At 36.4% G+C, this 119,975-nt stretch overlaps 10 protein-coding genes and 3 pseudogenes across 17 annotated transcripts; 5 read left to right on the forward strand and 8 right to left on the reverse strand.

Annotated features, from left to right (window-relative positions):
• Positions 1 to 14,931: 14,931 nt before the first annotated feature.
• Positions 14,932 to 16,230, reverse strand: LOC137723804 (ethylene-responsive transcription factor ERF038 pseudogene; annotated as a pseudogene). Its single transcript, XR_015961506.1, has one exon. The product of XR_015961506.1 is annotated as an ethylene-responsive transcription factor ERF038 pseudogene (transcript).
• An 8,396-nt stretch (positions 16,231 to 24,626) lies between these two features.
• Positions 24,627 to 25,346, forward strand: LOC148697340 (large ribosomal subunit protein uL2my, C-terminal part-like; annotated as a pseudogene).
• Positions 25,347 to 25,537: 191 nt separating this feature from the next.
• ACX1 (acyl-CoA oxidase 1) lies at positions 25,538 to 30,635 on the reverse strand. The gene is made up of 14 exons (XM_068460743.2): positions 30,287 to 30,635; positions 29,627 to 29,735; positions 29,475 to 29,536; positions 29,115 to 29,324; positions 28,801 to 28,888; positions 28,554 to 28,716; positions 28,234 to 28,432; positions 27,916 to 28,113; positions 27,586 to 27,717; positions 27,084 to 27,204; positions 26,830 to 26,940; positions 26,444 to 26,513; positions 26,052 to 26,235; positions 25,538 to 25,962 (listed from the first exon to the last, which is right to left on the reverse strand). The coding sequence occupies exons 1-14, from the start codon at positions 30,422 to 30,424 to the stop codon at positions 25,753 to 25,755; spliced, it is 1,995 nt and encodes a 664-aa protein (XP_068316844.2). The 5' UTR covers positions 30,425 to 30,635; the 3' UTR covers positions 25,538 to 25,752.
• Positions 30,636 to 32,068: 1,433 nt separating this feature from the next.
• On the forward strand, positions 32,069 to 34,860 carry LOC137723053 (O-fucosyltransferase 30). Its single transcript, XM_068462205.2, has 2 exons — positions 32,069 to 32,999; positions 33,364 to 34,860. The coding sequence occupies exons 1-2, from the start codon at positions 32,572 to 32,574 to the stop codon at positions 34,415 to 34,417; spliced, it is 1,482 nt and encodes a 493-aa protein (XP_068318306.2). The 5' UTR covers positions 32,069 to 32,571; the 3' UTR covers positions 34,418 to 34,860.
• Positions 34,861 to 38,592: 3,732 nt separating this feature from the next.
• LOC148697341 (uncharacterized) lies at positions 38,593 to 39,339 on the reverse strand (annotated as a pseudogene).
• Positions 39,340 to 43,873: 4,534 nt separating this feature from the next.
• Positions 43,874 to 46,744, reverse strand: LOC137723314 (transcription factor KUA1). The gene is made up of 3 exons (XM_068462476.2): positions 46,193 to 46,744; positions 44,927 to 45,135; positions 43,874 to 44,580 (listed from the first exon to the last, which is right to left on the reverse strand). Exons 1-3 carry the CDS (start codon positions 46,467 to 46,469, stop codon positions 44,080 to 44,082), a joined length of 987 nt encoding a protein of 328 aa, XP_068318577.2. The 5' UTR covers positions 46,470 to 46,744; the 3' UTR covers positions 43,874 to 44,079.
• Positions 46,745 to 49,045: 2,301 nt separating this feature from the next.
• On the reverse strand, positions 49,046 to 52,788 carry LOC137721725 (kihadalactone A synthase LFS). 2 transcript variants are annotated; one of them, XM_068460747.2, is made up of 11 exons: positions 52,589 to 52,788; positions 52,248 to 52,440; positions 51,692 to 51,769; positions 51,520 to 51,571; positions 51,081 to 51,202; positions 50,833 to 50,933; positions 50,668 to 50,726; positions 50,235 to 50,291; positions 50,074 to 50,119; positions 49,853 to 49,932; positions 49,046 to 49,380 (listed from the first exon to the last, which is right to left on the reverse strand). In XM_068460747.2, exons 1-11 carry the CDS (start codon positions 52,667 to 52,669, stop codon positions 49,317 to 49,319), a joined length of 933 nt encoding a protein of 310 aa, XP_068316848.2. In that variant the 5' UTR covers positions 52,670 to 52,788; the 3' UTR covers positions 49,046 to 49,316. The 2 variants fall into 2 exon arrangements, with proteins under 2 accessions (XP_068316848.2, XP_088548517.1); XM_088692391.1 differs by having other exon boundaries at positions 50,005 to 50,119; positions 52,589 to 52,781.
• A 1,763-nt stretch (positions 52,789 to 54,551) lies between these two features.
• On the reverse strand, positions 54,552 to 58,121 carry LOC137721724 (azadirone synthase LFS). Of its 4 annotated transcripts, none has more exons than XR_015961507.1 (11): positions 57,934 to 58,121; positions 57,590 to 57,782; positions 57,023 to 57,100; positions 56,840 to 56,891; positions 56,420 to 56,541; positions 56,168 to 56,268; positions 56,003 to 56,061; positions 55,567 to 55,623; positions 55,405 to 55,479; positions 55,240 to 55,319; positions 54,552 to 54,907 (listed from the first exon to the last, which is right to left on the reverse strand). XR_015961507.1 is itself a non-coding variant. In XM_068460745.2 (11 exons), exons 1-11 carry the CDS (start codon positions 58,012 to 58,014, stop codon positions 54,844 to 54,846), a joined length of 933 nt encoding a protein of 310 aa, XP_068316846.2. In that variant the 5' UTR covers positions 58,015 to 58,117; the 3' UTR covers positions 54,552 to 54,843. The 4 variants fall into 4 exon arrangements, 3 of the variants coding, with proteins under 3 accessions (XP_068316846.2, XP_088548519.1, XP_088548518.1); XM_068460745.2 differs by having other exon boundaries at positions 55,405 to 55,450; positions 57,934 to 58,117; XM_088692392.1 differs by lacking the exon at positions 54,552 to 54,907 and adding an exon at positions 54,991 to 55,154 and having other exon boundaries at positions 55,405 to 55,450; positions 57,934 to 58,120.
• A 5,210-nt stretch (positions 58,122 to 63,331) lies between these two features.
• LOC148697342 (uncharacterized) lies at positions 63,332 to 64,806 on the forward strand. The gene is made up of 2 exons (XM_088692031.1): positions 63,332 to 64,457; positions 64,769 to 64,806. Exons 1-2 carry the CDS (start codon positions 63,332 to 63,334, stop codon positions 64,804 to 64,806), a joined length of 1,164 nt encoding a protein of 387 aa, XP_088548157.1.
• Positions 64,807 to 70,809: 6,003 nt separating this feature from the next.
• LOC137723512 (E3 ubiquitin-protein ligase HOS1) lies at positions 70,810 to 77,774 on the reverse strand. Of its 2 annotated transcripts, none has more exons than XM_068462711.2 (10): positions 77,479 to 77,774; positions 76,464 to 76,854; positions 75,969 to 76,103; positions 75,680 to 75,855; positions 74,795 to 75,199; positions 74,519 to 74,677; positions 73,451 to 73,951; positions 72,724 to 72,861; positions 71,630 to 72,354; positions 70,810 to 71,494 (listed from the first exon to the last, which is right to left on the reverse strand). In XM_068462711.2, exons 1-10 carry the CDS (start codon positions 77,590 to 77,592, stop codon positions 71,320 to 71,322), a joined length of 2,919 nt encoding a protein of 972 aa, XP_068318812.2. In that variant the 5' UTR covers positions 77,593 to 77,774; the 3' UTR covers positions 70,810 to 71,319. The 2 variants fall into 2 exon arrangements, with proteins under 2 accessions (XP_068318812.2, XP_088548521.1); XM_088692395.1 differs by having other exon boundaries at positions 73,451 to 73,947; positions 74,515 to 74,677; positions 77,479 to 77,722.
• A 4,585-nt stretch (positions 77,775 to 82,359) lies between these two features.
• Positions 82,360 to 83,860, forward strand: LOC137723109 (uncharacterized). 2 transcript variants are annotated; one of them, XM_068462272.2, is made up of 3 exons: positions 82,360 to 83,167; positions 83,302 to 83,368; positions 83,458 to 83,860. In XM_068462272.2, coding segments are annotated over exons 1-3 (690 nt in total). In that variant the 5' UTR covers positions 82,360 to 82,546; the 3' UTR covers positions 83,460 to 83,860. The 2 variants fall into 2 exon arrangements, with proteins under 2 accessions (XP_068318373.2, XP_068318372.2); XM_068462271.2 differs by having other exon boundaries at positions 82,362 to 83,167; positions 83,302 to 83,373.
• Positions 83,861 to 109,242: 25,382 nt separating this feature from the next.
• LOC137722800 (homeobox-leucine zipper protein HAT4) lies at positions 109,243 to 111,377 on the forward strand. The gene is made up of 4 exons (XM_068461895.2): positions 109,243 to 109,671; positions 110,027 to 110,343; positions 110,476 to 110,555; positions 110,657 to 111,377. Exons 1-4 carry the CDS (start codon positions 109,479 to 109,481, stop codon positions 111,000 to 111,002), a joined length of 936 nt encoding a protein of 311 aa, XP_068317996.2. The 5' UTR covers positions 109,243 to 109,478; the 3' UTR covers positions 111,003 to 111,377.
• A 5,859-nt stretch (positions 111,378 to 117,236) lies between these two features.
• LOC137723400 (uncharacterized) lies at positions 117,237 to 119,389 on the reverse strand. Its single transcript, XM_068462593.2, has one exon. The coding sequence runs from the start codon at positions 119,119 to 119,121 to the stop codon at positions 117,367 to 117,369; it is 1,755 nt and encodes a 584-aa protein (XP_068318694.2). The 5' UTR covers positions 119,122 to 119,389; the 3' UTR covers positions 117,237 to 117,366.
• Positions 119,390 to 119,975: the final 586 nt, after the last annotated feature.

A 119,975-nucleotide genomic window follows, 5' to 3' on the forward strand; every position in this document is an offset into this window, starting at 1 on the left:
TAATGGTCAAGAGGGTGTCCCTTTTTTTTTTTGCAAAAGAGGGATCAAGGGCCTGTATATTTAAAATATTCCAATAATTTGAAAATAAAACTCTATGTTATAAACTTTCCTAGTTTAAGTGTGATTGTGTAAATCCTATATTAGATTTAATTCTAGTTATTATTTCCTATATGGACTCGTATTCCTTGGGGATGAAGGATTTCTTCTCCCTCTTCTTACTATACATAAAGGCATTATGTAGGGGAGAATAATACACACATCCCTCTACACAATTCTACAAACACATATCTCTTCTCCCTTTCTCTGTTGTCGGCCCCCTTTCCCCGAAACACACTTTCAATTTGGTTGAGACGTTCACTGTACGGTTTGAAGCAATCCGGAAGAATGTGGTATAACCGTCTGAGTGAGTATTTGACTAGTCAGGGCTATATGAACAACGAACTATGCCCTTGTGTATTCATTAAGAAGTCACATTTTGGTTTGCGATAGTCGCAGTATATGTCGATGACATGAATCTTATTGGAACTCCTGAAGAGTTCGCGAGAATTGATGCGCACCTGAAGTCGGAATTTGAGATAAAAGATCTAAGAAAGACTCGATACTATCTCGGTCTCAAGATAGAGCACCGTTCGGACGAAATCTTAATACATCAAACAAACTACACCTAGAAGGTGTTGCACCACTTTAACAAGGATAAAGCGGAGCCTACTAGTACTCCTATGGTCGTTCGATCGCTAGATGCAAAACAAGATCCCTTCTGTCTGAAGAACGATGATGAAGAGAATTTGGAGCCTGAAGTTCCTAATCTAATAATGATAGGCGTTTTATTGTACTTAACTCAATGCACTAGACTCAACATCTCCTTCGCTGTTAATCTTTGGGCAAGATACAGTAATGCACCAACATGCAGCCACTGGACTGGTGTTAAAGACATTTTCCGCTACCTTAAGGGTACTACGGATTTTGGCTTGTTCTATCCCTACAAATCCTCATGTGATGCCGCACCCCACACTTCTTGATTTAATACTCGCCTTGTTGGTTATGGCAATGTATGATACTTATTTGATATGCACACAACGCGTTCTCAAACGAGTTATGTCTTTACCGTTAGAGGCACCACAATCTCTTGGAGGTCAACTAAACAGACCTTAGTTGCCACTTTGTTTAACCATGCTGAAATTCTCGCCTTAAATGAAGCAACTCGGGATTGCATTTGGTTGAGAGCAGTTGTGGGCCATATTCGAAGCTCCTACAATCTTTACCCTGTCATTGATGTCCTAACGATGATCTATGAAGGCAATGTAGCATGCGTCAAATAGCTCAAGAAGGGTTACATCAAAGGAAACAACACCAAACATATTACGCCGAAGTTCTTCTTCTCACATCAACAACAAGAGCATTAGAAGATTGAAGTCACATAAATATGTTCACAAAACAATCTGGCCAACCTCTATACCAAATCACTATCGAATGCGACGTTTCAGAAGCTTGTTCATGGAATTGGTATTCGTAAACTTTATGAGTTGTAACATCGTATATAAGACCACAGCTGCATTTAGGAGGAGTATCTCAAAGAATACTTCCTTGATTTTAATGTACCTTTTTTCCCTACAATTAGGAGCATTCCCACTGGATTTTTGCTACCTAACTAGGTTTTAACGAGGCACCCACCTTGGGTTGATTATATCCCTGATAACGTCTCATAGACTTTTTATTTGACTTTGCATTACTCATGCATTTTTCCTTAGACTATGGATTTTGTCCCTACTCGGGTTTTTGTCATAGCCTTACGTTTTTTAGTGAGACTTACTTCTTTATGCAAGTTCCTACCTTATTGAGAATAACGTTGTTCCCAGAATCAGTGCCAACGAGTCGACTTCCTCAACTTCTACATGATGTCGAATCTACCTTGAGTATTTACACACTCAAGGATGAGTGTTGTAAACTTTCCTAATTTAAGTATGATTATGTAAATCCTAGATTAGATTTGATTTTAGTTATTTTTACCTATATGAACTTGTATTCCTTGGGGACAAAGGATTTCTTCTCCATCTTCTTACTTTAAATAAAGGAACTATGTAAGGGATAATAACACACACATCCCTCCTCTACACAATTCTACAAACACATCTCTCTTCTTTCTCTCTATGTCACCGGCCCCCTTCCCCTTGTCAAATAAAATAGGCTACAACACTCTACTTATATTAGCATTGTTGTTGGTGACTTTGATCTCTTAAGTTGGTGGAAATCAAACACAAAAGAGTTCCCAATTCTTTCACAAATAGCCAAGGATATCTTTGCAATCCCTACTTCTACCGTTGCTAATGAAAATGCATTTAGCCTAGGGAGGAGGGTTGTGAACCCTTTTAGGGCATCCTTGACTCCTAAAATGGTAGAGATACTAGTGTGTAATAGTGATTGGCCTAAGGCAGACGAAGTAAACTTCTACAAAGAACCAACAGAAGATATACTTCAATTTACAAGGAAATGGAAAAAGTGGAAACAAGTAAGATGTGCTTTAATTTTGGGAATTGTTATTAGCACTCCAAAAATTTCATTCTACACTCCTCACAAGTGCATTTTTCTTACTAATTATGGAAAGTTTGGAGTGTCAAATGAGATTTTTAGAGTGCTAATAACATTTCCAATACATTTTTTAGTAAATTTGTTATTAAATGGTTTTTAACTTTAATTCCTCCTGCTACTAATATGTTTTCTTTGTTTGTAATGTAGGCTTGACACAAACTCAATCTTCTACAAGTTCAATGCCTCCTCCAAAAGTTTCGACATCTCAAGCTTGAAGAATTGATCAATGAATTTTACTTTTTGAAGTTTAGTTCCAATTTTCATTTGGTTTGAAACTTTAACTTCTATTTGGATTGTTAACTTCTATTTGTTTTGGTTCGTAACTTCTATTGGGATTGTAAGCTTAATTTTCATCATGAATCTTGATGCATCATTGGAATTATTTTGTGTGTGAATTGTGAATGATGAATAATAGATGAATTCAGGCTACAATGTATGAGATAGAGGTACAAAAAAAAAGTTTTGCCCTTGAATTGGGTTAAAAAACAAAAACAGATTTTGTCCCAAAACAAAGTGGCAATTACCATTGTCATACCAGGCCAGCCAAACTATTTGGCAATACCGAACTTTGATATACCGAAAGTTTGGTATGGTAATGGTAATAGATTTTGTCAAATCAAAGGTTTGGTACGGTAATTGGTACGAGGTTTTGGTACGGCATCTGTACTGAACCCACCCCTAGCTCCATATGCCTCCAATGTTAAAGTAGACAGCGATGGAGTCAAATGGTTTCGGCTAAGTGGCAGTCGATCTGTAAAATTGTCACTCACAGTAGTATATGTGATGTATCGAGGGTGTTTTACTAAATGGAAGGTCATTGGCTTTTATAAACCATGTCAAAACCACAGACATTATTTGTAGCCTTTATAACTTATGGTCACATGTAATACCTAATAGCTGCCAATTAGTACTACAATCTGGTGGTATTTCTCTTCACTTGGAAGTGAGAGGTCTTAGGTTCAAATCTCGTGGATGGCGAATTCGATACCAAATTAGGTTGTCTATTGTGTGGCTTAGCCTAAATCTCTCTCCCCTTAGTATAAAAATATCGATGTATTAAAAGAAAAAAATCGGTAGCCCACCTCCCAAAACCTTATTACACAATCAAAGGCAAAGGGGAAAGGCACTGCTATAAGCTTTGGATTGATGTGGTAATAATGGGATTGCATTCCTTGACTTGTGTCCTCAACTGGGAAGGTTGTTTAGGATTTGTAGAATAATTTAAATTAAAATTAATAAAGAGCCAATTTGGTTCAAATAGTATACACATGTACTAAATAAGAGAATACTAAATATTCAAGCCATAAAATTTCTCAATTCTGACACAAAATACTTATTAGATCTAATAGAATTATTTTATTAGCCTTCATCATTAAGTTGATGGTGTTTCGTCATCTCACCATGAGGTTGCATTGTCAACTTGGTGTCGGCCAGCGCAACGACCCCATAGCTAGTCGGTCATCGTGTTGGGGTGTGTCACGACCAAACCCCATCCATCTTCACCCTCCGACACCCAATTTCCAGCGGCCCTCCCAACTCCGTTTCCACGGCCAAAAGTTCTCCTCTCTTCGTCTTTCTTTCTCTTATTTCCTCCTCGCGCCGTCGACATGGGAGGTCGTCTAGGTCGTCAACCCTCAAATTCTACATATGCGAAGTCAGATTTAGTAGCCCAGATAAAATTGGATGAGGAATGGGGTCACCGCTGACAAGATTATGGGGAAGCTTCGGTGCTCCAAGAAGCTGAACAAAAATCAAATTGATAAACGCAGCGGAGAAGATGAACGAAAATCAAACAGATATGAGCTTCAATTTCAATTTCCAGTGTAACAAAAATCAACATTCAGATATAGAATGCGATGGAAAAGACCATATAATTTTTCAAACACAAATAAAAAATTAGTTATGATCAAATCTGTAAATAAGAGTGGTAGGAGTTCCCAATTTAAATAAGTATATTTGTTAATTTGGCCTTGAACCTGTATATTTGAAATTGCCAATTTCCCTCTAGAATTTAATTTTCGCCGATTGCTCTCCTAAACTTTTACAATTAGCCAATTCTCTTATTGAACTTTAAGTTTCATCGATTGCCTCTGAACTTTTGTAAATAGCTAATTTCTCCTATGATGTTAGATTATTTTTCATTCAATTTTTCATCCATCTTGATCATGCAGACAATACATGACAATTTTATGAGGGCAAAAAGAATGAAAAATTAGATGGAAGAAAAACTTTAAAATATAAAGTTAGAGGAAAATTAGCTATTTAGAAAAGTTTAACAGAGTAATCGGTTAAAATTAAAATTCATGAAAGAATTAATTAATTATAAAAATTTAAAAAGCTAATTGGCTAAAATTAAAATTCAAAAATGAATTGACAGGTTTGGAGCGCAAATTGACAAATACCACTTAAATAAAGGGATGATTGACGAGCTTGTGAATATGAACTTCAAACGAAAAAGAATTGAAGTACTGAAGCAGATGGTTTGATTGTCTTTATCTTTTGTTTTTTATTTAAGTTTTGTCAATTAATTAATACTCTTTTTTATATTCTAATTAAAAATTATAATAATTAGAATTTTTTATTGGTTATGTCCACGAAACATAATTTAACTGTCATATTAATCAATTTTTTAACAGATGTATGACATTTCAATTAAAACATAAATTTATGTGGTCACATTGTAATAATTTTAAGATAATAGTTGCGTTACAAGTGCATTAAAACTTAAGAGTGCAAAATGTGTCTTCTTTATAGAAAAAGAGGTTTGGGCTTAACGAAATAAAGTAGCATTAACCATTTTCAGAGGTAGCTAGCATCAGCCCAATTAATTGTCAACAAGGGCCCAAAAGCTGAGCCCAAGAGTAAGGCTTCATAATGAGAGAGAGAGAGAGAGAGAGCGACCCCTCAAATTCCAGTATTCAAATGTCTCTCTCTGAAATAATCAAAAGCTGAGCCCAAGAGCAAGGCTTCATAATGCGAGAGAGAGAGAGAGAGAGCGACCCCTCAAATTCCAGTATTCAAATGTCTCTCTCTGAGATAATCTAAAGGATTCTACCTTGTCTTCCAAGTTTGTCTTTGACTTTATTTTTCTTGGGTGCCCCTTCGTCCTTCTTTACCCAAATGAATTTTTTCCTTTTGTTTTGTCTTTTACCTTTTTTTTTTTTTTTTTTTTTTCCGTCTGGTAGGAAGATAAATAGAAGTCATACAACATACCCTATTACCAAGTTTATCTGTGTTCGGAACGGAAAGATTAGAGAATTTAGTCCACTTAATTTAAATTTTGTTGCCCTTATTAGTCCATCATACTGTCTCACTTCACAAAAACAAAGTCCTTAAACAACCCGGATCTCTTTTTTTTCTCTCTTGAATGGTTTGGATTCTCATATCTGTCAGCTTCGAACACAGAGATCCAGATAGGATCTGAATTCCCCATTACTTAGGTCTCTCACTATAAAAGTACTATTATTTTCTTCTTTCGGATAATTATTGAAGCATCAAACTTTTTTAGCTCAATAAATATTGAAGCATTACAAATGAGGGAGAAGGACATTGCATATACCCTACTTGGTACTTGTCCTTTCTCTTTCGTATCTACTAAACCACGACAACATTGTTGATCATCATCATTAACCACCAATTTTGCTCCCACCTAATCCAATAAATCTTTAATCTACAGATATTTTGTTCCACACACACATAAATATATAGTCACTTAGTGGTTATGCACAAACCAACTTGATAAACTTTAATCATGTTATGATGTTGATTATATATTCATGCAGGATCGTCATTAGAGTCATGATCGATGATCAGTTTGTCTTCGTTGAATGTAGCTTTATTCTATCTGATCCATGAGAATGTAAAGTTACTCTCTTTCGCTCCCTTTCCAGCTAACAGAGATCGCTGTTTGTTTCTTTCGATTGCTTACTATATATGCATGCATGCTTCACGTTTGCAATACAGTGAATTCCAAGAATAGGCACATACCGTGTGTGGTGGTGATGATTTCATTGGTAAAAGCCAAAAGGTGTAGGTAAATTTGTAAGTGTGCCAATGCAGCCAAACTTTAGAAACCTAAAATTGATCTGGTTAAAATGTTCAAGTAACTTACACACACGAACCTTTTGGGAGCAGAAATTTCATACTGTAGCAGTAAAGTGACGATAGAGCCCTTAGAGAGATCATGTATTTACTGTATAAGACCATTTTTATGGTCCTATATATTACACATTTCATTTTCAGTTACAAGACAATTATATCCTTTGGTAACATATTATAAAAACTAAAAAGAAAATAGTTTAGTAGTATTTAGAATTCTTATGTGTAAATAGAAACTTAACTCGTACCATCTGCTAGCTGTCACAAAATTATAGTATGTAAATTAAATTTTGAGTGAATTTTATTAGACTCCAAAGTAGAGGGGGTGTGCAAAGGGTAAAGTGGCATAGGTTCTTAATTCCTGAAGGGCCCCAATATTTTTGGCCCTCCTATATATTACATACGAGTATAAATTTTCTAACAAAAAAATTAACTGAAAAGAAAAATCATCATCATATGATTTTATCTATATTATAATTAGTTAAGTGGAGCTTATACGTAATATATTAATTTTCCAATTTTCTCTAGCAATAAAAAAAAAAACTTGTGTATTACTTTCTTCTACTTTTCTTTTCAATAAAAAATTAACTTGTGTGTTACTTTCTTCCACAAATAGAAGCGTATTTCCGTTTGTCTCTTTTAGTCGTGCTTCACTTTTTCATGAATGAACCCTAGTGGCAATTGCAGATTATTCAATTAGTAAGAGTGAGAAGCTTATTTCAATTGAGTTTGGATATTGGTTGTTGAATTCTGTATGAATATATTGTGCAAAAAATTATTATTCATTAAATAAGGAGGTCCTTTTATTAAAATCGCACATGGTCTCCAAAATGTCAGATACGACCCTGCTCCAACGCAATTCTTTAAGTGTATATAAAATGTTTTTGTTGTGATATAATTCTGAATATTTTATTCTTAACTAACATCTATTAAATTCCACAAATTCTAAAACCTTTTTGTGAAATAGTGGTAACGAGTAGAGAAGAAGTAGAAACATCAAAAATGAAATGGAACCTTTTCTAACTCTTATTCACTCCCCATTCACCTTTTTCTAGCCAAACAGAACTTTGACATATACAAAGATTACTTGTGAGTCTATACTTTGTCGAAAGAGAGGAGTTTTCTGCCTTTGCCACCAAGTTTAGATGTTCCATCCGTAATTTGTTTTGATAGACCCGAAATATCTTTGATCTTTGCTTTGTTATTTCTTTCTTGTGGAAATCGAAAGTGAAGCAAAAGTTACACTGGAATAATCATTATGCTAAATGATAGTTTGGTATGCCTTATGAAATCTGAGGAAATAAAGGGCTTACCCTACCTAGCTAATATGCATTGGCAATGTCAAAATATTCCTTTAGAAAATCAGACGGACACAACACCATGCCTTTTATGCATATTATGCTAATTGTACCTTCCTAACTAAGCTTTAACTATGTCTTTGTCTCACACAACCGTAAAAGGAAAATATATAGGGGTAATTTAGAAGCTAATGCATGAATATACGCAATTGATATATTTACTTGGATTTCAAGTTATCAATCGTAAAAGGAAAATAGTTGATTCTTTAGTTAGTTCTTCTTCAGAGTTGGCGATACTTGTTGTTAAACAGTGTCTTCATGTTCGTTATATTGCTATTTTTGTGCATAGAATTTCTCAAGTCTCAAAACGGTAAGTGTTTTGACTCTTTCACCCATAATAGAGAAATTTATTTTGGAGTGTTATCTCAGTCTTCTAAGTTTGGGTGTAGACGATTTTAAGACTTAGATGCTTTTTAGGTGTAGATGATTTTAAGATTTGGCTGATTTCCTTTGCTTATTCTCGGGCATGTCTAGCCCTCAAATCCACTAGTACAGTGGCAACTAGTTTGGCCAAGTTGGTGTTTTATATCTCGTTGAAGTTTCTTTGGATTCAGGTCTATGATGGAGCCACAATTTCAGTTAAGGATGGTCATTTTAAGTGACTATAAAATTATGATAAATTGAACTTATATATGAAAATTATTTAAGAAATGATCATAAGTAACTTATTTAGCATTAAAAAAAAATACTCATTATGAAAATTATTTAAGAAATGATCGTAAGTAACTTATTAAGAAATGATCGTAATAACATAAAAAAAGTACATATAAAACTCATTGTATAATTTAGATAGGCTCGTCTGTTATGTTTCGTTCTTCTTACTGTAACTATTTCTTCAATTCTTATTTTCTTCTCTTTTGTTGTTATTCAAATGCTCAATGCACCTGCTATTCTTTAAACACCAATGCTTATTTTCTTCTCTTTTATTATGTAAGGATAAGATGAAGAAAAAGAAGGATGGAGTTAAAGGAGAAAGTATTCAAGAAGCATTTGAGATAGTGATGGTGATCTTTCAAATGACAATGATACTTGTGCTGAACTAAAGACCATGATATGGTTGATGAGTTATATTATGTATCTTGTTGTTAGTTTCGAACATGCACACGGTATACCTGTTTTGTTACTGACTCAATGCCTTAGAATCTTGTTAGCATCTCAATATGTTTAGAAGTGTTAGGATGCTTATGTTAGCTTTTGGGATATACCCTTAGTGTATGTATTGGATGTAACCTAACTTATTGATTGATCAATGAAATGTGATTAACCAAAGTATTGCCTCATATTTGTTATGAATTCTAATTCTACATGACGAAGCAGGGAATAAGTGGTAATTGGTTCGTCACGAATTGTTTCTAATACGTATATGATTTTGACACATGTGGCACAAATTGCGCCACATGCCAAAGGAATATGTGACGCTTTCAGTCTCTTATCCTCAGCAATAGCATTCTAGGATCAGATTGGGTGATAATAAATTCCTCACTTATACATTTGTTATGTGACGAACTTATAGGTCATTGACTTTTTTGTTTTGTGATGCTTATTCCGTCACAGTTAAAGTTATTAAGTGATGAAGTCGGCGTCACAAATACTAAAAATATGTGGCGAATGCAAAATTAGTCACAAAACTATAGGTGACGCTGTATAGATGACAAACGTAGTGACGCTGGATTTTCTTCACATATAATCAAATGTGACGAATTTTCATGTTTATGTGACGAATGTCTGTCGCCACCGAAGCCATGTTTTCTTGTAGTGCAATACAACATTTCTAAATTGTGAGATGGGTTATATGACCCTCCTAGGCTTTAACTGGCTCCGCCAGCCATTCAAGACCTCTTGGATTTATCCTGAATGTCCTAGTTAAAGTCTCAAGTTCAAATCATCCTTTATACATATATTTAAAATTTGAAGTGTTTTTTCTACGTAAATAAGTATAACTAATGGTGCTAATGTGAAGTGTTGTAAAACATGAGGACAAAAGGCATTATTGATAGTTTCCACACTACGTACATGGAATAAGGAATATAATGCAAAAAAAATGTAAAAGTTTGGTTAACCTAGCATTACCCGGAGATAAAACCCATGACAAATCGTAGATAGTTACACGGGAATTTACCTTTTTACCCCTGTCATTAAAGTCCACTATAGGCAAGAATATGGCCCATGCATGGTTTGATTGTCATAGTGATTTTAGACAGTTCATCAAGAAGTCTCTCTCTTTCAAGAGAAGGGGAAATTGAATAAGAAAGAAAGGAGATGTGCATGAAAAGCATACAAGCATCTCAATCATTAAGACAAGGAGGGTTCTTCTTCTTCCACAATTTAATGCTTTTGCTTCTGTTCAGGACTATATAGTTCTATTCCATAATTTGGATTCTTTCTCTTTTGAACTTTGCCCGGACCAGTAATTGTCCTTTTGGGGGGTGTATTTTATTTACGTGGGCCTTTTGTCTCTCTTTCTTTTGGATTCTTCTATTTTTTTATTTTTATTTTATCTGTTTTTAAGTAAACATGCATTACTATCATAACCTAAGGCTTATCTATTCTCGATTAAACATTTGGGGTTATGGGTGATAGATTCGGCCTAAGATTTCAAAGCGAGAGAGTGAAGTCGCTCACGTTTATTGGTTTCCTACGCAAGTTACAAGGGAGCATCACCGGTTAGAATATGTGTGTGCAAGAGAGATTAAAACTTAGAACTCGTTTGAAAATACATTTAAAATGATTTAAAGTGTTTATTTTATGATTCAATTGGATTTTTACTAATAAAGAGTGATTTCAAAATATTTTTACAAAAAATACTTCAAAACGAGCCCTTAGATTTTGATAGGGAAAATTTCTTCAAGGTATCACCAAATTGTTGGCATGATTGACCGAACCACTATAAATTTTTTTTTTTTTTTGTGGAAACAAAGAAGTAATTTATTGAAGAGGGAAACCCAAATATAATCATTCCCTACATAATCAAACCGGAGAGCATCTAAAGCAAAGGAGGAGGACAGTGATCCTAATTATGACAATCAGTAATAAGGTCATGGCGAGCAAATACATCGACGACAAAGTTCGCCTATTTGAAGATATGGCTCCTATTGTGTGTTATTTTTACTTGTGTTTTTGTTTATGGTATGTGTATATATGGCTCCTATTGTGTTGTTATTTTTACTTGTTCTTTTTGTTTAAGATATGTGTGTGTATACACACACACACACACACCCCAGCATTATGAGAGAAAAGTCAATAATTAGATAATTAACTCAAACACATTTGTTTCTGGCAAATCCAATTTGCAAGTGAATTGCAACATAGGATGCTGCCATCAACATGGCACCCGTCATTTTCAATTGGACATTAAATTTTACAACTTTATAATCAATTGCACAAATTTTTTTCTGTCCTGCTATAACATGTTTACTTTTGTAATTTTATCTCTAGATTCTCTACCACTCATTCTTTTCCACAGGAAAAAAATGCGCCATTTATTTGCTAAGCTAGGGTACACACATAATTGAAGTGGAAGATTCATATCTCTACCGCTCATTCTTTTTGGGAACGGATCCCCTCCTAAGCTTAGGAGGTTGAGCCTCCTAAGCAAATCACACAAACCGTTGGATTTTGATCCAACGACTGCAATTATTATAACTTTTAGATGAGCCCCCTATTTGTAGTCGTTGGAGCCCCCTATTTGTAGTTATTGGATCAAAATCCAACGGCGTGTATAATTTGCTCAAAAGGCTCAGCCTCTTAAGCTCAAGAGGGGATCCGTTCCCATTCTTTTTCACTCTTAAAATAGCTTTTCCAGGATTTGTCTAGTGGATGTAAATGGCAGGATAGGGCAATCATCTATGTCATATTTACAGAAACCTTACTAGGCTTGGCATTTCACTTGTGCATATCAGTAAATTAAGATGAAATATCAAGTTGAACACAGGTTCTAAGGAATTTGTATCCTCTCCGGGCTTTAGTGTCCGGATCTCAAAGAACATTGGTTTGTGTGAAAGAGAAATAAGAGTCATTGGTTTGTGTTAGGTGAGTCAGCAGAATAAGTTAATGGGAACTATTTGATTTCATTTGAGTGGTCCGGATTGTCTGATCTTTGAGTTCTAGACAATAACATTCGGAGTAGGTATCTATCCAGTTCTAGGAAGAAAAAAATATCATGTTTAAGAAAAAAAATACCAAGTTCATCTTGTCTTCAAGTATTATTATTATTATTATTATTATTATTGTTTTAGGATTTTAATCTCGGGGTTGACATTGAGGTTTTAAGTTTTAGATGTCCGTCAAGGTTTGGTGTTAATCATTTTGGATTTTAGGTTTTAGAATGTCCTTGGATGAGCTTAGGGTTTAGGTGTAGGTCACTGAATTTGGGCGAATTAGACCTATGCCCTAAGCGATTAACGTAGTGATTTTTTTATGGGCGCTTTCATACAGTTGCCTAACTTCTGAAATTTTGAGATTAAACATTCATGTTTTAGGCGTTTGATTAGATATTTTTCCTACAATTTCGGTGCCTCAATATTAGATATTGCCTTCTTTGTAATAAGGAATTACCCAACTTGCCATTATATTTCGGGTAATAAAAGAGAGACCAATTATTTAGACCAAATTTTGTAAACCATATAACATAGTTGTTAATGATTGAATTATCACTTAAATAATCTTTAACGTACTTATTTATTATTAGTGACACATCACACGATTTACAAATTTGGTCTAAAAAGTCGGTCTATCTAACATTACTGTTATATTTAATATACCTTTTAAAACCTGGATAATATATAAAAACTTCTAAAATCTGGTAGATATATGTTGTAGTATTCAATCTTGAGATAAAAAAAACAAACTGAATGATATCTTGAAGAACAGAATTTGTTTACTCAGCTCAATGAATAGAATGACCGATGTACATTAGAGTGAGTGGCAAAGAAATCATGAATAATTCTACTTTTGAAAGTCTAGCTTGATATGTTTCTTTATATGCAACATCCATCGGCCCTTAAATTGTATTATTATATTCCAAAAGTAGTAATTGTGGAAAACATACATTGGTCAGAGAGTAGAGAAGGCTTTGATATATGCTATACCAATAGCAAGTTTAGGGGCTTGCAGAAAGGCAGGGCAACGGCTGCCCAATTGCGCTTTAGACTGAAAAAGCACTTTCATCGGTTCATTTTGTGGACGGCAATTGGTGGGCAAATATATATTCGTATAAAAACCCCGAGCAATTTGAGTTCAACCTTACGCTAGCAGGCAAGACTGATGCCAGCATGACGTTAGTCACGTTTTTCCTTTTTTTTTTTTTTTTTGTGTTTGGCGTGTGTAACATACGGGTAGCTTGAGTGAGTTGGTCGACAGCGTTTGCTGTCGTAAGTAGGGATGGGTCGGTTTCATTTGGTTTGGTTTTTTACCAAAATCAAAACCAAATCGAAATTTATGTTTGGTTCGGTTTGATTTTCTTTAAGTTGATTTTTTTGTTTGATTTTGTTTGGTTCGGTCTCGGTTTAGTTTCAATTTTTCTATTTTATCAATGTCGCACACTTAAACAACTGACCTTACTAATCCCCTAGAGTCTTGATAGTAATAAAAGCAAACCAACTTTTATCCCATCTCTTCTGTAATTGGGAACGCTGGAATGACTTTTATCTTGTCTTCACTGTACATTAAGGTAGTCTTGTGTACTATGCCAATCAAATGGGGAATTTTAGCAGAAAGCGTCAGAAGGAAGTTAGATATTATCTACCAATTTCAAGGCCACATGATTGCACATGGTGGCATTTACTTATTATTTAAGAAGAATGTTAAGATCAGTTTAGAGACTTAGGCTTAGGTTTAAATACTAACATAAAACGACATCATTTTAAGTGTACATACATTTGGATTGGATCGGTCATTTTAAGTGTACATACATTTGGATTGGATCGGTTTTCAGACCTCTAAAACTGAAACCGAACTAATAATTTTCGGCTTGGTTCAGTTTTTCTTTTTTCGGTTTTTGGTTTTTCAGTTTCGGTTTGATGTTCGGTCCAGATTTTTTCAGTTTTCGATTTTTTGAACCCACCCCTAGTTGTGAGCCCCGCTGCTACAGAGCCAAATCACGAGTCACTTGCTAAATGATGTGGCACAACAATAGTCGTTGGACTTCCAATAGACTAGTCATCTAGACCGTTGGATTTTAAATATTAAACAAAAATTGAAATAGTTATTGCTGTGCCACGTGTCACTAGAAAAAATGAAAAAAAAAAATATATATATATATATATATATATTTCATCCTATAAATATCCAATCATCTTTTTGGTTCGCCTTTTATTTTTAATTAATTATGTTTATTGTAATGCTATGCTTTGTTCTGCATTTGAAATTAAATTATCGGAGTTAAACAAAGAGTTTTCTTTTCAAAGAACAAACTACAAAGTTCACACTTAAACATTCTTACAAGTTATAAAAAAGAAAAATATATATATTTATGTATAGTAGTAACTCTTGTCCTTGCCAAACAGATGGAGTTGCACAAAGGCAATTACTTTTCAAAAGGCGATTAACATGCCCTTGCCCTTACCTTCAAGGAGTGAACTTGCTCTAAATTATCATCATGCTTCACAAAAGCTGCATATATGCTATTTCCCCTTGAAGTTTTATAACAATGAGTGTCCAAATTTTCCACAATGGGAAAATTTAGAGTCAAATATCTCAAGTACCCTTTCTCTTTATTTGTAAGTGACAGGACTTGGTTTTGATCCTCGCCAATGGCAAATTTGAACCACATTATTGATAGGTCATTATGAGGCTCAGCCCACTTCTCCATCCCTTATTATAGATAATATTGTTTATTTAAAATAAAAATAAAATAAAATAAATAATAATAAAAAACAACTCTCAAGTACCCTAACCGAAAACAGAGTAACTTTATAGCATATATGGAACAAGGCCAAGTAACCTTATTATTGTAATTATGAGAGGCTCCGAACATTGTTATTTACCTCATATATATTTACATTGTAATATTGACACATTAATTAAAAGGGTACATTATTCATGTTTTTAACAAAAACTAGAAGGCATGGCCAATATTCCATACCCATACAGTAGTAAATTTATTAATTAAGCTGAACTTTTAGCAACATAATCCCAAACCAAACCTGTGGAAATTGAAAAGTTGCGCTTCCTGATTTGAGTAACTACTTGGACTTTGGAGCAGCAGCAAAAGCAAGCAACATATATCAACTTTAAACAATTTAAACTTGCCAATTAAGCCGCTGATTTCTTCAATCCTTCGATGCATGTTTTTGACCCATTGTTTCTGACATCTGAGTCACTGCCACAAGAACTCCGGCTCTTCATCAAGCCATGGCACAGAGAAGCGAAACCCAGGATCACTGTGATGCCCAACATCTAAAAGCAGATCAGGAAGGTTAAAAAACATGTCATCGTTGTAACTGTTTGATGGGGAAGTTGATGATGAATCATGAGTACTGCTGTCATGAACAGCTTGGCTGATCAGCTCTGTTTCGGCTTCCGCTTCTGCTTCAAGGCTGCTGCTTCTGCAGCTTCTAGTTGGGTAGGTACTTGCAGCTGCCTTGGCAGCGGCAACTTGGATGTCCTTTGGCAAGGCGGAAGCCGGAACAGGAAGCTCTTGAGCCAGCTCAGGGAAGTTGAGCACCGCAGAGCGGCCTTTGATAGTAAGAGCGGCGACATCATGTGCGCGAGCGGCCATTTCGGGGGTGGGAAAAGTTCCAAGCCAAATTCTTGACTTCTTTCTTGGCTCTCGGATTTCTGAGACCCATTTGCCCCATTGACGCATTCTCACTCCCCTATACGTTGGTTTATGAGGATGCCTCTGCTGCCTCCCATCACCATTAATACCATTGTTAATCTTTGCTTTCTTCTTACTAATTTGATCATCATCATCATCATCATTAGTAGTAGTAGCTTTCTCATGACCATCAAGTAGTTGTATTTGATTTGATGACGACGATGATGATGATCTCTCGCTAATTTTTCGTGCCGGAGATTCTGCAGAAGGAGAGGTGGTAGAATTCGAGTAAGAAGATGTGGTCTGAGCCTCACAATCTATAAAATTGAATTGTTCTTCTTCCATGTTTAAGTGGGTAGAAGAAAGAAGAAGAATGTGGTAGAGAGCTCTCAAAATAGGGGTATGGGTTCTTCTCTTATGATTCTTACACATGAGAAATGGTATATATCATATATATATATATATATGATTTATACTTAAAGCAGTGGCCAAAGTACAAAAGACTACGAACACTGTTCCATGCTTGACCTCTGACCAGTCATTTCTGTTTACTAACAAATTACAGATTTCCATATACGCGTCAGTATGTAATTTATCAATACGAAGAAATGATTCGTAAAATATAAGCAATGCAAATTAAATGACAGAGTAAATTGAAGATCAAGTCGAAAAACAATGAAAAAAGCTTGCAGATTCAAGCTCTGGTGTCCCATTTGACCATGACCCGTCATTTTTAAGAGAACAACGATGTGCACCAAACTCACTGTCATGATGTGGTATATGGGCATTTTCAATCAAATTACATTTTTTTCTCTTAAGTATTTTAAGATTTAAGCCCTTTCAGTATTTTGTTATTTGCTTAATAATTATATTTTTATTTGGACTCTTAAGGCTTGTAGGGTTAAGTTCCATTATTAGTAGCACGTTTTGGTATTGGGGTCGTTATCTTCTAATTTTGCAATATTGAACGTTGAAAATTTTTGATATTTTTTAAGTGAATTCCGGTGTTCTTGTGCTTTCAAACTAACGTCGTTTATCATTTTCTTCGTCAAGCTGGGTCAAAAAGGAGACTGAGTGTTTTCCAAAGAGTAGATTGTTGGTAATTTTGCAGCCCCATGTTAATGTTTGAATGGTGTATGGTTTTGCATCATCTTTTATAGTGGCTTTGTATCTTTGGCCTCTCTCCCACATCTTATTAACGAAAGTAGGGCATTTAGATGTGCTATTTATAATTTAATTGGTTGCAACTTTACACTACTTGAGGAGGTGGGCCGTTCAAATAGTTGCTTATAATTGCTTCCCCAACACCCCCAAGAAAACGTTTGTTTTTTATCAAGCCACGAATTTCACATGGAATCTGGTTCGAGGTGTTTTTGGCTTCATTATCTGGTCTTTACCATATGGAGCTTTCTTATAGTTACAATTATCTTAACTTCGAACTGGTTCACTAATTAACACTGATCTCTCTCCGTTGATGTTGAAAGTATGTCAAATTTCGTTTCCTGACCTCAATACATATAGTTCTCTTCGATACATGGAAACCTAATTTTCCCACATAGACACGTACATATAAGGATAATTCATATATATCAGTCCCTTTCTGTTGAGGCATTCTTCGACTAATTTTATCGGTAGTGCTAGAGAGACCAAACTTTTCAAACAAAATTTGCAAACCAAATGATGTGGTTGTTGATGACCGGAGTATTACTTAAGCGTTGATCAACGTGCTTATTTCCTATAGATAACACATCATTTGATTTGTAAATTTGATTTAAAATTTTGAACTCTATAGCATTACCCTAATTTTATTTGAGGGACATCTTGTGGGGCTCATTTTACATCGCATTTCGACAATCCAACCATCCATCTTTTAGATTTTCTCTCAACGATCATCTTTACAAAAAACCACTCAAATATGAAACTATTTTACTGTTGATTACATTGTAGTCATATTAGTCTTTGAGTAAAAGATTTTTCACGAGTCTTAGACCTGGAGTCGGAATAAGGTGGTAGTTCGATTATCACAGTGAAATTTTTTGAAAACACTAAGCTTAGAAGATAGCATTTTTTATTGCAATGTTATCAATGAGGATCTAGAACTTTGTCTCGGTCCTCCAAGCTTAACTGTGTTTAACTCTGCCATTCAGACTCTGAAGTTGGTTTGCTTTGGAAAAATTGTTGGACTAAAACTTTATTTTGTGATACAGGACGCAAATGATGAAAAGTCCTAAGTATTTTACTCTAATAACTAAATGATTTGAGAAAATAATGCTTAGCAAAAATGTGCAGGCACACATTTTATTAACATAGAATAATCGAAGTCTCATGAATAGGGCAAAATGAGCATGCTTTCAGGGCGCAGCTCAAGGGATCGGTGGCCTAAAGTGCAGCATATTCCTTGAACTGTTGTACACAAATCTCCACACAACTGTACATGTTAGATGTGACTAGTTAGCGATTTTGTGTCTCCACAAAGCCTTATCACATAGTGCTACGGGCTATGTAGCTGAAAGGATCAGTGACCTCATTTATAAGTAAACACATTCCCTGAACTGTTGCTCGTGAAGTTCCATATAACTACACTCATAGTTAGCGTTATCATGTTGCGCTATAGGCTACGCAACTCAAAGGATCGGTGACCTCATATTACAAGTGCAATACAACTTTCTGGCAGCGTATGTGAGACTTCATCGTGTTGCACGATTTAGCCCTTTGTGAAGTACAAGATCTCACAAGCTCAGTGTGCACTGCCCATATAACCTTGCCTCAATCACACAAATATGTTCTCATGTTAGACAACTTTCGTTCGAGCCATTGAAGTCAACGACCAGCTTAGTAGTGTCAGGGCCACACGGTCAAATGGCAATATCGCACAATGAATTCGTAGCTCTATATCAACTAAGTTTCAAGGAAATTAAAGGCTTTTTAGCCAAAATGATCTTTGAAATTCGCATAACTCCTCACTTTGGTCGTTGAGATTTGAAATCAATAGAAGTGGTCCTTGAGATTGTCCACCATTAATCATTTTGGTCATTCGGTGAAAAATTATGTTAAGTAAGGATTAAAATGACAAAACTACCCTCAATTTAATAAAAATAGGTCAAAGATTTGACAACAATTGAGGGTATTTTGATCATTTTATCCTTAATTTATGGACATTTTATCCTTATTCAAAAACTCATTAGCGAGTAGCACGCCCTTCAGCTTCTCATCCTTGGACTCAAATTCATTGGCAGTTCTGAAGACAATTGATCTCATTGGCAGAAGTTAAAATTTCCTATATATCCTTGGCATAACAAGCAGAACGAAGCTCATAGTTGATCTTCCGCATCTTGGATTTTCAACTGGTACAATTCTTTATCTTCTATGCAGCTTCCATTGATGATCGAAAAGTAACAAGCTTGAGCTTCGGATCCTCATTCTCTTGACAATCTGCTTCCAGCTGCGGAATTATTAGGAATTTGTTTATCAGCAGATTTGTATGCACGCTTCAGTTGGAGAATGATTTTTCTAGTATTCTTCTTGTCTCCATTCGAATAACTTTGTTCCTCCTTGGCTTCTTTTTACACATCACTTTACCTACTTTGTCTGCATTCGAGAGATGATTTTTTTTTTTTATCTCATATTTACTGAGAAGGGAATATGGTTGCGAATATGTAGTTTAGCTAACATGGGTTTGCCTTTCCTGACTATCGAAGGTTTTCATGTCTTTGCATTCGGATTTTCTTAGGAGCTGTCTGATAACCATTTCGTTTTCATTTTTTTGAAAACTAAAATATTGTTTAGTGACTATTTTTTCAGTTTTCAAAAAAACAATAACTAAAACCTACTTTCTTGAGTTTTTAAATTTTGGTCCTTGAGTTTTTACATTTTGATTTTCAGTATTCACTTCTTCTTTTTTTAAACTGAAAGTAATTATCAAACAGTTAAAAAAAAAACAAATGAAAAATTAAAAATAGAAACGAAATAATTATCAAACGCCCATTTAACTTCCTTAGAATCCAAACTCAAATGAGTGTGAGATGCAGCTTATTTTAATGTACCTTTCATTTTCAAATTCTCTTTATTACGAGGGGGCATGGTTTATGTCATGGCTGACAGAGGTAGAGTGGTATTGCTGTGCTTTGAAAAAAAACTGCTTCTGCTGTGCTGTGAGAATAAGCAGCTGTGAAATAAAGTAGCAGAGTGTTTGGTAAACTTTTTTGTAAAAATGCTTTTGAAAAAAAAAAAAAAAGCAGTATTAGAGTGTTTGGTAAACTTTTATGTAAAACAGATGTTAAAAAAAACCGGTTTTTCAAAGCTGGGTTTTGCAGCTTCTTGTTTTTGGCTTTTTTTCACCCAAAACTGTGAAAAAAAGCTGAAGCTGAGTGTTTACCAAACACAAAAACAGCTCCTAGCTTTTTTTTATAGCAACTTTTTTCAGAATCACCTCAATACCAAACCAGGTCTAAAGAACCAGCTAGGCTATGGTAGATAAAAATTCAAAAGGAGCAAAACAGTCATTCAGTTGGAAGGTTTTGACTCGGCATATATGTCAAAGGGAAGAAAGATTAGTTCAGCCCATCCCACTTTGTAATCCTGGTTTCATCTCTTCTGCTCTTTGACTACCTGTAACTTTCTTACAATGGTTATTCACTTTTCTCTCTTAAAAAGTTGGTCATTTATTTTATAAGAATCAAAATTATGATCATTTAATATATTGAACTGGAAAAAGAGAATCTCTCTCATAAACTTCAAATATTTCTGTCCAACTTTGATTCCTATATATCGGAATCAAACTTTATTTTTCAACCCACTATGGAACACCTAAAAATCAATTTGAACATTTTTTTCGTCTAATTATTTTCTTTAAAACTTTTCATTGTCAGAGTTTATTAATAAAAATACATTCAAACCTTACTTTCAACATTTCATCATGAATTATTTGTTCTTGTTTGCCTAATTTGTCTATCATTTGTGTGTCTGCAATACGGTTTCTCACGTCGTTGATTTGATTACAGAGCTTGGCCTAAGTGTTCAAGATCTTGGTCAATAGTATCGGAAGGATAGATGTATAAAATTAGGTATTCAACCGGTAGTAATACTGTTTCTGTTTGTAATTGATTTGATTTTTCTAAACAGTCATATTTATTCCTAGGGTTAGATGATAATATAAAGGAATATAGACTCAATTACACCCAAAACTTGAGAAATTTTTATGTGTTATCACGTGATGTATTATTTCACATGTTATAAGATAATTAGTAACATAATCTATATATCCTACTTTCGGAGTATATTAATAAAAAACAAATACACGTATTATAAATTTAAATGAATTAGTAACACTATATAATGATACTTTTAGTACACCAAAACATCTCCCCAGACCCTAATCTTGGTCAGCGCTGCTTTGTGCCAACTTTGCCTAATGAGCGTTACTACTTTTATTCCTGGGATATTGGATCTTCTCTTAACCCATTGTTGACTAAACAGCGGAATGATATAAAAGTATTTCATATCTGTTTATTTTTTCCAATAATATGCTGAAAATGAATGTGTTTCAACATTTTGGCTACAATGCACCTACGTTGGGACCTCTATTCGAAGTTTAAAGAATTTTTATCTAATACACAAACACACTCATATATGTGTGTGTGTGTGTGGATTTGGTTAGTTTGTCAGAGCATTGTGCTCGTCCCTTGCACCCAAGTTCGAATTGTCCTCCTTTAACTATAATATTTTTGTCTCGTTAAAAAAAAAAAAAAGGCTTTTTAGCCAAAATGGTCTCTGAGATTTGCATAATTTCTTACTTTGGTCCCTGAGTTTGTCCACAATCAATCATTTTGGTCATTTCTTAAAAAATCTCAATAAAATAAGGATAAAATAACAAAAATACCCTCAATTTTTGTTAAATCATTTTGGCTTATTGTTTATTATATTAAGAGCAATTTTGTCATTGAGATCTTTATTTAACATAATGTTGCATTGAAAGATCAAAATGATTGATTATGGACAAACTCATGAACCACTTCGATGAATTTCAAATCTCAACGACCAAAATGATGAATTATGCAAATCTTAAAGACCATTTTGACTAAAAAGCCAAATATTTAATACATTCAAACTACATGAGTAAATAACTACCAGGGACATTTTTTTTCTTCAGTTAAAAAACATCGGAATGTATAGTTGATAACTTCTGGCTCTAAGTCTATTTTGGTTGATAGTTTGGCAGTAAATAGAACATGTTAGATGGCGTGACCAAAAGAGCAGTTTTCCACATTTCCTCCACACATGAAACATTCCATAATTAATTGGAGATAGTACTGCAATCATCAAAACTGGAATGTGAACGAATTCAAAAATTATTCCGGAAAGTGAAAGTTACCAAACATTTCAGGCTTTTAGCCATTTACTAGTTGGGTTTCAGGTTCTTGATAATTATGATCTGTACGTTTAAGTTATAACATATGTAGATAAAATTTTAAATTCTCTTATAATTATGAAATTTTTTTTCGGGACGGGCGTATGTGACATCCCACATCGTCCAAGGGAGTGATCCTCAAAATGTATATTCTCATCCCTACGTAGCACGAAGCTTTTTGAGAGCTCACTAGCTTCGGGTTCCATCGGAACTCCGAAGTTAAGCAAGAATGGGGCTTGAGCACTTCCAGGATGGGTGACCCACTGGGAAGTTGCTCGTGAGTTCCCAAAAACAAAATCGTGAGGGAATGGTAAGCCCAAAGCGGACAATATCGTGCTATGGTGGTGGAGCGGGCCCGGAAAGTGATCCGCCCCGGGCCGGGATATGACACGTAGGTTGAGGGTTTTCGTGAACATACCTGATATCTTAACAAATCGTATCGTGTTAAACGCGTTAAAATGTATGACTTGACCTGTTGAAATTAATGGGTAATATAACATGTCTCCTTACTCATTAAAGAATATATATTTTACTTCAATAAAATAATCAATTGAAAAATGTTATACTAAATTAGTATCTATATACCACTTTATCACTAAAACACATTTGCCTTTCATGTGTTACATACCCCAAAATAGAAGCCTAATGAAAAAGCATTAGTACATTACTATAAAATTCAAAGAGAAAATTATAGCATTGGTCCATGAACTTTATCCCAATTGGAGCAATTGTTCCTCAACTAAAAATTCATTATCATTGGTTCTTTAACTCATCAAAACGTGCAATTATGATCATTTTTGTTAAAACTCAGGTTAGACTGTGCCTGATTAATGTTTAGAAATTCTCTTCCGCATATTTTTTGTCACGAGCAAATGGTTAAGATTTAACTAAATGGACTATAGTTGAATCTAAACCTTTTTTTTTTTTTTTTTTTTTTCTTTTTTCTAAAAATAAGTGCAGGTAAGATTTTCTCTTAATTCGGAAAAGGAAGCTCGACTCTAAATCCCAAGACCAATATCAATAGGCCATGGCCCATGGGTTATTATGTCAAATGAGGCCTTTGTTTTTTCGTTTATTTTGTTAGGTGGTTGGTGGTTCACTCTCTTCGGTTCTAATTTCGGTAGACATTATTAGCTACAAAAATAGGTTGGACAATAGTGACCATTACAATGCTACAAAAATAGGTTGGACAATAGTGTAAAATGGGTTGGACAACAGTGACCATTACAATGCTACAAAAATAGGTTGGACAGTAGTTTTTATAGGGCCGGAGTCCGGACCATTGGCATTATAATGAAGACACGGGGCAGCAGTGGAAGGCCAAATCATTTAACATAGTACTGCACTGCATGTTATTAGTATTGTACTCAATTTTTTGGCTGATTGTGGAAGGTCTTAGTACTGGTTTGATATTGAAATGCTTTTATAAAAAAATAGGTATCAAAATAAGTTGAGCTCAAAAAGGTGTTTGGTAAACACTTAAAAACAGCTTATTTTCACAATTTTGAGTGAAAAAAAAGATGAAAACGTGAAGCAGCAAAGATGAGCTTATTCTCACAACACAGCAGAAACAGTTTTTTTCAAAGCACAGTAATACCAAACCAGCCCTTAGTACTGATTTGGTACTGAGGTGTTTTTATAAAAAGTGGGTATAAAAAAATAAAAAAAAAAGTTGAGCTCAAAAGGATGTTTGGTCTCTTAAAAACATATTATTTTCACAGTTTTGGGTGAAAAAAAAAGTTAAAAACGGAAAGCAGCAAAAATGAGCTTATTCTCACAACATAGCAGAAACAGTTTTTTTTTTCAAAACATGGTAATACCAAATTAGCCCTTAGTTTTATTGTTTGAGGATGTCTTTTGTCTCACATTGGAAAAGTAAAGGACTTTGCATGTGATTGACAATAAGTTTTGGTGCGAAAGCTCAATTTCTTTCGTATATCAAAACAGGCATATGAGTTGAGTTGTTCACGTATTTGACTTGAGTTTCTTTATGCGTAAAAAAGCATATGAGGATATGAAGTGTTGTCCACGTGTTTGTAAATATCGTGTTGTCTTGTAACAAAAATAAAGGTTAAAACTCAAGTTAGACTGTGCCTGATTAATGTCTAGAAATTATCTTCCACACATTTTTTGTCACAGAGCAAACGGTTAAGATTTAACTAAATGAGCTATAGTTGAATCTAAACCCTTCTTTTTTTCTAAAATAAATGCAGGTGAGATTTTCTCTAATTCGGAAAAGGAAGCTCGACTCTAAATCCCAAGCCCAATATCAATAGGCCATGGCTCATGGGTTATTATGTCAAATGAGGCCTTTGTTTTTTCGCTTGTTTTATTAGGTGGTTGGTGGTTCACTCTCTTCAGTTGTAATTGGTAACTTGTATTCGAAGAAAAGAGAAAAGGCAAAACCCTGTAAGTGAACCGAATGGCTTTTGGGAGAGCTCGAGCGGCATCTTCCACCCTCTTCAGTCGTCTCTTTCGCCACTCAGTCAACACCAACGTCACCACTTCCTATCGCACTATCTCCACCGACGTCGCCGCCCGCTAAACTCCTCATCCATCAAGCACTAGCAAAGCCAGTCAGTTTTAACTTTGACATCAATTTTCCAATTGGGACGTTGCCTGCCGCTTAGTGCTTTTGAACATTAGGACCAAAATACACAACATCGAGATGTACTCGGGGCGAGACGGAAAGTTGGTTCGACCGCTGGAAACTTATGCAACGGTTTGAAAGAACCCTCCTGAGGAGGATGCCTAGTGAAGTTGCCTTCCCGTGCTGAGAAGTGGATTGATTCTAAGTTCCTGGCGACAATTGGGACGGTCCCAAGTGAGCCAAATCTAGGGAATAAGGAAAAGCAGTTGTATAATGCTGGGCAAAGCCGGTGGTTGGGGCAGCGGCCCAAGGTTCGAGGAGTTGCGATGAACCCGATTGATCATCCACACGGTGGAGGTGAGGGTAAGAGCAAGGGAAGGCCTTCCGCAACACCTTGGGGTAAGCCTTGTAAGGATGGCTACAAGAGTGGACCCCTCAGGCGAAGAAAATAGACGGCTTGTTTGGGAGAAAGTAAATGGTATGCGTGAATATATCCTTAATGTTGAAATTTGGTGATAGGAAGTAACGGGACCTTTTAACAACATTCCGACTCCTCCAATTTACCAAGAACGAGGTTCGAACTCAAGTGCAAGAAGACGTAACTCCTAATGTTTGTGCCTAAAACGCCGCCCTTTTCTTATGCAAGCGACGAAGGAAGAGAGGAGAATCAAACAATAAACCTCATGCACAACTAAATGCCCTTGGACCATTTTGCAATCACATTTCCATCTTAGGCAGCAAAATTGCCGTCAAAACTTACAACATAACTTTTATTTATATTCTGTTAGCCACATTCATATAGTCAATAAGATCACATTGTTTCCCATATTCAGGAACAAATCATTACAATTACTTAAGAAAAGTTTCACGCTACATAAATACGAGTATTCGATGTTGATCAGCAACCACTTGGTGGTGCTTTTATTGGCGACGACAAAATCCCCCATCACACTATTAATCATAGTCTTGCGTTACGGAGCTGGTTCTTCAGCAGGGGCTGGACATATTCCCGATAGCCATCGGGCACAACTGACTCGTTAAGAGGATCTTTCCAAGCCTCCGCATAGAGACTCGGGTACACATTACCATCATAGCGGCCTAGAATTGAGCCGAGGTAGTGGTCGGTGAAATTAAATGCATCAACGAGGGCAATGGCATTGGGACGGAGCTACCATAAATAAAGATTTACGAGCTATTAGACGAGAGTCACCATTAAAGAACGAAATGTAGACTTAAAGCAAAGATGATTGGGCAAACCTGGGAATAAAGAGATCGAAGTTGATCATTTGCAAGTGAAGCTTGCTTTGCTGTGATGCTTCCAGTGGAGAGGAAATCACCCAAATGCTTGTGAATAGTGTATAAAGCATAGATGTTGCAGAGGATCTCCAGCTGTTTTTTCACCCCCTTCCCCGGTAAGTCTTGTTGGACTTTATTGATGAACCTATCATGAAAGAAAAAGAAGCAAGATTACCAAAGTGGAAATTAACTACGGGTCTTTCAGAATTAGATCCTGCCCGGCAGTACCCTTGCTGTCATTTCATTGAATTAGGAAATGAAGGTACATGTGCCACACACAGAGAGGAATTCAGAGCCAAAGAATTGAATTCAAGGCCAAAACATTTTAAACAAAATGATTGGACGAAACTTACTTGGAAACAACAATTAATTGGCAATGAGCTACTGCTGCCTCAGCTAAATTAGATGAGAGTTCTGCAAAGCCTGAAGCATTGGAAATGCATCAAAATTAATTAATATATCATAACGGAACAGCATGAGCTGTGAATGACCAAGAAGATTCATTGAAGTGAATAATTAGTATCTATCCAAGAGATTAAAATACAAACAACAAACTAAGGTCTCAGAAAGACTATAAAATGTCTACAATGTGTCCCATGTATAAAATTGTTCGTGAAATCCTTCCGTTTTCATCAGGTTAAAAAAAAAAAAAAAAAAAAAAAAAAAAACGTGAATAAAACAAGTGACAAACTCAGAATAGAGGCAAAAAATTTTAAAATAAATAAATAAAAACACAAACCTTCTTCTTGATTTGAAAACTTGCTAAGGTCCTGAGCACAGGCAATCGACATCCTAATAGCCCTTGCTTCAAATACCTCAAGTATCACACTAGGGTTCAACCAATCCTCAGCTGCATGCCAACATAAGTGTACATGCATATTACTAAAACAGAATCCGTGCTTTTATGCAATGTAAAATATAGCAAACTTGTGCGTGACAATGTGAAAGAGGTGAAGAAAGCTAACAGATTGGATATGGAAAAAAAAATACAACCGTTTTGAGCACTAGAACGACATTGGATCAAATGTTGAGCACGGCCCATATAAGTTGTGGTTCCAACTGGCTTTTTACCAGATGGTAGCTGAGCAACAGTCTTCATAAGAAACCTTGCAACCTAAAAGAGAAATTGTCAGGAATACTTCAGCACACAAAATATACATTCTGATAGCATCATGTTGAATCCACCACTGAATAAACCAAAAGTAAATTCCTCCAAATTACGACAGAATAAGAGATCTTAAACCTATTTCCAGAAAATTCAGGATGTAAAATTTTAAAAAGATGAAAACAAAATCACAAGCACAAGCACATTTTCTTAAGCAGTTAGGACAGTAGCAAAAGATGTGGCACAAGTGAGAGGCAAGTTACTGGGTCAAGACAGAAGCAGCTCTTAAATCATAGTAGAACAGGCAAGGAATAAGCAATAAGCAAAGTCAAAAGGCAAATAAAAGTCCAGTCTAACGAAAATAAGATCAGGGTTTCTTAATTCAAGTACCTGTAGAAGTAGAACAATGTTGTCTCCTTCATATGTACATGCTGGTACATAAACGGCAAATAATTCAGGAAGCCCACTGTTAGATAGATAACCATGGCCACCACATAATTTCCGGCATTCTTCAATGCCATCCTGTCAGGAAAATGAATAAATAAATAATGAGAGAGAGAGAGAGAGAGAGAGAGAGAGAGAGAGAGAGAGAGAGAGAGAGATAGAGAGTCTGTCAATTAGATAAGAAAGTTCCATATTTGTTGTCAAGTTGAAAAGCTTCACAGGCCTCCCAAAGAAAAAAAAAATGGAAAGGAAGCAAGGGCAGCAATAATCACGTACAGCAGTTGCAGAAGTGGTCAATGATTTCAGACCCGCAGTGCATGCATGAGCCTCAGGCAATGTCGAGAAATCATTAGCTTGCAACTTCTCTGTCACATCCGTGTATAGCCATTTCAACCACTCACCAACAAATCTAAAAGCATAGGCAGAAGCCAGCAAAGGGAAGAGCCTACTTTGCTGAGTCTTGTAATCAATGACCTAAAGCAAAACATGAACCAAAACTAGTAAATAAAACATCTTCATAAGAAACAAATAAAACCGGCATCTCTAAACTCATGGAGAGAATAAGAAAACTAATGAAACAATTTGCCATCGTACCTGCGTTTCAAGGCCACCATCTTGTGAACCAAATTGTCGACGAATGGCACTATACCTAGTAGCAATACATACTGCCCGTGATAAAGCAGAGGAAGCATCAGCTACAATCGTTTGCCGCACATAAACCATAGTTCCATACAGCAGCTGTCGTGGAACATTGGATTGTACGTATTTTCCTTCTCTTGTGACCTGTGAGACCCTGGCACATTTGAAAGAAACATCAGGATAGTCTTCCTATCTATCTAACTAAATAAGTAAAATAGGCAGTTAAAAATTTAAACATCAGAATGACATTTTGTCTATCATTAAGTATTACATACCTCATCAACATTTGTTCCCTTGGTATACGGACATGATCAAGTCTAAGAACACCATTGTCCATGGAGTTGTATGCCCCACTTCCAAATTTCATCCCAATATCGCCGACTATTATGCCTGGAAGTGGTAAGTGATCATCCAAGCTCCGAAGTTGGACAATGAAACCTAAAATCAGAATTTTATAATTAAATTCAATCAATCATTCATTTCATGATAGGAGTGTCAAAATAATATAAACTTGGTACTTACCATGCACTCCATGGTCTTGACCATCAGTAATAAGACGGGCATAAACAACAGCATGTGTAGCAGCCTTTCCTAAACCACCAGGCCACCACTATTCAAAACAATAAGGAAGAACAATAAGAACGTAACTTAGTCACTTTGACCATGTATGCATAAAGAACACTCTACATTATGGTTGAATATATAATATATCAATACTAAAGAAATGGTAACAAGAACAATTCTGCACAACAAACTTGTATTATCATGGATACTAAAATTTCACTCAATTCAAAAATAAGAAGATTAAGCAAAACACCATTATAGAAATAACTCACTTTGCTTGATGTGAGAGTAGGACTATTAATAACAAACTCGTCAGTCTTTGGATCGAAAGTTGCAGTGGTCTCCAGCCCTTGAACATTGGAGCCATGACCAAGTTCAGTCTGAGCATAGCAACCAATGATTTGCATTTTGTATGCCAGCGGCAACCACTTCTTTTGCTGCTCCTCAGTACCTGATCCTTTAATAGCAGGCACGAACATTCCCTGAAGAGAAGACAATAAAATTATGTTACACTAAAAACACATAGAGCACTTTATCATACATGAAAGTGCCCAAATCAATGTAAATAAATACCATAAAACAAATTTAATCCAAAAAGTAAAATGGCATGAAGAGGAGGAGTTGGAGCATACCCAGTGAAGGTCCGTGTACGCTGGTTGATCCACATAATGCCTTAACCAGTATGCCTCTTCCTCTGCAATAATAGTAGCACAGTTGAATTAATAAACCAAAACAAAAAAAAAATAGTAGTCTACGAAACGAGAACTCCCGTGTGGAGACATACCGGATAGCCGCAGCTCTGTGATCCGTTTCCAAGCATGAGCCGCTTTTTGCAGAGTGTTTTTAAACAAATCCTTCCTACTCAGCAATGTTCTGTTATCCTTTCTAAAGACCTGACAGTACAACAATTCCAATTAAACGAATCTAAATAAATATAAAATAATATTCACGGCCGAATTGCTTTCCGTGTCTTAATCATTGACCCCAGCCCAAGAAATACAACTGAAAACAACAAATCACAAGAAATTTTCAACAACTTTTTTGAAAGAAGGAAACTTTCAAACAATTCAACAAATTAACAATTTTCAACCGATCAAAAGAAAAACAATCACTCATCTGTTCATTAATTAATACACATTTACGAGCTTTTTCGACAACAAAGTAGAGCTAATGACATCTTTCTCAACAGTCAATTTAGAAAAGAAGAAAAAACTTGGCCTGCTACCTGAGAAGTAACGACTGAAATGCGAAGCACAAACTCTGAACCATTCAAATAATTGAATTTACCACAAATTGACAATTATGCCTATGCATCCTTGTGCGGCTTCGATCGCCACCAATTTCCCTCTCCACTAACAACTACCAATTCAACCCACTAACGCTATCGATCTATTTAAAAAACAATTGAATTTATCAGAAATGTTATGAAATTAGAACCAATTACCGGATCGCTAGCGACGAGGCGAGCAATTCGATCGGACACTTCCAAGGTGTGGCGAGAGCCAGCCCAGACGACTTTCATCTGGTCGACATCGAACTGCGCCTTGCTCCGCTCTTGCGCCAAATGATCCACCCCCTCCATTTTCACAGAAAGAGAAACCCTAGCAACCCAATCACTATGTCAATCGAAAATTCAGATTTCTGCTCTCTCTCCTTAGAGGAACCGATGAGAAGAATCGTCAACGTCCGTGAACAATCCACTGTATATATAAGAAAAACATGGGACGATTTGCTTTGGTTTCTAATTATTAATTCAATAAAAAAAAAATTTAATTTTTTAATTTAATTTACCCGACAGCTTTCACAACCATTAGGTAATGTTTGGACCCGATGTTACGTCATCGTTATGGATAAAAATTTCTTCCTTTTTGCTTTTGAATGAAAATGCATCTACAAAAATAATTGACATTTTAGGTCAAGGCCAATAGCCTCACGCGCTTACGATGAGTGGAGGGCTTTGGTCGAAGAACATCCGATGTCAAAGTTAGAATTTTAAGAAAAAAAAATGTTTGGAGAATTTAGAGAATTTTGCAAGAGGATTCAACTTAGATTTTTGGAGAAATTGAGTAGTATTTATAGGGATGTGGCCGGCCTCCTTTGAAGAGGTGGGAATCGGCTGCATTTAGTGGTTTTAGGGTGTAATTGCAAGATATTATGTCATCATAATATCTTGCAATCAATTAGAAAATCAATTAATTAATTTAGGTAATTAATCCTATTTTGAATGAATATTTGGAAGTTACCTTGTGGTGATGATTTGATGAGGATGGATAAAATAAATTTTGAATAAATATCTATTTTGATCATTTTTTACCTTGATTGAGTGGGCAAAGCACCTGAAACCATGAATGCAGATATGTGTTATCGCTATGGTTCAAAGGACCATTGGTCCCGTGTTTAGTGAGCTCCCCAGAAAGTTGTAGTTGAATATCATTCTTGTCGTAAGAAGTTTGAATCAAATTTTATGCAAGTGGATGAACCGAAGAGTACCAAGATGGAGGTTTTTGACTCTCAAGAGGTCGTTACCCCTATGGAAGATTAGAATCTTAGACATAAACTATTTTTCTAGTTGAAATTTAGACATTGAGGCTAAATTCCACCTAGTGGCCGAACCTCTTTGTGTTTTTGGTTAAATTTGAACAATTTTCATTTATGTTTGGATTATTTGTTGGTGATTTGTTTTCTGGATTTTAAGTTTTTAATTAATTACCATCCTTGAATACTTAAATTGTTTTGAATGGATATTTGTTTTCAAGAACTTTTATGCATGTGACCAATTCAAATTTATTTTTCATTCTAGGTTTAATTAGTGGGGAAGTTAGTTGTCTGGCAAATAGTGTAACCACGCACACCGTTTTGCGTGATCTATTTCACTAGCTTCATACCTAAGAATGCACCTCTGACAACCCTCTCAGGGCCATCCAACCTGATCGAAAGATACGGTAAGACACGTATAATTTTGTCCAATGGTACAATTTTGACCATTGCTGAGGCACTTTATTCTCCAGAACGTTGTTAAGTTTCAAGGACGTTAGAGATAATAATTACCACGCTGAAACTTATGTAGAAAATGAAGAATTTATATGCATAACTTCCTACGTATATGGTCAAAAGCATATTCTAGAGAAAATGGGTGCGCCCTACACCCTACATTTGTTTCACTAGATAGAAGGAACTGAGCAACCCGTCTTCTTCTTGTTTCAATCAATCATAATTGAATTCAACTGTTGGATGTCAAAAATGTTTCAATTTCATGAAAATATAGGAACGTGATTTTCAAGTAGGTTCGTAGCATAGTAAAACATGCCTTCAATTTTAGAGTTGAATTTTTAATCTTGATTATGATAATTAAAACATAATCTTGTTTTAATTATGAGATTATTAAGTACCCTAAATTAAGTATAAAAAAAGATTATATAAGTTCAAATAAATTTTTTTTTAACATTACTCGGGATCTCATTGCCCAAAATTTGATGTAATCTTCCTTATTCAGTCAGTAATATATCGATTTTTCATAAAAAAAAAAAAAAAAAACAAATTATAGCAATTTTGTACTGTTTTGTTAAATACAAGAAGATCAATAACAAGTGCGGAAATTGCTCTCTGTTTGATGTCACGGTGCTTCACCAAATTGTGAAGTGGCGGAGATGAGCCAGATCCAAATCGGCTTCCCCAAGAAGTGAAGAACCAACTTCCGATTTGGTGGTTATTAGTTGCAGAAAAGCAGCCATGAATCTCTTCACCAGAAACAGACCCACAACGCGACCATGGCCTCTCAGAAGACACTCCTCCTCCGCCTCCCCTCTCCTCTACCTGACCCTCCTCTTCTCCCTCCTCCTCTTCCTCTCCTACTTCTTCTCTCTCACTCCCGATTCCCTCTTCCTCAAGACCTCACTTTCCATTTCGCCAAATTGCCCCTCCTTTGGAGGACAAAAGTTCATCTGGTACGCTCCCCACAGTGGCTTCAGCAACCAGCTTACTGAGTTCAAGAACGCCCTTCTCATGGCCGCCATTCTGAACCGGACCTTGGTCGTCCCTCCAGTTCTCGATCACCACGCGGTTGCTCTCGGCAGTTGCCCAAAGTTTCGGGTTTTGAGCCCTGATGAGATCAGGATTTCGGTCTGGAATCATACGGTTGAGCTCATTCGTAGTGGGAGGTATGTGGGTTTTCCCCTGTTTCTCTTCCTTTTGGTCTAATCTGGGGCAAAATTGTAGAATTTTGGTGGAATTGGAATGTGGGTTTAATTGGGTTTCCTTTTATTTGTATGTTGATGGCTCCAAGTTTTGGATTTTGCTTGATCCATTATCTGGTTTGTAATATGATGCTGGAAAGGTATTCGATTCGATTTGATATTGGTAGGATTTCCGTGTGGGTTTATTGGGTTTGGTTTAGTTTTCTGTTAATGGTTGAGCAGAGATTTTGAGACTCAAAAAATATAATGCACCTCATTTGATATACGATGGCTGGATACTTCTTATGATTTGTTAAATAATTACGACTATGTTTCTCTCTTGTTTCAGGTATGTTTCCATGGCTGACATTGTTGATATATCATCATTAGTTTCTTCTTCGTTAGTTCGAGTCGTAGATTTCAGGGTTTTCTTATCCTCATGGTGCAATGTGAATGTAGATTTTACTTGCTACAACGAGTTGGATGCACGGGCCTCTGTGTTTGATAGACTACAGCAATGTAGGTCTCTGCTATCTGGGATGGATGGTGACACAAAGTGTTCATATGCTGTTAACGAAGACTGCAGAACTACCGTTTGGACATACCAAAATGGTAATGAGGACGGGGCATTGGATTCTTTCCAGCCGGATGAACAACTAAAGAGGAAAAAGAAAATTTCATATGTTAGGAAGCAGCGAGATGTATATAACACTCTTGGACCTGGTTCTGAAGCTGAATCGGCTATTCTGCTGGCATTTGGGAGTCTTTTCACTGCTCCTTACAAAGGTTCGCAGCTACACATTAGTATCCCTGAAGCTTCGAGTGATCGAAGGATACAAACGTTGATTGACAAGATTGAATTCCTTCGATTTGCCCCAGAAATCATAAGTGCAGGAAAGAAGTATGCTTATGATACTATAAAGGCTCCTTTTCTTTGTGCACAGCTCAGATTGCTAGACGGGCAGTTCAAGAACCACTGGAATGCTACTTTTTTGAAGCTAAAACAAACACTGGATGCTTTGACACAGAGCCCTCCCCCTATTCATATTTTTGTGATGACTGATCTTCCTGAAAGTAACTGGACAGGAACTTATTTGGGGGAATTGGTTGAAGATTTGCGTCAGTTTAAACTGTTCTTTCTGAAAGAAAAAGACGAGTTGATAATACAAACTGCTAAACAAATTGTGGATGCAAGTCATGGCTTGAAGCTTGGGACTGCCCCGAAGAATCATGATGGAACTGGTCAGTTTAAGAAGGTTTGCCCTCCAGGATTGCCTGATGTTCTTCTATACATAGAGCAAACAATTTGTAGTTGTGCTTCTCTTGGATTTGTTGGGACTGCAGGGTCAACTATTGCGGACATTATAGAATCGATGAGGAAGTTTGGTGTATGTTCTAGCTAATTTCTGATTACTTTGTGAAATGCCTAACGACATGAGAAATTCTAATTCAATGAGCTGTTCGAAAGCAACTATGGTTCAGAAGCATGCCTGAAACTGGTCCTTTTCTTCCACTATGAAAGCTACCTGAATCATAACTTAACGGCACCAGCAGGCTGTCTCGACAATCTAGGCAGGGTGCTGGAGAGCAAGGGATTTGTTGAACATGGTGGAATTCAGAAACGGTTGCAGTCTTGATGAAGGTAATGCACATCTCACGCTTCGGTTTTGAGAAGCAATTTGGAATCGTCACATCCCTATTCAGTTCAGTTTTGACTCGATAACTGTCTTCTTTTGGCTTGTCGATTGGTGCGTGGTGGTTCTTTGAGTCCAATATTTTGGTCATGCCATTAATTATAAAGACTCTTGTTCACTTTAGATGCATATTTGAAGTTCTTTTACCACAATTCAAATTTTCTTCTGTAATGTATAAATTTCTTGGAACATGATGGTTATCTGTATATCAACTCCAAAGTGCCATTAGGCTCGTCACCCCCAAAAAAATTTCTCTCGTGACTTCAGTTCATTTGCTCGCGCGCAGGAGACTATCCCTAGTTCATCGTTCAAGATATTGGAAGAAGGGTTACGTGAGCTGGATTTTCCAGTACGCCCGTTGTATGGTAATGCACTGAAATCCTTTTTTGTTGAATTTTCTGTTAATTGAATCTTTAACCGCATATCCAACCGTCCATTGCCTGATACATGTCATACATGGGGATTCTAATATTTCGCGTGAGCAGCAATCCAAGTTGAAGTTGCCCATCTTTGGCAAGAGCCAAATTCGTAACAAAATATGGACAGAACTTTTCCGCCCTTGACAAGTTTCAGTTGATTCAAAGGTGTGAACGCTTACCTACTGACCAGAATGTAACACACGAAATTGTTTCTTATTCTTTTGGTTAATAATATAAAACTTTCTGGGTGCCTTGTACAAATTTCCTTGTTCTTATTAATTTTACTGAGAAGCCGTGACCTTTGGTTTATATTTTTCCTCTGAGGAAACATAAGAATTAACAAGTTGTAGCATACTTAAACACAATAGGCGGTTTATTTGCACATAGTTTACTAATTCATGTGCTATAATACGCACACTTAAGTAAAATTTATTTGCACGTAGTTTCACTAAATATATGCACTTACTGTAGCATGAGCGGATTAATAATGCCATGCATTTTTGTGAAAGTCGCACTGAAAAATTAATCCTTTGAAGTTGCACTTTTCACCAGTTTTATATTAATAATAAAATATCCAAAACCAAATATATAGGGTAGTGAATTTACTAAATTGTCCTTCAACTTCAAAGTTTTATAAAATCTACATCGTAACTCCAAATTCGATTCCTTGCGCCCATGCATCAATAGCAACGAATACTGCAAAAATACACTAAGAGAATGGGTCAAATGTGTCACGATACAACGGTCAACGAAAGTCAAAATTCTCGCCTCTATGAGCATTTGGGTATAACTTTTTATATTAAAGTATCGTAAAATCAGGGACGGAGCCTAACAGTCTCCAGTATACAATTTTTCTCAGAAAAAATCTTATATGATTTTGTTTTGTTTTGTTTTATGTATTTTGCATACATAATGTTAATGACCTCTGTTTTTCTTTTATATTCTTGTTTTGTGGAAAGAAATAATGAGCCGTAATAATTTGGTCTAACCTGGTAGGTCAAATTTTGACCCAAAAAAAAAGAAGGGAGTTTTAACTAAACATTTCCAGTACTATTCACTTTTAACGAAAAACCATAATTTTGTATTTTCCTAGTACTATTCACTACACCTTTATATATCATTTTTCATTAAAACTAAAGTTTTTTTTGGACTTTTTGTTAGTTTTCCCAATAAAAAAAAAAAAAAAAGGCAGGTTGGATTTGCAAGATTACTGTCGAGTCTGATTCAAAGGAAACTATCCTTTGTTTGACAGGTTTCATTTTTAATGGCAGATGGGAGACTTTCCCTATTTTCCATGAAGTTATCAAAATGGAGGAAGAATTCCAAGTCTATTGCTGGTCATGGGTTTCTAGATCGGCTAATAGGGCGGCAGATTGGATGGTGTCCTTTAAAAATATGGAGATGAGCGTTTTTACTTGGGTCAACAGACATCTATCTTTGTTAGTGGATGTCCTCAACAAAGATGGCCTGCCCTGTTCACATTGAGCTTGTGTTTTGCTTTGGTATTGGTGGGGTGTTGCTGCTGGAGTTGTTGCATTAACCTCTTCTCCGTATCCTCCCAAGTACCTTGTTTCAGTTGTTGCTTGCCTTGTTTATGCTTTGTTAGCCTGTCGTGGGCTTTCCCTGTTATCTTTGGCTTTTGTCCTGGTAATGTTATTTCTATTTAACCAAAAAAAAAAACAAAAACAGCAGGCAGGTCAAATCGTTTCCTCCGCCACTGTTAATATTTAATATCAGCTACGACTACAAGAAAATAACATCCCAAGGCTTGGACCAAAACTTTTCAATACACTCAACTACTATGAAGAGGATTCTCTTCGGATCCACGTTGTGAGAATTCTAGGGATTCTCATATCCTAATCGTTCATCGTACATTTTACGGTCAGTTTTTATTAGATATTATTTGTGTTTAATTTTAAATAAAAAAATCAAATAATTTATGACTGTAAGATGCACGATAAATGATTAAGATATAAGAATCCTTAAGATCCCTACAATTTGAATCCGGATGAAATTCAAATCCCAAATACTATATCTGCTAATTACTAAAGCTTGCCAAAAATCCTTGACCTTGACTAAACACAATCAACAAGTTTTGGTCAAACTTTCAAAATATGGACAAATACATTTTGGATGCCGTTTGATTCCCTAAATTAAAAAAGTTGGAAACGAATATAAAATCGTTGTTTTCATGTTGGATAAGTACATTCTTTTTGGAGAAATTGGTGAGTGCAATGTTGAGAATGTGGCACCTATTACATGAATATGCTTTTGCCATGGAGAGTGGGTGAAATAATTTGCTTTTTCTCAACCATTGAGAAAGCACTTATTACATTTCTTCATGACATACCAAACCTCATTAAAGTTGTGTTGACTCTAAAAATTACTAAATCTATATGGTGTGCATGACGAGTAACAAAGAGCTAATTACGTCTTCTGGTGAATGTAGGCGTGCCAACTTACGACTGAGCTTGGTTGGCGAATAGAATGAATGTGATGGTCGTGTTGGACGCGCTGCTAATTTATGCGTACAAATGATCACGGCCGAGAAACTTCTCGCCTTGGTATGTGTTAGACACTTCTGGTGACAACTCACTCTGTTGAAAAAACTAATGAAATGATCTCTTTAATGAGAAGACCAAAGATGCTCCTCGGCCTTGAATAGATAACGAGCCAAATTCAAACCAGTGATGTTACTCTAAAGTAAAAATGCTCTACGATCGCTTGTAAAAATGTTTGATTGCCTTATTCATTCGAATTCAACACAGTACTGTTGATTCAAATTGAAGGTGTGTTAAGGAAGTTAGAATATTTAATAATTTCTTAGAATACAGGAGATTTGCGCAGAGCGAGATTTGGACGGCTTTTTTTTATTCAACAAAAAGTCTTGTATTTATAGGGTTGGATATTCACTTGGACCCGATGTTGTTCCAACCGTGGATCTTTAAATCAACTTCTGATGATAAAAGCAAAAATGGCCTTCTGACATATCACACATGTGGCTTAAGTGAATATTCCAAAAAGATCCACAATTGGAAGCTGTCTTTATTAATCCTTGCTTGCTGACCAACCGATTTTATCCTCTATTCAAAGGATAATCACCAAATCCCCAACGGCAGCATGCATGACCTTATGCTCCTTTTTAGGTGGCCTGACATTGCAAATGGAATTCTTGGCCGATTTGCTATCTATCCCAAACATGGAGAGGACCATTATAACCAATTCACCATGTTATCATGTTAATCCCACCTTGCTAATACAAATTCTAGTCTAGCAACGGAAGGTGAATCACAATATTATCTCTCAACAATAACCACAAATTATCCTAATCAAACGGTCTAGAACACCACTTATTCAACGGTCTCGACTACACATGATGATTGTTGAGCCAAAAATAATCAAGAAAACTATGGAGGCGATATGTGGATTTTTGGGTAAAAAAGATAAGATTACCCTCAAGGCATATCAGGAACTCCTATACGCGAGTAGCGGACAATAATCGCTTATGGCTCTGTTTCCTCCCTTAGGTAGGCCTTGGCTTTGTTGACCTTGACAGGGTGGCTTCTGGCCACCCCTACCATGCCTATTTTGGCGTTTTGGGCGTTTGTTTGCTTCAGGCACATGAGTCGCCCCAGTAGATCGAGTTTGATGATTCTTCATCAACAGTTGATTCTGCTTTTCAGTAATAAGTAAAACAGAGATCAAATCTGAAAACTTAGTGAACTTCTGAGCCCTATATTGTTGATGCAGGACAATATTAGTAGCAGAGAAGGTCGAATAGGTCTTCTTTAGAAGATCATCTTCGGTCAAGGTCTCGTTACAGAACTTGAGAAGTGATCGGACTCAACAAACTTCAGAATTATATTCATTTACAGACTTAAAGTCTTGGAAGTGCAAATGATGCCAGTCATGTCTTGCTTCAGGCAAGAAGGTGTCATTTTGGTGATCAAAACGATCAGCCAAAGCGATCCATAGTGCACGTAGATCCTCTTCAGCAAGGTACTCGGTTTCCAGGGCGTCATGAATATGTTTTCGGATGAAGATCATAGTAGTGGCTTTCTCAGCTTCGCCAACCGAGTTATCCGTCTCATCTTCAATGGCGGGATGCAAATTCTTTGTAGTGAGGTGGAGCTTCACATCTTGGACCCACTTGAGGTAGTTCCTTCCAAAGACCTCCAAAGCGGTAAAGTCGAGTTTGTTCAAATTTGACATGTTCCTATCACAGAATAGATGGACAATATGTGGTTAGTGTAATGGAGAAAAAATCAATCCATTCACATAAGAGTAGAACATTCAAGTTTTAATAGATATGTATTGGTTTAAATTTGCATGAAAAAACTTTATGTTTTCATGGGTGATGTTTTGAAGGAAAACTTTAGGTTTTCAAACAAGACATGTTTTTAGAAACTTCAGGTTTTGAAATAATTAAGCAGGTTCATATGTTCCTACAAACAAACACAAATATATATACAGAAAAATGCAACAAGAAAAATATGCAAATAGAGCTTCAGGAGTATGATTATAATTGAATTAATTATTTGGACTTAGGGCCAAATTTAAAGTGTGGGTGAAAAAATATAAAACCCAAAATTGTCTAAAAAAATAAACAATTAAACTCGAGGCCTAAAAAACATGGGGCAAAGCCCACTGGTGGGCTAAGCAAATTTGGAGCTATGCGGCCCAGGCCCTAAAATTGGGTGGAATAGGAAACGGGCCAAGTTAGGGCAAAGCCCTTATGCACATAGTTGGGCTGCAAGCGCAGGCCTAGATGGCAGAGGCCCAAATAGGGCGTCAATCGTGTGCATCGTGTACATTGATGCACCAACACAGAGGCTGGGATCAAGTGTGGTACGATGTAGGGAAAACACAGCAGCCACGCGGGCTGGGTTCTATTGCAGCGTGGGACACGGGAATACCGTGGCAAATGAGGGTTGGTGTTTGGGCCAATAAGAGCTCCAAAGCCCGAAGGGCTGATGCTCACCAAGAACAGGCCAAGCCCAAGTGGGCTGGGATTCAGACCAGACACCCTAGCACAAGCTGGGTGAATTCATTGGAGAATAAGACAGATGCCACCGCTTCAGACGGTCGTGTTATGGTGCAAAAATCATGGCAAAGAACCTTGGGTTCGACGACGACCCCTAAAATTAAATGGAGAGTAGAAGCTCTCAACGTTTTTAGAAACCTTAGGAAAATTAACTCGGATTTTCGAAGAAAAACCGATGAGATTCAAACGAATCTTAGTAAAAGAAAACTTATCGAGGGATGATCTGCAGGTCGTCGTGGTGATGATTCGAGGGCAAGGGTGGACTGCAGGCCATCCTGCAAGGGAGAATACACCATGGGAGGCGTCGGGTTTTCTGGGTTTCAGGCTAGGAGCCCATGGCTCCGGCTTTGTTGTCTTGTCAGGTCATTAGTTCGAAGAACCCAGATTGCGTTTTCAATTTTTTTTTTGCCTTTTTTTTTTTTTTTTCAATTAATTCAAGGCATAAATGATATATAATTTAATGCATAAACGGTTTTTTTTTTGTTTAATACATCAATATTTTTACACTAAGAGGAAGGGGAGTGCGGCTAAGCCACACAATGGGCAATCTAATTTGGTATCAAATTCGCTATCCACGAGATTCGAACATAAGACCTCTCATTTCCAAGTGAAGAGGAATACCACCAAACTGTAGTACTGAATGGCAATGCATGAGCAGTTATTTGACGCAATTCATGGCAATATCAAATTCACATAATTCAACAATTATGAATATAATGCATACACAGTTTGCGTAGAATCTAAAATTTGAAAAAGTTGGATCGTGCATTATGGTGAGTGTTCATGCTATCAGGGCTGTAAAAATATCGAGATAAAAACTATTGTTTTGGAAGAACCTGATTGCGTGATGATATGGATGAACTGGTTTGATGCAAAAAGCTTCCACGTCAGATTCCTAAGCGCAGCGGTATGAGCGTGCTAATTACATGTTGTGGCCTATATTTAACTGACAAGGGAAGGGGGCCGGCGGCACAGAGAGAGAATAAAGAGAGATAAGTTTGTAGAATTGTGTAGAAGAATGTGTGTGTTATTCCCCCACTATGTAGTACCTTTATTTATAGTAATAAGGGAGAGAATAAATCCTTTATCCCTAAGGAAGGACTACAAGTCCATATAGGAAAGAATAACTAGAATCAAATCTAATCTAGGATTTACACAATCACCTTTAAACTAGAAGTTTACAACAATTACATGGTTTTCGGTTAAATTCAAAATTTTGAAACCCTTATCATTAGTTTTTCTTAATTTAAATTCAATCTTTAAACTTATATCATGATTTAGATTTGCTCTTGAAACACATATTTAGAATTTAATGTGGGACCTATATGTGTTGCATATCATCAGACTAACATAATTTTTAACAAAAGTTAACCATGGAGACCCAATGGTGCACACTTGGTTAAATTTGAGGACCTCAATTAATAAATTTTTAGTTGCAAGTGACAATTTACCACAGTATTAGAATGATGTTGAATTCTTGCATAACGGCGTGAGTTCAAACTTCGTCGATCGCTAATCTAACATTTAACCTAACAAAATCTATCATTTGACAACAAAAAATATTAATAAATTTCTAGTTCAATGATGAATCATAAATTAAGATGAAGGTTTAGCGTAACCCCGTCAAAAAATATAAATTGGGGGTGCCGCCTCCTTTTCTTAGAAACAAAATCAATTTCCGATCACAAACCAACACAAGCTTAAGAGCAAGTTCACCCATGGGCTTTTACCATGGCTAGATCCCAAATCCAACCTAATAGTCACCTTCATCCATTTCCTCAAGCCATGATTGATGCAGCCTTGGGAGCAGCCATGTCGATTCTAGCCTAAGTCTGATGCATGGCAGTTATTATTCACAATGGATGAAGAGTTGCATAACCGCAACAACTTATTCTAAATTAATCTCATCCGTTGAATAATTAGTGAATAGTAACTGTCATGACAGTTAGTATTCACAATTGTTGAAGAGTGGCAAGACGAAACAGTTTACTATTAGGTAATAGTAACTACAACAAATCCACTCTTAGGCCCAAATCCTCCAAATTGGTGAAAATGCTTAAAAACCATTGGACTTTATTTTGAATATTATACTCGAATCATAAATAAGAAAATAATTCAAATTAAATGGACAAGCCAAACTTAGTAGGAAGTTTCTGAAAATAAAAGTTTCAAATAAAAGGAAGGAGCCAATCTACGACACAAGTGCTGATAAGCGCAGTGGCTGTCGTGGTGTGGGTGCGGTGGTGAGAGACAGTTATGAGAATGCCGTGGGTTCATATGCGATGGATGCTCCCAAGTCCAATTTCTGTTTTGGCAGCGGAGTTGTACCCATTGAAAGTGGGCCTCGAGCATGCGGTGGATGCTAGTCAGGTGAGTCGCTACAATCTTAATTATCGAGATGTATCTTTTTGGGGCGATGTCATTTTCTCATGATTAATGAGTTGTTTGTATGATGATTGTATTGTAATTATCTATTTTTTTCCAGCATGGGTGGCTGTTTTTCCTCCCTCAAGATTTTTCCTACGTGGTTTACCCGAGACGCGGTTTTGTTGGAGCCACGTTCTTTTCCATGCTCTCTGAACTAGTTCTTTTGATCTGTTATGAATGAAATTTTTTTACTACCTTAAAAAAATGGAAGTGTTATTGGCACTCCAAAAATTTCATAGCTTTTGGAATACTTATTTTGTCAAACTCTTATTTAGTTTAATGGAAAGGAAATGTTTGTTGTGAATTACTATTTAAAGTATGGTGTGTTTAATCAATAATAGAATCCAGGGAATAGAATAAACCTAAGAGAGAAGTGATCTAAGCGAGTTAGATCAGCGAGACATTATTTTTATGTTAATTCTTAAAACATTCCTAATCATAGGATTATCAACTGGGCATTAATAATCCGCTAAGGTAGTATGTGTCATGTCAACTTTACCAGGATAATGACTAGTCTCAAGTCATTATTGTTAGACACTAAGATAAACACATAAATGCTCAAAAGGTTGTTGAGTGCACTGAATAGCGATCAAGGAGAGTTCTCACATGCATTTCATGTAGGAACTCACAAGTTGCAATAATGCAAAATAATTTTTTGACTTGAGACAACACATTTGCTTTGTAACTACATGTGTATAACAAGGGATCTCTATCCTTCCATGGTGAAAGGAAAATACTCTAAGATATGGTTCGAGACTCTTTTGGCCCAAACATATAGATATAACTTAGGAAGAATGTTCCTAATCATGTTCACTAGAATCACATTGTGTTGTAGTTATAACTGAATAGAAGATATGAAATAAATTTCAACAACTCATGAGTATTGAATAGAGGGACCTAATTGTGTCGTGGTTGTAACTAAATATGTCCTCTAATCACTTCTACATAGTTTGGATGGCCATGACATACTGTTAAGTGTTATTCATGGTTTATGAAAGTCCTGAAGATTAGCAATCAATAATCTTCTTCATAGGAAGAATTGAAAGTTAAGTTTTAAATTATGATCGACTAGCAGGAGTTACAGTTGCCCGTTGCCTCGCTCATTGGAATCTAATGGCTCGTACACCATGTAAGGATGAGATTGAAGAAATGTAAATGAGATGGATATATACAATTAAATAGTTTAATTGGTACGGTTGATATTAATTGTGAAACACTATTCTATACGCAAGGGTTAACTTTCGAATGTCTACATAATCAAACATTAAGAGGACGAAAACAGAATATGCCAAAGATTTAATTAATTTTGACAAAAGATAATACAGCCCTAAAACCTAAAGACCAAATTATAAATTAAAATTACAAAAAAGACATTATTAAGGTAAATCCCAGACAGAGTTAGAACTCAAATCCAAACCAGACTGCACATTTCCAGTCTTGTATTAACATTAACCTGTAAAACCCCAAGGCACGGCGGCCCTCTAAACTGCGTGGATAGGGCTACTACCTGAATTCATGCTTGAATTGCCGGAACCTGGATTTGCATGGAAAGCAGACTGCCTAGACGACCCTTCAACCATTTTTAGCGTAAGCGAGGACGGACCAGAATGACCTAGAGGCTCCCCTAAACTCAGTTTTGACATGCCTACTAGCTCATCAACATTTATCGGGCTCTTTGAATGTATTGCCGTTGGCTTCAGAACCTCATGTTTATCCGTCATAGTGGGCTCGGTAGTGTATCCAGACCACAAGGGATAAGGAATCGGGAAAGGTGAGAAATAAGCAGGACATACCATTGGGTAATATGACTCTGAGGTATCGGGATTTGGAGCGGCCGGTTCTCCATCTGAGTTGGTGGAATCCATTGATTCGCATTCTTCATCCAAAGGTGGAGGAGCAGGCAATGGATTATTGCTTTGAGTTTCAGCTTCTGGATAGTTACCAGGTAAGAGGTCCAGTGGTTCCATTTGGGTTTCAACTGACTGCACAAATTTTTTCAAGATAGCATATGTAAATATCATATCAACAAAAAACGAGAGAATTATGCATTTCGATGCAGATTAATTAAAGTATGGACCTTCTAACCAGACAAATACTGCACTCAAATATCAAGAGACTCAAGACAGAAGTATAGGTTCTTTCTACACGCAATGGACATGACCTTTTAATTTAAAGAATCAAAATAAACAGTCAACACAAATTGGTGAGCACACCATACAGTGTTAACCATAGGACAGAAGAAGCTCAAAACAGTAAATAGTTCATGTTGCATGCTTGAATGTGAAACACATACGCTTACTGGTTATGCAAGACGGAAAAAATACTTACATCATCTGCTACAATATCAAAGAGGCTGGAACGTCTTTTTCTCCTTGACACATTAGTCTGCCTAATAAAATATTTCTGAGCATGGCTAGCCACTTGAGTAGGTGTTCTTGATATGACGTAATTGCGAGCTATTCCACGCCAATCACCTTTACCAAGCTTCTGCAGTCCGAGCAAAAACATCCTATGTTCCTCTTCAGTCCATGGAGTGCCTAAAAGAGAAAAAAGGAAAAACCAAATCAGTCAAGACAAAAAGGAAACCTTCGTTCAACTCCTTACATAAGATCCTTAGGTTTTCTTGAAAACATATAACGTTGATAATGACGCAAATATAAGAACAACTAACGAAGAATTTTTGTGTAACAAACAGACCATCTTCGAAAAACAACAGATAAATAGTATATAAATAACCGTATGTTTAGTCAAATGCCGGTTCAGACCACATGATCGAACATTCTGGAAAATATATTGCACTAAATCTGAAAGTTTCCAACGCCTCTAGTGCATATCAAGTGACCTCTCATACTCAGGTATCCTATTAAATGAAGTCCAAAATACCGGCGAGAGGAGGGTCACGTATCTGAAGCCCTTAAACTTAATGACTATACATTTGGCTATGGTAGCACCCTCGTAGTTGGGAGAACTTCTTAAAAAGATGCCTTTGGTTTCTGTTGCTGTTGCTGTTGCTGTTGCAAACTTGCACAATACTTAACTATTAACTGCCATAGTTCCTTCACCTACCAAAACTAGACTAGCTTCACCGGCGTTTGGCCCCCTCTAGAGAACCAAAATTCAGAGAGCTAATTATGCAGATGACATTTTACCGCATTGGCGGAAAGCATTAATATCAATTCAACCTGGTGCAGGTACGACCCCGATCCCCCTCCCACCTAACATTTAATAATTTAACCTACTATAATTAGCAAAAAAATTAATCCATTTTTGCTAATTGCAAAGCACCCTACTTTAAGTTAAACAGTAATAATAAAACAGTAAACTCCAAAACTATAATTACACTAATGCCAAAAATAATCAAACATAATATACAGAATCCAAATCAAATGTTTCCCCGAAAAGCATACCTTTTATGTTTAAACTAATTCAATTCCAACTCTAAACCCCATATAATTAATCAAAACATATATCAAAATAGAATCCAAGCATAAAACCACAAACCCAAATGATTTAAATCCAAAATTAAGCAAAATGAAAAAAGAAATTAATTCAAAGATTAAGATCATAAAATAAAAGTGAAAGTAAAAAATGAACCTTTTTTGCGTTCGCGGCTCGAAGACGATCCGGGCACGAAGTCCTCAGAGGCATAGCCGTCGGCAGTGGCATGGTCGTTGGTGGTGTCACCAGGAGAATCCGGATTGTTGGGGAGGAGACCCGAACCCGACCCGGCATAGTGAGTCAGATTGCCCATACTAGCGCTCTTTCTGATGGAGCCGTCGGTCAATCGTACACCGAAGAGCTTGACCCCTCGGTTCGGACACGTCCGCGAGTTGTGGCCATTGTGGCTGCAATGCGAGCACCTCCGAGTCATCGGTAACGCAGAAAATGGAATCGGATCGCGAGAGTTGGGTTGGTCGGATCGGAGGATCCGGATCACTTGATCCGAAAATAGAGAGGTGGGTTGGGGTCTGCGCGAGGATTGGGAGTTGGGTTTTGCGTCGATTTGCTGTTTCGTTTTGTGAATTCGTTTGCTTGTTCTTCTTCTCTTTCGGACCCTCGAGTTTCGCAGAGCAGAGGGGAGGGAGAGAGAGAGCAAGTAGATTGATGAGTAAAACACTATCTATGTATCGTGGCGTGGATAAAGAGGAGACTATATGCTGTGTCGCAGGATGGTTTTGGAAAAAAATTTCGAAATATCAATGGTTAGAGATCTAACTGATTTTTTCGACCTTGAAATCTAATATAAAATTTGTACCACTGTGTTTTAAAATAATTTCTACTTTAATTTTCATTTTATTATTATAATTTATGATAGTATAAAATCTTATCATTTTTTTATCTTATCATTAACATAAAATACTTACATAAAATTAATATAAATTGACGATCAGATGTTATTTATGTCTAAATTTCAACTAATACAAGATTTTACAAAAAGTTATCTACCCTCACATCTAGAATTAATATAATCACTATTAACCATCAGATATTACTTTTGTCACAATAAATTTCGACGTGTTAATACAAAATTTTACAAGAGATTGTCTACTCACGCATCTACACAAAAATTTGAAACGTGAAGTTCACACGTATGTTTTACCACTTTACGTTTAATGTAGGACAAATTAATTGGGAGACTATTTAGGAAAGAAACTTCATTGAGAACCGCCGATTGCATACATCAAATCTTGTTTTTTTTCTTATCTAATCCTTTTTGTCATTGTTGGCAAATTCGATGGCCCACCCAACTTGCAGACCAGTTTGACTTTTGACACATCAAAATGTTATCAAATCCCTTTAGTTGATTTGATTTTTTCCTTCTTTTTTTTTTTTTTTTTCCTTAACAATCGATAATATTTACACTGAAAAAAAAATTAAGAAGAAGACTAAACATCATAATGAACAAGTCATAATAATGTTGTTTCAATTCACTTTTAAAAATAGTCGAACCTAAAATTTCTCACGTAAAAGTGCAGAACAATACCAAAAGTAAAAATCACATATATTTTATTTTATATGTGCTAAACAGAAGCGAAAAGTCAAAAAAATAAAATAAATTTTCATGGTTTAGTAAATTCAAGAAAACTAATAATAAGTCCTCTAAGTCTTTTCTTAAAGTCTCTTCTAATGTTTTTCTAGGTCTTCCTCAACCCCTTCAACCCTGAACCTCTGTCCAAATCCTGAAGCGTCGCTAGGCATTCGTTTCACATGTCCCAACCACCGTAATTGATTTTCTTTCATCTTTCTTTCAATTTCGGCTACTCCTACCTTACCTCGGATATCCTTATTCCTAATCTTATCCGTTCTTGTATGTCTACACATCCAACGAAACATTCTCATCTCCACTATCCCCATTTTATGTACATATTGATTCTTTACCGTCTAACATTCGTTGCCATAAAGCATTACCGGCCTATAAAAAATTTCTATGAACTCCAGTGGTATATATTACAAATTTGCCATCTTATTAGAGTAAGATACTCTTCTTTTTAACCGGATTGAAATCCTAGTAAAAAAAACTTATTGATGCCTGCAATAATTGGACGCTATCCTCTGTACTTTTTCATTTATCTACTTTATAGATATTTTCATTTTTCTACTTTGTCGATGAATATCGTACCTTTTTTAACTAAAACAAAACATTAAATGAATGAATTAACGTCTTATCCTAACCATCCAATGAAGCTAGTGATGGAGCCTCGGAAGTTGGAATCAAGTGTATGCAGACGAAAAAGGACCAAGATCCAAACGCCACGTGGAACGCGAGGGAGTCGGTGTTTGGTGGCATATTCTTCTCTTGCGTCTATCGTACATTAAAATAAAACCTTATCCAAAACCCATCATTCACAATTATCTTCGCCCACTTCTAATTCTATATAAAATAAATGGGATCCCCATTGAGTCTAAACTTTTAATCAACGGCTCTGATCTATCCCGCCGAAATGGACCATCCGACACCAGATTAATTCCGGCGACGTAGCAGCATGTCATGCTCATTAGATTTCCAACCAACAAGCGCCAAAAATAGGTAGACAATTCACAAATTTTCATACTCCCCAACCATGTTCCTTACCTCCAAGCTCCAACCCACTATCGGTTGAAATTTTTACTACTAAATTTAATAATAATATCAATTCCGTACCAATCAGTATTGAACACTGCATCATATGAATCAAACAAATTGACAATTCATTAACGATTTTGATTATGACATTTGTCCAGTAAAATATTGTGACATAATCATATAAGAGAGACCAAGTATCACTACTCCTATTTCTATTAATGAAAAAAGTTTTAAGTTCAAATCCCCGTAAAACTACTAAAATGAAAATAAAAAGTTTCATGTTTAGCAGAACCCAACTCCTCTTTTAGAGGATATGATGGTTTTGAATTTCATCAGCCAGATGGTTGAATTACTCGTAATCACTTAACATGTTGCAACCGAAATTCAGTCTCCAAATTCCTTCAATGTATTCTTCTCAATCCATGAAAAAAAGTATACAAAACTTCAACATGTTAATAATAAAAGCACTTCTGCCACAAGCGCTTATGAGCTGAAGTGCTTTTTAGAGATACAATCCCAATACAAACAATAGCAATTTGTTTCCAATGGAATTATAAAACCAGGATTTGTAATAGACCTATTTGATTGTAAGAGCCGTTTATCATCACACAATAAAATCATCATCACGAACTGCAACCGCAAAAGACAGACCTTTTAAGTTGCATATGTAAGCCGAAAACGCTCTTCCAGGTAGTCCCCACTGCGGACGGGAGGAAATCTACAAGCAGAATTGGTAAATATTATCTACAGGGTAACTTGATCAAAGCGGAATACGAGAAGGAAAAAACATGAAATTTTGAGGAAAGCTTTACTCGTGTTCTAAACAAAATTTCACTCAAGAAACTGGACTAGACTCCACAGGAGGAGTAAACAATAGGTTGGGTTAGAAAGCATTAGCAGCATGCACTCATCAAAAAGGGAAATGACTACCATCGAGCAACCAAACTAGCGTGTATAGAGTGGACCAACAAGGACATTAGACCACCAATGTTTCTTATGTATAACATACAAAATCTTGTAGTATATGAGCTGTTGGACACCCTTCCCTTTCAAAAAGATTTTCTGTTTTGTAAGGGCAAGTTCTACGTCATGACATTTAGCAAAACCAACACTATAACAGAGATAAGCTAAAGCATTGTGTTAGAAATAAAATATGTGACACGAGAGGACAGTCAAATGGGGGTTTATACCTTGGTGGTGATGCTTCACTGCAACAACTTTTCAGACATTCCACCACACAATCGGCATTGGGATCCATGAAGAAAGCCACCTGAAAATATTGAGATACTGTTATTCTGCACTCTCAATTTGTCTTTTTCAATAGATCGTGAAGTAATAATACCATTTCATTGTGAAGTACAGTCAGTATTATGAAAAGCAAATAAAAATGGACCAATAGGCAAATGATTACAGAGTAGCGTTCCTGTCCTGTTGGCATCACTCTATGCAGTGTTGACCTACAAAAAAATGACAGAAGAGAAAATGTCTGCAGTCTCAGAGTCCTAGATTTTAAAACATGTATAACCACTGTAAGAAGAAAACAGACCTTAAAGTTAATAAATTAGAAATTACCTGAACAAACAATTAGTCCACCTCTCCATCATGTCCCCAATGTTTACAATGAATGCCCTAGAGATTCAAATTTGAACACCATCAGACGGACAAAGTTACCATCCAGTTGTACACAAATGCACTCTAGTAAACATGTAAGATGCCGGTAGGAAAACCAAAACAAAATACTGTTTCTTATGAATGGTCTAAAAGTAATAAAGCTATAACGAGCTCTGAACTTTTAACCGCATGATCTAAATGCTCCCTATCTAACAAAGTGAATGGAACTCCATATCCATAATTTGCTTTTAGGAAGCATATCCATATTTAAACATCATATTGCATTACATTGTTATATGGGGTATTCCGCATACATGATTGAAGAACATAAGGGCACACAAATTATTTAGCAATCATACCATCGTTTCATGAAAATTCAAGATCTTGAACTTACCCATCTATGTGAAGAACATCTTCCCAGATTCGAGGTTGCTTAGATTTGTCCCTACAAAACTGTTGAGTGTTAACAATAAGTCACAGAAAAGAATATCATAATTGAGCTTGAAAGGGAACCACTAGGTGTTCGGTGCTGAGAAAATCCAACAAACAAAAAGCATGCCTGAAGTCCAGGAACTCCATTGGATGCAAGGAGTGTGACCATGCCATAATCTGAATGAGCAGAAGCACCATATATTTCTTCATCAGTTGATCCCAGCTCACCTGAAATCATGCATACCGAAACCATGAAAACAAGAGAAAAATAAAATAAAATACAGAAGACCAAACATACAAAAAATATTATTCAAAATATTACAAAAACAAGAAAAGAAATGGAGTACTATGTTTTAGCTGAAGAGTCTACTACACCTGGATAGTGCAAAAGTCGAAGAAAACCCCTTGGGTTATCCATTGCCCCCACTTTCTCAAAAAAGTCCTCATCCAGGTTTAAAGCCAGGGCAATAAGAGAGATTAATCTTTTTCCAGTAGACCTGAGACAGCATATCCAACAAAATTCATATATGGGTGGTGCTATCCACAACCCCATTTTTACTTCTCACACACCCCTCTCAATTTCCGGCCGTTGGATCGAATGAATCGAAGAAGATCAATAGAGAAAAATTAACAAAGGTGTGTGGGAGGTAAAAGAGGGTATGTGAATAGCACTACCCTTCATACACACACACATAAACGTTTATAATGAAAAGCTCCTGAACAACTATCAATTATCATTCCTGAACAACAGTTCATACTTTACTAAGTGCAGAATGCTGGGAAGTAAATCGTTACAAAGGAGAATATAACTTACATTACTTTTCTATAGTACGATTCCATTGTAGGCCTCCAAGATGGAAGGATATCTGTATATTTCCTCAACGAAAAATAGAAATGATCACACAATCAAATGTAGTACAGTACTCAACATCAAAAACTTCATTGTCAGGCAGGCTACCATAAACATTCGAAACTAGCTCCCATACCTTCTGGAGGCCATTGGTTCAAATTACTTTGAGTTGGGTCATCTAAAGGGCCGACATAAAAACTCTCTTTCGAGTCACCTATTTCACAAACAACCAAAAGAGATAAAATCAACATCCTTTCTCGTTTTTCCATTCAGCTTTTTCCATTCAGCACAACTTGGAAACTAAAGTAACGCAAACAAGCACAACAGTTCAATAGATAGTACCTGAAACATTTTTTGAATATCACAAATATATTAACACTATTCAAAATGTTAACAAGAACATTAGCGCAACAAATTGTAACTTCAACCAAAATGTTATGTTCATTATAATGAATTCATCAATGAACTACATAATTATATTAAAAAAAAAAAAAACCTAGTAAATAAAAATGAAATATCCAACATATTACTTATACCAGGCATGGTATGATCATTGTATACTAACCCATTTTTTAGTTTAACGTCCCTCCACTTGGTTTCTTGTATTTACACTTTAATCACCAAATTTTCAGTTTTTAACTTTCTGAGCAAAAAGATTAAAGAAAAGATGAAATGGTAGGATGATTAGCAACCTTTGGAGCTGGAAGCGAAGTCGAGATTCTCCGAAAATAGTGGGGTGTAGCCTCTGTGGTGCTTGCGAGTCAATTTCAACTTATCTTCTAAAGGAAGCGAAAAGAAGTTGCTGCTCCGATCGAACACCTCTGCAAACAGCTCTTCCTCGACGCCATGATTCACCAGGTAGAAGAAACCACACTCTATGCATGCCTGTGTAAATACAAATATGCAATAATTATAGGGACATATACATACACACACAAATATAATTCAAGCTAATTAAATAAAAGAAAAACTAATTTTCAGAGAAATTTGAGGTTTTGGTGTAATATTGGAAGAAGGGAGAGAGAGAGAGAACCTGACGGATTGCATTGGCGGAGGAGATGGAATCTGATGAGGACAAGTCAATGATCGGCAGGTTCACCGCCGCCGTCGTCATCTGCTTCCTTACTTTTAGTCCTCCTGCTTTTCAAATCTCACGACAAAGAAAATAGTCACCGGCTCGGTCAACACTCGACCCTTGCGGGCATTATATTTTGAAAGAGAAAAATTAGTGAGTACTTGGCTTTTTATTTTGTCTAATGATATTTTAATATAGGTTTTATTACTTTTAAAAATAATATACAATGTTATTTATTTATTTTATTTTATTGGTTTTTGTGTCATTTCATTATTGTGCCAAATCAGAAAACGAGTACGTGTATTAGTGATTACTAGCATTACTCATTCTAAATTACTTTAATTATGCTAAGGAAATTCGAATCAAATGTAGGATCTATCCGTCACATATTGTTGGCAAAATAATTGTTTCATCATACAACTCTGGTACCACATATAGTGATAAATCACTTTTCGCTCACGAATTAACAATACACAAAAACAAAATCAGGAATCTAAAAATATGTGTGTGTAACTGGTGAGTTCGAAATTGAGTTGAACGTTTCAAATCTTTGCGCGCTCTATTAAACCAACCACTTAATTTCTTTGTTAAATTCTCATATTTCATTCTTGTTGTCATTTTTTCTATTTTGTTGTAAAAAATAATGTTAGGAAGACCGTCTATTTAAATCATATTTTATAAATTATATGAATACTCAACTATTAATTAAAATGCTTATTTCTGAGTACTAATCTCTCTAAATACTCAAATAATTTTAAAATGTGATTTAAATAATTGGTCCACCTCACATTACTTTTCCGAATACCGAATACTCGATCGCTGATACCTTGGTATTAGCGTCCATTAAATTAGAGTGAATACATCGAGGGCAAACTAAAAATTATTTATTCTGTCAAGTGAGCATTTATCATTCTGATAAAACAAACGTATTTAATGTTAAACTAGAGCTCCAAAATGTTGAAACTACAAAGCCCTTTTTGCCTCAAGCTCTCGGCAATCGAAGTACGTCGCAAGGATTCAAAAAATCTCCCCACTCGTGCACCATCTTTTTAACTTGTATAGAATAATAATAAAATAATACATATTTAACATACAATATAGACACCATAGCTATTGTATTTTATATAAGTTTTTTAGTAGTTTAACTTTAAAATCGTCTAAATATTTTTTCTTCTTACGTGGTCAAAACTGGTTACTCGTGTGTAAATTCGTTATTAACTAGCAACCTGATAACAACCTGATTAGTCATCGCAAGAATGTTACTTAATATTATAAACATCGATTTGCTTGACAAATCTGAGTGACTAAACGATTTTGAAATTGAAAATATTTTAAACGTTGATTTGTTCGACACATCTAGGTGACTAAACGATTTTCAAATCGAATGAATATTCTGAAGATGATCTTTAAAATAATAATAAAGATAATGAACAATTCTGATGATAATGTTCATACGGTGAAACATTGTGACATCGCCATATAAAGTATTAGTACCCCTGTTTCTACCATTGAAAAAGGTTGCTAGTTCAAATCCCCGTCAAACCACTAAACAAAACATTAATATTCATCTTTAAGTAAAAAATAATATTGCCATTTAGTATTGTGGTCTAATAGTATTCATCTTCACTTGTAAGTGATAGGTCTTAGGTTCGATTCTCGCGAAAAGAGAATTTGAACCACATTATTGTTAGCTCATTGTGAGGTTTAACTCATACCCCTACCCCTTCGTGTAGATAATATTGTTTATTAAAAAAAACATATATATATATATATATATATAATATTAAATCTGATTGTGTTTCCATTGACGATTTGATCTAGCATAAACCCATCTCCTCTTTGTCAGACAAGATGATGGTTTTAAATTTCATCTGGCACATGGTTGAATTACTGGATATCACTAAACATGGTGCAACCAAAATTCAGTCTCCAAATTCCTTCTATATATTCTTCTCAATCCACGGAAAAAAGTACACAAAACTTCAACATGTTTATAATAAAAACGCTTCTGCCACAAGCGCTTATGAGCTGAAGTGCTTTTTATAGATACAATCCCAAACGGGCCCTTGGTCACCAACTCAATACAAACAATAGCAATTTGTTTCCAGTGGAATTATGAAACCAGGATTTGTGAGCTATTTGATTATAAAAAACAGTTTATCACCACACCATAAAAGCATCATCATGTACTGCAACTGCAAAAGACAAACCTTTTAAGTTGCATATGTAAGCCGAAAACGCTCTTCCAGGTAGTCGCCGCTGCGGACGGGAGGAAATCTGCAAGCAGAATTGGTAAACATTATCTACAGGGTAAATTGATCGAGCTACCAAACCAGTGTTTATAGAGTGGACCAACAAGGACGTTGGGCACGAAAACATGGTGATTTTCAGGCCACCAATGTTTCTCATGTATAACATACAAAATCTTGTAGCATATGAGCTGTTGGACACCCTTCCCTTCCAAGAAGATTTTCGGTTTTGTAAGCACAAGTTCTACGTCATGACATTTAGCAAAACCGAAACTCTGACAGAGGTAAGCTAAGCACTGTGTTAGGGTAACTGGAAATCAATTATGACACCCAAGAGGATAGTCGTATTGCAGTTTATACCTTGCCGGTGATTCTTCACTGCAACAACTTTTCAGACATTCCACCACACAATCTTCATTGGGATCCATGAAGAAAGCCACCTGAAAATATTGAGACGTTTTTATTGTGAAGTACAGTCAGTATTATGAAAACCAAATAAAAATGGAACAATAGGTAAATGATTACGGAGTAGCGTTCTTGTCCAGTTGGCATCACTCTATGCAGTGTTGACCTACAAATAAATGACAGAAGGGAAAATGTCTGCAGTCCTCAGAGTCTTAAAGTTTAAAAGATGTATAACCACTGTAAGAAGAAAATAACCTCAAAGTTAATAAAATGAAAAATTACCTGAACAAACAATTAGTCCACCTCTCCATCAGGTCCCCAATGTTGACAATGAATGCCCTAGAGATTCAAATTTTTGAATACCATCAGACGGACAAAGTTACTGTTTGGTTATTCACAAACGCGCTCTAGTAAACATGTAAGATGCCCATAGGAAAACCAAAACAAAACACTGTTTCTAATGAATGGTCTAAAAGTAACAGCTATAACGAGCTCTGAACTTTTAACCTCATGACTTAAATGTTCTCTATCTAACAAAGTAAATGGAACTCCATATCCATATTTTTCTTTTTTAAGGAAGCATTTCCATATTTAAACACCATATTGCATTACACTGTTGTATGGGGTCTTCCACATAAATGATTGAAGAATATAAGGGCACAAAATTATTTTAACAATCATATCATTGTTTCATGAAAATTCAAGATCTGGAACTTACCCATCTATGTGAAGAACATCTTCCCAGATTCGAGGTTGCTTAGATTTGTCCCTACAAACCTGTCAATTGTTAACAAGAAGTCACAGAAAAGAATATCATAATTGAGCTTGAAAGGGAAACACTAGGTGTTCGGTGCCAACAAAATCTAACAAACAAAAAGCATGCCTGAAGTCCAGGAACTCCATTGGATGCAAGGAGTGTGACCATGCCATAATCTGAATGAGCAGAAGCACCATATATTTCTTCGTCAGTTGATCCCAGCTCACCTGAAATCATGCATACCAAAACCATGAAAGCAAAAGAAAAAAAAAACAATAAAATACAGAAGATCAAACATACAAGAAATATTATTCAATAAATTACAAAAACAACAAAAGAAATGGAGTGCTATATTTTAGCTGAAGAGTGCTACTACACCTGGATAGTGCAAAAGTCGAAGAAGACCCCTTGGTTTATTCATTGCCCCCACTTTCTCGAAAAAGTCCTCATCCAGGTTTAAAGCCAGGGCAATCAGAGAGATTAATCTTTTTCCAGCAGACCTGAGACAGCATATCCAACACCAGAAATTCATAGATGGGTGGTGCTATCCACACACCCCTCTCAATTTCCGGCCGTTGGATCGAATGAATTGAAGAAGATCAATGGACAAAAATTGACAAGGGTGTATGGGAGGTAAAAAAGGGTGTGTGAATAGCACTACCCTTCATATGTATACATATATGTTTATAATGAAAAGCTCCTAAAAAACTATCAATTATCATTCCTGAACAACAGTTCTTACTTTACTAAATGCAGAATGCTGGGAAGTAAATTGTTACAACGGAGAATAGAACTTACAGGACTTTTCTATAGTACAATTCCATTGCAGGCCTCCAAGATGGCAGGATATCTATATATTTTCTCCTCAACGAAAAATTAAGAAATTATCACGTAATCAAATGTAATACAGTACTCAACATCAAAAATTTCATTGTCAAAAGTTTCATTACCACACTTAACATTTGAAAATGGCTCCCATACCTTCCGGAGGCCATTGGTTCAAATTAATCAGAGTTGGGTCATCTAAAGAACCGACATAAAAGCTCTCTTTCGAGTCACCTATTTCACAAACATCCCAAAAGAGATAAAATCAAAATCCTTTCCCCTTTTCCATTCAGCACAGCTTGAAAATTAAAGTAAGGCAACCGAGCACAAGAGTTTAATAGATAGTACCTGAAACATTTTTCGAATATCACAAATGAATTAATACCATTCAGAATGTTAACAAGAACATTAGCGCAACAAATTGTAACTTCGACCAACATGTTATGTACATTATAATGAATTCATCAATGAACTACATATTTTATTTATTAAAAAAAAACCAGTAAATAAAAATGGAATATCCAACTTATTACTTATCCTGATCATTTCAAAACAATTTCAGAAACCAGGCATGGTATGATCATTGTACACTAAGCCATTTCTTAGTTTAACATCCCTCCATTTGGTTTCTTAAATTTACACCTAAATCACCAAATTTGAAGTTTTTAACTTTGTAAGCAAAAAGATATAAAGAAAAGATGAAATGGTAGGATGGTTAGCAACCTTTGGAGCTGGAAGCGAAGTCGAGATTCTCCATAAATAGTGGGGTGTAGCCTCTGTGGTGCTTGCGAGTCAATTTCAACTTATCTTCCAAAGGAAGCGAAAAGAAGTTGCTGCTCCGATCGAACACCTCTGCAAACAGCTCTTCCTCGACGCCATGATTCACCAGGTAGAAGAAACCATACTCTATGCATGCCTGTGCAAATACAAATAAGCAATAACTATAGGGATATATACACACATAAATATAATTCAAGCTATATTAGATGAATGAAAAACAAATTTTCAGTGAAATTTGAGGTTTTGGTGTAATATTGGAAGGAGGAGGACACAGAGAGAGAGAGAACCTGACGGATTGAATTGGCGGAGGAGATGGAATCTGATGAGGACAAGTCAATGATCGGCAGGTTCACCGCCTCCGTCGTCATCTGCTTCCCTTACTTTTAGTCCTCCTGCTTTTCAAAACTCGGTCGACACTCGACCCACTAGCATCTCCAAATAAGGTGTAAAAATTGCCACACATAAGCATACGAAAAATGGCTGCAAACTTTTTCTTTAAGTGACGGTGATTCATTTGATGGCAAAATTTTTACTGTTAAATTTGACACCAAATGTTAAATTTATTAAATAATATTTTAATAGATTAATATAATATATAATAAATGTTGTTATTTTTTATAAGTATTTGATATGTTGTCTTAATCATTGGACTCGACAAAAAGATAAAAAGTTTATTAAATAATATTATTATTTAACATATCGGTGGAGTAAAATATTGTACAAAATGTCAAATTGTCACATGAGTTATCAACTATCATTTTGATGTTTAAAATTTGACATCTTCTTTAAAGATGTTAACGGCCATTATATTTTAGAAGGAGAAAAATCAACATTTTAATCATTTTCTAAATGGATAATACTTGGGTGGTCAGTACGTACTCGCCCTTTTATTTTATTCAATAATATTTTTACACATGTTTTATTGATTTTAAAAAAAATAATAATAGACATGTTTTTTAATTTTTTTTTTTTGTTGGACTTTTGGTGTCATTTTTGATTGGGACAAATCAGAAACTAAGTACATAAGAGTGCACTAGCAAGTAGTATTACACATTCTAAATTACTCTGATTGCTAAGGAAATTCAAATCAGGTGCAAGATCTATCCGTCTCCGTCTCGTATTGTTGGCAGAATCATTTCTCTCCTCATAAAACTCCGGTACCACAAACGGTGGCAAATGCACTTTTTACTTATGGATTAAACAATACACAAAATCAAAGTCAGTTACCCCAAAAATATGTCTGTGTGACTAGAGAGTTTGAATTTGAGTTCAAGGTTTCAAATCTTTGCTAGCTCTCTATTAAACCAAGCCTTTGAGTTCTTTTTTTTTTTTTTTTTTGTTAAATTCTCATATTTCATTCTTATTGTCATTTTTTCGTAAACAATAATGCTAAAGAGACCATCTATTAATGATCATCTGCTGATGCATTGGCATTAACATCTATTAAACTAGAGATAATACACATCAAGGACAAACTAAACATTATTTCTTCTGTCGAGTGAGCTAATGATAAAACAGAAGTACTTAATGTTAAACTAGAGCTCAAGTGTTGAAACTACAAAGCCTTTTTTGCCGCAACCTCTCAGCAAGGATTAAAAAATTCTCCCCACCCGTGCGCAATTTTTTTTCACTTACATAGAATAATAATACAATAATACATATTTAACATATAATACACTATGGCTATTGTAATTTATAATGAGTCTTTTTAGTAGTTTAACTTTAAAATCGTCAATTTTTTTTCCCTACAGGGTTAAAACAAATTACGTGTGTGTAAATCCATTATCGACGAGTTTTTAAAGACGACCCGATTAGTTATCATGTTGACCCGGAACCCAATATTTTCGTGTCGTATAAGAAACTGCCAAGTTTATTCATTACCTCCAACTGAATATCAGTTGATTTTTTACTATTAAATTTAAGAAGTTTAATCATAAGCAATGGTCAAGTCACTTGGTACTACAGTCTAGTAATATTCTTTTTCACTTGTAAGTAAAAGGTCTTAGGTTCGATTATCGTTAAAGGTGAATTTGAACCACATTATTACTAGTCCGTTGTGAGACTCAACCCACTCCCCCACCCTCTTAATGTAAATAATATCGTTTGTTCACAAAAAAAAAATTCATACAAATCAACATTAAACACTACGTCATATGAATCAAATAAATTGACGATTCATTGCAAATATGTTACTTAATATTGTAAACATTGATTTGCTCAACACATCTAGATGACTAAATGATTTTCAAATTGAAAATATTTAAAACGTTGATTTGTTTGACACATTTAGATGACCATACAATTTTCAAATCGAATGCATTTTCTAAAGATGGTCTTTAAAATAATGATAAAGATAATGAGCAATTCTGATAATAATGTTCATACAGTGAAACATTGTGACATCGCCATATAAGAAGGAACAAGTATTAGTACTCCTGTTTCTACTATTGAAAAAGGTTGCAAATTCAAATCCCCGTTAAACCACTAAACAGAAAATTAATGTTCATGTTTAAGTAAAATATATTACCACTTAGTACTACGATCTAGTAATATTTCTCTTCACTTGTAACTGAGAGGTCTTAGGTTCGATTCTCGCCAAAAACAAATTTAAACCACATTATTGCTAGCCCATTATAAGGCTTAGCTCATTCCCCTACCCCTTATATAGATAATTTTTCTTTAAAAAAAAAGTAAAATATATTGTTAAATCTGATTGTGTTTTCAATGACCATTTCCTTTTTGTTAGAGGAGATGATGGTTTTAAATTTCATCCGCCACATGGTTGAATTACTCGAAATCACTTAACATGTTGCAACCAAAACTCGGTCTCCAAATTCCTTCACTATATTCTTCTCAATCCACGAAACTCAGTCTCCAAATTCCTTCACTATATTCTTCTCAATCCACGAAAACGTATGCAGAACTTCAACATGTCTATAATAAAAGCAGCACTGCCACAAGCACTTATGAGCTAAAGTGTTATCTAGAGAATCAATCCCAAACGGAGCCTTAGTCACCAGCTCAATACAAACAATAGCAATTTGTTTCCAGTGGAATTATGAGACCAGGATTCATAATATAGATATTTGATTACAAAAGTCGTGTATCACCAAACAATAAAATCATGATCATGTGCTGCAACTGCAAAAGACAGACCTTTTAAGTTGCACGTAGCCGTAAACGCTCTTCCAGGTAGTCACCGCTGCGTATGGGAGGAAATCTGCAAGCAGAATTGGTCAATATTATCTACAGGATAACTTGATCGAGCTACCAAACCAGTGTTTATAGAGTGGACCAACAAGGACTTTAGGCACGAAAGCATGGTGCTTTTCAGACCACCAATGTTTCTTCTATATAACATACAAAATATTGTAGTATATGAGCCGTTGGACACCCTTCCCCTTCCAAGAAGATTTTCGGTTTTGTAAGCACAAGTTCTACGTCATGACATTTAGCAAAACCGAACCTCTAACGGAGGTAAGCTAAAGCATTGTGTTAGGGTAACTGGAAATAAAATATGACACGCAAGGCCAAGAGGACAGTCAAAGTGGGGTTTATACCTTGGCGGTGATTCTTCACTGCAACAACTTTTCAGACATTCCACCACACAATCTTCACTGGGACTCATGAAGAGAGCCACCTGAAAATATTGGGACGTTTTTATACAGCACTCTCAGTTTGTCTTTTTCAATAGATCGGGAAGTAATAATACCATTTCATTGTGAAGTACAGTCAGTATTATGAAAAGCAAATAAAAATGGACCAAGAGGTAAATGATTACGGAGTAGCGTTCTTGTCCTGCTGGCATCACTCTATGCAGTGTTGACCTACAAATAAATGATAGAAGAGAAAATGTCTGCAGTCCTCAGAGTCCTAGATTTCAAAACATGTATAACCACTGTAAGAAGAAAGTAGACCTTAAAGTAAATATATTAGAAATTACCTGAACAAACAATTAGTCCACCTCTCCATCATGTCCCCAATGTTAACAATGAATGCCCTAGAGATTCAAATTTGAACACCATCAGACGGACAAAGTTACCATTCGGTTATACACAAATGCACTCTAGTAAACATGTAAGATGCTGGTAGGAAAACCAAAACAAAATACCGTTTCTTATGAATGGTCTAAACAAAGCTATAACAAGCTCTGAACTTTTAACCACATGATCCAAATGTTCCCTATCTAACAAAGTGAATGGAGCTCCATATCCATATCCATATTTTTTTTTTTTTTTTTTTTTTTTTTTTTTTGAGGAAGCGTATCCATATTTAAACATCATATTGCATTACATTGTTGTATGGAGTATTCCGCGTAAATGATTGAAGACTATAAGGGCACAAAATTATTTTAGCAATCATATCATCGTTTTTATGAAAATTCAAGATCTTGAACTTACCCATCCATGTGAAGAACATCTTCCCAGATTCGAGGTTGCTTAGATTTGTCCCTACAAACCTGCCAAGTGTTAACAAGAAGTCACAGAAAAGAATATCATAATTGAGCTTGAAAGGGACCACTAGGTGTTCGATGCTGACAAAATCTAACAAACAAAAAGCATGCCTGAAGTCCAGGAACTCCATTGGATGCAAGGAGTGTGACCATGCCATAATCTGAATGAGCAGAAGCACCATATATTTCTTCATCAGTTGATCCCAGCTCACCTGAAATCATGCATACCGAAACCATGAAAGCGAAGGAAAGAAAGAAAAAACAATGAAATACAGAAGGCCGAACCTACAAGAAATATTATTCAAAAAAATTACAAAAACAAGAAAAGAAATGGAGTCATATATTTTAGCTGAAGAGTGCTACTACACCTGGATAGTGCAAAAGTCGAAGAAAACCCCTTGGTTTATTCATTGCCCCCACTTTCTCGAAAAAGTCCTCATCCAGGTTTAAAGCCAGGGCAATCAGAGAGATTAATCTTTTTCCAGCAGACCTGAGACAGCATATACAACATCAGAAATTCATATATGGGTGATGCTTCCACCCACCCATTTTTACTTCTCACACACCCCTCTCAATTTTCGGCCATTGGATCGAATGAATTGAAGAAGATCAATGGAGAAAAATTAAGAAGGGTGTGTGGGAGGTAAAAGAGGGCATGTGAATAGCACTACCCTTCATGTACACACACACACACACATAAATTTACATTTATGATGAAAAGCTCCCAAAAAAACTATCTATTTATCATTCCTGAACAACTGTTGAGAGAACTTGCTCCACTAACCTGGACAGAAGGAATACTGCACGTGGGTACAATATTCCTTGTCAGCAGACTACCACATGGTTTCAGCTCATGTGCTCTGATGTGTTGCAGCATGGGCAGCAAGCACGCCACTTTTACAACATTTGTTTATTGCATGCGTGTGTGTAAGATGTATATAAAACAACCAACTGCCATTACAGCAGATTAAGAATAACACAACCAAATATTAAACTTAATATGGTATCAGAGCACAGGCAATCCTTTGCTCTGCTCTGCCTTCACTCTTCCGCTGCTATACTGTGAACAGCGACATCTGTTACTGCAGCAACCAGTGCACTGCAAGCTGCACACTCGCTGCCTTGCCGTCGCAAAGCTGCTACACAGCCATCGTCGCTGCTCTACCTGTCACAGCCATTAAGCACAGCCGCAGAGCACAGCCAAGCACAGCCACTGCACACTGCCTGCCGACATGGCAACTGACTCTTCTAGCAAACACACCAAATACGAAGATCCCAGCGATCCTCTTTATCTTCATCACTCTGATCAGCCTGGAGCGATCCTCGTCACACACCTTTTGAATGACGAAAATTACTCCACTTGGAGCCGAGCCATGGCCATGGCCCTCAATGCCAAGAACAAGGAAGGATTCATCAATGGATCCATTAAAAGGCCCGAGTCTGCATCCACAAGTGAATTCCAACAGTGGACTCATTGCAACAACCTCGTGAAATCCTGGCTGCTCAACTCTGTCTCGAAAGATATCGGAGCAAGTGTCATCTACAACAATGTTGCAGCTGATATTTGGAATGAGTTGAAGGAACGTTTCTCTCACACAAACAGTGTACATCTCTTCCATATTGAACAAGAGATACATGGAAGTGTTCAGGGAAATTTGAACATTGGTGCATATTATACCAAACTGAAAAGTTTTTGGGATGAACGTGATGCCATGTGCACTCTCCCAACCTGTACATGTGGAGCTGCAAAAGAATTAATGCAGTTTCAGCAAAGTCAGAAAACCATGAAGTTTCTCATGGGCCTCAATGAATCCTACGCTGCGGTTCGTGGGCAACTTTTACTTATGGATCCCCTCCCTGTTGTCAACAAAGCTTTCTCACTTATTATTCAAGATGAGAAGCAAAGAACAGTTTCAATGCATGCTCCTGAAAGGTCCTCAGTCACCGATACCGCAGCTTTCGCCGTGCGGGATAACATGCGAAACTCTGGTAGGAATTTTTCTCCAAGAAATTCCCATCTAAAATGTGGTCGTTGTGATGCAACTGGACACACTTCAGATACCTGTCGTGCACACCTCAAGTGCGACTACTGTAATTGGAGAGGTCACACCATTGATCAATGCCGCAAACTGAAAAAAGGGAAAGACAACAGCAATAGGGGAGATTATCAGGATCGCAGGGGTTCCAATTACAAGGCTAATCATGTTGATACCCAGCCAACGCCTCCAGCAACATCTCCTTCGTCCTACAGCCTCACTTCCGAGCAATATCACAATCTGCTTGCACTCCTTGATAAGAGTCAATCCAACTCCACATCTAATCATGTCGGTACCACCTCTACTATGAATAACTTGTCAGGTAGAGTTTTTTGTGCTTCTACTCTCAATAAGGGAAGGGACTGGATTTTCGATACAGGCGCCACAAACCACATGGTCTGCTCACCAAGCTTAATGACCACAAGTGTTCCGGTATACAATCGACAAGTGCACTTACCCAATCATGCACTTGCCGATGTCACACATATTGGCACAGTTCATCTCTCGAATGATCTCACCCTTCACAACGTGCTTTGTGTTCCATCATTTAAACTGAATTTAATTTCTGTCAGCAAACTCACTAATACCTCATCTTGCTTTGTCATCTTCACTGATAAAATGTGTCTACTTCAGGGCCAACGATCGGGGAAGATGATTGGGACGGGAACTGAACGAGAAGGACTCTACTACCTTGATAATGTGATGAAAACCAGGTGCAATTCAGCGTCAATTGTTGCCTCTTCTTCTTCTCAGCTTTGGCATCAACGCCTTGGCCATCTTTCCAACAAGACCTTACGGCATCTCTCTACTTGCATTAAAAATTTGAATTTTTGTAGCATTGATGATTGTTTGATCTGTCCATTAGCCAAACAAACACGTGCTCCTTTTTCTTTGAGTTCTATCACCACAAAGGCTCCTTTTGAGTTAATTCATGTTGACATTTGGGGAGGTTACCATGTTCCCACTATCACAGGGGCACAATATTTCTTAACTATTGTGGATGATTTCTCAAGATGCACATGGGTTTATTTAATGAATCACAAATCAGATGCACGATCTTATCTCATCACTTTCATCCACCTTGTTGAAACACAATTTTCCAGACGAGTCAAGGTTCTTCGTAGTGATAACGGTCCAGAATTTTCTATGACCCAATTTTTTTCAGATAAGGGGATTCTCCATCAAACAAGTTGTGTCTCTACTCCCCAACAAAACGGGGTAGCAGAGCGCAAACACCGCCACTTACTCAATGTTGCTAGAGCCTTACTTTTTCAATCTCATCTTCCTAAGAAATTTTGGGGTGATGCAATCCTCACTGCCACTTATTAAGTTTAATATTTGATTGTGTTATTCTTAATCTGCTGTAATGGCAGTTGGTTGTTTTATATACATCTTACACACACGCATGCAATAAACAAATGTTGTAAAGGTGGCGTGCTTGCTGCCCATGCTGCAACACATCAGAGCACATGAGCTGAAACCATGTGGTAGTCTGCTGACAAGGAATATTGTACCCACGTGCAGTATTCCTTCTGTCCAGGTTAGTGGGGCAAGTTCTCTCAACACTCCCCCTCAAGTTTGGAATGAATGTTGATTATTCCTAACTTGCAAAGCAAAGTCGTAAACTGGTATAAGCTCAGTGGCTTTGTGAAGATGTCGGCTGGTTGTTTCATGGTTGAGATGTGAGATGTCTCGATCATTCCACTTTGAACCCTTTCTCGTACAAGATGGCAGTCAATTTCTATGTGTTTGGTTCTTTCGTGAAAGACCGGATTCGAAGCGATGTGAAGTGCCGCTTGATTATCACAATATAACTTGACTGGACGTTTATGTTTGATACCCAAGTCTTGTAGAACAGATTTCAACCAAGTGACTTCACAACAAGTTGCTGCCATTGAACGATACTCCGCCTCTGCACTAGAACGTGACACAGTATTTTGTTTCTTGCTTTTCCAGGAGATCAAGGATTCTCCAAGAAATACACAGTATCCGGTGGTAGAACGTCGTGTGTCTCGACATCTGGCCCAATCCGCATCACAAAAAGCATTCAATTGAATTGGACTTCTTGCAGAAAGAAAAATACCTTGCCCTGGTGTGTGCTTAACGTATCGTAAGACTCGATGGGCTGCCTCCAAGTGTGGAGTTCGAGGCTTCTCCATAAATTGACTAAGAATATGGACAGCATACACCAAATCAGGGCGCGTGATTGTCAGGTAGATTAGTCTCCCAACAAGTCGTCGATAAGAGGAAGGATCAGTAACCCATTGTCCTTCGTCCTTTCTGAGTGATAAGTTTTGCTCCATAGGAGAGGTGGCTGGTTTTGCGCCAAGATGACCTGCATCCTCAAGTATTTCAAGGGCATATTTTCGCTGTGAGAGGGTGATCCCCTTGCTAGAGCGAGCAATTTCAATGTCCAAGAAATATCTTAATTGGCCAAGGTCTTTCAACTTGAATTGCTTCATAAGAAAAGACTTGGTATCTTCAATTGCTTGTATGTTATTTCCTGCCAAGATAATATCATCAACATAGACAAGGAGGGCAGTGAATTTACCATCATGGTTTCGGACGAACAATGAATAATCTGCCTTGGATTGTTGATAACCGGCCTTTCTAAGAGCACAAGAGAGTTTGATAAACCATTGACGAGAGGCTTGCTTAAGCCCATACAAAGATTTATGAAGTTTACAAACTCGTGTCTCCCCCTTTCGTCCGAAACCAGGAGGCAAGGACATGTAGACATCTTCTTCAAGATCACCATGGAGGAAAGCGTTATTAACATCAAGCTGGTGGAGGTGCCATTGTTGGACCGAGGCAACAGCAAGGAGTAGACGAATGAATTGAAAGAATTGAAGAAGATCAATGGAGAAAAATTAAGAAGGGTGTGTGGGAGGTAAAAGAGGGCATGTGAATAGCACTATCCTTCATGTACACACACACACACACATAAATTTACATTTATGATGAAAAGCTCCCAAAAAAACTATCTATTTATCATTCCTGAACAACAGTTCTTACTTAGTGCAGAATGCTGGGAAGTAAATTTTTTCAAAGGCGAAAATAACTTACACTACTTTTCTAAAGTACGATTCCACTGCAGGCCTCCAAGATGGAAGGATGTCTATATATTTCCTCAACGAAAAATTAAGAAATTATCACGTAATCAAATGTAATACAGTACTCAACATAAAAAACTTCATTGTCGGGCAGGCTACCACACTTCAAATTTAAAAATAGCACCCATACCTTCTGAAGGCCATTGGTTCAAATCACTCAGAGTTGGGTCATCTAATGGGCCGACGTTAAAACTCTCTTTCGAGTCACCTATTTCACAAACGACCCAAAAGAGATAAAATCAACATCCTTTCCTTTTCCATTCAGCACAACTTGAAAACTAAAGTAAGGCAACCCAGCACAACAGTTTAATAGATAGTACCTGAAACATTTTTCGAATATCACAATTGAATTAACCTTATTCCAAATGATAACAAGAACATTAGCGCAACAAATTGTAACTTCGACCAACATGTTATGCACATTATAATGAATTCATCAATGAACTACATTATTTGAAAATAAAATGGAATATCCAACTTATTACTTATCCTGATCATTTCAAAACAATTTCGGTAACCAGGCATGGTATCATCATTTTATGGTATACTAACAAATTTTCTAGTTTAACGTCCCTCCATTTGGTTTCTTATATTTACACTTTAATCACCGAATTTTCAGTTTTTAACTTTCTAAGCAAAAAGATTTAAAGAAGAGATGAAATGGTAGGATGATTAGCAACCTTTGGAGCTGGAAGCGAAGTCGAGATTCTCTGAAAATAGTGGCCTGTAGCCTCCTCTCTGGTGCTTGGGAGTCAATTTCAACTTATCTTCCAAAGGAAGCGAAAAGAAGTTGCTGCTCTGATCGAACATTTCTGCAAACAGCTCTTCCTCGACGCCATGATTCACCAGGTAGAAGAAACCACACTCCATGCATGCCTGTGTAAATACAGCTATGCAATAGTTATAGGGACATACAGAGAGAGAGAGAGAGAGTGAGAGAGAGAGAGAGAGTGAGAACCTGACGGATTGAATTGGCGGAGGAGATCGAATCCGATGAGGACAAGTCTATGATCGGCAGGTTCACCGCCTCCGTCGTCATCCGCTTCCTTACTTTTTAGGCCTCCTGCTTTTCAAAACTCAGTCGACACTCGACCCTAACGATATTTTGACACATGTTTCAAATTATCTATATCTAAAACTCGGTGGAAAAGCACTGTTCACGAGCTTAAATGCCCCTTGGTGTCTTATTAATTTCATGTTGTCTTACATACTTAGTACAATGAACTGATTGAAATGCCCCTCATATTAGTCTTTACAGTGTCCTTTTTTCCATTTCGTGCGCGGTTGGCCTCCACTGTTCATCATGCGAGAGGGGCCACTGTTCACCAGCAGTGAACTTCCCAAGCTACACTCCCATTCCTTTTTTACCTCCCTGCTGCAAGAAAATGACCACCTTGCCCTAATTGTTACCCTTGTTTTCTTCGGGGTTCTTCCGCTCTTTGGCCACATGTTGATCATCTTGTGTATCTTGTTTTCTCATTCTGACCCCCTCTTCGATTCCAGTGTTTTTTCCTTACCTAAGCCCACATGTGGCAGCAATGGTACATGCATTTCCACCAAAAAATAATTAAAAAATCTTACTGATCCACACCTGGCAGCATGATGCATGCCTATCACCAGAAAAAAATAATTAAAAAAACCAAAAATCTTAACATGCATGCCTATCACCAGAAAATAATAATTAAAAAACATAACATCATGGCGTCTGAAACAGCTCCCAATCACTGTTCATCACGTCTTTCCTTCCTTCCGCACATCGTTCCTCGCAATACTTCCAATTTTTGCCCACGCGTCGTCCATTATTTTGCCACGCGTCAATCATCGTGAATAGGTTCTCTTCAATTGCATCTCTTCAAATCTCCTTCAGTTTCCAAAATCTCCTTGACTTCCCTTTTATATATATATATATATATATATATGGGAATTTTAGATTTTGTGGGAATTATATATATATATATATTTTTTTTTTAGATTTTGGTGTCTTTTAGGGTTTTATTCCGGAGCTTACAAGTTATTTTTGGATCAGGTAGATACTTTATCTCTTTTTTGTTAAATTTATTTTTTATTTGTGTTTTTTGATTGTTTGTGGTTCAATTTTCCCCTGAAAATTTAAAAAGAGAGGAATGGTCATGATTAATTTTTGGATTTTGCCTTGGTTGTTTCCGTTTTTGCTTCAGATGAACAATTTTTTTTTTTTTTTTTTTTTTTGTGTTTTAATTAAAAGGCCAAAATTTTGTCAAGAATAGATATGGATGGACATGATTACTTTTTGGGTTTACTTTGCCTGTTTGGGTTTTTAGTGTGGGTGAACAAATTATTATTATTGTTTTTCGGTTAAAAGCCCAAAGATTAGTGAGAGATGCATATGCCTAGAAGAGTAGTCGGTGCAGTATCCTTGTCAGTGTGGTAGAAGGTGTGCTAGGTTCATTTCATAGCTTGAGGACCATAGCTTTACATGTTATTCAAAAAGGTCAAAAAGGGGGATGATTTGAACAGTATAAATACACGAAAAAGGAGATCATTTTTAATTTAGAAGTTTAGTGGTGCTTGCATTCAATCTGTTTTCAAAAATATTGTTTTGTGAAGTGATGAGGCAATCGGATTTCTGGGGTTGATGAAATTGTTTGGTGTGATGCTCTTTCTTTGTTTGTATTAATTGAGTTTATAATGTATTTTAAAACCTGAATTATAGATTTGTTTTCCGTATTGAATCTCAAATTATCAATGTATAGATACAAAAAATGATTTCAGCGTGTATTTTTTTGAGTTTATAATGGTATAATAATTTGTATAAAAAAAATACGAATGACAAATTGTGACACAATTATGTTTGGCAAGATAAAATTTCTATGTCAAATGGTGAAGTATCACGACTTGGTTTCCAGTTTTAATGTTCTTTTTATGTGATGTCTTTGCTTTCATAAATTGATACTTTATTGCTGATACAACTAATTTGGTTTTGCAGACCATAATTTTTAAGCAACAAAATTGAGCTGGAAATTAAATTGAGGTATGAATGCTTCCACGTATTCAGGTTATTCAATTGATCTTTTCCTTTGCTGGATTTTATTTTTGAATGTTGTTTGATAAAACTAATTTGGTTTTGTAGATTAACATTTTTAAGCGAGAAAATCAAGTTGGAAATTCAATTGAAATTACTCTAATTACGCTAAGGAAATTCAAATTGAATGCAAAGATCTATCCATCACATGTTGTTGGCGGAATAATTTCTCTCCTCATACAACTCCAATACCACATGTATGTGGTGACATACGCACTTTTACCTACGAATTAAAAAGTACACAAAAGCAAGGTCAGTGACTCCAGAAATACGTATGTGTGACTACTGAGTTCGAATTTGAGTTCAAGGTTTCAAATCTTTGCTAGCTCTCTATTAAACCAACCCATTGAGTTCATTTCTTTGTTAAATTCTCATATTTCATTCTTATAGTCATTTTTTTGTAAACAGTAATGCTAAGGAGACCGTCTATTTAAACAATACCGAATGCTCATCTGCTGATGCATTGGTATTAGCATCTATTAAACTAGAGATAATACACATCAAGGACAAACTAAACATTATTTCTTCTGTCAAGTGAGCATTTATCATTCTGATAAAACAAACGTATTTAATGTTAAACTAGAGCTCCAAAATGTTGAAACTACAAGGCCTTTTTTGCCTCAATCTCTCAGCAATCAAACTACTTCAACAAGGATTCAAAAATCTCCCCACTCCTGCACAATTCGTAGCCGCTAAAAAACCACAACTTCATCTCTGATCAACTTAGATGCACACAATTGCAGGAAGGAAGAGGAAATGGCCCCTCGAATTAGACAATCCGATTAAATGCATCTTAGCCGCACGGCACAGCTATAAAACAGTTTTGTCTACACTGTAGTTACTTGCCCTCCGAAGGGAACCCCTTCAACTCAACCGGCACGTACAAGAAAGCCGCTCTTGTTTCTCTATATCCCTTCAAGGTTACCTCCTACCCAGACCATACTGAGGAAGGACCATGGCTGGACAAGAGTTCATTTTAAGTTAAAAGAAAAAGTGCATGTGGAATATCTTCATCGCTTGGAAAATCTTGTTCTTCGTAATGCCCTCGCAATAGAAGCACGATGAGTGATCCCAATGGCTTTCTGTGGACTCTGCTCCTCTTCCTCGTCACTAGCTTCGTCAGACCTCCATCTCGGTCCATTGTTTAAGTTTTCGTCCTCAATCACATGACTCTTTTCTCCATATCTGAAGATTAGAAAAATAATTTGTATTAAATGGAGATTAACAAAACATTCTCCACCGGTGGTTAACCACACAGGCAACAAAGCAAGAAAAGCAACTTTAATGGGGCAAGAGGTGCAAAAATCGTTGAATTCTCACCTCAAAGAAATGTCCATTGGGTCATCCTTGGAAGCCATATTCCAAGTTCTATTGTCCCTATCTCGTTGGAACCCCTTACTGTTCACACTCCGACGCAGGTCTGTTGCGGAATCTTTAAACAGGCCACGGTTGCTGCTGGGTGTAGTTACTGGATTAGAATCAGCGCTGTAAAAGTTCGAAGGACTTGAATTTTGGAATGGGTTGAACCTCTTGTTCCGTTCCGTTTCTGGTGACATTCTAGCATACTGATTGTCTTGGAGACGGCTATTTGAAAGTACTCTTGATGAACTCTTTTTCCTGTCCTTGACGGATGAGGGGGGAGTAGCCCAATGAATTCCAGGAGTTGATGCATCTTCAAAGTTGAAAGCCTTGTTTATGCTATCATCAGGCTTCCATTGTGTTTCAGAATTGCTAAGTAACTTCTCATGAAGAATTGAACCATTGTTACCAAGTTCAGAGCGATAACTGTCAACCAACCCAACTCTTTTTTTTGGTGTTTCAGATATTGACGGTTTCCAGGAAGGATTCACACAATCCGACCATAAACCAAGAGAAGAATCAATGGTTGAAGGAATCAGCATACTAATTGATTGTGACTTTTGCACTTCAGGAAGTGATGCTGCTGCCATTTCAACTTCACTAGAGGTGGTAACAGCTACCTCAGGAAACTTGCCCGACTTTATTTCTTGTCGTTGGACTTCTGGTAGAAACTCCATGCATTTATCCTGTCCATCAAAAGCAAAGCATTACAAAAGAAAAACAAGGAGAGCACCATGCACCCACAAATAGAACTCCACCATGCTTCAAGCAATGGAAACACGTTTTCCCTAGAAAGACAATCAGTATCAACACAAATGCAGAAATGTTTAACCACAAAAAGACTAGTAGGCTTCTGATTGTCATATAGCAACATTGGCTCAAATAAACTACTTTTGTTTAGCTCGATCATACATTGCATTACAAGATACCGCTAAGTATCAAAATAAGAATATACGCAAAGGAATTCACAAAACTGATGACCATATACTCCACCAATTAGGGTACACTCAGAGACCAAAATGTCCTCATACAGTCTTAACACTTAAACCACTTACGATTAATCCAGCTCTCCATCCGCTCATAGATCTCATTCGAGATAAAACTTCTTCACTGACAGGCTTCTTTGAAATGAACTCCTCCTCCAGGTTTTTAAGTATTTGATCAACTTGGTAAGCTTCAGAGTACCGGTACCGCTTAGAAGGGGGGAAAATGGGCAACTTATGTCAGCACATCTGATCACAAAGCTTGCTTTTTCAACAGAATTAAGTACTGACATATAGCTTGGATAAATAAGTAAATAAAATAATCTACAAACTAATAATATAAGAAGGGTGCTGATTTTCACATGCCCTTTTTAGCCTCTCACACACCCCTCTTTATTTCAGGCAATCGAGTTGAATAAATCATACAAAAACAATGAACATGATCAATCAGGGGTGTGTTAGAGAAGAAAAGGGTGTGTGTTTATCATTTCCCTATAAGAAAACCAGATGAATACTTTCGAAAATAGTAAGTGAGACTCCTGCTAAAATGCCACATAGCTAATAAAAAAGGCCTGTGATCCCTTCATTCGCAGGTCATCTTCAACTCTCACGTCATCACAGGCCCCCCAGAGGAAATAAGCTACTAATCTCAAGCTTTGGATGCATTATGAGCTACAGAACTACCAACAAATTCATGATGATTTCCCTCAAGATGCACATGAACATAGCAATAGCAAGATGCTTACCACAACTACTCCAATTTGAACCGAAGTCAACAATAAACATAGACGATAATTACCTGAATGTAGAATACGACAAGAAGGCTTCCAATAGTTGAGGAAGGATAATCAATGGTATAGTCTAACAGGCACTTGTGGAGATGTTTCTCTTCATCAGAGTTCCAAGGCAACTCTATCACTCGGTCTAGCATGCTCCGTCGTATACAGAGGACACAAATTTCAGTGACCAATATCTCCACCCAGTCTTCCCAACTCCTATATTTGCTTTTTGAATCATCAGTTGCATCCCCCAATTCTCCAAGCTTCAACGTCTTCTCCTTGACCTTGGTACACAGCATTCTTTGATGTATAAATGCTTCGGTGAAAAGTCCACACTCTACCCTCACCCGAACTGCAGTAACAGCCTCAACAAGTGATATTGACGACTTTGATGTACCATCACGCCCGGACCACCGTAAAACCAAAAGAGCGGTATCAGGATTACCCCTTTCTAATAGTACTTGTGCAATCTTAGGATGAGTTGCTGGACCAGAGATCTCCGGAAGAAGGTGACAAGCTTCCTGAGAAATTTATTATGAAGAATAATTATTTAAAATGATATTTCGAGACTAAATAATCAAATACCAATATAACAAAATGCAAAACTAAATATTTCGTGGTTTTTCCCCAGTCAAGATGCAACTAGTTTCACATATAATCTACTACTATTTCAAAGTTTTCATATATTCTTGGATCATAAACATCTTACCATGAACCAATTCATCTAATTATCCTAACGACAAAATAAAAAAGTGGTTTACTTGGAACTTGAACAAGCAGCACAACAACAGCTATAGTCAAATAAATCCGTCTTTTTATTTTATTTTTAAACAAGTCGATTCATTTGACACAAAGCTTATTGAGATTCTCAGGTTGGAACCTGGCCTTCTAGAGTAGCAAGGACCGGAGAGAGCCCTTTTTTAAGAAGCCAGTCTTACCACAGACATGTGAACCATGCCTAAAATATAAATACAAATAGCATTAAGAACCTTGATACAATTGGTTAAACATGAAACTAACAGCACTAAATAAAAGAAAAATAGGCATTCAAACGCATTAACCATCTGAAAAAATTAAAATGAACTTGCCTGCAGAGCTTTATCTGTGTGATCATCCAAAAGATAAAAGATTAAGGATTCCAGTAGTAATTGCCTGGGTATGCCAAAAGTAGCTCCAAAATCGTCTAGAAGGTGTCTCCATTGCTCATCAGGCATTGTCCAATGCCGATCAAATAGGTAATATAGAAACTGTTATAAATAAAGGAAATACAGGTATCCCTGGAGGTAGGGGAGGCAGAATTTATGCCCAGTGCAGGATATGCAGAATTAAGAAATATCCAAAATTTAAAGAAAAAAAAAGGATACAATAGCTTGCTTCGCAACCACCAAATCTGAACTACCACATAGAAAAAGTATATCAACAGCAGCTCGAACATTTTCAAATGGATAGCATCCTGCAACCCCTCCTATCTTAGACCTGAGAACTGATGAAACTCCATCCTTCTGCAAAGATCCTAGTTTTAATCCCTCCACCAATTTCTCTGTATTTCCCTGCCCAACCTCCAGATTTACCAGGGCATCTTCAATAAATAGGGTACCTTCCTGTCCACTGGACTCTTCAGAGTTATTTACAGAATCAGGCCAAGAACGCTTAATTGCAGCAGATTTCCTTTCACGGACAAGAGAATGCCACGATGAGAAATCAGTATAACGAGGCCTCACTTTCTCAAGGAACTCATGTCTTACACACCATATCATAACCTCCATATGCTAAAATCAAAAACCAAATTTCAAAGAACAATTAGAAATTGTTTGCAGACACATAAAAAAAATTTGTTGGAAACCCAGTCACTTTGGAAATCCATAATTGAGAACAGTTCAGAAGAAACATGTAAAACTTGACTAAACTGATAAGGTAGTAGTGATATATTACAGGTAGTAATTTTGCTGCAAGAAAGTTTTAGGCACGAGTGAAAAGATGTACAAAGGAAACAGTTAATGTTCCATGAAATAAAGTCCAAAAGAATGTCACTTCTTGTGTTTCCAAAGCTTCAGAATTTCAGGCCTTAAAATAGTAGGTAAATAAATTATTAGTTCTTTGAGAGTTTAAATAAGTAGAGAATACAAACTATTAGTTCTTTAGAGAACTAAAGCATGTATAATATGTTATCAGTCACAGAAAATATTCACAGATAAAAATCAGGCAACACTATCATGACAAACCAAAAATTAAACCATCATAGCAACAACCTGCTTTGTCTTTAATATGCTCTCTTGAAGCTGGTGAAAGTCATGAAGCTGAGCTGAAAAAGACCCTTTCAAAGATGAATCCAAAACTTCAATCACACTGGATATGCCAGCCAACTGTACTGAGAACTTAAGAAGTAAACTCAACATAGACTTCATCGGTTCCGCTTCAAGATTATCTTAGGATGGTAGATTAGGAAATAAAAATTATTCAAATAATGCAAAGTACAAATGAACAGAAAATAACTACGGGATTTATATTTGAAAATATCTGATAAGGAAAAAAGGATACAAATGCCTTGAAGTTCTGTGATGATGTTCTGGAATGTGCGCTTGCACCAATCCTTCACAACCACTTCATCCAACAAAAAAGCAATAACGGGATCACTGGATACTGCACTTTCATCCAAACAAACATCTGTAACATCTGTTTATTCTATGTCACAGAAAACATGAAATGATCAACATAAATATGAACAATTAACAGAAGTTGCAGTTAAGTTTCAAGAAAGACAAAAGGTCCTATAACGCACGAATAGCACTATCAAGAGGACATTAATCCTAGTTATCTGTTTAGCAGTTGATTCAAATTACTCCCTAGAATAATGAGTTTTTACCCCGAGGAACAAGAATTTTTATCTTTTTTTACGTACTCCCCTTTCCATATAATTGGAAGATATTAAAAGTTGTGGTCATTTTCTAAAACTGAACTCTCTATCACGTGAACAAATAATACAAAAAAAAAAAAAACAAAAGGGTAAAGAATCAAAAGATCATTAAAGGATACAGTGGCATATCAAAGAAACTAAGTTATTCTCCAGGGCAACATCAAATAAAGAATAAAGGCGTTGGACATCAGCAGATATTTGCTCCTCCCCATCTTCTTTCTCTTGAAATCTCTTATCACATCTTTTGGGTATAAGATGAGCTTCTAGACACTGATCATAAAGGCGTCGGCATAATTTTGCGCCATTCTTTGGTATTTGAATTCTACAAATGGGACACACATCACAGCGCTGGCTACACTCTGCACATAATGAAGCATGTCCACATGAGATGAGCACATCCTTTACTTGTCGTCCACAACTCCTCAAGTCTCGTGTTGCCCGACAGCACTCAACTTTAGATTCATTGCATAAGTCAATTAGATCAATCGATGCCAACTGTTCCAATGCTTCCTGAAATTAAAATTATAAAGCAAAATACAAATGACTTCTGATCTTCTTTAACTACAAAGTACTACATATAACTCCAGATATTACAGATCGTTCGATAAGGTGAATATTAAGAATAACCAAACCTAATAAACCAAATATTTGTCTGAAATTGAAGTAAATAAGTGCTTTAAACATAACACCTTTACTTCACCTCCCAATTTTGTGCTAAGTTGCTAGCCTAAAACCGAACATTTCCGGTACACCACGCCTTAATACACTTCTCCACACACTCTCTTTTAACATTTCTAAAACCCTATATCCTAACTTTGAATGCACAAGTTCATATGATTCAACTACATGCATCAGGGTGTACCTTTCAAAACAACTTTCCCATTGCACTCAGTAGTAAAACAATATAAACAATAATTCCCAAAATCTGCCTACCCAAACTCCCTGTACAATTCACAAATAAAATTCTCCAAAACCCACCAAACGTCACCGTAATAGCCCTATACAAATACCTCTACGGACGGATTTTGAACAAAAACGCAGACAACGGGAACCAAACCGTGGCTATAGAGACAGCTAGGGTTTTAGGCAGTATCTATTTTAAAGGACGGAAAAGATAAATACATAAAGATGAACCTGAACAGCTCGACTATTGTAGTTAGGTTGCAGAGCATGAGAACCCGATCTTGTGGCTGGGCCGCCATTGACGGAGCTCGAAGGTCCAGTTGGTCCATTTAATCTCCTATCCATTTCTCCGAGAGTGCGAGAGGTGATTCCCCACGAAACGCTGGAGAGATGAATTGCTGAAGTGAGGTTGAAGCTGGTGGGTTTTAGGGAAGCTTCAGAGGTGGGGGGGAGAGAGTAGGAGAAGGGGAGAGAGCGACGGATTTTTGGGAAAAGGATAAAAAAATTGGGAACAAGAGAAAAATTGACCCAAAGTAGGCCCACAAATCCTAGCCCAACTCAATGCTAGTTGGACCCAACCCCCAACCTCATTCACCAGATTCGCCTGCATAAGATTATCTTCAAAAGAGATGTCAAATTTTGAACATAAAATTTAAACTTGACAGCCTATGTAGCATTTTGACTTTTTTTAATGTTTCACTCTCCACCCGATATGTCAAGTTAAATTATTATTTTATTACTTTATTTTCTTTTCTTATTTTCTGTTTTATATTTTAAATCTTACATATATAAATAATTCATGATAAAAAAAAAAATCATATTAATTGCATTGAAACCCAGCAAAATTTTTACATTATAATTCATGATAAAAATTCTTAATAATTCATTGCGGCAAATAACCCAACAAAATAGTTCACTGTATGAAGTTTTGAAAGCACCGTATGTTAAATTGAAAGGAATATCGTTGATTAAATTGGAAGAGGCAGTATACAAACAGAAAGAGGCATGAGTTGATTAAATTGAAAGGAATTGTGTACTTAAAAAAAATAAAAAATTAACGCAGCATACAAACAGATTGCACCGTTCACCAATAACATTTATTATAATAAATGACTAAACTATTAAAAATTAATAAAAGACATTTAATAATTAATTAAAAAATATTTGACAGCAACCCTTTGCTGTCATTCCATGCATGCCACATAGGATTTGACATTTCAGTTGAAAACAATTAGTAGCTGTCTTTTTTTACTGTTATAGTTTATGTGGACATTTTCTTCTTTGGAGATGTTCCAAGCAGAACATATATGCTTTGGTCAATTGACTATGTTCAAGTTTATATACTTTTCCTTTCTTTTCAAAACCAATGTCGTGTGTGCAAGAGGTTTATATCTCAAATGCTTAAACATTTGTATTTGATTACTCTTACTCATATGATTTAAAAGCATTTTTACGAAGCGTTTGTTTGCCCTCACTAAAGTTCAATGGATTGGACATGACTAAGGGTTAACCAATCTCGTGTTTGTTCCCCGTAGGAATTAAAGTTCCTAAACCCTAATGAGACTAGCTCTCAGCCTCTTACTCGCCTCGACTAAAGCAAAGGCTAGCTGGTCTTAGCAAAACCCCTAAACAACCATGAGATTGCTAATCCCGTCTCCAAACCTATGTACGACGTCTACATGCTGCAAGTCTGTAAGCATGCTTCTGGGTAACTCCGTTTGCCAACCCCATGCCCATATCTGAAACCCAACGCCACCCACAGCCTAAACCTCAACACCGAAATTCGAAAAAAAAATGCAAATCGATAACAGCAACAATCCCAATAGAAAAATTTGTCCTATTCCCAAAAGTTCCCAAAAAGTTTTCCCTTTTTCTCATAAAATTCTAGAGAGAAATGGATAGAGAAGGGGAGAGAATAGCTTTGGCTGAAGAGAGATGGAGAGACGGAGAGGGAGGAGAGAGAGAGTAGCTTTGGGGACAATTTTGCAGGAAAAATGGCTTTGAAGGATGTCGTTTTGCAGGAAAAAGATGGGAGGAGATAATGGGAGCCAGAACCAAAGAGGAAGAAAATGAAAGAATTCTCCAGAGTGAGGTTGAATGTTCTAGTTGTTAATTATTCTTTTTTTAATAAAATATTATTAGATGTGTATTAAATAATATAATATTGCAGTTGTTAATTATTCTTTTTTTAATCCAATACTACACTAAATGTTTTACTAAGTTAGTCTACATTAGTCTATTATAAGCAAGTTTAACTTGAAACTAGTTTAGTCCGATGCAACAAACGCATTCTTAAAATCCTTTTAATAGGCTGAAGGGATTGGACCTTAAGGATAACAGTGGATTGGCAGGGATTGGCTAGGCTAGGCTTTGAATCCAGTCCATTGTTTGGTGTTCGAGATGATAGGTATCATCATTTCACCACCCCTACTCCCTTGCCCATCAGTGATTGTTGGTTGCCTCTTCAACCAAATTTTATTCTTGTTCGTGTCATTTGGCTAGTCCCCTCCATAATCCTATCATCTCTTTCTATTCTCATTTCTTCATTCTTTCACGTACAGTTGTATTTGTAGAAACTCCACCATTTTGGCATACTCCTCATATTTTTTCTCTTCCTTAACTCTGCCTCTTATAAGTCTTGCATTACAGTCGTCTCCATTGCGTAAGTCAATTATTTTCAGGCCATTTCTTTCCTTTGGCCTTGCAGATGGCCTTGGTACTGATTGGTTTGGCAGAAGGTTTATCTTTGTATCGATTCAAAACAATGTGCCATTCACGAGGGGCCAATTGAATTGACGAAAGGTCGTATTTGTCTTTGTTTGGTGGATCTTTGAACTTCTTAGAATGCTTGGGACTAAAGAATCTCACCTCAACCCGGAGATTAGTACCACTTTTATGATACCTAGCTGCTTTTATCAAAGACCCGTGTCGCATGTTGACAACATAACTACACTAGTAGGTGAGATTCTTTTTGTTATTTGACCTCTTTCAATTTTACCATCATTTATCTTTCTTCCTTTGATGGAGAAAAATTTGACAACTTATATATGTGTCGTCTTTCAATTGGCTTGCAAGGAGCTCTTCTGCTCATGTTTGTTTCTTTTTTTGCATAATTTTAAGCCAGTCTCACGTTGTTTAAGGCTTGGGTTAGGGCCACTTTGCCTCATAATTCAATTGATTAGGCTAAATTCTTGGGCTAAAAGGGCCTAGTTTTATTTCGGGAAATTCGCCACTTTAAACATGTTTTGACGATTGGTTGTACTATTGATCACACTTTTACAAAATTACCCTTTTGAACAATTTTGCTATGAAAGTCGAAACGGATCTTCATTAATCAGAACCCATCCAAAAACGCAGCAACACCATAACGACACACAATGACACTCTCCTTTTCCGATGTTGAACCACCACAAAGACATTGAGTTCGTGGCAAGGTTGATTTCAACAGTGTGAAAGTCAAATAAAGCTACATAACTCAAATAAGCTACCAAACTAGGAGTACTCTTTTATTATCTAAAAGCAACAAAAACTACAAAAATTGTCCATAAAGCTACATAACTCAAATAAGCTAAATCTTGCCACAAAAATTATCCCAACCGAGTTACAAACATTCTATTTATAAAGACTTAATTATAATAGGCAGGAACCTAAATCCCCATCTTACAAGAAAACACAGAGACATGAATGCTAAAAATACCATTACACATTAATAAACTAAATGATAACCGGTGCTTTTTCCAAAATACACACTTGATCAAGTAAGTTTTCAGTCATTTTAAAATCATTCAAAGTTGACTTTTTAAATAGAGCTCAATAAGACGGATTAGGATTGTCTCATCTCCTCTTTTCATCCACTTTCCTCCCCTCCTCTCACATTCTTTATTTTACCTTTGTCTTTCTATATAAAATTAATATAAAATGTTGACATGGTTTAACTATGATCGTTCAAATAGGAGAGAAGAAAAGAGAAGGGAAAAAAAGGAAAAAGAGAATCATATTCCCAATAAGACACTAAATATAGGTTTCAGTCACGTTACTACGAAAGCCCAACATGAACTGGAGCAAAATATATAACTCGCAGACAGATAGTGACCCATCATCACCTTCAATTATATTCTCATATGATCATATCCACCGTCCGATTAACCGTCGACCTTTTTACGCTTAAAGATGTTGTACACTGACTGCAAAACCCACCTCCCCAAGGGAAGAGGATCATGTCTTGAACTCAGAATGGGAATCCTTCTGATCACGAAATCCGGACCGTTCAAATTTAATTAAACGATTGCAATTATTATAATTTTTAAAGAACCTTCTGTATAGAATTGTTGGATTAATTTTGAACGATCCGGATTTTATGATCAGGAGGATCCTCATCCTAAGGTCAGGAGAGAATCCTCTTCCCTCCCCCAAGGACCCAAACCCAATAGGTCAAAACGTACAACAAAAAGAAGCAGGATATTAAATGGTCCAACCTGGCCCACAATCAGAAACAAAAGAAATAAAAGAAATAAAGAATATTTGTCAGCTATCAATTTCTCTTATTACTTTAATTTTAATCAATCACAAAATTTTGTAATTAGTCAATTTTTCTCTAAAATTAACTTTAGCTGATTATCCTTTTAAAATTTATAAATACCCAATTATCCCCTATTTAGATTTTAAAATTTTCATCCATCTAATTTTCATTCTTTTTTACCCCCAAAATTTATTATGTGCTATTCGAGTGATCAAAATTAATGGGAAATTAGATAAAAAATTTTAAAATCTAGCAACAGAAGAAAATTGGTTATTTATAAAAGTTTAGAGAGGTAATCAGGTAAAATTAAAATTCAAAGAAAATATTAACTAATAAAAAAGTTCAAAAAATAATCGGCTAAAGTTAAAGTTCACGAGAAATTGGCAGCTTTGTACACGTTTCAAAAGCAAATAAACAAATATGCCATAAATAAATAAATTAAAAAGCAAGGGTAAAAGAGTAATTAAAAAACCGTAACGCCATAGAGTCGTAGGCGTAGAGGGTAGAAAGACCACAGCCCCTTGGTTTTCCGTCTCCCTACTGTATTTGTAGTAGTACAACCATTAAAAGGAAAGCCCCCCACCTCTCCTCTCCTCACATCACAAATAACCTACTCTCGCTCACTCTCTCCTCCTTCACTTTCTCTCTCTAAAAACTTGAAGCACAAGCATAAACTGATAAAGGATTGATGGATAGATAGATACAGTTTGGTGTGTATGTATAGCCGGCTTGTTGGTTTGAAACTCTGAAGGCTTTAGCTCTGCGTGTTGATCAGGAATAATGGCGACAGCGCCAGTGAAGCCGCCGCTGCACAACTTCCCGCTCACATTCTTGAAATGGGGGACTAAGAACGCCACCGCCAACAACCACAACCGCTACCGCCGACCCGCCTCCGCTGAACCGGCCTCCGAGCCCGACTCCGAATCCGACCGCCACAACCGGGTCGGGTCCTCCAGGGCCGATCGCCGCCGATTATCGCTGATCTCGTGCCCGGAAAACAAGCGCCGTAGGAGCGAGGAGAGGGAGAGCGATCAAGAGGAGGAGGAAGCTGAGGTGCTACTTCAGAAGCCCTGGAATTTGAGGCCCAGGAGACCTCCCGCGACGGCGTCGTTTCAAAAGGCAAGTGGCCCTAACGCCGCGGTTGGTGCGAACCGGGAAGGGCAGGAACCTGAAGGGCCGAACAGAAGTCAGAGCGAGATGATGCAGCAGCAGCAGCCGAAGTCGATGAGGTTGAGGGGTTTGGCGGAGGGGCAAAGTGTGGAGAAGAAGAAGAAGGAGAAGAGCAAGTTCTGGATCGCTTTGTCGAAGGAGGAGATTGAAGAGGACGTGTTCGTGATGACCGGGTCGAGGCCCTCCAGAAGGCCCAAGAAGCGACCCAAGAATGTTCAGAAGCAGCTCGATGTACGTCCACTTTGCTCTTTCCTCCTTTTTCTTTTTTTTTTTTTTCTATGTTTTTTTTTTAAATTTAATTTAACATGAATTTTGTTTTATTTTATGAAATTTTGTAATTTATTTGGGGTTGCATGAATTTGCAGAGTATCTTTCCTGGGTTGTGGCTGGTTGGTGTTACTGCTGATGCTTATAAGTCTGCTGATTCTCCATGTAAGGTTATCTCTTTCTCTCTGAGTTTCTGCAAATTCATGTTTTTGTGGGGTTTTTGTTGCTAATGGATGGTTGGGTTTTTGTTGCAGAGGTAGATTTGTATGGTGACCGGAAGATTATGATTGTCTCGAAACTTCGTAAATGGAAATTGCTGCTGCAGCTGTAGAGTGGAAGCCTCAATTTTTGAGGTATCATGCGCTCAACTTTTACAGAAGAAGAATTGGAATTTACCCTATACAAGGCAGAACAAAAATCCATGAGAGGGAAAAAAGGAGAGAGGATATCTAATTTCCTTTTTTTAATGTCTAGTTTTATTTTTTTTGGCCTTATTGTATTGCTCATTAGGGGTAGGATGCAGGGTAAATCTAGTTGCTTTATATGGAAGTAGGTCTAATATGTAAAAATATATGGAGTTTCTATATATGTACATGATATAGCGTCAAGTTCAGACCTTTCTCTTGTTAATGGTATTAATCGATTAGGCTTGTCGGAGATTCGTTGTGCTTTCGTTCATTTTTTGAATGATTCTGATTGTTTGATTTGTAAAGTTTGACAGGCTCCCCTACATCGTTGGGGGGCAGGTTTTGCATTGTCTAGCAAACTGTTTTTCAATACAGGGTTTATTGACTGCATGCTTCCTTGTTCTGGAAGAGCTCCAGTTCAACTGACCGACAAGGCGAACCTTTTCTGAGGTTGAATGTAGTGTTTCCCTGCATCTGCATGTTTCGTCCATTTAACTTTTCTTTTCCATGTTAATCATACTGATGCTTGTGCCCGTGGTAAGTTTTGCATAAGGCATGTTAATGGGTTATACATATAGGTTTGCACATTTAATATTTAGGCATGTGGGATACTATAGATGTTCCTATTGTGCATGAATATATATTTTGTGCGTGTATGGGTAATTTGATAATTTGATTCCTTCTTTAATGGTATTAATGAATTTAAAGATATATTTTATTTTGCTTCAAGGTTAGGATATTTTTTAGTATATCCAAACCAGATTAATTAGTTAATGCTAATCATTCTCGACTTCCTATAGATGTCAGTCTCACATTTTCTGTCTGATGGTAAATCTCTGGTGTTCATGATTTCTGCCACTTTTCTTAGCCATAATCTGTTCTCTCTAGCTTCCCGGCTGTTAATAGGTCAGAATGGTCAAAGTGTTAACGCCCATGTTATTCCTTCCCTCCTCCAAGTACAAAAGGAATTTAGGGGAATTTGATCGGTTGCACATAAAAGCGGTGTTTAAATAGGCTTTGGGTTCAACTGTTTGACATAATAATGTTACCTTTATTCTTCTTTTATGTAGCTTGTCTTCTATCCTTTGTTATATTCTCATGTTACAAAAGCATTGCCTTTTATAGTTGCTGCTATTTCATAATTTCAGTCTGGTTGGTGCTTGAAGTCCAATATCGTATTCTCTCTTTTATTTTTCCTTGTGCTATTTTCAATTTGTTCTTAAAGTTCCTTTGTCATAAAGACTGTTGGTAAAACCAATTTCTGAACGGTAAAGGCACTTGTGTTTTATTTACTTGTTTTCTGTCATTTGATATGCTATTCCTACTGATTAGCAACAGCGTGGTATTAATACTTCTTCTGTGACTACCAAGTGTTTGACATTTATTTTCTGCTTCACAGTCAGGATGGAAGTCAGCTTTAGCTGCTTCTTCAAGTTGAAATTGGTACAAATTGTTTTGCTGTGTGTGACAGGTTTCACATCATAACAATTCCATCAAACCTTCGGAATCAAATGTTTTCCTTTGCTGTTGTTCTTTGTGGCTGAAGCCCGTCGATTGTTAAAATAGCTGAACTAGTGTTCGTATTCCTGTGCCAGCTCTGGTAAGCTTGCCTTCATTTCAAAGGTAGTATGATCGAAAAGTTAATCAGGTAGCAAGATTATGCAAATCTTTTAAGCACCTTGCTGTTTATTGTGTGAATTGTTGGCTTGAGCTCTGTTCTGGAATAGCAGGAGTTGTTCTTCGAGGAAGATAGTAGATGTCGAAACTCCACGATCTTGGATAACTTGATCTTTTGTTTCCTTTCCCTTTTCAACTACTCCTTTATGTGTCAAACTGTGATTTGCATATAAAGAGAGTCTGATTCGGTTTTATTGGGTCTTTTCTTCGGTTCGTTTTTAAGACAAATATGAACATTGAATTCCTGGTTGCTATTTTCTGAGTTTCTCTTGGTTATTGATGGCCCAATAGAGGAATAGGTTGCTTGCTTGCCTATCCATGGCTGTGCCTGAAACGTGACGATCCCAACTTGAATGGAACAAAAGGATGCATGATGATAAACATGTCTGAGTAGAGGCATAATTTTTTTTGTATTCACCAAATGATGTGTCCGAGTCTTGTTAAAAGTAAACGAGGTCTAAGGATGCCCCAGATATTCATAAATGATACAGTGTGACGTTATTTGGTGAACAAATTTGGTGTTGCGTAATATTACTCCTAGAGAAATTTTGGGCCATTGTTAGAAGAAAATCAAGTTGCGGCTTTTAACGGTACAACGTAAAGTGGCACTTTAGAGTTTAGACGTTTCAAATTGGAGGAACAACCGAACAGGTCACCAGGAGTTCATTGCAAGTAATGCAACTTGACCACGGCCCTAACAGGTTTACCTCCCATACATTTATTTGACTCATATGATTCCCTAGCAAATTGTAGAATAATATACTTATATGTATTTAATACAATTACCATTTTGACAGTCAGATGGTAATTATATTAATACATATATTTAACTTGTGTTATATTTGACAGGTAGATTGTAAATGTAGTAAATATATGTAAAGTATTGTAGCCAATCTTGAAATTGATATTAGGAAGCTCAAAACTAAGATTAAACACACGATTGAGTTGTAGAATGCAATACCACCTCGGCAACTTGACATAATATAGTGCTACTTATAAATAAATGGTTCCATTACTAATAGCACTATTATCTTTTGTAATAGAAGCCAACATTGCCAAGCTATTGAGGTAGTTAAGTTGAGACGATATTGGAATGATTCGCGTGGAGCGCTAATCCGACTTTGAAATCTTGAGAGATTGTACCTCCATTTCCAACATTCCCAAGGCAATGTGTGGAGGAAAATACGCTTGCTTTTCGGATTGAATAAAATCCAACCATGAAAAGAAAGAGCATAGGAAAATAGTGCGCAATGCCGCGTGGAGGTAGAAGGTCCACGGCAAAACCTCTATTGTGGATTCATAACTCATCATGTCCAATTATGTCCATTTCATATTTTGACACAACAAATAACGGACTGGACTCAAGTCCATTTTAATTGGTTACAACCTATCCCAACCAGCCCACTAAGTGGTAGTGGTATTTTGATTCATGAAGAAACAACTAATTAAGGCATTGTTTAATAGACATGACTATTTAGACAGGACTATCCACTATATTGAAGGCATTTTGAAATAAGAAGTAGAAGAGAATTGCCACTCAGTACTACGGTCTGGTGATATTCCTCTTCACTTGGAAGTGAGAGGTCTTAGGTTCGAATCTTGTGGATGGCGAATTCGATACCAAATTAGATTGCTCATAATGTGGTTTAGCTGAACTCCCCCTCCCCCTAGTGTAAAAATATTGATGTACTAAAAAGGAAGTGGAAGAGAACTTCCATATTTTGTCCAAGTTAAAAGTTACTCGCGAAGAAAAGATATTCATATTGGGCCCCATCAAAATAATAGGATTAACTCTTATTATATTTTCAAGTGTGGTTTCGATATATCAAGTGCCTTCATAACATAATAAATTTGTAGCCTAGTCCGTTAAAAAATTTCACTATACATAAAAGGTTTATGTGCTCAATTTTTTTCCCTCCAGTATCGCTTATACGCTTATAAAAAAAAGTGCATTTGAAATAATTCCATGACTTGTCTTGCACTCAATCAAAAATGATATTGAAAAGTTCCAATGAAAGACTCTTTGGGTTTTTAAAAAAGAACAAATAACTTCATAAATTAAGAAGAAGAAGAGCAACACCTCAATTGATTAGGCAAAATAGTTAACCAATTGAAACATTACTCATAACCCTAATCCTAATATTTAAGCACGACCTAGTTAAGTGACCTCACCTAATACCGCAGCTCTGCTTTGGGCCTGGCTTAGTCAATATTGAACTAAGAGGTCAAACATTTCAGGTTGCTCCAGCTCGATACCGGCCTAAACTTTTGGCCAGAAGTTAAAAACTTCCCCTAAAATCTCTACCAAACGTAACCTAACTCTTTCTTCGGCATGGAAGAGTTCAAGTTAGGACTCCACACTTGTGTGGATGATGCCCAAATACAAAACCTTTGTTATATTTTACAGGTAATGGATAAGTAAAATTCTTCTGGATAAATTATCGTTAATTTGACTAATGTGGCACTAGCGTTTCACTCGAAACTTGGTGTTTTCTTTATTTTGGCTCTACTTCTACAACAGAAAATTCACGATTTTCCTGACCCATTTAATGATAAAATGACATAAGAATGAAGACAAAATTTGAAAGAAAATCAGGAAAAGTCGCACAGTTGCAAGTTCAAGAGGAAAGTGAGATTTTTTTTCCAAACGCGTACCATATAAACGAAAACAAAATCAAATATTCTACACCCGGCCCAAAACTAAATTTACAAGGACCCAAAGGCCCAGTTATATTGGATCTTCAACAGAATTATGGCTAATTGGCCGTAGCTCATTAGCATATAGCAACCATTTTTCTCTACATAAAGCGTGTTTGACATAAAAGCGCTTCCATAAATAAAAGTGCTTTTATAGTAAAATGATTCTACAATTTATCATGAATGATAAGTTTAGCAAAGTAAGAATTTTATGCATAAAGAAGTAATGAATAATGTAAAGCTTAGGTAAATTAAGAAATAATCATGTAAGAGAAATGTTAATGAGACTCTCAAAGACTCTTCATGAACTCTCCGTCATCTCATATTTTTTGCACATTGTTTTATAATGTTAGCATCTGAATTATGCCAAAAAATATGAGATGTCGGAGAATCTATGAATAGTCCAACTTTTGAAAGTCGCTTTAGCATTTGTCTGCCAAAAAATATGAGGTATCGGAGAATCCATGAATGGTCCAACTTTTGAAAGTCACTTTAGCATTTGTCATCATGCAATGTAAGGAGCAGGAGGCTTGGTGATCAAGGTTAAATTATGCTATTTTGTTCATATGAGAAAAGCTCATCATGCCAGCTTAAGATTGATTAATTAGTTATAATAATGCAAGTAGACCACGTTTATGCTGAGATTAAAGCTCATTAACTCGACGTTTTAGGAAACATGCTTACAAGGACGGAGGAACCCTAGAATTTATAAAAAGGGCCAAATTCCATTTGTTTATTCCACTTGGTCGCTCTCATGCTTCCAACCAAGCAAAATTAGGTTGTTTCCTAATCATTATTACCATTTTTTAACTAAATCTAATCCCATTAATAATTAACTTCGATGTGGGACTTCTTCCAGAGATTTCCAATCTCTCTTATATATTAATAATATAATTCTCTAATTAAAAATGCTAAGCAGATTGTTTTAGAAGTGCAATTCTCTATAAACTTTTTGTTATTTCATGTTTTTGGCATAATATTTATATTAATATTATAAAGCATTGTGCAAAAAATATAATGTGACGAAAAGTGTATAAAAATGTCACTTTAAGAGAGTCTCCTTAGCGTCCATTTTCTTTGATTGAACACTTTCATCATTTGAAGTATTGACATAATTGAGTTGGAGAGCAAATTATACTTCATCAAAAGATTAATTAGTCTCAACTCAATCTAGTACCAAAAATAAAATAAAATAAAAATAAAATAGATATAAATTTCAAATGATTAAACTATGATAGCCTAATATCCTCTGTAATTCCCAATTATCATATAAACCCCACCAACAAAACATGCTTTTCCAAACACAATCCTTGATAAAATCATACCCACTTTTCACTTTTCCAAAAGTGCCCTTTATTTATGCACCGGGACCACCACTCAATCAAATTAAACATGGGTATATTAGTCAATGCATCACCTTAATAGCACTTTAGACTATGAAATTTGGATGCACGTGAAACGAAAAAACCGAATTAAGCAACGATTCGTCCAACAGCTTAATCACATGCTGACCAGCTCAGCAGGTCAGAGAACCAGACACATGGGACCCACCCCAATATGCCCATCAAAGTTAGGCCACCTTTATCGGCCGCGGTCGCACGTGCAACATCTGACGGCTAGGAAGAGTCTGTGCGCGTAGGGGAACCGGCACGGCCGGTCAAGAAGGTGAGAGGAAGGCATGAGGGGCACAGGTGGGATATTAAAAATTTTGAGGGCAAATCATTTGAGGGGTGAGGAGGTATTTGACCGTTGACTAGATCCAGCAAAGACATGGTAAGTTTGACCGGGAGTACACGTGTGGGTTGGACAGGATACACGTGTGCTTTGCTGTCCATCGGCTCCATAGAAAACGGTGTGCCACGGAGGATCCACATGAGAGGTAATAATACAAGAGCAAGTTGGTTAGAAAGGAAGGAGGATTAGGAAGCTCCAAGCCTCCTAGTGAAAGAGTGTCATCCAATTGTTCTTTGATACGCAAATTAAAATTAATCAATACAAATTTCAGAGTAACGCATCACAGATAATATTTCGAGGAAGTACGTAAAGCTTAAACGATCTATGCTAAAAAATAAACATAACTTGATTAGTCTATACGCTACAACATTTGTTAATTGTTAAGCGTGAGTCATATAAAAGTTGGAGAAAGATCTTAAGCAGATAGTGATTTGATCAGAGACTACAAACAACCTGAACTAGCCCGAGAGAATCGCTTTCTCGGATACTGTGATCCCAAACCTTTTTTCCTTTGAAACTTTTTCTCAATATACAAATTTACATTTTGCAAGAATAATGGCCTAAGTAAGCCTTGTAATTGCTAAACTATGTATGTGAAAGTGCATATGTACGTGTGTTGGTGTGTTCATTCATAAAATGCACATTAATTTAATTGCGAAATTAAATTAGCTGAAAATTCCTACAGAAAAGACCAATTCAATTTTCATAATAATTCATTGTTGTTGTAAGCATAATTTACTGAACAATTATGGAGGCTAGAAAGAGAGAGGGGGTGTGGCATAGAGAGAGGAGAGAGATGTGTACTTACGAGGTGTGTTCTATTTCACCCCATTGTGCCTTTATTTATAGTAGTAGAGAAGGTTAATTCATTACCCCAATAGGATTACAACACTAATAGGATAATATTTAGTCTAAGAGATATGGTAGAATCCTATAAGGATGTCCTAGACATGTTAGGATTTACACAATCACATTTCTAATCTAATAGGATTGCAACACTCCCTGTTAAGTGTGTAAATACTCAAACAAATGGCACATCAGGTCTTCAGCGATGAAGTAAGTACAATTGATGAAGTCATCGGCACAATGAGCGAATGTGAGTCTTAGATTAACGGAAGAATGCATAAAAAGGTAAAACTCACAAAACCTTGTTATGGTAAAACCCAAGGTGGGAGAAAAATTCATAGGCTAAGGAGAAAAGTGAGAAGTTGTATTAAGTCAAAACTATACGTCTTCTGAACTTAAGTAGAAGAGCTCACAAGGGTATGATCAGCTCAGGATGGGTGCATCGTTAAAACCTAGTTAGGTAGCAAAAACCGAGTTGGAAAAATGCTCCTAATCATAGGAAAAAATAGTACATTAAGATCAAGTGAGTATACTTCGGGATACTCCCCTTGAGTTTGACAGAACTTCTAAATGAGAACTACAAGCATTGCATACGAATAGTTAGGCATACCAATTTCTCGAACAAGCTTTTGGAAGGTTGACTTCGGTAGTGACATCGTGTTAAGGTCGACAAGGTTGTATGGGATCAGCTTGCATGCCTTCAATCTCCTGATGCTTTGCTGAAGTGATGTAGACGCAATATGTCTTGGCGTTGACTTCGTTGATGTATCATGGTAGAATCCTATAAGGATATCTTATATATGTTAGAATTTACACAATTACATTCCTAATCTAATAGAACTGCAACAAATGTTTATTTATTTATTCTTATCAAAGTTGACAAGCTTTCTTGTTTTCGTTGGCAGTTAATCAAAATGTTTGTTTGATTCATTGGTAGGAGCATGACTGCTTAAACAAAAAGGGAAAATGATAGCTAGGAATCCATGAAGAAAGGGCTTGCAAGTTGTAAATCATTGTTTATGTTAATTCCGTCTAAAAACCATCAAATATGTTGAGGTGAGTTAAAATATACTAGCATATAGGCACACATAAAATGTGTGAGAAGATTTTTTATTTTTGTTTTTGAAATAGGAAAGAGGAAGGGAGTGATAGAGAACGTGGGAGTGGGATTTTTTATTTTTTTATTTTTATATAACTAGATATATGTTATGATTACATGTAAGTGAGGCTTTGAAAAAAACGAAAAAAAAAACAAAATTTGGTTGTGTGAAATTACATTTCTACCCCATATTTCTTATTCATATTATGTTTTAATTAGAGAGTTAAACTTATAATTTCATAGAGTTTTAGTTGACAATGAGTGTTTTATTAATTAGTAGAGATAATAGACTGAATGACAACGCAAGGGGACTGAGTGCAATTGTTGGATTTTTTTTCAACAATCACGATTATAAGATCCGAAAGCTCCGGGTAGAGTTGATTGGTAGGATCTTGGTCAGGATTGACGGGCTTTTCTAATGGCACATGTCACATATGCTTATTGAGTGGTAGATCCTACACATATTCAAAGAAATATAAGCAAATTTAACAAATGTCTAACAAACTAATGAAAACAAGGTAAGGTTTAGCGTATTTTGAGTTTTAAAGAGTAAAGTAACGATTTTTTAATTTCAGATGACAAAGTGAAATTAAAATTGAGTTCTCTATTTATTTGGATGTTACTTCTTTTGGTCATTTTTTTTTCCTATTATTAAAAGGAGTCATAATAACCATTATTCCTTCGTGCAAATCACATTTTTACACGTATATCACATGAAACAAGCGATTATTTTTATTTTATTTTTTTTGAAGTAGAGGCATCAAATCATTGAAGAGCCAGATGGGTCCAGACCCCGGTTGCGTCATAAACATTTGAAGGGCAATATGGTCATCTTGCAGATATTAAATTATTAATCATGCAGATAAAACCAAAGGGTAAATGGAGGTGGGATAATTTGAAACGTCCAATTATTTAAGGACTCATTTGACTACTATTTCGGTTTTAGTATTTAATTTTTTCCTTTGAAATATGCAAAAAGTATATGAGAAAAATTGAGAGATAAAAAAGGAAAAATAATTAAAAAGATTTGAAAATTTTGAGTTTTAATGATAAGGACATAATAAAGCGTAAAGTGAATAATATCAGGATTGACTTTTTAGTGTAAAAATGTAATTTTTCGTTAAAGTGAACAGTACTGTAGGCTTTTCGTTAAAACTCTCGATAAAAAAGGACGGTGAAAGGGAGAAAAAGAATAAAAAATGAATAAAATAAAAAAATATCTAAACACACTTCAAAAGGTAAACACGAAATGATTGGTCATGGTTTTTGCAACGTTGGAAAATGAAGTTATGTAAATTTTTCCTTGGATGATGGCTTCCTCGTCAGAACTCAGAAACTTGTATTTGCAATTATAATGCAAAGTTGCAAAAGGTTTTCCAAATTCATGCATACAAAAAAGCTCGTTTGACAAGTTTCCCTCGCCAAGATAGAATATTGCCCCAAAAAAGGTTTATCCATTACCTGTCGTTATACACCGTCCAGACGTACCAACTTAGTTATGTTGGAGTCGTATGGTTTAATACAGGTCATGATGGACTTAATTTCACATCGAAAAATGTCACAACAACCTACAATATAGAAGTGGTTCAAAGCAGCGAAAACTTTTAAGATAAAACTTCACACTTCAACAATATTAGCACCGGATTGAATGCATAACAAGTTAGACATAAGTCTTTAGTCAAGGATTTGATTCACAAACCTCGCGTCCGGTGCACCAATAAAAATCAAATGAAAATGAATAAACGAAATACGTGAAGAAGTTGGAAGGCTACAAAGTTCCCTCTGTTTCATTTTTCCTTTTTTTTCGTAGTCTAAATCCAATATATGTCTTTAGTCAAGGATTTGATTAATCTAAGTTGGATTTTATGTGTTTGGCTTTATGAGGCATGTGTACGTGAATTCGAGTGATGATTATCAATTTGCGAACTAATAGAATTTTTACCACTTGTAAAAGTAGAGATACAAACACTTAAAAATACTTGCAAGAGAACAATGTAGTTTTAGTATAAATAGCTTAAGTAATATCGTTTTCTATAGAAATTAAATGAATAATTTGTATTTAAACTAATTATGAACTAATTCATTGGTAGGAGCATGACTGCTTAAACCAAAAAAGAAAATGATATTTAGGAATCCATGAAGAAAGGGCTTGATACATCATTGTTTATGTTAATTCCGTCTAAAAACCGTCAAGTATGTTGAGGTGGAAAAATATATAATGGACTGAATGACAATGCAACATGAGGGGACTGATTGCAATAGTTGGATTTTCTTCAACAATCACGACTATAAGATCCGGATGCTCCGGAGAGAGTTGATTGGTAGGACCTTGGTCAGGGTTGACGGGCCTTTTTAATGGCACAAGTGACATATGCTTATTGAGTGGTGGATCCTACTCATAACTCCACATACACATATTCAAAGAAACGGAAGCAAATTTAACAAATGTCTATCGAATTTAATGAAAACAAGGTAATACGAAGCGTATATTGAGCTTTAAGGAGCAAAATAATGATTTTTTAATTTTAGATGACAAAGTGGAATCAAAATCGAATTTTTTATTTATTTGGATGTTACTTCTTTTAGTCATTGTTTTTCTCATTATTAAAAAGAATCGTAATAGCTGTTCTTTCTTCATGCAAATCATATTTTTACACGTATATCTCATAAAAGAAGCGATTATTATTTTTTGTTTTTTGAAGTAGGGGCATCAAATCATTGAAGAGGCAGATGGGTCCATACCCCGGTTGCATCATAAACATGAGATGGACAATATGGTCATCTTGCTGATATTAAATTATTAATCAAGGGAAGCACTCAAATGAAGGAGGGGTCTTGCTTCACGTGCCATTCACATGGGGTGGGGGGATAGAACATTGTACGGGCAAAACATGGGTGGACCGTGGATGAGGGAAGTAGGCTCCATCATGCGTGTCGGATAATATGAACAAAATTGACCCGACGTAACCCACCTATGATTCTTCCATCATTTCCCAACCTCATAACACTTTTTCCTAAACATAATTTAACAAATGACAACATTTCTGATTTATTTTGGTGATTGTATTTTGTTAGATTTCTCTTTGTCCAATTTCTCTTTCATGATAATTTTTCAAGATAAAACGATAGTAATTTTATCGATAGATTTAAAAGTTTGCATCATGAATTAAATTCGGAAGCTTCATTGAGCTAACAAAAAATTAAGATTATAAAATAAGGCCAACTTGACCATTTTATATGCTATCATATTAGCATATCGACGTACATGACAAATTCTAGATGCATCAAAGCCACGAAGTTCGAATTGGATGTCATTAACTAGTAAATCCTGTGGGGAAGAGACGTCCCCATAAGATGTAAAAAATTCCACTGCAACAGGGCATTTTGTATGAAATAATTTTTTGAATTGAGTGAGAGCGTTAATAAATTAAATGTTAGATTAGTTACCAACAGGGTTCGAACTTGTGCCGTTACGCAAGGGCACAACACCTTTTCATCACTGTGGTAAAGGGCCACTTGTTGCATGAAATATTTTTCAAACAAAATCTCCAGCATAGTCAGAACTCACCCTCACTTTTTATTTTGTTATTGTATTTTATTTATATTCTTAAAAACTGAAGCAATTCAATACTTCATAATAACCACGAGTTGGTGGTCCAGTGGTAAATGGTGGATTACGGGGCTTCCTTCAAATTAAAAATTGGATGTCTTGGGGCGAAACTCGCTGCTGGTGTGGAAGCCAGACTTGTGGCCAGGGAGAGGCTGAAATGCCTCTGTAAGTCTTCTTGGCCCCAAGAAGGGGTGGATAACTGTGACTTGCCACCAGTTGTCCCCTTAAAAAATAAAAAATAAAAAATAAAAAAAACTTCATAATATTGTCTTGGTGGATAATGATTTCTAGAAGATTTCTAAAGCTAATTAAGCACATTAGTATGTGCCCATACACAAAATGTGTGATTTTTTTTTTTTTTTAAATTGAAGGAGAGAGGAAGAAAGTGAGAAAGAATGTGGGAGTGGAGAAAGCGGGAGACAAGTTTAATTTTTTTATTTTATTTTTAAAATTAGAAATGTTAAAATTATCTGTAGGTGATACTTAAACAAAAAAATTGCTTTGTAATTACGTTATTGCCTTTAACTTTTTTATTGTGATAGAAAACTAAATAATCTTTTCACTCTTTTGGTTGACAAAGATGATTCTATTAATATGTAATTTAGATTATTTGCTAGAGTAACAAAATGATTATTTATCCTATAGTTTATTTAGCAATTAATAAAATATAAAATAATGTGCATATACTCCAAACTGAAATTACACACGTTTATTTTGCATATTGCAAATGTTTTTTTTTTTAAAAAGCAGTCTTCACAAATGTTTTTTTTTTTTTTTTAAATAGAAAGTTTGTAGTGCATAATGAATTTTTTTTAGAGTTGATAAGAATTTCCAAAGTAATTGGTGAGGAGGATGAAGGTTTATGTAGTAATCAAAGCATGACAGAATATGGTGAAGATGATAAGTGATACGAATTTAGTCACAGCATCTTAACAACATGTGCAACTTTTTGATTCACTGTTTTCAGCATTTATTTTTTCTTCCAATAGATGAAATGAAAGTAAATTGAAATGAGAAAAAAAGAAAACATATAACAAAAATAGGATTTTTCTAACTCCTCTTGTCCTAGAGGCTTTTTTTTTTGTATATTCCAATTTCATCTAAAAAAAGATAGGCTTTTAAAAGTTAAAAAAAAAAAAAAAAAAAGAATATTTTGATGGAACAAGAGGGAGGGAGGGAGTCGAGGGACCCGGTTCACGTGAGTATCACATGCAGAAGGGTGAGGGGCCTCGTACGGGCAACGACTCTCCCAAATTCCAATCACACCCATATCCACACCCCAAAGGATATGGTGGGGATTTTGTCGGCTAGTGGGCAATGCCAAATTAAACAAATGACTCAGAAATCAAAATCATGAGGTTGGCTTTTAGGCTCAGCGGAGATGATGATGAGGAGGAGGAAGATGATCATGCGTGTGGGGCCCCACTTTGAGAAATATCGTGTGTGGTGTAGGGAACACGTGGGACAGCTAGCACGCACCCGTGGGGACAGTTAATCATCACCCGACATGCTGTCGGTCTCCAATTATTATATTATCCTCCCCTAGTTATTACCCATCACTTCATACGCCCTACTCATTTGCTGTCTACTCACCTACTCAATCACCTTCTTCTCAAATTCACCACTTTTTTTTTCTAATAAAAAATTAAATGCCAAACTATTTTTGTTGGATCGAGTGCGTGAGTTCCTTTAGATGTTGACTCGGCTGCAACAGTAGGGAATTTTCTGCAATAGACGAAAGTTTACCGAGCAATTTTATACGTATAAGAATTAGGAATTTCTCTTCCAACTTGCTCCGGAATGGACGTTATGGCAAAAGAATAACCGGTAGGAATCAAAATTACATTAGACATTAGAGTGCATACATATAATTACTTTTTGTTAACCAGTTGACTCTATTAATTCGAAAAGTTATAAAATGGTTAGTAAGCCTTGCGATAACTTAACCAGTTTTTATTTTTGCGTTTATTTATAAAAATGATTTTCACATAATTATTTTAATTTTTTGGTAATCAGATTAAATAAATCAAATGAAATAAAAAAGATAGAATTTATCGTATAATACATGTACGAGAATGAGAATTTTGAGTAGCTAGTTTTGCATATGTCAGCCTTCCATAAGAAAACTGGCAAATATGATCGCGAAAATAAATAATATTTTAACTCATAAATCATTGAAATATGATTCTCTCTCCTCTTTTTTTTCCCTCCCCTTCTCTCCCCTCATATTTGAACGATTACGGTTAAATCACGTCAACATCTTATATTAATTTTTTTTAGAAAGAGAAAAACAAACTAGAGAATGTGAAAGGAATATATGAAAAGAAGAATGTAGATATTCTTAGTCCAAAATCATTTCGTAACACATGATATTATTCGTTCATTAATGAATAATGAATGATTGAATTGAAGGCAAGAAAGTGACTTTCCTCGGAAACATAATCTGATTATTTGCACAAGCACTCAATTATTTTTATTTAATTCGTTCGTGCATATATTTATAGATTTTATTTTATTTTATTTATAGAACACAATCATTTCAGACTGCCACAATATTTACTTCTATTTTACCAAAATTGAGGTAGTTGAATTCAAACCCTCTTCCAATATTAAAAAGGAAAAAAAAAACCACCGAGACCAAAATCTTTACAAGCGTGAAGAGATCTTAGGTTGTTGAAGAGATCTTCTAATATTCAAAATCTTTACAAGTTATTTAGTACTACGATTTAGTGGTATTCTTCTTTATTTCTAAGTGAGAGGTCTTATGTTCGATTTTCGTTAAAGGTGAATTTGAACCATATTATTATTAGTTTATTGTGAGGCTTAACCCACTCTCCAACCCTTGATGTAGATAATATCGTTGGTTTAGAAGAGATAGCCTTGGTCCCTCCCCTTTAAACCCTTTAAAATACAAATTGGAAAGGAATCCCCATAATTTTGACTTATCCCCCCCCCCCCCCAAAAAAAAAACTCCCAAGTTGACTGGAAATTTTTATTTATTAATTATGTTGAATTATGTATTTACACTAAAAATAAGGGTTTAGGCTAGCCTCAGAACTAACCAATTATAATAAAGAGGCTTTTAGATCCAGATCAAAAAACATAGAGTGCTTTTAGGAGTGAGTCCAGTTATTTAATTATATGTTTTTATTTCTTTTATACTCATTTTATATTTTCTAACAATATTAAAAATCAAATAAAATCTTCTAATATTATGCATTTTCCAACTCCAAAAAAATCTAATTAATATCTTATAACAAAAAAAAATTAATATACTAACATAAATCTATCTGCAAAACATTATACTCTAACTCAATTAACAAATATATGAATGTATATCATATCTATACGTGAGATATAAAACCTAACTAAACGGTAAAAAAAAAAACACCCACAAGCAAGACATATTAATTTGTGACAGGTTGATTATTAAAAAATCAAAAAGATAATTAGAAAAAAATTTAATTTTTATAATATATCTTATCATTGAAGAAATAATTATTGATATTAAAGTTTTGCATAGCGTCTGCTTTTTACATGGTATAAGTTTGAGTGAGTTTGATGTCGATTCCAGTTGACATTGAAGTTTCCAAATAAAAAAGTGAATTAAAATTAGGTGTGTGTATTGTCATGCTCATGATTAGATTAATCGATCCAGCAATCTCACATTTTTAAATTACATAGAATATAGAAATAATGATTGGCTCATTATCTTAGGACTGTTTTGTCATTTCCGGAGCTTGAAGTTAAACAGCTCTCATCTCATCAGGACCAAGTTGCTTGAGAGATGTGTTGTGTGGTAGAACCTGGAGATGGAGACTTGAACAAACACAGCCCCACGCTCGACTGTATCCCACGACTCCTCTTAGTGGCAAAGCCACAACAGAGCAAGAGATTCGCCCCTCTGATCGCTAAAAATTTCATAACGAGCGAGGATCTGTCCCTCTAAATTTGTATGGGAGGTGTGCGACAAATTACTTTAATGAAATTCAAGCCTGTTGTTGCTTACTATGGGTGTTAACATTGACAATGGCATCCCTGCATAAGAGCAAGACCGATCTTAATTGAATATAAACGACATTAATATGTTTACTATCTAAAAGAGACAAGATGGTACACACGATTTTTGGTAGCCTAAACTTTTTTGGAATTTTTTTACCCGTTTTTTCAATAATTCTTGGCTTCATCATTAACTCTAATAATTGGAGGATGATCACTCAGTATTATAGTCTGGTGATATTTTTCTTCATCTTCATTTGGAAGTAAGATATCTTAAATTCGAATATCGTGGATGGCGAATTCGATACTAATTTAAGCTATTTATTATATAATTTAGCCGAACTTATCTTCTTCCCAGTGTTAGCATAACTTCCCCTCCTCTTCTTAAAAAAAAGGGGGGGGGGGATGGAGGGATTTGTTGTGCACGCGCGAAGGATAGTGGTGGGGAAAAGGAAGGAGGGGTGTGGAGTGATGAGTTCAAATGATTGTGATGAGGAGGGTGTCGGGAAGTGGAGGGACAAGATGACACGCACGATTGTGTGAAGTTGTATGGGTGGGGGGGCCCACAGGTTGTAACAGAAAAAGAGAGAAGCGTGCGAGAGCACGTGTCCTGAATGGGCCAGGCAGGACATGTTGGTCCACGTGAGTTTGGGTGAGGCAATGCTCATTTCTTCCACGCTTCCCTTAATTTTGCAGCCCCTCCGTGACCCTTCCCACGTGAACTCCTCTCTCCTGTGTCCCCTTCATCTTCTCTCTCTTGTCCAACTTTGGCTTGGCTGCATGGCTGCATGGCTGCATGGCTATTTGGCTCAATCAGCTTCAAACTCTCTTTAACTTGAACGTTCCATTCGTTTATGATCATGCATGTTGAAGAAGGATAATAAATCTTTGGGTAATGTTAAAGAAATCAAATTATTAAATTAAATTTTGTAAATTAAATGATGGAATGTTAATTATTAGAATATTGCTTAAGTGTTTATTAACATATTTATTTTATATTGATGATACATCATTTAGTTTAAAATTTCCTCATTATCTCACATGTTCGCCTTAGTTAGATACAGTAATTTCAATGATGACATGGAAAGAAAAAGTAGTAAACTTAGGGAGGTGTATTAAGTTGGAAATTTAAGAGATTTTAATGAATTTATAAATTCATAGATTTTGATGAAATTTAATTGATTTATAAATATTCTATGCAAAGTTTTGAGGGAATATCTTCAAATTCTTAAGATAGAGGTGAGATTTAAGAATGTTTATAATACATTATGAAATTTCTTTAATTTTCTCGAATTCCTCAACTTTTCTAATTGAATACACATGAAATGTTATAAATTCTTTTAAAATCTTGATTAAATACACTTAAACTTTCAAAAAATCACTTAAAATCTTAATTGAATACATCTGGAAATCCAAATGTAATTGTTCAAAAATATTGGGAGTTAGTTGGAAACTTAGTTTTAACCACACGATGTTGTTGTAAAGCATGCTCCAAATTCGTTGGGTTGATTGAGAAACTAGTACATGCAAGTGAAAGTAGGAATGTCAAAACCCACATTAAATTGCACATACATTTCGAAACTTAATATTCACGAGGTGGCATTTACAATTGCATTTAAAACATTTTTGACTCATATTCCCACAGCACGTTGATCTCATGGCCAAGTTAAAAGTCAAATACGCAACCTCATGTAATTAGTGGTCGAAATTGGCCAAGTTAATGCACTTTGACCCCAATAAATAAAAAGTGGTGGTGAATCTGGTAAAGCAGCCGCAAGCCGCAAGCCGCCTTCTATTACAACGGTGTCGAGGAGTTTTGCTCTTATATTATGATGTGAGTTTCAATTTTGTCGACTTTCTAATCTAACAAATTTATCGTTTAAAAAAAAAAATCTGTTAATGCAGCCACAAGATCCTAGCCGTCCGTAAAGGCTCGGCTCTCAGCCATCTGAGAAGTTTAGTCACACAATTATTAGTACTCTTTGAAACGCAGCGTATTGATCAAAGGAAAAAGGGCGAGAAAGCGACGTTTTTGGTTGAAAGTAGAGACCCCGTGCCCCCACTCCCCTCGTGGGAATCGAATGGGGATGTTACGAAAAAGGATTTTCCGCAAAAGGAAGGCTTATCTGTTGGGTATCCAATCAAGGCCGTCCGTTCCAAATTTTTTATGGTTGATGGTTGTTCAGCTTCGTTATAAAGCGTACAGGATCCCATACGGGGGCTCATCAATGGGAGATTCACCTCAACCGTCCATCTTACCAGTATTCCTCTCGTCCTCAAGTGTAAATTGTCGTGTGACGACTATTATCATCCTAGTGGAAATTGAATCCCTAAATTATATTTTTGGTAAATTAAGACTTAACTTTTGAGTAGCGGCCAATTAACACTTTACTGTTAGATTGCATCGCATTTTCGTCAAAATTTTGAGCGAGTTCGTTTTTTCATCATTTATTCTTACATGTCATCTAGGACAACCAATAACAATAGGACACATAAACTAGAATAATTGAAAACTTGTGAACAGATAATTATAATTCCTAAATTCCAAATTAATAAAATTATGAAACTTATAATATTTGTCTTCATTATAAAAATGTTAAAAAAACAAAACAAAAACCTAATAACTTGTTGCCTACCTGCAATGGATAGGATTCTCACATCCTATCCGTTCATCATATATTGTGGGCTTAAAAAATTATTTTGAATTTTTTATTTAAAATTAAATACAAACAGTACCTAACAAAAACTAACTCTATAATATACGATAAATGCATCCTCACAAAAAGAATACGAGAGAATCCTCGTCCACCAATGACTCCCCTTACTCTCCCTCGCCAATGGTGGGATGTGTGGCCCCCGACACTAATGGTCAAGATTCGGTGTGATTTTGCATCTGGATTTGATGGTTTTGCTTGCGGATGCCTATTTGCATGGCATATAATAGATATGAGTGCCACCAAAACTTGCATTAATTTTGTTCCGAGCGCAGAAGGAAAAAATTGCATTAACTTTGGGTTGGTATTTCCTCATTAATCTTCTCAACGTCTGCTTCCTTCACTTCTTTACAGCAATGTAGGTTGTTTTTTTCTTAAAAATAAAATATTTCAAAAGTTTTCAAATCTTTTATCATCTATTGAATATAATTGGAATAATATTAACCAAAAAAAATGTGTTCAGAAATACAGGATCAATTACCTCTATTAATCAATTAAAATTTATTTTTCAGTATTGTGGAGCAAAAAAAAATCAAGAAAAATATGGAGGCGACACATGATTTTTTGGGTGAAAAAAACAAGATTACCCTCGAAGCACATCGGAACTCCTATGTGCGAGTAGCAAACAATCATCACTCAATCAAGGTAAAAAATGATCAAAATAGGTATTTATTCAAAACCTATTTCGTCTATCCTCATCAAATATTCCCCACAAGCTAACTCCCAAATTATTTCTTTCAAATTATATTGATTAGCTAATTAATTGATTTGTTACTTAATTAATTCATTAATTAGCTAATTGATGGTGATTAACACCAAAAAACTACTAAAGTGGCCGGTTCCCATCTCTCCCAAAGGGGCCGGCCACACCCCTATAAATACCATCCCATTTTCTTCAAAACCTAAGTTCAACACTCTTACAAAAAGCCCCATTTATTCATCGTGGGCACGTAAGGCTCTTGACCTTGACCAAATGCGTTAATTGTTTTGTAGGTGCAATTTTGTCCACGAAGAAGAAAGCAGAAATTTGCATCCACAATTATCACAACGTGTAATGTGAGATATACATTTAGTTACTATGTATGTATTAGTAAAAGCTTTGGAAGTCAGAATCCAAATTGTTGTTATGCTCATGCATCAACTTACTCATGAAAACCTAGAAGTCAAAATAAACACTAGGGAAGTTAAGAATCAGAGTAAATTCAAATCTGTCTTTAAATTGAGTTACTAAACTCACCCCTCTCTTGACAAAGAGATTATAAAATGGGCTTATTTTATTTTTCGATAATTACCTGATGAAGGAGAAATATAATTGAGTCCAAGTGACAAATATAAGTCAACCAAAATTGGTAAATATTGTCAAACAAGTTTTTTCTTTTTCAAACGATAGCGCATTTATTAAATATGCAAGAAAATTTTTACATGCCTAACAAGGGTATTAAAAAGCCATTTAGAGAATTTTGTCTAGGGTTTGATGCTTCAACCTGGAGAGTCTGTTTGACTGTGGCTACGGACAGGGTAAAATTCCTAATAGCTTTTTCGGGTCCGTAAGAAGTAGATAAACGTGGCTTACCACCAATTGTTTCTCTTGTTTTTTTTTTATTTATTTATTTTTTATAAAAAAGGGTAAATTACATTTTACCCCCTCAGGTTTTGGGTCGATTGCAACCTCATACAACATCTTTAAAACATTTCAATTTCATACATCCATCAGAAAATTTGTTAAGTGATGATGTGACAAATATGGGATCCACATTTGTGCTAACGTGGTTGCCAAATTTGTGCCATGTGGCAGTATTTATTTATTTTTTTATGCATTTAAAAGACAATAATTTACCCTATTTAAAATATTAAAAAAAACCTAAAACTCATCTTCCCCGACCCACCTTCTCCCTCTCCTCCACTCTTTTCACCTTCCCTCTCATCCAAAAAACCCACTCGCAACCCAAAAACACTCCCCTCCCCCAACCGACCCCATCCCCGCAACCCAAACGCCCCCATCCCACTACACCCCTACCTTCCCCACAGCCCCTCAACCGACCCATTCCTCGCAACCTCAGATTCAATCCAGAATTCAAAACCCAAAACCCTTCGTCTCTCTCGGCATCTTCGCCATGGCGACCAACGGAGTCATACATCCTCCAAACTGCACCACCACAACACTAACCCACCGCTATTCTTCCACACCAGCACTCCTTCGATTGTCAAATACCAAAATCCCCTTCCGATGTCGTTGCTGACTGCATCTTGTGGGGTCTGATCAACGTCAATTCAAGGTTAGAATGAGAGAATGAGGAAGAGAAAGATATGAAGGAGGTCGTCATAAATAGATGGGAAGACAGCATAGGGGGCAATAGGTTCCAACCTTTCCTCTATTTTTTTTTCTTCTGGGTAATCTGTTTTAGAACACACACACACATATTTTTTGGTTGGTTACAAATCTAAGTTTTTTGGTTGATTACAAATAATCTGGGTTTTTTGGGTTTTTTTTTGGGGGGGGGGGGGGGGGGGGAAGGGGGGGTTGGGGGTTTGCGGGGGAGGTGAGGGTGGAGTGGGATGGGGGAGGGGGGTTTGGGTTGTGGGTGAATTTTTGGATGGGAGTGGAGGTGAAGAGAGTGGAGGAGAGGGAGAAGGTGGGTTGGGGAAGATGTGTTTTAGGGTTTTTTTTTAATTATATATATATATTTTAATTTTTTTAATTTTAAAAGGGTAAATTATTGTCTTTTAAATGCATAACTTTTTTTTGCCACGTGACACAAATTTGGCAGCCACGTTAGCACAAATGTGGATCCCATATTTTACACGTCATCACTTAATGGATATATGAAATTGAAATAAAATGATAAGTAAATGTATGAAATTGAAATGTTTTAAAGATGTTGTATGAGTTTGCAATCAACCCCAAACCTAAGGGGGTAAAATGTAATTTACCCAAAAAATAAAAAAACTACACAACATTTAAACATTTCAAATTCTTCTTCAAAACAATAAAAATATCACAAAAAGGAAAACAAAATGGCAGATATGAATCTCCGAACAAATTTAATTATATGTCAAAAAATAAACAAATAATGAATGAATTAGTAAAGAGGTATTTGTTGATTTGCCCCTTGAACTTGTATGCAGCTGCCAATTTCCTCCTTGAACTTTAATTTTAGCTGATTACCCCCTTAAACTTTTTAAATTAGTCCATTTCCCCCTTGAACTTTTATTTTAGCCGATTAACCCCCTGAACTTTTATAAATAGCCAATTCCCCCCTTGGCATTATGACACACCCCGACCTGGGAAGGTCGAAGCATTCTGGCCATCATCGTGACGTGACATAACCATAAGGGTAAGTGATGTGAAAAGTGAAAATTTTAAAACTAATTAGAGCTAATAATATTGAAAAGTGAAAGAGTGCGCAGTCGTGGGAATGACCCATTACAAATATTCAGAGCTTAAAAGACAGTAAAACTACCAAAGAGTAGGCAAAGCAGCTAAAGTACACTTATTACACAACAGTGATAAGTTCGTACGTCTAAATCGAAGATAATGTCAGAACTGCTAAAGGATGCTCGAGTGTCACGAAGAAATCAACTATCTAGGTTTTGGAGGGGGGGAAAAACAAAGTTGAGTGGGTCAGCAAAACAATGCTTATAAGAAAACCTTTATTTTCGAAATTTACTAACCCCTCACCGTAAAACAAGTATAGTTTCCTTAAAACCAAACATACTACAATATAAGTATGAAGAATCAAGTGCATGCCAACAGTATATATATATATATATATATATATATATATATATATATGTATGTATGTATGTATGTATGTATGTATGTATGTATGTATGTATGTATGTATGTATGTATGTATGTATGTATGTATGTATGTATGTATGTATGTATGTATCACAGAAATGTGCCACAACATGAATAATTCAGTAAAATAGAATATAGGCATGTGTTTGACTATATAATAACACTCAAGTATATACTAACATCAGTCTATGCTAATACACAAGTCGGAATCACCTAATGTGACATGCACAACAAGCTGGATGTATAATATACACTCTAGTGCTACAATCACGTGAAGCTTGCGCTAAGCACAGTCACCTACAAGTTGGAGTCACCTAATGTGACATGTACGATAGCCTAACACCTAACTTGGATCCAAGATGAGCATACGATGCGGAAGGTGAACATACACGTGAAGGCTGGCCCTGGCCCCGGACGGGAGCATTAACACATGGGTGTAGTAATAATAAGCTAACTATATAAATATATGTATGCTGCACAATTCAAATCAACACTGAACTCACCTGAATTTACTTGCGCGTCCTGTAGAATCATTTTAGTATTCTACCATAGTTCCATAATTATAAGCAGGTAGATATACGTATGAACATGCCATAACCTTTTTATAATTCCAAACACAAAGCACATTTACCAAATTAAACTAAAATTGACATAATAGGCATAAAACATTTAAATGCATTTTATGTAAACTATAAGCCATATATATATATAGAAATAAACTGCCCACTAACAAGTACGTCGTTGGGTCGTAGCCCTCGAGCCTAGCCTAGCCCCTCAATTCCTCAGGATATGTTTCTCCTATATGTGAAATAACTATAATAGAATTAATTAAAGCACATATATGGAAACCTAAATAAAAACCCCCATAGTTTGCTAAAACCTAGGGTTTAAATACATGAAATCGATCTACTCGACGTCACGAACATCCCCAAATTTTTAGAAATAATTTTGGACCTTGCACGCGCCCCTACGCGCTGGCCAAGGCACGACCAGACGTGCCCCCACGCACGGCTAAATCTTAATAAAGGCTTAATGGCCGTTAGGAATATTCCACTAAATATTCCATTAAATCCTTAACAGAGGTTAACTGCGTTACTTGACACCATTAGAATATTCCGTTAACTTTGACGGAATATTCTCATTCTTCTTCGGCGAGTCCTATTGTTCGCCGCGATCCTCCACCGCCAGCGTCGCCGTCTGCAACTCAAATCTCGCCGGTTTCTGGAAAATTTTCAAACTTGCATAACTTCTTCATTTCTAAACCATTTTCAATCTACTTTATGTAGATTTGAAGCTCATGAAGAGTAGAATCACATTATACCTATTTGGAGTGGGCGGAGATTGTTGGAAAACACCTCAAAAGTTCCGGCCAAAAGCGAACTCTTTAAAACTCGATCGTTTCACTTCCAAACTTCTTCCAAATTGTTGAATGAGCCTCGAGGAGTTGCGTAGAAGCTTCCTCAAGCTTCAAAACTTCCTAACTCGTTTGAAAATACGTCGAACTCAAAACTCGGCCGATTCGGACCTTCCGAGTCAACGAATCAAATCTCGTCTAAACTGAGTTCTAAGGGTATGGTTGTGCTCGTGGAATTGAGATGAGCATGAAAATGAGATTCTTGGGTTCGATCTATGACCTTTGAAGCTTATATAGGGTTGTTGCAGAGGGAATGGTATATGGGAAAGAGAGACAGAAGGAAGAGAAAAGAGAGTTCATTTTTTTGATTTCTGATTGGGTGCCGTGTAGAGGGAAAGGATGGGATTGGTGAATATCATAAAGGAAAGCACGGGATGGGTTAAAAGGGTAGGTAGGGATAGAGAAAAGGGAATCGAAATCTATCTGAAATAGTGTTTTCACATTGATAAAAATTCATGTTTGTGTACAAATTTATTACAGAAGCAACAAAATAAATTAAGAGAAAAATAAACATGTCCACGTCACTTGCCTCTAAGGGCATAATAGACAATTCACATAGTCGAGGGAGAAATTACATAGGAAAATTAGGGACAGATCGTCACAATCTACCCTTTATAAAAATTTCATCCCCGAAATTTCATCACATATTACAAATCAAAGCCATAGAACAGACGTGGATACATATCTCGCATGCGCTCTTCTGTCTCCCAAGTAGCTTCCTCAAATGAGTGGGTCATCCACAAAACTTTCACCATCTGCACGGTCTTGGTCCTAAGAACTTTATCCTTCCAATCAAGAATAGTCACTGGAATCTCATCGTAGGTCAAATCTGGATTGATCTCCAGTGGTTGAGGAGGGATCACATGTGACAGATCAGAGACATATCTCCGTAACATCGACACATGAAACACATTATGCATTCTCACCAACTCTGGTGGCAAAGCGAGTCGATAGGCAACTTCATCAACTCATTCAACAATTTGGTACAGTCCGATGTACCTAGGGCTGAGATTCCATTTATTTCCGAAACGTACAATACCTTTCCACGGCGATAACTTCAAGAATACCCAATCACCAACCTTATAAACTATGTCGGTGGAATGTCTGTCGGCAATACTCTTTTGCCGATCCTAGGCTGCTTTCAGGTTAGCCTTTATCACCTTAATGTTCCGTGTCGTCTCATCTACTATTTCCGAGCCTACCAAAACTCATTCACCAACGTTGGACCAACATAGTGGAGTACGACATCATTTCCTATACAACGCTTCAAATGGTGCCATACCAATGCTAGAATGATAACTGTTGTTGTAGGCGAACTCTATCAACGGTAAGCCCTTGTGCCAAGTGTCTCCAAATTGTAGGACCGACGATCTCAAAATATCATCCAAAGTCTGGATAGTTCTCTCTGACTGCCCATCGGTTTGAGGATGGAAAATTGGATCACAACATATCATATAGTTGTCATGTGTTATTTACGTGATCAAGATGGATGGAAAAATGGATTTAAATTTTTAAAATCTAACGCAGGAGGGAAATTTACTATTTATAAAAATTCAGGGAGTAAGTTAAAATTAAAGTTCAAGGAAGAAATTGGTTAATTATAAAAGTTTATGAAGATAATCGGTTAAAATTAAAATTTATAAGAAAAATTGACAATTCTATATAAGTTTAAAAGGTACATCAGCAAATATAGCATTAGTAAAAGGTCTGATACTCTTCTTCTGCTTCTGTTTCTGTTTCCGTTTTGTGTGTTTGGCACGGTCAAAGTTCAAAACACCACAATTATTAGAGCTTACCAAGACCATAACAGCAACGGGTATAAAAATTTACAATTAAAGTATTTTTTTATTGGCAAGGTACAACAAAAGTTGGGCAAAACGCAGTTAAAAGGCGGGCCCCCTCCTCCATTTACCATGGTTAAAAAAGTAGAGAGAGAAAATAAGAGGACAAATGTGGGTTAGAGAGAGAGAGAGAGTGGGGCACATTATTTTGGGGAACAAGAACCATGATTGAGATTATGGGGGCTTCCCTTCCTGACACCTTAGTCATGATTGAACTTACACACTAACTCCCTCCCCCCACCCATTTCTTTTTCTCTCTCTATAAAAGCCCCCACACCCTCCCCACCACTCTTCTCCATAACATCCCCCTTGCCCTCTCTCTCTCTCTCTCTCTCTCTCTCTCTACCTTCAAGCTCTCTCTCAACTCTTTTGTTCTGAAACTGAACCAGGACTCAGGACTCAGAGTGAAATTCCCACAAAAGGAAGGAGGTAAGCATGATGGTTGAAAGAGAAGATTTGGGTCTGAGTCTCAGCTTGAATTTTCCTCAGACCCATAACAATCACAGCAACAGCAGCAGCAGCGGCTTTCGGCTCAATCTGATGCCTTCTCTGCTCCCAACTTCTGCTTCTTCTACTTCTGGCTTTCTTCCCCAAAAGCCCCTCTGGAATGACCCCTTGCCTTCTTCAGGTTTGTGCTTTTTTGTCTTCCTGTCTTGCATGTGGGTTTCTAGTTTCAGATCTGGCTTTCCCACCCCTTTTCAACAATTTTCTCACCTCTTTTTCCTGAGAAACAAACGCCCTGGAAATTCCCCTTTTCTTATTTCTTTCCTCCTTTTTTTTTCCTTTTGGGTTGCCCCTCTTTTAATTTTTGACATTTTTGCAGAAAAAAACAGAGCTTTTATGATTTCTCAATATCTGTCTTTCAGATCTGTAACTCTACAACAAACTTTTCACCAATTGCAAACCAAACCCACTAACTTTTTTTTCCTTTTACAAATTGGTTGGATTTTTGTTTTCTTATTTCATCGCGATCCGATATGCAGATCTAAACTCCAACTCCGAGACATACCGGGCCGGGCCCCGATCGTTCCTTCGGGGCATCGACGTGAACCGGCCGCCTTCGACGGGCGATTGCGAAGACGAAGCGGGGGTGTCCTCCCCCAACAGCACCGTGTCGAGTGTGAGCGGCAAGCGGAGCGAGAGAGACGCCAACGGCGAGGATCTCGACCTCGAGAGGGATGGCTCTCGAGGCATCAGCGACGAAGAGGATGGCGAGGCGTGCAGGAAGAAGCTCAGGCTCTCCAAGGACCAGTCCGCCATTCTCGAAGAGAGCTTCAAGGAGCACAACACTCTCAACCCTGTAAGTGTTACTTGTCTTCCTAGACAATCCCTGCGACTAGTTCTGTTTGGATGCCGAGAAAATAGACAAATTTCCGTTTGGTTGCTGAGAAAGTTCACTTAACACGTACGGTTTCATTTGTTTTGGGTGCAGAAGCAAAAATTGGCGTTGGCCAAACAGCTTGGGCTTCGGCCTAGACAAGTGGAAGTCTGGTTTCAGAACAGAAGAGCAAGGTGGGTATTTTCGGAAAACCAAAAAACATATACCCAATTTACGCTTATACCCCTGCGGGGTGCAGGCTTATTTACAGATTTAATTCTTGTGTGATTTGCAGAACAAAGTTGAAGCAAACAGAGGTGGACTGTGAGTTCTTGAAGAGATGCTGTGAGAATCTGACAGAGGAGAACAGGCGGTTGCAAAAAGAGGTTCAGGAGCTGAGAGCACTGAAACTTTCCCCGCAGTTCTACATGCAGATGACCCCACCCACAACACTCACCATGTGCCCCTCGTGTGAGCGTGTCGGGGTCCCACCCAACTCATCATCATCCGCTGCTGATCCCCGGCCCCATCTTCAGATGGGGCCAGTTCAACCACGGTCTGGGCCCATCAACCCCTGGGCCTCCGCCACCACCATCCCCCACCGGCCGTTGCCGTTCGACGCCTTTCACGCCCGGTCGTAATTTTAAACGAGAGAGGGCATTTTGGAGAAAATTTGCAAAAACCTTTTTAGAATCTCCTTTATATATTTTAGATGTGTACGGAGGATGAGCAAAAAAGAAGCGGTTGTAAATTTTTCCAAAACCTTATTATGTTGGTCACTCTTTGAGATATGGTGGTTGGGAATATGTGATTTGGTGGGCCTGCATGTTTTATAGTATCTGGCCCATCACTTTCATGATCTTCTTTCTTTTGTAGATTAGGGTTTGGTGGTGGCACTTCTATTTCTTCCCTAATTCCCTTGTTAGACCCAACAATTTGTTGGTGGGGAAAGGGAAGGAGGACTTTGAATGTAAAGTGTAATGTCTGATTAAAATTTTCATTTTAACATCTCTTAACATTGGAGGATTGTGCACTTTCTTTTCGATTCGAGCAATATTCTAATGTAATCTAAGTGACGAGGAGGTGCCTGACGTCATATCACCCTTATAAGTCTTTGAGTTCATTCAGAGTAATGCTAGTTAGACCAATTTTTTAGACCATTTAATTTCGTTATCAATCACGTCAGATAGTTTAAATAGATGGCCTTGCTAGCTAAGCATTACCCTTTTACTCATAGACTTGTCATTAGAACAACCAATTTCCCTTTAATTAATTATGGTTAATAAACCTTTTATTGTCTACCTTTTGTTCAATATTTAATAATCTAAGTTACCACGACGCGATTCAAACTTTAGAGTGTGGAGAATGAAGACACGGCTCTAATTAATATGGCTATACTCAAATCGCTTAAAATTAGGAGGTATGTTTAATTAATTAAGATTACATAGGAACCCCTCCTTGTCTCCCCCTCAGTTGTTTAATATTTAAAGATCCTTAATTTATGGGGAACGAATGCCTGATTCTAAGTGGGGATTACGATCATGATTAGGATTTAAGGGGATTTGGTTTTGAATGGTGACTGGTGGGTGTGAATATGTAGAAAATTCTGAGGGGATTTGAGGATTTCGCAGTTGAATATTAAGATTTGTGATGGACCCAGAGAAATGTAAGTTTTTAGTCACGGAGACCGGTTCCTAATTCCTGGGGTTTTTCTAGTGTTTTGACAACAAAAAAACGTGTTCCTCAATCGTGGCTAATCTTTTCTTTTTAATGTCAAGGCATATATATTATGATCAATGACTTTGATGATTGCTAATCACAAAGGAAGCTAGAGTGGTTCATACTTCATACACAGTTTGGTCACTTGACCACTCATTTCGAATGGTTATAGGTTTCTAGTATATTTTTTCTCAAAAAAAAAAAAAAAAAAAAAAAAACCAAAACCATGACGGTTTTATTATAATAGTAAAATAAAAAAAGCTGTTACAAATATCAAAGAGAACATTCCAGATAACATCCAACACATTCTTAATTTTAAAGAGACTTGAAAAAACATAAAAGGTTAATTTGGCCAAATTAGTTGTCATCGTATTGTGTATTTAAGAGCAAGATGTATACGAGAATAAGTAAGGGAATGCATCCAAGTTTGAATCATTCACACTCAAACTCAAACGACTGATATGACACTCCTAGTCAGAATTCCATTCTTGAGTTAATGGGTTGTTAGACTGAAGTATTAGATAATGAATTAATGGGTTGTTAGATTGAAGTGGTTATTCATGCATCTTGCATCTACTTTTTTTTTTTCTTTTCTTTTCCACAAACACTAGAAGATCTACAAAGACTTTCACAATGTACCCTCAATGTCGCAACAAAGTTATACCACTGCAACGGGGATAGCCACAAATATATATAGTTCTCATCATTTATGTGAGTCGGTTCTAAAATATCTTTTAATCAAGCGAAGTTAAATATCTACTAAACCAAAAGGCTAGTTGGTATATGCATGTTGCATGCTTAATTTGAAGATTTGGGTAAATTCAAATTGTAATGTTTTTGGAACGAATATCAAAGGTTGAAGACAGCAAATGAAACCGCCGATTCTGATTCTTTAGGCCATGATATTTTTTTTTCATGGATTTTTTTTTTCTTCTGAAAATTAGGGCATGTTTAGTATCATATTTGAATTTTTTTTATCATTTCTCAAAACATTTTTTGAAAATAATTTTCTTTAAAACTAAAAAACTTGATTGGTTTGCGATTTAAATTTTTAAATCTTACTACTTAAACTAGATAAAAATATCTAAAAAGAGGGGGTTGCAGAAGAGGAAGAAAGATGAGAGATGAGGAAAGAGATGAGGAAGAAAGAGGAGAGATGAGGAAAGAAAGTAAGAGATGATTGAAGAAAAGAGAAAGAAGAGAGAGGATCGAACGAGATAGAGAGGAATGAGAGAGAAAAAGAACTGAGAGAATGGAGAGAGCGGATTGAATGAGAGACGAAAAAGGTAAAAAAAAAGAGGAGAGAGAAAGAAGAAAATAGAGAGAGATTTGGAGTGAGAGGGGAGAAGGGAGAGATTTAAAAACTCTAAAAACTCAATTTTTATGTTTTTAAAGAATATACTATATTTTTTAGTCAGTCTTCAGTTCAGTTTTTTTAAATAATTCTACCAAACAAGTTTTTAAGGCCTAAAACTTGAAAATTGTTTTTGAGTTTAAAAAGTTGAATTTAAGTAGAATACCAAACAAGCCCTTAAGCTTCTTCCTCCTCCTTTTTTTGTTTTTCCTTGTTCGAAAGAATACTAAATTCCTTTCAGCGATTTGCATAATATTCTTGCTGTAAGCTTCCAAGTTCGGCACATTACCAAAATCCATAACTCAAATTGTGTAGGCAAACGTAAGTGACCCTTTACTACAATGGTGGAAAGGTGTTGAGCCTTTATATAAAGATGTGAATTCAAATCTCGTCAGTAACTAATCTAACATCTAATTAACAAAAACTATAGTTTGACAAAAAATAAAAAATAAAAAAAATTGTGTAGGCAGACAATTTTGTTGAGAACGCTTGATGCAAAACTCAATTTCCGCTTAAAGATGAAGAGTTTTGAATTTTAAAGCCCAATGTTATTTTCGTACAGAAAAGCCCAACATCCCAAGTTTCCTCTTGCAAAGCCCCACTTTCTTCCTTGCATGAGTTTTCTCTAGTGCACATTTAAGTTACACAGCAGAACAAAAATTGTTAGATCCTGTTAAATTAAACAATCTATTGAATTTTGTTATGTTATTAACGTAAATGATGTGCATTGGAAAAATCCTTGCATAAAGCATTAACCCAAATTCATAAATTTATATTATATTATTAATTTATCTTTTTCTTTTTGGAAATCTCTTCCTATCTCGAAACTTCTACCATTTTATTCTTCTTCCTTACCACTCTCTCACTCCCCTCTCCTCATTTTCTTCCCTTTTTTTTCTCTGGCCCATCGTTTCTTCTTTCTTACCACTCTCTCACTCCCCTCTCCTCATTTTCTTCCCTTTTTTTTCTCTGGCCCATCGTTTCTTCTTTCTTCCCACTCTCTCACTCCCCTCTCCTCATTTTCTTCCCTTTTTTTTCTCTGGCCCATCGTTTCTTCTTTCTTCCCACTCTCTCACTCCCCTCTCCTTCATTTTCTTCCTTTTTTTCTCCGGCCAACCATCTCCCTCCTCTCTCTCTTTTTCTCCCCCATTTCTCCTAGTTTTCTTCCTCAAGGGAGATATGTGCATTTTGTTCCTCAAAGCAGAGAGAGCACTGCAAATTCGAAATCACATATCAAATTTCTACTATAATTTATGTTTTACAACTCCAATTTGATTTCGTTTTTTCCTACAAATTTTTGGAGAAGAGCACTGCAACCCAAGGTAATATATTTGTGGGTTTATCACAGATTTTGATATTTTCTGTAATTCAAAATCGCATATCACAGATTTCTGGGTTTATCATAGATTTTGATATTTTCTGGGTTTATCGCAGATTTCGTTTTTCCTACAAATTTCTGGATAAGAACAGCCTTTAATTGGGGTTGGATTCGTGGGACAGAGAAGGAACCGAAATCTCGTACCCGATTTTTGATGCTCCTCTCGTCGCAAAGCCATGGCGACTCCATTGTTGGGGTTGGATTCGTGGGACAGAGAAGGAACCGAAATCTCGTACCCGATTTTTGATGCTCCTCTCGTCGCAAAGCCATGGCGACTCCATTGTTCTCTCTTTTTATCTCTCTGGTAGACGATTCTAACTTTTCTGGGAGAGGAAATACGGCGAAGCTCAATTGGGATTTCTGGGAAGGGAAGGACGGCGAAGCAGGGAGGGGTGAAGCGAAGCACAAATGTGGGGAAGCGGGAAGGAGTGAAGCGAAGCAGAGATAGGGCGAAGCAGGGACTAGCAGTCCGCTCCTTTTCGGAGGGTCTCGCTAAGACCCCCTAGCGAGCGTTTTTGTCGGAGCGAGTGAGACTTAGTCTCATTAAACCTAGTCCTGTTTGGAACAAACTTAGTCTCATTAAACCTAGTCCTGTTTGGAACAAACTTAGTCTCATTAAACCTAGTCCTGTTTGGAACAAACATGGGACTGGACTAACCCTTAGTTCAGTCCTGTCCAGTACTCTTTAGTGAGGGCAAACAAATGCCCCCTAAATATGTACTTGTATTATGGTTTCTAAACTTTATTTTAGTTTGTATACAACAATATACTAAAAGAGTGCAAAGAATAAATTGGTATTAAACTCGTTACAATTAAGTATGTTATATGTTGTGTTTAAGATATTGGAGGCAACTAAAAGGATGGTCTTGGTGGTAAATGTGGAATTTTATGCTTGTGTTCTTATTTGAAATATGTTGTGCTTAAGACATTTATTATGATTAAGGCTTAGAAATACTACAACGCAGAGTTTGAATCTGTCGAACTATATAATGGAAACTGCGATGCATAACTTGAAGCTATTGACTTATTCCAAAATAACAAAAATTTGAGAAAGGGTATATTATCAATTTCCCCCCTGAACTTGTGACCATTAGCCAATTTCCCCCCTCAACTTTAATTTTGGCCAATTTCCCCCCTGAACTCTCATGATTAGTCAATTTCCCCCCTCAACTTTAATTTAGCCAATTTCCCCCCTCAACTCTTATAATTAGTCAATTTGCACCCTACTGTTAAATTTGTAATTTGATCATAATTAACCAAGTGTGTGTAAGAAACTAAATAAGATGTATGTTAATCATGTTCCTATATCTTTATCCTATTACAAATAGATTAAAATTTAGAATTTTACAATTTATCATAGATAGTATTATTAGTCATAATAAATCAGTATGGAGTAATTTTATTTGATTTTTGACTATACAAAATTGATAACAAAAAGGATTGATGTGTAAATTTTTGTATGTGAATACAATTTTCTTTATAAAAGTGAAAGCTAAGTTCAAGTAAATTGCGGAGAATCGAGCTTTAGTAAAAAAATGGCTAGTCTATTCATAATTTTCGACTCCTTATTAAGAATAACCCATTTTATTGAAATAGGTTTGATCCATGAGTTTAGGATTATTATTTCTTTTTGTTATTATTTCTTCTTCTACATGCTTTAAACCCGATTCATAACTTTTTCTTATAATCAACCCATGTCACATACTAACTGTATTATGTTTTTGTACATTTTACCCTATATTATGCAGGTGAGTTTATGTTAATTTTAGTACTTTGTTGGAAGCTATTAGAAAGATTGAAAATTAAGAAAAGAATAGATGGAAAAAAAAAAAAAAAAATTAACAGTAGGGTGCAAATTGACTAATTTTGAGAGTTGAGGGGGGAAATTGGCCAAATTAAAGTTCAGGGGGGGGAATTGACTAATTATGAGAGTTGAGGGGGGAAATTGGCCAAAATTAAAGTTCAGGGGGGAAATTGGCCAATGGTCACAAGTTCAGGGGGGAAATTGATAATATACCCTTTGAGAAAAGGGCTTTATAAGTAATACGACACTAGTTTGTAATATTTGTTTATTTTGGTTGCACTAATGTACCTCATGTTAATTAGAATAAATATGATTGATATATTGTCAATAGTGTAAGTTTTGATTGATCTAAAATCAAACATCCCCATGTCGTATTTGATGGTAATTGTATAACGAGGTTCAATATGATTGATATATTGTCAATATTACAAGTTTTGATTAAATTTTTTTCTCTTCTCGCCTCTAGTTTCTTGGCTAGTTTCTTCTCAACCGGGAACCTAAGTTCAATATGCATATCTACATAAAATTTCTTGAACAAAACTTTGCTTTTGTAGCTTTTGTGAGTGTAAAGTTTAACAAGATGAATACTTGTCCACTGCATGCAATTGGTGTACTGTCCGTACAAAAAACATGTAAAATCTTTGTATACCAATGATCATAATATTGGAACAGAAGCTACAATACCATGTCAATTACAACATAAACCCCAAGGAAGGGAAACTTAAAACACCAAGTTTAATTCATTCTGCATTACTTTGACAAGTTTCTACTAATTTGAGCACTCGATCGCTTGATCGAATCTATTCTCTGAAGCCTAATCTGCTCCCTGAATTTCGCTATGAATTCATCGGCCTTCTTATCCACATCAGGCCCTTCATCACTCACACTGCCTGAAACAGACACATAACTGTTTGGAGTTGGCTTTGGCGTCTCCCCAATGTCTTTTCGGATCAAACTTTCTTCAAAGCTCTCATCTTCACTTTCGGTTTCTTCATCCGATTCCATCACTACCTTCTTGTGAAAATATTCCTTCTGTTCCTCCGAAAATTCATCGAAAGAAGCTGAATTTGGCATGCTGTGGATGCTTTCATGTCCCATTTTCTCAGCCCTGAAAGAAGTTTCATCATACCCTACTCTCTTTCGTGCTGCTTTCTCCACCAAGCTTGTTTCAACTTCCTTAGAGCTTTTCTCCATTACCTTCCAAGGCCCTGCCACGCTCTCACCAACTCTGGTTGTTCTGACTGGCCCCCCCATTGACGAACCATCAACGTAGCTTCTTCGCTTGGTTTCGGTCCCTGAATTCACTCTGCCCATCACAAATTCTCCGTTGCTCCTGTTCACGTTGTTTGTTTCACTACTGAAACTTCTCCTCAATTCCTTCTCATACGAAACCCCATCTCTAATCGGCCTCACTGATGATGACTTGTAAAACATTGGTGGGGGCGGTGGAGGTGGGGGAGGAGAAGACTTGTGCAAGCTCTTCTTCCTCCCCAAATCCTCTGCATTTTTCGTTTGAGATTCCGATGATGACAATGACATTAAAGGAGAAGACTTCTTTGGAGATGAAATTGATGGCGAAGGAGACAGTTTTGGGGACGAAGAAATGGAATTCGATCGAGAAGAACGAGAACCCTGAGACCTCGAACTCCACGCCTCTCGGCGGCTAAACTCAGATTCCTCCATTGGAGTACTATTGTCAACTTCTTCCTTCACATCCAACCTTCCTGATCTTGATCTCCATGGAATTGGAGAAGGAAGCACAACACTTTCCTTCAATTTCTCCTCCAATTCTAGATAATCCAACCCTCCAAATTCACCACCTCTAGCCTTATTCGATTTGCTTGAAAACCTTCTTGAACCTGACCTTGAATTAGACCTGCTTAATGAGCCAGAATCCCCACTAGACTCTTTAACAGACTCTATGCCATCCGGGTTTTCGGGAACACGTTGTTTCAAGCTCCTAACCGGCAAAAGCAATGGTTTTTCAACGATTGGTGAAGCGGTACCTCTCTGTTCATCAACAGCAGAGTGCTCCTGAGCCACAATCACCACCGGCTCGTTACGATAATACTGACTGCTCCATGTTTGGACCTTGTTCCCATCAGAACCAGGTGAGGGTTCAGTCTCATCATCAAAAACTGAGGACACCTGAAGAAATCTAGAGACATATGAATGAGCATTATCAAATTTTGTGTGATTGTTGTTGCTGTTGTCCTCGTCTATTTTCTCATTTCGTTTGCTAAAAAGGCCATAAGAGACTGCTATGCCAACAAGGAGAAGGTGCAGAAGCTCCCAGCTTCTGGTGACTACACTTCGGTTGAAGAACTCAGGAGCTTGTGATGGAAAAAGTGGGAGAATAACAAAGAAAACTACAACTAGAGCAATTTTGTAAAGAAAATGATTGTAAAACTTACATGGCTTTTCATGATTTTGTTGTTCTTGAACCAACTTTTGGTGTTTGGTGTAATTAGACTCTGGTTCAGTCTCTGCCATTGAAGAACACATAGAGGCGGGAGAGAGAGAGAGAGAGAGAATGAAACCCTAGCAATGTTGTATTGGGGTTAACAGAACAAGATGGAAGGAGGGAAGGAAGGAAGGAAGAAGAAGAAGAAGATAAAGAAGACAAAGAAGACTTACGGATTAAGGAAAAGTGTAGAGAGAGGAAAGTAGAGAGGCAGTGGAGAGGAAAGTTATGGAGCGAGGCGTGAGAGGGATTTTGAGTCTTTTTGCCTTTAACCTTTCTTTCCATTGACATATATAGCCTTCTTTTTTTTTTAATTCAATTTCCCCTAAATTTTTGTTTTCAAATAAATATTTTCTCCACAATTGGTGAAGAGGGTTTTGTTCAAATGGTGTACAACTCAGATACCTATCTAATGAAAGAATTCTTCAAGAACTAACCAGTTAAAAAGGAGTCAAGCTTAAGGTTACATTTGGCTATGGAACTATATAATATATGGATTCCCATTATTCCCCTTTCTTCAAGAACAAGATACTTCTTAACCTTCTAGTGAGAACATAATACCACTTAGTCTACTTGGAATCCACAATTTGTTGAATATAGTTGTGAAAAAGCAGTCTTTGCACATTATGCTGGGGAAAAGTGATAATGGTTTTTTTTTCTTGTCTAGCTATTGCTATTTTCAATTCCAAATTACGCTCTAAAATGACAAACTGAGAGTGCGAATAACATGTCCCCTTCTCGTTTTTCAGTTCACTGAATTACTAAGGAACGGGGGAGTCAAGCTAATAGTAATAGTAATAGCTAGTTGGTCTTTTTGCAGTTTACCTCAAGCATTAGGAAATAACAGAAAAAAACTTCTGCGGTGTATCCAACTTTTTATTGTGTGCATGCATGC

The sequence above is a fragment of the Pyrus communis genome, chromosome 4 (genome assembly GCF_041283825.1).
Source record: "Pyrus communis isolate YQ-2024b chromosome 4, ASM4128382v1, whole genome shotgun sequence".
NCBI classification, from domain to species: domain Eukaryota; kingdom Viridiplantae; phylum Streptophyta; class Magnoliopsida; order Rosales; family Rosaceae; genus Pyrus; species Pyrus communis.

Bases quoted from the DNA above. Each gene is read 5' to 3' on its own strand.
- LOC137722800 (XM_068461895.2), top strand. From the start codon at position 109,479: ATGATGGTTGAAAGAGAAGATTTGGGTCTGAGTCTCAGCTTGAATTTT. The intron at 109,672-110,026 runs GTTTGTGCTTTT...TCCGATATGCAG, and splicing joins TGACCCCTTGCCTTCTTCAG to ATCTAAACTCCAACTCCGAG. The intron at 110,344-110,475 runs GTAAGTGTTACT...TTTTGGGTGCAG, and splicing joins AGCACAACACTCTCAACCCT to AAGCAAAAATTGGCGTTGGC.
- LOC137723053 (XM_068462205.2), top strand. From the start codon at position 32,572: ATGAATCTCTTCACCAGAAACAGACCCACAACGCGACCATGGCCTCTC. The intron at 33,000-33,363 runs GTATGTGGGTTT...CTCTTGTTTCAG, and splicing joins GAGCTCATTCGTAGTGGGAG to GTATGTTTCCATGGCTGACA.
- LOC137721725 (XM_088692391.1), bottom strand. From the start codon at position 52,669: ATGACGACGGCGGCGGTGAACCTGCCGATCATTGACTTGTCCTCATCA. The intron at 51,770-52,247 runs GTTGCTAATCAT...TTTGTGAAATAG, and splicing joins CTTCGCTTCCAGCTCCAAAG to GTGACTCGAAAGAGAGTTTT. The intron at 50,934-51,080 runs GTGTAGTAGACT...GCATGATTTCAG, and splicing joins TCGACTTTTGCACTATCCAG to GTGAGCTGGGATCAACTGAT.
- LOC137721724 (XM_068460745.2), bottom strand. From the start codon at position 58,014: ATGACGACGGAGGCGGTGAACCTGCCGATCATTGACTTGTCCTCATCA. The intron at 56,542-56,839 runs GTAAGTTCTATT...ATGCTGTCTCAG, and splicing joins TTGTACTATAGAAAAGTCCT to GTCTGCTGGAAAAAGATTAA. The intron at 55,451-55,566 runs GTAATTTTTCAT...ATTTATTTGTAG, and splicing joins TGGACTAATTGTTTGTTCAG to GTCAACACTGCATAGAGTGA.
- LOC148697342 (XM_088692031.1), top strand. From the start codon at position 63,332: ATGGCAACTGACTCTTCTAGCAAACACACCAAATACGAAGATCCCAGC. The intron at 64,458-64,768 runs GTAGAGTTTTTT...TGTCTACTTCAG, and splicing joins TACTATGAATAACTTGTCAG to GGCCAACGATCGGGGAAGAT.
- LOC137723109 (XM_068462271.2), top strand. From the start codon at position 82,547: ATGGCGACAGCGCCAGTGAAGCCGCCGCTGCACAACTTCCCGCTCACA. The intron at 83,168-83,301 runs GTACGTCCACTT...ATGAATTTGCAG, and splicing joins ATGTTCAGAAGCAGCTCGAT to AGTATCTTTCCTGGGTTGTG.
- ACX1 (XM_068460743.2), bottom strand. From the start codon at position 30,424: ATGGAGGGGGTGGATCATTTGGCGCAAGAGCGGAGCAAGGCGCAGTTC. The intron at 28,717-28,800 runs GTAAGTACCAAG...TTCTGATTTTAG, and splicing joins TCAAGACCATGGAGTGCATG to GTTTCATTGTCCAACTTCGG. The intron at 25,963-26,051 runs GTTTGCCCAATC...TATTTATGGTAG, and splicing joins TTCGATCTCTTTATTCCCAG to CTCCGTCCCAATGCCATTGC.
- LOC137723512 (XM_068462711.2), bottom strand. From the start codon at position 77,592: ATGGATAGGAGATTAAATGGACCAACTGGACCTTCGAGCTCCGTCAAT. The intron at 72,355-72,723 runs GTAAGTGGTTTA...TTTGATGGACAG, and splicing joins GATGGAGAGCTGGATTAATC to GATAAATGCATGGAGTTTCT. The intron at 71,495-71,629 runs GTGAGAATTCAA...TCTAATCTTCAG, and splicing joins CCAATGGACATTTCTTTGAG to ATATGGAGAAAAGAGTCATG.
- LOC137723400 (XM_068462593.2), bottom strand. From the start codon at position 119,121: ATGTGTTCTTCAATGGCAGAGACTGAACCAGAGTCTAATTACACCAAA.
- LOC137723314 (XM_068462476.2), bottom strand. From the start codon at position 46,469: ATGACTCGGAGGTGCTCGCATTGCAGCCACAATGGCCACAACTCGCGG. The intron at 45,136-46,192 runs GTTCATTTTTTA...TTTCTCTTTTAG, and splicing joins GAGCCGCGAACGCAAAAAAG to GCACTCCATGGACTGAAGAG. The intron at 44,581-44,926 runs GTAAGTATTTTT...AAATTTGTGCAG, and splicing joins TTGATATTGTAGCAGATGAT to TCAGTTGAAACCCAAATGGA.